This window comes from Enoplosus armatus, chromosome 17 (assembly GCF_043641665.1).
Source record: "Enoplosus armatus isolate fEnoArm2 chromosome 17, fEnoArm2.hap1, whole genome shotgun sequence".
NCBI lineage: Eukaryota > Metazoa > Chordata > Actinopteri > Centrarchiformes > Enoplosidae > Enoplosus > Enoplosus armatus.
In genome coordinates this window covers 19,457,601-19,598,614 of record NC_092196.1, presented here as the reverse complement: position 1 = coordinate 19,598,614, position 141,014 = coordinate 19,457,601, and the positions used below count along the sequence as shown (strand labels likewise).

The 141,014-nt window shown below is 41.2% G+C and overlaps 10 protein-coding genes across 14 annotated transcripts in view; 5 read left to right on the top strand and 5 right to left on the bottom strand.

Annotated features, from left to right (window-relative positions):
• LOC139300043 (myosin heavy chain, fast skeletal muscle-like) overlaps positions 1 to 9,983 on the top strand; it is a 12,729-nt gene extending 2,746 nt beyond the window's left edge. The window contains exons 10-39 of the mRNA XM_070923016.1: positions 1 to 6; positions 89 to 207; positions 660 to 809; positions 928 to 1,098; positions 1,180 to 1,489; positions 1,641 to 1,723; positions 1,991 to 2,078; positions 2,193 to 2,310; positions 2,399 to 2,522; positions 2,639 to 2,775; positions 2,857 to 3,112; positions 3,206 to 3,448; positions 3,615 to 3,791; positions 3,873 to 4,018; positions 4,106 to 4,196; positions 4,292 to 4,681; positions 4,780 to 4,906; positions 4,991 to 5,109; positions 5,195 to 5,391; positions 5,842 to 6,025; positions 6,117 to 6,282; positions 6,366 to 6,490; positions 6,565 to 6,873; positions 8,137 to 8,340; positions 8,430 to 8,555; positions 8,638 to 8,808; positions 9,225 to 9,329; positions 9,438 to 9,533; positions 9,620 to 9,754; positions 9,960 to 9,983. The exon at positions 1 to 6 is cut by the window's left edge and continues 133 nt beyond it. Of these exons, the coding sequence (XP_070779117.1) occupies positions 1 to 6; positions 89 to 207; positions 660 to 809; positions 928 to 1,098; positions 1,180 to 1,489; positions 1,641 to 1,723; positions 1,991 to 2,078; positions 2,193 to 2,310; positions 2,399 to 2,522; positions 2,639 to 2,775; positions 2,857 to 3,112; positions 3,206 to 3,448; positions 3,615 to 3,791; positions 3,873 to 4,018; positions 4,106 to 4,196; positions 4,292 to 4,681; positions 4,780 to 4,906; positions 4,991 to 5,109; positions 5,195 to 5,391; positions 5,842 to 6,025; positions 6,117 to 6,282; positions 6,366 to 6,490; positions 6,565 to 6,873; positions 8,137 to 8,340; positions 8,430 to 8,555; positions 8,638 to 8,808; positions 9,225 to 9,329; positions 9,438 to 9,533; positions 9,620 to 9,754; positions 9,960 to 9,983 (4,697 nt within the window). The remainder of the gene's footprint in view (positions 7 to 88; positions 208 to 659; positions 810 to 927; positions 1,099 to 1,179; positions 1,490 to 1,640; positions 1,724 to 1,990; positions 2,079 to 2,192; positions 2,311 to 2,398; positions 2,523 to 2,638; positions 2,776 to 2,856; positions 3,113 to 3,205; positions 3,449 to 3,614; positions 3,792 to 3,872; positions 4,019 to 4,105; positions 4,197 to 4,291; positions 4,682 to 4,779; positions 4,907 to 4,990; positions 5,110 to 5,194; positions 5,392 to 5,841; positions 6,026 to 6,116; positions 6,283 to 6,365; positions 6,491 to 6,564; positions 6,874 to 8,136; positions 8,341 to 8,429; positions 8,556 to 8,637; positions 8,809 to 9,224; positions 9,330 to 9,437; positions 9,534 to 9,619; positions 9,755 to 9,959) is intronic.
• A 1,427-nt stretch (positions 9,984 to 11,410) lies between these two features.
• On the bottom strand, positions 11,411 to 23,077 carry LOC139300042 (myosin-4-like). Its single transcript, XM_070923015.1, has 39 exons — positions 22,874 to 23,077; positions 22,375 to 22,518; positions 21,883 to 22,039; positions 21,767 to 21,794; positions 21,565 to 21,673; positions 21,391 to 21,483; positions 21,241 to 21,304; positions 21,053 to 21,151; positions 20,872 to 20,975; positions 20,660 to 20,798; positions 20,441 to 20,559; positions 20,175 to 20,324; positions 19,919 to 20,089; positions 19,527 to 19,833; positions 19,270 to 19,346; positions 18,520 to 18,607; positions 18,319 to 18,436; positions 18,123 to 18,246; positions 17,897 to 18,033; positions 17,142 to 17,397; positions 16,794 to 17,036; positions 16,528 to 16,704; positions 16,289 to 16,434; positions 15,893 to 15,983; positions 15,396 to 15,785; positions 15,190 to 15,316; positions 14,996 to 15,114; positions 14,709 to 14,905; positions 14,453 to 14,636; positions 14,028 to 14,193; positions 13,809 to 13,933; positions 13,428 to 13,736; positions 13,129 to 13,332; positions 12,372 to 12,497; positions 12,114 to 12,284; positions 11,939 to 12,043; positions 11,740 to 11,835; positions 11,520 to 11,651; positions 11,411 to 11,431 (listed from the first exon to the last, which is right to left on the bottom strand). The coding sequence occupies exons 1-39, from the start codon at positions 23,075 to 23,077 to the stop codon at positions 11,411 to 11,413; spliced, it is 5,817 nt and encodes a 1,938-aa protein (XP_070779116.1).
• Positions 23,078 to 39,574: 16,497 nt separating this feature from the next.
• Positions 39,575 to 55,620, top strand: gas7a (growth arrest-specific 7a). Its single transcript, XM_070923733.1, has 10 exons — positions 39,575 to 39,703; positions 44,418 to 44,507; positions 46,075 to 46,190; positions 48,215 to 48,289; positions 49,521 to 49,599; positions 50,737 to 50,868; positions 52,474 to 52,597; positions 54,584 to 54,663; positions 55,179 to 55,277; positions 55,507 to 55,620. The coding sequence occupies exons 1-10, from the start codon at positions 39,575 to 39,577 to the stop codon at positions 55,618 to 55,620; spliced, it is 1,038 nt and encodes a 345-aa protein (XP_070779834.1).
• Positions 55,621 to 60,254: 4,634 nt separating this feature from the next.
• Positions 60,255 to 61,551, bottom strand: rcvrna (recoverin a). The gene is made up of 3 exons (XM_070923135.1): positions 61,171 to 61,551; positions 60,480 to 60,591; positions 60,255 to 60,373 (listed from the first exon to the last, which is right to left on the bottom strand). The coding sequence occupies exons 1-3, from the start codon at positions 61,549 to 61,551 to the stop codon at positions 60,255 to 60,257; spliced, it is 612 nt and encodes a 203-aa protein (XP_070779236.1).
• A 4,394-nt stretch (positions 61,552 to 65,945) lies between these two features.
• Positions 65,946 to 73,177, top strand: LOC139300509 (germ cell-specific gene 1-like protein). The gene is made up of 5 exons (XM_070923632.1): positions 65,946 to 66,249; positions 68,108 to 68,155; positions 68,606 to 68,758; positions 71,599 to 71,710; positions 72,874 to 73,177. Exons 1-5 carry the CDS (start codon positions 65,946 to 65,948, stop codon positions 73,175 to 73,177), a joined length of 921 nt encoding a protein of 306 aa, XP_070779733.1.
• A 3,802-nt stretch (positions 73,178 to 76,979) lies between these two features.
• On the bottom strand, positions 76,980 to 78,667 carry LOC139300744 (protein NATD1-like). The gene is made up of 3 exons (XM_070923926.1): positions 78,503 to 78,667; positions 77,354 to 77,472; positions 76,980 to 77,256 (listed from the first exon to the last, which is right to left on the bottom strand). Exons 1-3 carry the CDS (start codon positions 78,654 to 78,656, stop codon positions 77,140 to 77,142), a joined length of 390 nt encoding a protein of 129 aa, XP_070780027.1. The 5' UTR covers positions 78,657 to 78,667; the 3' UTR covers positions 76,980 to 77,139.
• A 549-nt stretch (positions 78,668 to 79,216) lies between these two features.
• On the bottom strand, positions 79,217 to 83,505 carry LOC139300361 (dehydrogenase/reductase SDR family member 7C-B-like). Of its 4 annotated transcripts, none has more exons than XM_070923419.1 (7): positions 83,452 to 83,505; positions 82,524 to 82,701; positions 82,300 to 82,412; positions 81,661 to 81,871; positions 81,466 to 81,558; positions 80,888 to 81,043; positions 79,217 to 79,899 (listed from the first exon to the last, which is right to left on the bottom strand). In XM_070923419.1, the coding sequence occupies exons 1-7, from the start codon at positions 83,503 to 83,505 to the stop codon at positions 79,694 to 79,696; spliced, it is 1,011 nt and encodes a 336-aa protein (XP_070779520.1). In that variant the 3' UTR covers positions 79,217 to 79,693. The 4 variants fall into 4 exon arrangements, with proteins under 4 accessions (XP_070779520.1, XP_070779521.1, XP_070779523.1 ...); XM_070923420.1 differs by having other exon boundaries at positions 82,524 to 82,689; XM_070923422.1 differs by lacking the exon at positions 83,452 to 83,505 and adding an exon at positions 80,409 to 80,426 and having other exon boundaries at positions 79,217 to 79,886; positions 80,896 to 81,043; positions 82,524 to 82,695.
• Positions 83,506 to 86,128: 2,623 nt separating this feature from the next.
• LOC139300327 (splicing factor U2AF 65 kDa subunit-like) lies at positions 86,129 to 94,619 on the top strand. 2 transcript variants are annotated; one of them, XM_070923374.1, is made up of 11 exons: positions 86,129 to 86,177; positions 88,047 to 88,221; positions 88,376 to 88,479; positions 88,598 to 88,749; positions 88,840 to 88,956; positions 89,961 to 90,099; positions 90,186 to 90,265; positions 92,916 to 93,038; positions 93,123 to 93,204; positions 94,002 to 94,264; positions 94,488 to 94,619. In XM_070923374.1, exons 1-11 carry the CDS (start codon positions 86,129 to 86,131, stop codon positions 94,617 to 94,619), a joined length of 1,416 nt encoding a protein of 471 aa, XP_070779475.1. The 2 variants fall into 2 exon arrangements, with proteins under 2 accessions (XP_070779475.1, XP_070779476.1); XM_070923375.1 differs by having other exon boundaries at positions 93,123 to 93,209; positions 94,022 to 94,264.
• Positions 94,620 to 98,098: 3,479 nt separating this feature from the next.
• Positions 98,099 to 117,538, top strand: LOC139300041 (myosin phosphatase Rho-interacting protein-like). Its single transcript, XM_070923014.1, has 22 exons — positions 98,099 to 98,224; positions 100,613 to 100,690; positions 100,795 to 100,860; positions 101,234 to 101,385; positions 101,484 to 101,568; positions 102,088 to 102,262; positions 103,823 to 103,982; positions 105,916 to 106,003; positions 109,711 to 109,809; positions 110,441 to 110,497; positions 110,580 to 110,648; positions 110,738 to 110,827; positions 110,914 to 111,023; positions 111,445 to 111,961; positions 112,210 to 112,302; positions 112,456 to 114,711; positions 115,098 to 115,245; positions 115,351 to 115,468; positions 115,580 to 115,739; positions 116,306 to 116,407; positions 117,142 to 117,228; positions 117,311 to 117,538. Exons 1-22 carry the CDS (start codon positions 98,099 to 98,101, stop codon positions 117,449 to 117,451), a joined length of 4,977 nt encoding a protein of 1,658 aa, XP_070779115.1. The 3' UTR covers positions 117,452 to 117,538.
• A 17,134-nt stretch (positions 117,539 to 134,672) lies between these two features.
• The window catches only part of unm_sa1261 (un-named sa1261), a 6,534-nt gene continuing 192 nt past the window's right edge, over positions 134,673 to 141,014 (bottom strand). The window contains exons 2-4 of the mRNA XM_070923650.1: positions 140,056 to 140,279; positions 136,012 to 136,214; positions 134,673 to 135,488 (exon numbers count right to left, since the gene is read on the bottom strand). Of these exons, the coding sequence (XP_070779751.1) occupies positions 134,673 to 135,488; positions 136,012 to 136,214; positions 140,056 to 140,227 (1,191 nt within the window). The 5' untranslated portion in view covers positions 140,228 to 140,279. The remainder of the gene's footprint in view (positions 135,489 to 136,011; positions 136,215 to 140,055; positions 140,280 to 141,014) is intronic.

Here is a 141,014-nt window from a genome sequence, read left to right as displayed (position 1 = left end):
CTGAGGGTGAGACTTCTCATTTTAGTCTTTGTGTTATCAGTGAAGACATGCACAAGATGTTAACAAATATTTCATGTTAATCTCTCAGTGGCAGACAAAGTCGCTTTCCTCATGGGTCTGAACTCTGCTGACTTGTTGAAAGGCCTTTGTTACCCCAGAGTGAAAGTGGGGAATGAATATGTCACCAAGGGCCAGACTGTCCCCCAGGTACAGTGACAGCTTCAAGATTTAACAAGTGATGATGCATGATTAGGTGTACTAACATATGAAAGTAATGCACCTTGTTGTGCTTTATTGCATTTACAGCATATCATGTTATCAGTTACCAAAGGATATTTTGGATCTGGCCTGTGTTTTTTCCAACCAGAGCTTTGGCGGGACTAAGAATATCGACGTCATCTTCCTGCGTAGCTTGCTAGCTACCGAGCTAAATCCGTGAAAATGGCTAAAATAGGATGACAAGCGTGGATGAGATTGACGATTGATGAGTCTTAACCTCTAAAATGTTTTCCATTAACTGCTCTCAGCAATCTCTTACACAGTCAAGGTCGACTGAATATGAGGTCGGTGGGATGGATACGTCACTCGCTGCTGATTGGTTAGGGCAACAAATAACCCCAAATGTAGTGGTTCATGTATTTTCAAAATCTCCTGATCAGGTTACCAATGCAGTTGGTGCTCTGGCCAAGTCTGTGTATGAGAAGATGTTCTTATGGATGGTTATACGAATCAATGAGATGTTGGACACAAAGCAACCAAGGCAGTTCTTCATTGGAGTGTTGGACATCGCTGGGTTTGAAATATTTGATGTGAGTTTGGACTCCCAAGTTCATTTTGATCAGTCAGTGGTGATGATTTCCAGCAGTCATGCTTGTCTCTCAGTTTTATGTTAATATGTCTTAAGTTATTGGTTCATTCTTGTCACAGTTCAACAGCATGGAGCAACTCTGTATTAATTTCACCAACGAGAAGCTGCAGCAGTTCTTCAACCACCACATGTTTGTACTGGAGCAAGAAGAATACAAGAAAGAGGGAATTGACTGGGAGTTCATTGACTTTGGTATGGACTTGGCAGCCTGCATTGAGCTAATTGAAAAGGTAGGATCAATCTACTGCACATCAGTATTTTACCTCATTTTAGGCACCATGTATAATGTAAGTCCGTGATACATTCAACAGCCAATGGGCATCTTCTCCATCCTTGAAGAGGAGTGTATGTTCCCCAAGGCCTCAGACACTTCTTTTAAGAACAAACTCTACGACCAGCATCTTGGAAAGAATAATGCTTTTCAAAAGCCAAAGGTTGTCAAAGGCAAGCCTGAGGCTCACTTCTCCTTGGTGCATTATGCCGGTACTGTGGACTACAACATCAGCGGCTGGCTGGAGAAGAACAAAGACCCTCTGAATGAGTCGGTGGTGCAGCTTTACCAGAAGTCACCAATGAAATTGCTGTCTTTCTTGTATGCTTCATTTTCTGGTGCTGAAGCAGGTACAACTTCTGCAAAGTTTTATAATAATTAACTTACTGAGGCCCTTAATACAGAGATGAATGTTTTATCTAAAGACCCCCTAAACACCTACCAGGCTTCATACCTTGGCAAATGTCAAGTAATAATTCTGTTTCTTCTTTGTAGAATCAGGTGGGGATGCTGGAGGCAAAGGTGGAAAAAAAGGAGGAAAGAAGAAGGGTGGCTCATTTCAGACGGTGTCTGCTGTTTTCAGGGTACAGAAGTGATAATCCATTAGATATGACTTTCTTGCCCTGCATTGATCCCCAAAGATGGTGCCTCCACACAATTCAGCTCTGCTTCCAATAAGTTCCATCCATCATCAACTAGTAACTGTTGGTTGGATTGTTGAATTTAAGGAGGCAGGACTTGTGGCAGTGCTGCCTCGGAGGCTCAAATCAGAAGCCAAGACGAGAAGCAAAGCCTTTTCTTCTCAGTGTTTGACGTTCCAAAAAGTAATAATGGCAATTGATCTCCTGCAGGAAAATCTCGGAAAACTAATGACCAACTTGAGGAGCACCCACCCTCACTTTGTGCGTTGCCTGATTCCAAATGAGATTAAAACACCAGGTACCATTTTACAAGAAAAACAGCACTTGTTGGTGCAATTGAATACAAAAAACATGATGTTAGAATATACTCCTAGTGTCTGCTGCCAGTCACTTCATGTTGACTTCACTGTAGGTATCATGGACAATCACTTGGTCATTCACCAGCTGCGCTGTAACGGTGTGCTGGAGGGTATCAGGATCTGTAGGAAGGGATTCCCCAGCAGGATCCTTTATGCTGACTTCAAGCAGAGGTCAGTATTTATTCCTACCTGAAAGAACTACACAAAGGTAACTAATGCTTGTTCCAGTTTGTGATCATCTTCATTCTAATTTGAACAGATACAGAATCCTAAATGCCAGTGCCATCCCTGAGGGACAGTTCATCGATGGAAAGAAAGCTTCTGAGAAGCTTCTTGGTTCGATTGACCTTGACCACACACAGTACAGATTCGGGTCTACAAAGGTATGTGTCCCAATGCCTCATTGGGTGACAGCTTTAGGAACCTCTATAGACTTTAAGCAACGAATTGATTAATTTTAATGGACTGGATGCAGCATTACTAAACCATATTGTTGCAGGTCTTCTTCAAAGCTGGCTTACTTGGCACTCTGGAGGAGCTGCGAGATGAAAAACTAGCTTCTCTCGTGACCCAGACTCAAGCACTTTGTCGTGGTTATCTCATGAGAAAAGAATTCTCCAATTTAATTGCACAAAAGTAAGATCAGCACCAAAAGTTCCTCTTCAATGATATAAATTAAACCAATACCACACAAAACTGTTGCTGTATATCTTACAGAGATTGTGTCTGGATTCTGCAATATAACTTGCGCTCGTTCATGAACGTGAAACACTGGCCGTGGATGAAGCTGTTCTTTAAAATAAAGCCACTTCTAAAGAGTGCAGAGACCGAAAAGGAGATGGCGACCATGAAAGAGGACTTCGTCAAATGTAAGGAGGATCTAGCAAAGTCAGAGTCCAAGAGAAAGGAGCTTGAAGAGAAAATGGTTTCTCTTTTACAAGAGCAAAATAATCTCCTCCTGCAAGTACAAGCTGTGAGTATCGTAGCAAATATGAGCCACTGATCTCAGTCCAATCACTGTCCAAACGATCATACGTTGGTGTTGTTCTCTATGTGCATTTCTTAGGACTCCGAAAATCTTTGCGATGCTGAGGAAAAATGTGAAGGCTTGATCAAGAGCAAAATCCAGCTTGAGGCCAAACTCAAAGAGGTGACCGAGAGACTGGAGGACGAGGAGGAAATGTCCGCTGAGTTGACCGCCAAGAAGCGGAAGCTCGAAGACGAATGCTCTGAGCTTAAAAAAGATATTGATGACCTGGAGATAACCCTGGCTAAAGTGGAGAAGGAGAAACATGCCACAGAAAACAAGGTTTGTAATGTTGCCCGGACTGTTTGGTTGGTACTTCCGTGCATCTCCTACTTAATGTTTTTGGTCCATGTTTGGTTGACCCTGAAGAAACATTTTTCTTTTTCCAATAATTGGTTGCCAAATTTTTTTTGCTGATATTGGTGTGTATTCGTACTACCTATTGCAGGTTAAAAACCTAATGGAGGAGCTGGCTGGTCAGGATGAAAACATTGGTAAGCTGACCAAAGAAAAGAGAGCCCTTCAAGAGGCTCACCAACAAGCACTGGATGATCTTCAAGCTGAGGAAGACAAAGTCAACTCACTGACCAAAGCCAAGTCTAAGCTTGAACAGCAAGTGGATGATGTGAGTTGCTGTAGACAAAATTACATTCAAACACTGGTGTTACTTGACATCTTAATTAACGTTGTGCAATTTTCTTTCAAGCTTGAGGGTTCACTGGAGCAAGAAAAGAAGATCCGCATGGACCTGGAAAGAGCCAAAAGGAAGCTCGAGGGGGATCTGAAACTTACGCAAGAATCCCTGATGGACCTCGAAAATGACAAGCAGCAATCTGAGGAAAAGATTAAGAAGTAAGCTCATGCAGTGATCATGTACAGTATGTGTGAAGAAAATGAATCCTGGCTTTTAACTGACATCTGATATCTTCTTCCTCGCAGAAAAGAATTTGAAAACAACGAGCTGCTCAGCAACATTGTAGACGAGCAAACAATTAATAACCAGCTTCAAAAGAAGATGAAGGAGCTCCATGTAATGAGACTGAGATTAAAGTCATACATCAATCAGACTGATAACGACCGATTGTCCCCTCATAATGGTATGTATACTGTATTTTTTGTTTCAAGGCTCGTATTGAAGAACTAGAGGAAGAAGTCGAGGCTGAACGAGCTGTCCGGGCAAAGGTGGAAAAGCAGAGGTCGGACCTCTCCAGGGAGATCGAGGAGATCAGCGAGAGGCTGGAAGAGGCCGGAGGAGCCACTGCCGCTCAGATCGAGATGAACAAGAAGCGCGAAGCTGAGTTCCTCAAACTGCGGCGTGACCTGGAGGAGTCCACGCTGCACCACGAGGCCACGACCGCCGCGCTGCGGAAGAAGCAGGCGGACAGCATGGCTGAGCTGGGAGAACAGATCGACAACCTCCAGAGAATCAAACAGAAAATGGAAAAGGAAAAGAGTGAAATGAACATGGAGATTGATGATTTGGCCATTAATATGGAAACAGTTGCTAAAGCCAAGGTAAGATTTTTAAATCTGGAATATGCTATTAGGACAAGGGAATGCAGGACTCACTTAACTGGATGAACTTGTGTGTCCCCTTTATGTATTTTAATCAGGTGAACCTGGAGAAGACGTGTCGCTCACTTGAAGATCAGCTCATGGAGCTAAAGACCAAGAATGATGAAAACATGCGGCAGATGTCTGATCTAACCAATCAGAGGGCCCGTTTTCAAACTGAGAATGGTAATTATGTTCCTACTTTTATTGAAAATTCATAAAGAGCTTTTTTTAATTGAAGTATATTCTCTCTTGTTTGGCTCATGGTAGCTGAATTTTCCCGACAAATGGAAGAGAGAGAGAGTCTCATTTCCCAGCTGACGAGAGGAAAACAGGGATTCACAACAAAAATTGACGAGTTAAGAAGAATGATGGAGGAGGAAACAAAGGTAAACAAAGGTTTGCAAACACTCACACTTTATCCATTGTACTATTTTCTCATGAGGTTTTTTTATTGGTGTCCTTCCTCAATAGGCTAAGAACGCCTTGGCTCACAGTTTACAGTCGGCCCGTCATGACTGTGATCTCATTCGTGAGCAGTATGAGGAGGAGCAGGAGGCCAAAGCCGAGCTGCAGCGCAGTTTGTCAAAAGCAAACACTGAGGTGGCTCTGTGGAGGAACAAATATGAGACTGATGCCATCCAACGGACAGAGGAGCTGGAGGAAGCAAAGTAATTATACACGAAGATTAGATCAATAGATCAGGCTAAATATTAGACGTCAAACAGTCATGTGGACAGCTTCTAATATGACACAGAGTGAAAGAGTGCACGTTATATGTCTTCATTTATTTTGATGAATATTACATTGGAAAAAAAATTCAGTATATCCTACAGAGTCTTGTAGTCAACACACAGCCACATACAGACATAGACAAGCATTCAGTTCAACATGTACTGTATGAAGGATAAAGTGCCCAATAATAATTGAACTAAAATATATAGATAGAATAAACAATAGAACTTTATCTATATTACATTGTTATTTCCAGCAAACCTCCAAGGGAATTATTTGGAAATTACAGACCTTCCAAAAACATTTCTAGCTGTCATATCAGTTGTATTTTAATACGGACTTTATTTGCAGTCCCTTATAAAATGGCATATTTCACACTTACACAGGAAAAAGCTCGCTCAGCGTCTCCAAGAGGCTGAAGAACAAATCGAAGCAGTGAATTCGAAGTGTGCCTCACTGGAGAAAACTAAACAGCGACTTCAAAATGAGATTGAAGATCTCATGGTTGATGTGGAAAGGTCCAACAGCTTAGCTGCCACCCTCGACAAGAAGCAGAGGAACTTTGACAAGGTATTTTCTTTGGCAATGAATGCTTAATACCACACAAATGTCCTTATATCACATCCTTAATTATCACTAGCTAACGTTTCAATGAATTCAGATTCTAGTTGAGTGGAAGCAGAAGTACGAGGAGTCTCAGGCAGAGCTTGAAAGCTCTCAGAAAGAATCTCGATCTCTGAGCACTGAGCTTTTCAAACTGAAAAACTCCCACGAAGAAGCCCTGGATCATCTGGAGACGATGAAAAGGGAAAATAAAAACCTGCAACGTAAGTGATATGTTATTAAAAAAAAAAAACAGTTTGTGAGAAACATTTTGAATAAATTATTTCAAAACCTCTCTGTCAAACAGAGGAGATCTCAGACCTGACAGAACAACTTGGGGAGAGCAGGAAGACGAATAATGAACTGGAGAAATTCAAGAAGCAGGTGGAGACACAAAAATACGACATGCAAACCGCGCTGGAAGAATCTGAGGTATAACTGATAACAAACATATCCAGTAAAAGCAACATGCAGCAGTGGTTTGAGTAACCACTGATATTTTTAAGGCCACCCTGGAACAAGAGGAGTCGAAGATCCTGCGTGCACAGATGGAGCTGAACCAGATGAAGGCCGAAGTTGACAGAAAAGTGGCGGAGAGAGATGAAGAGATCGACCAGCTGAAGAGGAACAACCAGAGAGTGATGGAGTCGATGCAGGCCACTCTGGACGCTGAGGTCCGGAGCAGGAACGACGCCCTGAGAGTGAAGAAAAAGATGGAGGGGGACCTCAACGAGATGGAGATCCAGCTGAGCCATGCTAACAGGCAGGCGGCCGAGTCCCAGAAACAACTGAGGAACATTCAGGGGCAACTCAAGGTACAACAAGATAGAGATGCATTAAAGCGAGACTGTTGAAAGAGGAAATGACACATTCTTCCTTTTGCAAAGTTAAATTCATAAGCCAAAAATGGCACCATTGCTCATTTCAATACACTCAGGAGTTTTGCTGCTGCAGCCTTGTTTGGTTGGCTATGACCAGCAGCTTATGGTGGCTGATTTTAGCTCATGTTAGAAAATTGACTGACTTTACAACTCCTCTGTACTTGTGCTGGTGTTACCTTATGTTTTAGTATATGCCATTATCTCATAATTGCCAGTTCTGGCCCCTGTAGCTGGGAGACTCTTAATGGACACCTACAACCTGCAAGGCGAGGTGTACATGACCGATGGGGGTAGCCAGGCTAGTACCACTGCTGGTGAGCTAATCTGTTAGCATGCTGGCTCACCACTGTTGGCTGTACAAGAGTCTACAGCCATGCCAGCAGCTCTGTGAGGCTGAAATAAGGCACAGCAGTGCTTTGAGCTAAATGCTAATGTCAGCATGCTAAAATGCTTGTAAAATCGATGCTAACATGCTGGTGCCAACTGACCGACCAACAGACATTGCCATCCCTAGAGCCACCTTGCTAGCATGGCTAAAATTCACCAACAGTACAGCAAAAATAAAACCTTAAGACCCGACTAGCGGCCTCTACAGGCTGAAAAGTTAACTTAACACGTACATTTTAAAGTGTTGGACCGAACAAACAATATATTAATGATGTTGCTATTCTTAAAGCCTTACAAGTGGTGGGGTAAAATCAAATGGGTTCATCCTCTGGGTAATATGAATGTGTGCACCAAACTTCATGGTAGTCTGTCCAGTAGATTTTGATATTTCTTGTGTAAAAGTTGAATTTTTGGCCTCATGATGACGCTAAAGGAAAGATCAGGGGATGACCAAAATCACTGGGAATCATCTTCTGGGGATCATGAATATCCACAACAAATTCCATAGATATCCTGGTGGTAATTTTTGCTTATCATGGACTAAAAGTGTGGTCCAAGGGAGTCTTTGGTCTAATGGTACCACGAGAGAAGTCAGCGGGTCACCAGAGTATCTACAAATCAGGGAGACTACGAATATCTGTGCTATATTTCATTCCAATCTGGCCTGTAGTTATCTTGTGCTTGACCAAAGTGTTGGACGGACAGACTGACGGTCCAAAAGGCTTACACCGCTAACCTAAGGCCACATCATTAGCGGGGCTGAAAACGTCAAAACCATATCAGCTTATCAATCAATAAATGCATTTTTAGGACGCCCAAATTCACCTGGATGACTCTACGAGAGGGCAGGATGATATGAAGGAGCAGGTAGCCATGTTGGAGCGTAGAGCCGCCTTGATGCAGGCTGAGGTTGAAGAGCTTCGAGCTGTAGCGGAGCAGACCGAGCGGAGCCGCAAAATGGCCGAGCAGGAACTGGTTGATGTCAGCGAGCGCGCAGGACTTCTACATTCTCAGGTTGGTTGTTTACCAGTATCGACTTATCGAAACAAACCCTTTTCATTTGCAGGATTCACTAAGAGCCACATCTGTCTTATCTTTGGCAGAACACCAGTCTTCTAAACACCAGAAAGAAGCTTGAGGCGGATATAACTCAACTTCACACTGAGATAGAGGAAGCCGTTCAGGAGGCCAGGAATGCCGAGGAGAAGGCCAAGAAAGCCATTACTGATGTAAGGGGCTCTTACTCTTACTTTGGTTAACACAGACTTAATGGAATTTGAAAAACCAATACTCCTGTTACGGCACCTCTAGGCTGCCATGATGGCTGAAGAGCTGAGGAAGGAGCAGGACACCAGCGCTCACCTGGAGAGGATGAAGAAGAACCTGGAGGTCACAGTGAAAGACCTGCAGCACCGATTAGATGAGGCTGAAAACTTAGCCTTGAAGGGCGGAAAGAAACAGCTTCAGAAACTGGAGGCTAGGGTATGTACAGTATACTGTACCACATTACAGGGATTAACGGCGAGTCCAAAAGGCCCCGTCTACAAGAATTTGGTAACCAATCATTGGAAAATGGCATTGCATATAAAAAAACAATTGAGCAGCTTATTTTCTCACTTATCCGTATGTGTTATGTAACAAATATGGCTACATGGTGGTAGTAGGATCCAAAAACGATTCAATTTAACAACTAAAGTAGATGTTAATATACATGTGGCACAAACTGCTGCAGTACCACATCTGGAACCTATTGCAGAATACTGTATAATCTTAGCTGTCCATAAAGGTGACAATAAGCAGTTCAACAAAAGTCCTAAAAATCCTAGAGACTCGTAAACTTGTAACATTAACATGCTTAAAATGATAGAAACGATCCTGAATTGTGCTCTGGTGCGCAGGTCCGTGAGCTGGAAAGTGAGCTTGAAGCTGAGCAGAAACGCTCCACGGACGCCATCAAAGGAGTCCGTAAATACGAGAGGAAAGTCAAAGAGCTAACCTATCAGGTGCAGCTGCGACAGCTTCATTCATTAAACCTACAAGCATAATGTTGTAAAACTGATAAAACAATGAAAGACAGAATCCAGCAGTTTATCCATCTTTACTTCTTTCAGTCTGAGGAAGACAAGAAAAACAACATCCGCCTGCAGGATCTGGTGGACAAACTCCAGAACAAAATGAAGGCCTACAAACGACACGCCGAAGAAGCTGTGAGTGAATCACAATCAGCAGAAATCTATTCAGTGATCCAGTCACGTGTCACATCACCGATACGTTCGACATGGTTCATTTCCAGGAGGAGCAGTCTAACGTGCAGATGGCCCGATTCAGGAAGGCTCAGCATGAGCTGGAGGAGGCCGAAGAGAGAGCTGATGTGGCCGAATCTCTGGCCAACAAGATGAGAGCCAAGAGCCGCGAAGTAGGGACGAAGGTACCGAGTCTTTTATTTGTTCAGTAAACACTAAACCTGACTAAACCTTAGCTGTTGCTTTGAATGAGATTGTTGAAAAATTCCAACACTTGTAAATAATCCATAAATATACAAATATCCTCAACTGTGTGAAAAGTATTTGTCTTTTGGGTCAAAACTGATGTTAGAAATGAAAAATAATATATTATTTACACTGTTTCTGCAGGCACAAGAAGGACAGGGCGAGTAGCTGAGTGTTGGACCTGAACATCTGTGGATACGAATGTGCATGACAGAAGTGTTTGACAGCAAATTATACGAACTATAGTAGTTCATAGTTTACCATATGATACGCTATTAATATCATGGCCCGTTACCTCATGTCAGTAAATGTATTATATATTTTAAACAAATAAGCAATCATCCGTCAGATAAGCAAACATTCATATATATCTAATGAAATAATAAATCCAGTAGTGATGAAGAGGATGTTTTTGACAACATAAACTGTAGCTACAATATTTATGTCTCCAAATAATGAAACTACATTAAATCTAAACGGTAAAATAATAATGTGATTTTAATTGGAGCATAAATAAAAATAACAACCGTCCAATTATTCTGCAAGACTACTTCTACCTCCACTTCTAGTTGTTGTATACAGCATTTATTATGTGTAGGTGTTAGCAAGACTGGTTTAGAAAGTGTGCAACTGCCTGAGGGCCCCAGAGCCTCAGGGGCCACAAAAGGGCCCAGGATCACTGTGTTTGGCTGAAGTAACCTGATTAATTGGATTAACTGAATATTTAATATTATCCTAGTTCAACATTTATTTAGCTGCTTCGGGGTTTAATTTCTTGTCTCTTTGCTGTTGATTTTAGTTTTGCAACAGTAATAAATGTTTGTAAAGTTAAAGTTCATTTTGTCCTGTTTGCTTGATCTTATTTCACTCACTGAACAGCTTCCCTTCTATATACAGCAATAAACAGATAGACAATAGACAGAAATAAAAATAATAATAATGTCAATAAATCAAGGAGTGGGATTTTTTGTAATTTTATTTAAATCAAGGCAACATACATCCACTACCTCAAACAATCCCTGGTGCTAATCATCATTGCGCACCACTTCAGATTTAAAGCCACTCTGTGTAGAATCTCTCCAGTGGGAGTATTAAAAAAGACACTAACCCATTTTCAATTTGTGCATAAAAAAGGTATTTTACACTTGGCTGAGGTTGAAGAGTTGGTGGATTGATAAAAACAAAAGGCGACAAAGTGAATAAATCATGACGTACATGAAGCATGTGATGTGAAGAGACTGGAAGCGTCCTCACATTAATACATGAAACAAACATGAATCTCATATTTCCATCATTTGAGGTTTGACCCGAGCTCTTTTGATAACGTCGTCTGGCTGTGTTTAGTGGAGATTTGCATTTTCTTTTGCTGATCTTCTGTAAATGTGGTCAAACTCTTGCGCTGCATTTGGATGGAAACTGACGCACTCAAAGTCAGTTTTATTTTTCCATCCAAATCATTTAAAAGACGTCGTGATCAGATACAATTATACACACAATGGCTTTAAATGAAGAAATAACTCATATTCTGTTCAGAGTATGTTGTGTGCTGGCTTCAGAGACACAGCAGGCTGCATCGTCCTCATGGCAGCCGAACACTACTCTCCGCTGTCTTTTGCCTGGTAAATGAGGAAAAAATGAGAGCGACATTATTGGTTATGAGTAGAAATAAAACAACATTATGCTGCCAGAAGCCGGCTGACTCACCTTGCCCATGTCACGACTCTTGACTTTCATCTTATTGATCTGGGACTCAGCGATGTCGGCGCGCTCCTCGGCCTCCTCCAGCTCGTGCTGCACCTTCCTCAGCTTAGTCAGATGAGTGTTAGCTTGCTCCTCCTGTCGGAAACCAAACACCAGATTAATAAAAAAAATCCCCAAATGTGACGATGTTTCGATCTCAGGGTCGAGAGAAGAGGTCACTCACGGCCTCTTCAGCCTGCCTCTTGTACATTTTGACCTTCAGCTGGAATTTGTCCACCAGCTCCTGCAGCCTCAGCATGTTTTTCTTGTCCTCGTCAGACTGATGTTAAATAACAGGAAACGAATACTTTACAACTTCTGATGACCACTAAAACGTCACACAGCGTCTGTATGGAAAGGAACAAGGTGTGGAATGAGTTTACCTGATAGGTGAGCTCCTTAATCCTGCGCTCAAGTTTACGAACCCCTTTCACAGCATCCGCCCCGTGTCTTTGCTCTGTTTCAACCTCATTCTCCAGCTCTCGCACCTGCAAAGGAGCAGCTATACTCTTTAAAGATGTAGCAGGATTTATTGGTGATTAAAGTACAATACGTTACCCTTGCTTCCAGTTTTTGGAGTTGCTTCTTCCCGCCCTTCATGGCCAGATCCTCTGCCTCGTCGAGACGCTGCTGCAGGTCTTTCACCGTCACCTCCAGGTTCTTCTTCATCCTCTCCAGGTGAGCGCTGGTGTCCTGCTCTTTCTTCAGCTCCTCAGCCATCATGGCAGCCTGAAAAAAAAAAAGTAGTAAAATAGTGACTAGATTGCTGTTTGGGCGGGCGAGAATTAAACAAACACTTAGAAAGCACACACTTACATCAGTGATGGCCTTCTTGGCTTTGTCCTCAGCGTTCCTGGCTGCTTGAACACTGTCATCCATCTCACACTGAATATGAGAAAGATCGGCCTCCAACTTTTTCCGACTGTTGAGCAGGCTGGTGTTCTGTAAGAAATGTTATTATATGATAACGTCATGCTAAAATATGACTTTAACTGTTTCATATAACAAACACATTGTGTTACCTTCTTATAATTACTGTAAGAAAGGTCATTAATTAGGTTCGGCTGAACAACAGATGATTTACAGCTGACTTACACATATATCTATGTGAATGCACCTAGATATGTTGTAACTGAAAAACTGTCATCTATATCTGCCAAAATCAGGTTGTGAATAAATCTTAAGCAAAAAATAGATTATATACTTGTGGAATCTATTTATTTTGCAGTACACACTATATGTGATCATGATTACTAGATTCTTTGGTGGCTTAAAACTACAACAACTGATATTATGTCCGGCAGAAACTAGCTGTGAACACAACACAACTAATATTATCTTGTAAATTAGCCTATTTATGTTCACCAGCTAGTTGCTAACTGTGTTTGCAGTTTGGGGCTGAGCAGGTCGTGTGCTGCGAGAGGGACGAGAGTGAACCAGAACAGTAAAGTTGTGGGTCAGAAAACTAAAACAATGAGCTGTAGAGCTGGGACCTGCAGAGTCAGGTGATAAGTCTGTGTACAATAAGTCATATAGCCGTATATTTAACTATGCAAATTGCTGATAAAAACACCTGCGAGTGAAGCAGCTGCACTCTCTCGCTGGCGTCCAGCAGTTCCTGCTCTGCTAGCTTGCGGCTCCTCTCCGTCTGCTCCAGAGCCGCTCGGATCTCCTCCATTTCAGCCTGCATGAGGTTACTTCTGCGCTCAGTCATGGCAACCTGCTCTTTCACGTCATCGCTGCTCCTCAGAGCGTCGTCGAGGTGAATCTGAACTTCCTGTACGGTAGAATGAGGACACCGTCTTTCTACTGTATTCTTTAAGAAAGCAGCCATCGCTCGGCCTTTACATGTTCCTCTTTCATGTGTCTCACCTTCAGCTGAACTTGTATGTTCCTCAGTTGTTTCTGGGACTCGGCCGCCTGCCTGTTGGCGTGGCTCAGCTGGATCTCCATCTCGTTGAGGTCCCCCTCCATCTTCTTCTTCACTCTCAGGGCGTCGTTCCTGCTCCGGACTTCAGCGTCCAGATTACTTTGCAACGTGTCGACGACTCGTTGGCTGTTTCTCTTCACCTGTTCGACCTCTTCATCCCTCTCGGCTATCTTCTTGTCCACCTCGGACTTCACCTGGTTCAGCTCCAGCTGGACTCGTAGGATCTTGGATTCTTCGTGCTCCAGGGAGGCCTGAGTACAGATACGAAGTGCAGTCATATTGACCAGCGATGTTTAAATATATATGATTTAGGTGAATCTCACCTCCGCCTCCTCCAGAGCAGTCTGGGCCTCCAGCTTCTCCCCTTCAGCCTGTTTCTTTGATTTCTCAAGCTCATGGATGGTTTTTCCCGTCTCTCCCAACTGCTCAGTCAGATCCATTACTTCCTCTGGAGACGGAAACCAGTTCTGAAATCAGTTCTCAATAATGCAATAAAAACTGGCAATGCACAGCGTTACATGCAAAGGAGGGCGCTGACATACGCTGCAGGTTTTTATTTTCCCGTTTGAGCGTCTCTACTTGTTCCAGGCTTTCTTCGAAGGCGTTCTTCATCTTGAAGTTCTCTGTGCCCAAACAACGCACCTCCTTTATAGCTGACTCCAACTCTGCCTGACCCTCCTCATATTTCTGCTTCCACTCAGCCAGAACCTACAGGAAGGGATATTAAATATTCAAAACAAACTGCTATTACTACTTTGAAAGTTTGACAGCTGGAAGAAGTCTGGTTGAACATATACTTGTGAATTCATTGTCCAACAGAAAAGACGTCTGTGTGATCCATAGTGTTGAACGACATGACACTTCCTGTGTGGTCTTATTATATTCTACCAACTGAACATCTCAATTAAGTTACCAATCACACTAACATGCATTTACATGACATTTTAGGAAGTCTCCAGATCAAAACCTTATCAAAATTTCTCTGCTTCTTGTCCAAGGCAGCAGCAGCAGCATTTGACCTCTCAACGTCCATCATTAAGTCCTCCACTTCTCCTTGCAGCCGCTGTTTCGTCTTCTCAAGAGAGGAACACTTGGAGTTGACGGCCTCCACGGCTTCTTCTGCATCCTGCAGGCGCAGCGCCAGCTTCTTCCTGCGGGAGAACAGATGTCATAAGATCTCATGAGAGTGCATCCTGTTTTGAGCTGATGGAGAGTTTTCTTACTTTGCCTCCTCGAGCTCTTCGGTGCGTTGGATGGCATCGGTCTCGTATTTGGTTCTCCACTGAGCAACCTCGCTGTTCGTCTTGGACAGGCAGCGGTGCAGCTCAGCTTTGGCCTCCTGCTCTTCCTCGTACTGTTCTCTCAACAGCTCGCAGTCATGTCGAGCTGATTGCAAACCGTGAGCCAGGGCGTTTTTAGCCTTCAAAGAAATGACAGAATCAGCATGAACACTTCAAGCTGCATCCTCGAGCTTTAAAACATTGTGATTGTCTCTTCCGTCAGACTGTACCTTAACCTCCTCCTCGTGAAGTCTTTTCAGCTCCTCAATCTGCTGAATAAAGGCTTGCTTTCCCCGAGTTAGCTGTGACATTAAGGATTCTTTTTCTTCAAGCTGGCGAGACGCTTCAGCTGATGATGAGTGAAAAAACAAATTAGAACTCGCCTCGTCTGTGAGTGTATGTAACTGCTGGCTTGATTCCTCACCGTTTTCTGTCTGCAGCCGAGCTTTCTGACTTGAAAGGTCATTTATTAGCCTCTGATGCTCCTCCTCTTTGGTTTTTACCTCATTCAGTTGATCTTCGAGCGAACGGCACATTTTCTCCAAATTAATCTTGAAATTTGAAAGAGAAAAGATGTACCTGTTATGTCTGAAACCGAAGATAAAAACCATGACGAGTTTGATAACCAACCTTTGCTTTGGCCATGGTTTCCATATTGCTCGCAAAGTCGTCCACCTCCAGCCTTAACTCGCTCTTCTCCTTCTCCAGTTTTTGCCTGACCCTCTGGATGTTGTCCAGCTGTTCTCCCAGTTCAGCCACACTGTCTGCATGTTTCTTGCGCAGAGCAGCAGACGTGGCTTCGTGCTGCAGCGAACACTCCTCCAGCTCTCTGCGCAGTTTGAGGAACTCAGCTTCTCGCTTCTTGTTCAGCTCAGCCTGAGCGGCGGTGGCTCCTCCGGCCTCCTCCAGCCTCTCGCTGATCTCCTCCAGCTCCCTGGACAGATCGGACCTCTGCTTCTCCACTTTGCCTCGAGCCGAGCGCTCGGCCTCGATTTCCTCCTCCAGCTCCTCAATTCGGGCCTGCAGATGAGAGATTGCCGTGATGTAATCCTGGAAGAACACACCCACTGAAGTAATTTAGCTTCATGATATCACCTCAGACCCAAGCCGGTGATTGAATTCTTCACCTGGAGCTCTTTTATTTTCTTCTGAAGCTGAGCACCAAGAGCTTGTTCATCTTCTACCTTCGTCTGCAGCTGTGACAACTCAAAGTCTTTCCTGTAAAGTGAAGTGAAGCAAAGTGTGATGAAACACTGCTGTATACAGATTAACTTTATTGGCATTGTCAAACAGGACAGGCGAGACTTGATAAACCAACACATCATCAATAAACTTGGACATAAAATGCCATTTCTTAAAGTTTATACTACTCTACCATACAGGTGGATATATCACACCTACATTATATAATGTTTAGGCCACTTGGGGGCAGTGCAGTGAGCGGTAAACATTGACATATTATCACGTTATAAAGTTGTTATTTTAATAGATGACAGGTACCATCTTTTTCAGAGAGAACTTACTTCTTCAGTTTTTCGTCCAGCTGCTGTTTCTCGTTCTCCAGATCCATGATGGACTCGTGAGCAAGTTTCAGATCCCCCTCCAGCTTTCTCTTGGCCCTCTCCAGATCCATACGGACCTTCTTCTCTTGTTCCAGTGAACCTTCCAGCTAAAATCACACAGACACACTGTAATCACATGCATCTTAACAATAGCAATATACTTAACCTTTCCAGCCTCTCCTGTATGAACAGTGACTCACCTCATCCACCTGCTGCTCTAGTTTGGTTTTGGCTTTGGTCAGAGAGTTTATTTTGTCCTCCTCTGACTGCAGGTCGTCCAGTGTTTGCTGATGAGCCTCCTGCAGGGCTTTCTTCTCCTTCGACAGTTTGGTGATATTTTCATCTTGACTCATGATTTCTTCCGTCAGATTTTTCACCTAAAGTCATTATTAAGAACTAATGTGACAAGTATTCCTTAAACATGATGATATAACAACAGTAAGCAGCGTGATGTACATAATGTTACCTTGTTTTCTACTGCATGTTTCTCCTTCTCCACTTTGGCTAAGGTGAGCTCTAAGTCGTCGATGTCCCTCTTCAGTTCAGAGCACTCGTCCTCAAGCTTTCTCTTCTTGGCGGTCAGCTCAGCGTTGACCTCCTCCTCATCCTCCAGTCTCTCTGTCACCTCCTTCAGCTTGGCTTCCAGCTGGATCTTGCTTTTGATGAGTCCTTCACATCTCTCCTCTGCATCCTGGAGGTTGTCTGCCTCCTGATATCAAGTTTGTGGACCAATGTTAGAACTAAACCAATAATAATAACAATAATCTCGCCGACTACGTGACCTTCTACTAACTCTGTCTGTGGTACAACTTACCGTCTGGACTTGAAGGAGGAGATCATTCTTGTCTTGTACGATGGAGACCATTTTCTCTTCGAGTTCCCTCCGCCGGTTTTCTGATTTGGCCAGATCTTCTTTGAGCTTTGTGAAATCCACCTTCATTTGGGCCATTTCCTTCTCAGCTTCAGCGCTCTTCAGGAGAGGTTTAAGCTTAAAATACAGCTTCATCCATGGCCAGTGTTTTACGTTCATGAAAGAACGGAAGTTATACTGGATAGTGTAGATCGCCTCCCTGTCAAAGTAAAGCTGGGATAAGTTTACTCTGCAAGTTTCAGCCTCTATGGTACTACTTTTCTTCTTTTACACAAAACACACCCATGATGCTGTTCTTCAAAGAGCATCCGAGAGCTCCTAACTGAAACGAGTTTGCCTTCTCATCCAAAATAAATTCTACGGGAAAATCTAAATTAGCAAATATTAGCATGCGCTACAATAAGATGGTGAACATGGTAAGCATTATCCCTACTAAACACCAACATGTTAGCATTGTCATTGTGAGCATGTTAACATTTAGCAGCCTCATAGGGAGACATGGCTGAAGACTCTTAGACTTGTTTTAAAATACTCAAAAGATTTCACAGAGTTTGGTTGATGGCTTCACAAAAATTCTGTTCTGTTGTGGGAATGCGGACCTCAGTATTTCCAAAGATCCGGTCCAGAAGCATTTGACTTAGTATTTCTAGTATTTCAACATGTAAAGTCTGCAGCTTTAAAGCAGTAAATATCTTTACTTTCTGGCCATCATCTTCTGGTACTCCAGACGAACGAGGAAGGCTCGACACAGAGCCTGAGTGGACGTCACAACCTGGGATAACCGCTCATCTCTCATCTCCTCCAAAGCGCCCAGCAGGCCGGCTTTAAAAAACACCTGAAATTAAAGGTAATTATTTCTATTTACAGCTCATTTATCTCTTAATATCTCGACCATTTAACCAGTGTGCTGTAACAAATAAAAACCTTAGTGTGTCCAAACTTGTACTGTGTGTGATCCACATCGATTGAGCCCAGCAGTTTCTCCGCAGCTTTTTTGTTATCCATAAATTGTCCCTCTGGAACAGCACTGGCATTAAGAATCCTGTATCTGTATGAGGAATAACAGGTCTGAGTATGGGAGCTAACATTATGAAATATTTAAAAGCAAAGCTTTGTTTACCTCTGCTTGAAGTCCCCGTAGAGGATTCTGCTTGGAAATCCTTTCCGACAGATCCGGATGCCCTCCAGCACGCCGTTGCAGCGTAGTTGGTGGATAACGAGGTGGTTTTCCATAGCACCTATGATGAAGGCAATAAATAGTTTTATGTGTGTCGTTTTGTAGAATATATATATGTCATAATGAGAGGATCATCAAAAGTACCTGGTGTTTTAGTCTCATTTGGTATCAGGCAGCGCACAAAGTGAGGATGAGTGGTTCTCAGATTGGTCATGAGCTTCCCGAGATTCTCCTGTAAGAAGATTTACATGTGAACTGTGGAGTTTGTTTGTCTTTTTGTGGCTAGTTTTGTTTACATCTCTAATATTCAGACATGATTCTTTTTTACCTGACAAAAAAGCAAAATAAGAAAAGATTATTCAGTGCATCCATGTATATATGAAACTTTGTGAGCTCTCTCTTGAACTGGGACTGGAAATGTTTCTCCTTTCAGTTTCAGAGGAGGAGATTATGATTTTAGTTAGTTTTGTCAGTCGCTCTACCACTTTGGTCCTGAAGCATCTTAAAAACTATTGGATGGATTGCAATGAAATTTGGTAAAGACATTCATGGTCCCAAGAGGATGAAGCCTACTGGTGATTGGTGAGTCCCTGACTTTTCTTATAGTGCCAGTAAGAGGCTGACATTGTGGTTTTTAGTGAAATATCTCAACAACTGTTGGATGGATTGCCCTGAATTATGGTGCAGACATTCATCTTTCCATCGAGCTCAGCTGTAATGACTTTGGAGATCCCTTTTCATCTAGCGCCACCATCAGGTCCAATTTTAAATTTGTCCAAAACGTAAAACTAATGACATTTCCATCATCCTCAGCTGTACTTTGTGTTTAGTGCTAATTAGCAACTGTCAACAAAGTACGATGGTAAACATAATGAATATTATTTAGCATCTTACCCTGAACAGCGCTGACACAGTTTGGAAAGATGCTCCCTTCTTCTTGGACCCTTTTTTGGTTCCTCCAGCAGCTGCCTCTGCATTGATGACACATTTATAACAAACATACTGTAGCTGTAGTATCTCACCTTCTCTGGAGCCACAGTGATGGCTGCTAAGGCAGCCAGCGAGTTTCACGGTGGAGAATCATCCACAACCAAAGGTGTTTAGAAATATTCAGGAAATGACCCACAACGGTGAGACTGAACTGAACTTACCATCTGATCCAGAAAAGCTTGCGTACAGCATCGACAGTATTTTGACTGAGGACTTCTGGTAAAGCTGCACCACCGACTCGCTCAGCGGGTCTTTGTTCTTCTCCAGCCAGCCGCTGATGTTGTAGTCCACGGTGCCGGCGTAGTGCATCAGAGTGAAGTGAGCCTCGGGCTTCCCTTTGACTATTTTGGGCTTCAAGAAGCAGTTGTTTTTTCCAAGATGCTGGTCGTACAGTTTGTTCTTGAAGGAGGTGTCGGTTGATTTGGGGAACATGCACTCTTCCTCGAGGATGGAGAAGATCCCCATCGGCTGGGGAACAAACCGTTCTTATTGATAACATTACCACAGCTGCAACACTTAACTCCATTTAAATCTTTTAAATTACACAGTATACCTTTTCAATGAGCTCAATGCAGGCTGCTAAGTCCATACCAAAGTCTATGAACTCCCAGTCAATCCCCTCTTTCTTGTATTCCTCTTGCTCCAGTACAAACATGTGGTGGTTGAAGAACTGCTGCAGCTTCTCGTTGGTGAAATTAATGCAGAGTTGCTCCATGCTGTTGTACTAAAGACAAATAGATCATATTTGAATAAACACACATTCTTCAGTTGAACTTCAGGGGACAAAAACACAATATTTGAACACCAACGTCAAAGATTTCGAAGCCAGCGATGTCGAGAACGCCGATGAAATGTTGTCTGGATTGTTTCGTGTCCAGCTGCTGGTTGATTCGTACGACCATCCACAAAAACATCTTCTCATAGACGGATTTTGCGAGAGCACCAATAGAGTTGTACACCTGGAAAGAGGGAAAGTTAAAGACAGACCTGCTTCCTCATATTTGTACTGAAAGATAACCAGACCAGACAGCTCGTCGTGGAGGATCTACATATATCCGTTTGATAGTCGTCTTACCTGCTGCACATTTTGTCCTTTGGTAACATACTCATTTCCAACCTTTACTCTGGGATAACAGAGGCTTTTCAGCAGATCAGCAGAGTTCAGGCCCATCAGATATGCAGCTTTATCAGCTTCTGCAAAAAAACAAACTTAACTAACAACCAAAACAGGATATCTTTTGGATTATATTTTCCCTTTCGTGTCTGCTTCCTTTATTTGCGCGACGTTCCTCACCCTCAGAGCCATCGGGCTCCGCCTGCTCCTCCCGCTGCTTCTGCTTGAACTTCATGTTCCCATAATGCATCACAGCTCCTGTCAGCTTGTAGATGGACACTTTCTCTTCAGCAGTGAAACCCAGAATATCAAAAGCCTCCTGTGTCAGAAAATGGGCAAAGTCAGAAGTAAAGTCATTATAAAGAGTGAGAAAGTGCTTTGAGTCAACTCACATCTGTAGCCATTAACTCCTCAGTGTCATCTATGCTTTTGACGCTGATTTCTCCTTGACTGATGAAGGCAAAGTCGTACGGGTTGGTGGTGATGAGAAGCAGATCTGAGGGGGAAGAAATCAAGCTAAAATCTCTTTGTGTGAATGTCTGAGTAAAAACAAGAAAATCACCAATAGATTACCAATCAGTTCAGGCTTCTTGTTGCAAGTAAGCTGATAAAAAATGTGATAACTCCTCTCAGCCGTCAGCTGAAATGTCACTCTTGATTTCTCTAGCAGATCTTTAAGGAAGAAAAGAAGAAAAATGAACTTTATTTTATGTTTTGAACATAATTTGTCAATATTCCATACAAAACGTGTATAAACTCACATGTTTCAATATCTGCAGATGCCAGTTTACCAGTTGTGCCAAAGTGTATTCGAATGAATTTGCCCTATTTAACAAAACAACATCTTAGTCCCTGCGTTCAGCAAATTCTTGGTAAATCAAATCAAAATGAAGTCCTTTACGCTGACTCACAAAGCGAGAGGAGTTGTCATTCCTCATAGTCTTGGCATTCCCAAAAGCTTCCAGCAGAGGGTTGGCCTGGATGATTTGATCCTCCAGAGTCCCCTGTCGAAAAGCAAACATGTAAATGTGAACACCCACTCAACAACTGACTCCAGCAGCTGTCGAAAGTCGCCCTGAGCTCACCTTCATCTTACTATTCGCCTCCTTCTTCTTGTCTGCAGACACTGCGATTGTCGCAAAATACTGGATGACACGTTTAGTGTTGACAGTCTTGCCTGCACCGGATTCTCCGCTGAGCAAAAACAAAAACACATTTTTAATTAATATCTTTGACTCATTCAGTAGTCCGTCAACAAAAATCAAACCAAATCTCAGGTAAACTTACGTGATAAGTATCGACTGATTTTCACGATCTGAGGACACAAAAGAAGACGCATGTTTAAAAAGGTGAAAAACTAAATCTAATTATTCATTTGTATTGATTTTAGGCCGCTAACATACCGGTGAGCATGAACTGGTAGGCGTTATCAGACAAGGCGAAGATGTGAGGGGGAACCTCCATCCTCTTCTTCCCTCTATAGGCCCGGACCACCTCTGGGTTGTAGACCGGCAGCCATTTGTAAGGATTCACAGTCACACAGAACAGCCCAGAGTAGGTCTGCATGGAAAAGAAAAGATATGCATGTTGAGCCATGCTAGCTGTGGACTTCTAAAGTTACATAATGAGCTCCTGTTGTGATCAACTGATTCAAATTCAATGTAAGGTGAAGAAACTTCTAATATTTAACATTTTTTCCTAATTGTTAAATTTATACCAATATAAATATACATTTTGAAGTGAAGTAATCTGTCTTATTTAACCCATTTCATAAAGGAACTGCACCGGAAACAAGTGGAATAATCTCACATCACCGGCAGTTTTTTCTCATATTTTCAAGAGTACCAAATTTTAAGTTTTGGCCTCCATATCAAGGCCTCTCCCTGAAGACTCACGTAGATCATCCACGCTGCGTATCGCTCCTTGAGGTTGAACAACACCGCAGGCTCGTGGAGGTGCGTCATCATCACCATGTCCTCAATCTTATCAAACTTGGGGGGGTTCATGGGAAACACTTGGTCCTCCTTTACGGTTAAAGTCTGGAAAAACACATAAACATACATGTCTGTATGAAGAGCACCAAAAACTGATTGTTCACTGTCTTCATAAACTTTAACTCAGATTTTCTTATGACTCTCATGGAAAGTGAAGCAGCATTTGGAGCTCCAGGGGAGACTAAATGTCTCTGTTCAAAGCCAGACTAATATAATTGTGCAGATTCTTTATTGCAGGTTTTACAGACGGACACCCTGAAGCTGTGTAAAGTCCCTCCACATCACCCAGGAGTAAAGTCCTGCACAGACATAACATATAACAGAAGAATCACATTCACTGTCTGTGTTCAGTGTCTAATAAAAAGGTCAATTTATCAGCAGAACCCTTCAGTCCACCCACTCTGTCGTCCACGGTCTTGACAGTGGCTGTGCCGTCCGTCCTGTCCTGGACTTCAGCCTTGACGTACAGCTCTTTGTCATCGCTGACGAAGCACGCCGTCTTGCTGTCAAAGGGGCGAGACTGAGCCTCCGTCCTCTCCCTCTCAGACTTGCGGAGGTACTGAGCAGCCGGCCCGAAGACTGACATTTCCCCATCTGTGCTCATTTTCTCCTCCTGAATTAAAGACAAACCCCCCCCCCCCCCCCCCACCATCAGCATCTCTTACATTCTTTTATCCAGTGCATGAAGCTTGAAATGTAATCCAGAACAGCAGAATACTCACTTTCTGCACAGGTATGTTCACCTGGAGGTTCAAAGACAGAATAAACCTGCGCAGTCGCTGCTACACACTGAAGGATTGTGGGGTTTCCTTCTAGCGATAACAAATAGAACCAGTTGTCCCTCTTTATACCTCAGCATTGTCCTTGATGTGCGGCCTCCTTCCTTTACATGGGCATGCGGTGGTAGAGTTACTCGAACCTGTTGCTCATCGTGGATGAGGATGGATCATGGATTAAGCTCAAGATGCACTGAGGTTATATATAGAGCGCAGCCACACCACAGAGTGCTGAATGCATATAAACACAATTTATGAATTCATTTGTAAAAGTCACAAAGGAGAGGAGAATGTGTGAGACGTTAATGAAAAACAACAACAAATAATAATAATAATAATAATATAACACTTATACGCAGAATCAAAACCAGAGATTACAAAGTGCGAAAAAAGAAAATCATGTATTTCATAGACACATAAACCTGGATACACACATAAATACACACAAGGAAGGCAAAGCTTTCAACAACAAGGCAACGTGTTTTATATGAGACATAAAAGACTTAAAAAGGTTATAAAAGACAATATAAAAAGACGTAAATGGGATTTAAAGAGTAAAATAAAATAGGAAATTAAAATAAGGTAAACTAGAATAAAACAGATTAACCGGGAAAATCTAAATTACAGCGCAGCTACAGTTCAAGATATGAATAAATAAATAAATAGTCCCAACTTCTTCCTCTTTCTTTCTTAAAGCAAGAAAACATTTTGATGAAGATGATTCCAATTGTTCTCTAAAGTTTCTATTCTGCATTTTCAAGTAATAAATGTCAACAAGAGAAACAATAAGACGAGAAAATGAAACTTAATTCCACACAAAACATCTTGAAAAAAGCTCATATGTTTTGGAAATAAGTGAAATTACTTAATGTGTTTTTGTCATATTAATTAACGTCATGACATATTAGGTTTGTTTTTTGCAAAATGCAGAAATTCTCTATGCTCGGCGAGTTAACCAACTTCAGTGCTTAGTTTGAACCCAAATCCTGCAAATTAAAAGAGCTCAAGCTGCCTGTTAACGGAGCTACAGGTTATTCACACCGTCCGTAAGATCTCCTCCACTTTCACACAGAAGTAAGCTGAATATTCCCAACATGTTGTGAGGGTCTTACGGCTGCTATTTTGGTGGATAAAGCAGACTGAGGTGATTAGTGGCCGGACACCAACAGGCAGACAACCTTTAAAAGTGGATTTGAAGAGGATTGATTATATTCCTTTTAGAGGATTATTGCAGGCAGCTGGTGCGGAAATAAAGGCCATCAAAGCCTGAGTGGGATACAGCTGTTTAACAATGAGACTGTGGCGGCGCTCCAAAGTCAACAGGCCAGTGTGAGAAGTGCATTGTTGTTCATGTGCTCACGCTCGCTGATCTTCAGCGGCGACCAATCACGGCTCACGGTGGACACGTCTGTCGGTTGTTTTCTGACCAACGTTTCCAGTGAAGCTTTTGTTGGAGGAGATCCAGTCATGTGAGTGTAAAGTCACAGCAAGGTGAGGCGAGGGACAGGACGGGACTTTGCCAGCAGGTTTAGGTTTCACTGTGACACCGACTGCACAGCAAACACTCTTTGAGCTCAGCTGTATCGCCTCGTTTTTCCTTCCCAAATGCTCATAAAATCGTGAAACACCAAGAAACATAAACCTTTTAAACCGTTATAGGTTTCTTCAGCAGCACATAAAAACATGATCACGTTTGGATGCTAAAAAAAGGGTTTTTTATTCAGCGAGAGCCTGAAGGTTACAGGAAAGAGAGTCAGTGAGTGATGCATTGTTCTGAAGTGGTGAATAAAAAGTCGTTTTGACCCCTAAACTTTTTTAAATTATCATGAGGAGACTGAGAGTCTACCGGCGTGCCAGCACTGCTAGCATGGTGACGCTAAGCAGGCTTACCATCTTAGTTTGGCGTGTTAGCATGCTAACATTTGCTAGCGCTGAACGCAATGTACATCTGAGGCTGATGGGGATGTCTTTAGTTTTGCAGATATTATAAACTACAGTGGTGGACCTGTGGACGACGCTAGAAGAAAAATTAAAGGGTCACCAAAATTATTATTATCATAAGAAAATGAATGCTAATATGGTTAAATCTGAATGTACAGCAAAGTTATTGGATCTGGCGTGATTATTGTCGTATGGTTGGTAATTAACTGCAACACAAATTGTTCTGCACTGCTTTTTCTTGTGTCAGTCGTTATTGTTTTCACATTTTGTCCTGATACACCAGAGAGGAATGACCTTTGACCCTCATCAATCACTATAAGTGCTGAATGCTGTACGTTCTCCAGTTGACAGTGCATAGAAAGAAAATAGTCTAGATGCTGCTTGAGGGTGATATATTGCTAATTATAAAGCTGCTGTTTTGACATCCTTCAGTAGGAAAATAGAGCAGAGTTGAAGCACGTGAGATGAACGTTAAAATCCTGGCAGCCATAATGAAGTCATATCAAGTTTTCTTTTACATCTAAGAAACAAGAGACGTCACTCAGAGGTCTTTTTCATCAGCACGAGATAAACTCAGTCTTGTATGTGGTCGTTTCCCTCGTCGTCGTCTTAAAACGCCTCATTTGTGTCTCGAAGATGTTAATTAATTTTAGATCTCTTCCAGGTTTTTGCTTCCCGGTGAGACATCCAGCTGCTTTTGATCCAACATATAAAAGAAATGGACACTATGACAAAAATAACCTAGTTTTTTTTTCCCCTTTTTGTGTTTCTTTTTTTGGCACTTTTTTATTTTTAACAGATCTACTTTGTGACAGAATGAGGAGAAGACACACATGAGAGAAACATGCAGGTGATTCATTTATTAGCCTGATTTCTCTGTGAAACAAATGTGACAAAACTGAATAAACAAGTCCTCACATACTTACATCCGTCCTCCACTCTTGGACTAATTATTAACAGATTATTCATTTAATGATGACTTCATTATTTCTTGACATTTGGTGATTTGTGGCCCAGAAGAAACTAAAAATCGAAAATCGCAGACTTCGGCGTGAAGACCAGCGTGTTGTTTAAAGTACACATGTGACAATTAAATGCAAATCCAGGAAGTCCAGTTTGAGGAACAGATTCATGTGTTTAAAATGTTGAGCTTTTTTTGCTGGACGACCTCCATTAAAGCTGCGTATTTATGTCGGTCTGAACACGTCATATATATATAATCTAAACTGTGAGTTATCTTTGGGTTCCTCTCTGATTAGTTCTAATTAAAGTACTTAAAGGTTTTAGGTGCTTTAAGTTCATTTGGATTTTCCTTTTAGGAGCGTAATACTATATTTTAGCTTCTGGGGCGCTATAATAAATCTATGATAAATAGTCAAATTTAGGATTGCAAGCTGCCTCTTCAAACCCTCCCCTCAGGAAGGAGAGTCCAGAGTCTAACGTGCTGGACATCTCGCCTCAGGAACAAAACACATCCGGAGGCAGTTCCAGACTAAAAATACAAAGCTTCAAGCACCTAAAACGAATGTAGCAGCACAAAGCACTTAAGGACTCGCACGTATGTCTGAATGTATAAATGTGATAACTATTTATTATACCTTCTTTACTTATGAGGGTATTCTTGTCTGTTTTTAAGAGCTGTAACATAACAAGAACATAACAACATAACAAAAATACTTTAACAAAATTTGGATTTGCAGATGAAATAATCCCACATTTTGAGATTTTGAGAGTTAAATAACGAGCTGCTTAAACAAACTAAAACAAATTTAATACAAAAATGTACTTATTTATTTAGTACATTTTCTGATTAATACGCAGCATGCTGATCAGTAGAATAAATAAAAGTTTTTTTTTAAACCAGTTATTTTTGTTTTTGAGTGATTTAATTGCCATAAATTGTATTTTAACACATTTGCAATTAAAACAAAAACATTTTTGAAGCATTATATCAAAACATATCACAGTTGCGAGCCCTGAAACACGTAAACAGTGTTTACGTTGCTATATTTTTAGATACTTTCTATTTGTACTTTTGCACTCTTCTTTTGTATTTACCTTCATCTTTGATATAAACATAAATTGTAGCTGTAACTGTTGTTGTGCATGTCTGCACGTTGGAAAATAAACTATAACTCTCGAATCTTTCTTACGGCCCCTAACAGCACGACACTGCAGCGAAATCACAAGTGTCTGCGTTCTCCTGAAAGAGACAGGCCTCATCTGTTTGAACTGAGCACGACCAGACGGACACTTCACTATATGCAGAGTCAATTCGATTTAACAGAAGAGAACAAGCAGGAACAGAAAAGTCCTTGTTGTGTCTCAGCACATCACAGCTCCGTCTGACAGTGTCCTCTTTTGTGTTGTCTGACTCAGAGTGAGGACCGCTGGACGTTTCTGCTCAACAAAGACTCATAGAAAACGTCTCGCACTGATCAAAACCAAAGCATGTGTCTCTGCCAGGCCCTTTTCTTTTTTAACGAATGGAGGAAAAAATGGCGCTCAGCTTGAAAGACATTCAGTGTCTCTGCGTTCTGAGCGGTGACCCTGCAGGCTTTGGATCATTTGGGACAATAATGAGATCCAATAATCCCGTCTGTCTCTTCGTTCATGTTTCCAGTGGCGGGTTGACTGATATAGTTCTGCAGCACAACAGCGTAGCAGCATGGTAAGAACTTCTTTTAATTGCCTTATGTGTTACTCAAAGAAGAGAGGGGCTTGTGAGACTTTTCTTCATTAGAATAAAGCAGCCATGCAGACATATCGAAGGAGGTTTTCTGCTGTATGCGGTAACTCGTTCACCGTGCAGAACAACACATTTTGCTTCCAGCTTCTTCAGGTTCATTCAAGATTAAAGTTTGTGATGAGTGAACATGAAGACGCTGGAGGTGAAACTCAGAAGCATCCTGTGGAAGAATATTTTAAGGAGTAAATAAACGTTTAAACCAGTCAGATATTTCATATTTTATTTGTTTTTAAATCTTTTTGCGCCGTGCTAGCAGCCAGACTGAAGCATCTCAACGACTGTTGGAAGGAGTTTGTACAAACATTCATGTTCCCCTCAGGATTGACTGAGTTGATCCCTTAATGTTTCCTCTAGCGCCACCATCAGGTCAAAATTGTAATTTGTCCAACAATAATATAATTAAATACCTGCAAAACTAATGACATTACCCTCAGCTGCAGCTGTACTTTGTCTTTAGTGCTAATCAGGAAATGTTCGCATGCTAACACGCTGAACTAGGTGAACATGGTAAACATCAGCTCGTTAGCATTGTCATTATTAGCATGCTGGCATTAGCATTTAGCTCAGAGCCCCTCGCAGAGCTGCTAGCACGTCTGCAGACTCTCAGTGTTGTTAAGTTTCCATTGGACTGATGTTTTCATGCTCGCTGCGACTGTCAACGTGTTTGAAGATGCTATATCCTCATTGAGCCTCTGAGAGAATCAAGGCCTCATCGCTTTGTCTATGCCCTCGACTTTATTATTTTCTACCGGCGTCCCGTGTGGAGTGAGAATACATCCCTCTATCAGGCTCCTTCTTGTTTTTCATAATTGCTGCTGAGCCGCCGCCTCGGGCAAACAGGAACAAACCATGTGAAGATTGTGCTTTTAGCTTTAGTCGTTGCTGACTAAAAGTGCTTACACGCAAGCTTTTCCTTTTTGATAATTTAAGATTAAACATCGCACTCGGATTCCAAAATAGATTTATGAAAAACTTTTTGTCCTATTTCTCCTCATATCTTCTGGGTGGCGCTTTCCACAGTTTCGCTTTTGCTTTTCCACCTTTTTTTCTTTTAATGATAAAAATAAAATGGACCCCTGTGAACTGTTGGACGTTATATAACCCTGTGAATAAGCTGCGGAAAATGGCGGACAAAAGCATAAAAATGTAAATATCAGCTCTTCTCCTTCACCACCATAAGAAGGTGGAGGATGGTTAATCTGGTTTTCCAGGTAGAGAAGGACCTCAATGCTTTCTTTCTTTCCCTGTCAGCCGTCACGAAGAAGCGCAGTAAAGCAGCGAGAGGCATCCTCCCTTCTGCAGGAGTCTGACACGGCCTGTCTTCTTAGTTTCCTCCTATTCAGAGAAAACCGAGCTAACACGAGTGGAGTGGAGATCCTGGTTTCGGGGGTTACATTGAGAGCAGCGCCCCAGAGGATTGTGGGATTTGGCAGGGATATCGCACACATCTTCTTTTTTTCCAAGAGATTCCATAAAAGCTCGGATGTGTTCGGCTGCACTTCTCCTCGCAGGCCAGAGGACGTGTGAAATCAAACAACAAGCAGATCAGCGCGCGGAGATAAAAATCTCCCGATAAGAGTTTATCTTTAAACATCATTCAGGAACAACTGATTCTGCTTGCTAGTGAAAGAAATGCAGTGTGGATGCTTTTCAGTGCCTTTAATTTGACTCCTACAAATTACATTCACATGAAACTCTTCTGCTTTAGTTATTTAGTTTATGTCCAGTCGTGTTCTACCAATGCAGGAAGTAGTTTGACAGGAAAACAAGGGTGAGGAGGTTTGCATTGATTTATTATCTTTGACCTTAACTGCAGTCTTTCCCCGACCTTGTCCAACTAGTTTTAGTTTCCTAAACCAACTGATTATCTTAAAATACGGAGCTGCAGGGACGACATATTTTTGTGAGGGAACTGTAAGTGTAAAAATGCTAATTCATTTCCGGGTTTTAGCACTAATTCTTGCAGCATCTGCAAAACTAATCACATTCCCATCAGCTGTACTGTGTGATTAGTGCTAATTAGGAAATGTTAGCATGCTAACACTTTATACAGAGATGGTGAACATGGTAAACAGTTTACATTCGGTCATATTAGGTGTTTTGAAAGGCAATGACAAATGAACATATTTACATCTTTCTAACGCGATGCAAGCTGTAAATGACGTTTGTTTCCCAGTCCTGCATCACAAACTGAGATGGCCTGAGGGGACCTGACAGAGCCCGGGTCACTGCTAACTGTCAGGGTGTCACTTATCTTTTCTGAGCAGCAAACCTTCCCTTCAGTGTGAAATACAACTGAAGTTATCAGCTGCTCTCACAGAAAACTTAAATCAGGCGCAGAGATAGAAAAAGATCCAATGAGTCCCTTTAATGTCGCACATCAATCGGCTTTACCCGCCCACTCTGCCCCGCCGCCCATGCGAGCAGAAGAACATGATACGACTCCTTTATCATTCCGCTAATAATCTCCCCATTTATATATCTGTCCGATCGCATCCGCCCACCTCCCCTCAGATGTCTGATGGGAGAGCACCGTCCTGAAGTTCAGCGGACAGATCTGAGCGGGCCATGCGCCGCTGCCTCTGGAAATGAACCGCCCGCCAGCCGGCGATCCCTGCAGATTAAAAACGGCTTGTTCCTTGTAAAGAACACTGCAGTCATTTCGGGCCCAGTATACAATGTGTGCAGCCTCTATAAAATGGCTCCTGGGGGCTGCTGATAAGGTTGGAGCGATTTGTCATCATTTATCCATTTAGAGGATCATATTTCACCATTTGTATAACACCATTATTTAGCAACTGAGAGCTGCTGAAAAGCAAAATGGGAATTTGATGATAATAACTTCACTTATTGCAGAGGCCGTCACGGCTCCTACATTTACATTTGCTGCATATGCAAGCTTGTGGAAATGTTTATTAAGCAGCATCACATTATAAACTTTTTTTTACTCAATGTTCCCTTACTCAGGATGAATTAAACCCTAACCCAACCCATTTTCACAGGATCCTCGATGGTTCATATTCACATTATTCAGCAAACCTCTATGGATTCAGCTGCATATGTCCTGGATTTATCAACTAAATGAAGCTTTTACTAATTACAGCAGATTGTTTTCATGCAACACAACTTCCTGTAGCTCCCAGGAAATCAGTAGCACCTGTTAAATTTAGGGGACAATCCTGTTAATTACTAATATTGTGTAATTAAGTAGCTGGAGTCATACACAGTGGATTTCCTCCTGATTGTGTAATGTTCTGTTCTTGTTGATTTAGATCATTTAAGGAAACGTACTCAGTTTATATGTTTGTGTTTATGAAATGAGCGTTTGTTTATGACAGAAGCCGGCGGCCGTGAGCTCTGCTGCACCACCCAGGGAGGAGACTGACAGCCGCCCTCTTCCCCCGGGATGGAGGAGCTACACGTCACCTGAGGGCCTGAGGTATTACGTCAACAGCTCCAGTAAAGGTAAGAGCCGCGCCTCAAAACACGAAGCAGCGTCTGTGGGTTGGAGATGACCATGTCGTCGTGTCAGAGTCGGACCAAAGTATTCTTTTCTATGAATCAACCCAATATATTGCTGTTGCTGCTGCTTTATTTCATTGAAAAACAACAAATTTAACGTCGACAAACATCCTAAATACCCAGTTTTCTGCTGCAAGAGGTCACTGATCACACCAGTTCACAGCAAATGAGAAACACACATTTTTATAATCAGTGTTTGTCTGTCTGTGGGTCCAATCCTCGGCTGTACTTTGTCTTTAGTGCTAGTTAGGAAACGTTAGCATGCTAACGCCAACAACAGAGAACATTATTCCTGCTAAACATCAGCATGTCAACGTTGTTACTGAGACACTGTACAGCCTCGCAGAGCAGCTGGACTTTCTTTACTTTCATATCCAATTTCTACTAATTCTGTCATTTGAACTCAACACTGATAAAATCCCCCACATCTTTTTAATATTTGTTTTTAAAAAAGAGTCACTCAAGAGTTTTATTTCGGCACAAATGTACACTGACGGCCAAGAGCTTGTATTGTTGTATCAGACTGTTTCAGATAAAGTTTTTAGTTTGCTTATCATGACATTGAGCTCTCACTGCCTTAACACCGTGAACTACCAGGACTCATTATCATTCCTCGCCATCGTCGCGTCTCAGCAGTCCCTTCATGTGGACGCAGGCCTTGCAGATTCGATCCGCTTTAATCTGATTATCTTAAATGTGTGGCGCTGGAGGCCCGAGCATCTCAGCTGTGAGATCTGGAGGGATACGTTCTGCTGTTTGTCTTCTGCTCTAATACGCTGCTACCTAACAAGAGACTGAAGAGTTATATTAACTCAGAGGCTGGAAGGCAGGCGACCTTTCACAAACATCTGCTTTGGTGTGTGTGTGTGTGTGTGTGTGTGTGTGTTTTACACTTCATTTGGGAAGGAATCCAGGGGGATAGGACAGACTCCCACGGGACAGAGCTGCAAGGCTGCATCAACAACAACTCTGGCAGTGATTGCAGTTTGGCTCATAGTGCGCACACACTCACACACACACACACACACTCACACACACACACACACACACACACACACACACACTCACTCACACACACACACACACAGAGCAGAGGAAGATATTTTTACATTCAGAAGCCATATGGTGCAGCCGTCGCTTTTTATTTTGTTACACTTTGTTGTTTGAAGCTTCAAAACAATGCTGCTGAGACTGTGTGTGTGTGTGTGTGTGTGTGTCACAGAGATGCCAGTGTGTATTACAGTGTTTATTAGAAAGCCGCTTGTTGTTTTTAGTCTGTGTCATTAAATGGAGGAGGTGCACAAGTGAGGATCAGTTGAAATCCTTCCTCTTAATCCCTCTGGAGTTGTAAATGCGACAGTGGGATTTGGACTGATGAGAGAGAAATGCTGGGAGGAACTGAGGCGTACAAAATGTGATTGTGTTTGATGACATTTGTTATCTTTTGTGAGCACTAAGTAGGAACTGATATGATAGAAACGAGAAACTATTTACAATCAGCCTGACAGTGAGCTGACAGACCGACCTGCCGACTGTACGAGAGGGTTTCTGAGGCTGAACGGAGAAGAGCGACAGCTTCAGCAGCTCGGCTTTACTTTCACGTGGCAAAACCTTCTGGGGGAACAAAATGGAGGGAAAGAGGTGGCGTTATTATAGAGCGACAAAGTCTGTATTATTGTCTGGATATTATTGTCGCTGTGGCAACGTAGCTCCCCACAACGTTAGCAAAGTTGCCATTTTAACCCAAACTATGATCTTTCCCTAAACCGGACCGAATCTGTAAGCAGAGCTAAAAAACAGATGTTTTCATCAACAGTGATCTGTGACAGTTTATGTTGTCAGATTAAAAACTGGCTATCACAGAACTTTCCTCAGTTAAACTCAGAAACTATTATCAACGGTTCAGACGCTCCCAGTGAACACATATCCCCCTCACTCAGGTTCTCCGTCCTGCATTAGACCACATCGTAGAAATCTAGATCGTCACGTGACGTCTGTTGTCCGATCTGGCTCTCGGTGGCTGCTCAACGTTTCATAAATTCAAAGAAGATGAAAGCTGTCGTCCATTCTCTTATTGCTTCCTGGTTGAGTCCTTGGTCTGAGTCAAAACAACCTGTCCAGGCTTCAACTGGTCCTGGACTCCTCACAAGATCCAACAAAAGAATGAATCTTAGCCTCCCAGCATTAGTTACCTTTAAGGCATGCGTGGTGTGCAGCAGCACTCATTTATGGTTGTGCATTAACGGGTTACAGCGTAGCTGCACATCCTACACACTCAGGCCACAGCTGATGTGACAAAACTGAAATAACTGTTTTTCAACACAAAGAAGGACGATTAAAAATCCGCGCTCAGCTTCAGACCTCAAACCAAGTCGGACATCTTGTTACAAAAGCAGCCGACTGTCACCTTCAGAATACATCAACAGCTAAAGGACTTATGTCTCAGCAGGAATTAGAAAAACTTGTCCAGGTGTTTATCTTCATTAATAGAAAATACAGACTACTGTAATGGTCCATCTGCCTGTCTGCCTGCCTGTCTGTCTGTCTGTCTGTCTAACATCTGTGCTTTGAGTTGTTGCCATCATCGTAGCAGCGCTGCCAAGATATTTGTGCTGATACTCGCTCCAGTGTTTGTTTTAGAAGAAGCAGCTCGTCACAGAGGACCAGCGATTCACTCACAGCTGTTACAGCGTGAAGGACTTCCTGCTCGACTAAGTGGAATGATCTGTGATGACTTCGTGAGAGACAGATAAAATACAGGAAGCTCATTATCCAGGAGGGTATTTCTTTCCCCAAAAAGGTTCATAGATGGACGAGAATCTTTAGGAAGTGAAGTTTACCTCGCCCTTACCTGAAGTACTTTTACTGAATGATATTTAAAAGGGTTTGAGGATGTGCTGTGCTTAAATAATGAATAAATAAATGTTCTTTCAGACAGTTTGGGTGGGAACATTTCTGTCCTCATCAAAGGTTGAAGAGAGAAGGATGTTTTTTTGTGAAATTGTGCCACATTTTTCTTTTTTTCAACTGTCATCCTTCCTGTCGGTCGTATCGTTCCAGAAACAACATGGCGACGTCCCTCCTCGTCGGCTGAGTCCCCACAGAGAGCGCTGGCACGACACAACTCCTCACCATATGGTAAAACTGAGCCTTGATCTTCTCAGCCGTCCATTTCCGGACACCATTTCTCAACATGTATTAAACAAAACAACAGCAAACAAGCAGAAACACTGAAACGTGTGTGTATATGTGGCGTTGAAGGAGAAAAAAATTGTTTTATAGAGGTTTTAGAGGTTAGAAATGACAAGGTGATAATAACTATAATCTCTGTTTTCATTGGGTAAATTCTTCTTTCCATGACGATTGTTTCCATTTGGAGCTACAGGTCAATTTTTCAACATTTTTCCTGTCAGACAGATTGAGCCTTTTGGCAATCAGTCATCCGCAGCAGTAATCTGCTTATTATCCTAAAACCAGATTCCTTCAGCTGAGTGGTTTAACTGACACAATAAGTAATCACACAGAGTTTCCAAGAGACTTACTAACATTTCCCCTAAAGGCTTTTACAAAACCTTTGACTAATCCCTTGTAATACATTTCTCTGCTGTGTCCTACATTATCATGAACCTCACTTAGCGCTACTGGAGGAAACCCTACATTTTCTTAATGACTCATCGCTGCCAGCATCCTCACTAACGACATCTTAGCAGATAGCAGATGGTTTTCTTCTTTCTGCTGGCGTGCGGCCTAAACACACTTAGAGGAAAGAAAACGAGCGGGGAGGCGGTTAGCTGCAGGGGAGTTTGTCAGCGTTCAACAAGACAAGTGTTATCCTCCTCAGAGAGAAGGACGTTTAATGGAGGCCAGGTTTAGACCGCGACGTCTCCTCCAACCTCTGGACAGGAAACCGGGGATTTGACCGGCTGATCCAGAGAAAGAGAGAAACAACGACGCAGCATTCAAATACTCAAACAATACCAATCTGCTGGTTTCACACTTTCATTCATGTCCTGTTGAAGAAAAACATCCCCTTTCATTTCCATTTTAAAGACGCAGTGGAACACATTTTCATTTTTCAGTACATTTAAATAAAAATCCCTCTTTTCTCATCATGTTAAGTGTTTTAACATGTTTAAAGATTCTTCTTGAACTTGTGGGTGTTTACATAAATTCATCCAATCATATATGATTTGGAGCGACTACCTAACCCCTAAAAATAAAACTGGACTGTTAGCTCGCTGGTCACATTAGCTAGTCGAGCTGTATCATGGTAGGACGAGCGTGTTTTAATTTACATTAATTAAATTAATTATTTAATTTACATTAATTAAAATTAATTAATTTACATTTAATTTACATAGCTGAAGACATGCTAGATTTTACATACTGTGACTTCAAATTTCATTTCATTCAAATTACAAAAATATATATAATTTTTTTACTTTCCTCTTCTGGTTTCTAGTCATGGGATCGTTTTTGTCGCCACTTCAATACAAGGAGGATTAACAGATTTGTTTGTGTTGCTGAAAATGTCATAACTTTAAAAATGAATGCGTTTTAATGCATATTATGAATAGAAATTCTTGCTTTCTTCCTGAAAGTTAGCTGAAAAGATCAATGCCATGTCTGTACATTAAGTACAGAGCTGGAGCCAGAAGGGGATTAACCTAGCTTAGCATAAAGACTGGAAGCAGGTGGAAAAAGCTAGCCTGGCTCTCTCCAAAACAATATAGTTCAAAAAGTTCAAAAACACACCTACCAACACATTGCAAGTTCACTAATTAATTAATTAATATATCTGGTTTGTTTAATTTGTACACAAACATATTTAAGATGTTCATGGTAGCTTTTCATCTGGCTAGCTGATGCTAAGCTAGTTTAGCCACGTCCTGTTTCCAGCTCAGACACGAGAGTCGTGTTTAGGATTTGGGTCAGAAGCAAGTCAGACATTCCTGAAGGTTGAATATGTTTCATCATAGAGCTAACGACCAAGCACCATGAATATTATGTAGCCCTCGTAGCTGTTTCAGCGCATGTGTCAGGGACCTGTGGATGATGAATTTCACTGGGGGTCAACGAGGGTCGCAGATTTCTTAATGCCCCTTTAAGCAAAGTGACCCGTCATTGTTATTTTTGGAGTCGCCTCTTCTTTCCTGCGGGCGGCGGTCCTGGTCCCGCTCAGACCAGGGGTCACACTGCGCCGGGCTCACGTGTTTACCTTCAGATTTGATATGCAACGAGCCGACAGCTCATGAATCACAGGCGATGAAGAGCCATTAAGTGCCTATAGGATGAAACCAGGGACGTTACTACTGAGCTGTGAACCCCCCAGGCTGAGGCCCATTAATGACATTCCTTCAATATGTGTTTCTATATGGATCTGGAGGAGGACGTACACTGTGCAAACCTGAGAGGAGAATAATTAAATGACAAGAAGAGTCCTTAAATTACCTGTAAATTTAACAGAAGCTGCATCATAGAGTCATTGTTTTTTGGTGTGAGGGAGAACAGATCAGCGTCTGTCGCTCAGACAAACCAGTATCAGGATGTCTCACATCAAAATATCAGTAAAATGTGACCTTTTTCGCTGCAATTGAGTCGCCTCCCAAATTGTCGATTGCTCGCTTCCCACCTGCTCGTTTGTGTGAAGTGAACAAAAGTGAGACTCCAGTTGTCACTTTCATCAACAACGTGTGGTTTATAATGTGTTTGTCTTCAGCCAATGGATGCCACGGCAGCACAAAGACCAGTCAGCCCACAGAGACCACTGGCGTCGCTCTGAGGAAACCCAGCATGAACAAACAGGTATGTCCCGAACCAAAAGAATGAATCAGCTCGCAGAGGTTCGCTCTCACATATTGACGAAGCGGCTGTTTCCCTGCTGAAACAACAAAGTCCATTAATCGACTTCTTGAACGAACAATAGAAACATTTGTCAGGGCCTCCGAAAACCGCTCAAATCACTGTTGATCAATGGATCTGTTTCATGATGTGACATCGCTGTGGTTAAGGTTTGGTTAGAGGGATCTTCGTTGTCATGGTTACAGTAACATCTGCATGGTTATGGTTCGAGAACGATCCATGTTGACTGTGCGTTTGGCGACCTCCTTCCTCTGCGGACGTTTTAACGCCGACCGACTATCTCCTTCGCCCCCGTCATGATTACTACGGCCACTAGAGGGCGCCGTCGCTTGAACGTAAACAGATGCTGTCGTTCTCCGCGCTTGTGTTGTTGCTGGTCACGTAGGAGGCCTCTCAAACAGCATGTGGTGCTGAAACAACAATCTGATTGATCGATTTGTAGAAAACAACTCTGATAATCTATTAATCGTATAAGTCGGGTGTCAGACTAAACATTCTCGGTTTCCAGCTTCCCAAATTTGCGGCTTTTCTCTGTTTTAAAATGTTGTAAATTTATTGTCTTTGGGACATAAAACAAAACAAATACAATATTCTATAATATTAGAATATTATATTCTATAAACTTAAGCAGTTCGCCCTCCTCTGTCACAGTCTCGGTCTTCTCGTCCTCACTTGGTGTTTTCTCCTTTTCAGTTCACAATATAAGATCAGTGTTTCCAACATATAAAGCTGCCGCGCTCCGTGTCCTGAGGCAGGGCCGCTCCCGCCGCTCTGATGAACCCGGGCCAACATGGAGAACATGCCAACCCACGTGACTAATTACGAGTCAGATGAGGGCATACCGTGTCATGATCACACAGGAGAGTATAGATGGACAGACAGTTGGACCATATGGGCGGCTGAGATTTGGACTCCACTGGTCAGAGTTTATCAGGTTTGTAAAGGAGGCAAGCCAAGACAGACAAAGCTCACGCTGGGAGCGCCCGGGGGCCACGGATCACGAAACCTGAACTAGGATTGTGGTGGTCAGAGCTGCCCCGCCGCCATGTTTTGTGCAGCGAAGGTGAGGACGTGGTTGTTGTGCTCCTTCGTGGGGTTTGTTCTGGCTGTGATGGGGTTGTTGGACCAGGTGGATGTTGTGAGGAGGTGTGAGGCGCTGCAGAGATCACGTGTGCCGTCGCGGCTGCCCCGCTCGGCACGCAGCTCGTGTTTGATGCCTCGGGTGAAGCGATGTCGGTGTGAGAGAGATGACGAGGTTGTAGCTGCCGCCGTCGTGCACGCACACACACTTAGTGTAAACACGAGCGGCGCGTTGAACTCACATAAACACACTAGTGAATATTTCAGCGTTTGTGCAAAATGTTGACATGCAGCCCCTCCTCAGGACACCTTTATCACCCCTGCGATGTGCGTGCAGCACACACACACACACACACACACACACACACTTGTCCCAACACATAAACACACAATCAGAGAGGCTGCATCTCATTGGCTGCCTGTTTTCCCTCCTGATCTCTCTCTCCTCCCCCCTCCTCCAGTTTCCCTCCCAATCGTAATTAGTCTTTTAAAGATCATCATTCAACCATTTCCACCCCCACCATCACCACCTCCACCTCCACTGCTCCCTCCTCCCTCACTATCTGTCTCCCTGAGGAGGGAGGTGTGGCGAGGATCATGTAAATAAATCCCCCTCCTCCTCCTCCTCCTCCTCCTCCTCTTCCTCCTCATCCACCTCTTCTTACTCTCTCTCTCTTTTTCCATTTCTTTCTTTATGTTTTTTTCCCTTCACATCTTCGCCTGTTTACGCTGCAGCATCTCCATCCATGAACTGGCTCAGTGGTCTCTCTCTCTCTCTCTCTCTCTCTCTGCATGGACATTGTTGGGTGAGGGGTGTAGGTGAGGTGGAGTGGGGGGAGGAGGGGGATGCAGAGCCCCTCGCAGGCAGCATTTATCTCTTCGCAGCCTTCAACCTTAAAACTCGTGTGACAGCAGCTTAACCGGAGGCTAGACTTCGTCACGCTCCCACAGCCGCCACCGATTCCCCTACAACCCCCCTCCTCACCCCTAACGCTACCTTCCCAACGCTAGACCTCCCCCTTCCCTCCCTCCCCCCCCCCGCATCGCGACTCTCCACTCACTCCGTAGCTTGTGAGACTGAAGGCAGCCTCGGTGCGTGGAGGGAAAGGCAGAGAGAGAGAGGAGAGAGTGAGGCTTTCCCAGAATAGAGAAGCAGGAGGAGGTGAGAGGGATGATGATGGAAGCCAGCTTTGACACTGAGGAGAGTTTTGACGATCCCTCCTGTCTCGCCCCGCAGCCCCCCGGCTCTGTTTCGCCGGCCAAGAGGCAGATCAGGGAGGTCAAGGAGACCAAGATCACTGTGAGTACCCAGGATCTCCAACTTAATCCTCCTCTCTTCTTCTTCTTCTCCTTCTCCTTCTTCTTCTGTCCGTCTCCGTCTCCGTCTCCATCCTCTGAGTGTCTTTGAGGCAGAAATAAGTTCACGTCTCATCTTTTTTTACTACCATCTGTTGACATCGTCTTCAAGCTCGCAGCTCAAATCATAATGCATTGTGGGTTCTGGTGGAGTAACATGGGGTTCCCTGCATATTGGATACCACATTAGTCTGAATGAAGACGCTGTCCCGGAGTCTTGTACTTATTCCTGTCTCACTGACTGGCTTCGGTCCATAATATTGATTTAATGCCCGTCAGTGATAAATGAATGCTGAAATGTGTTTCGTCGTCTTGCAGTCGTCCTATTGAAATGTTATTGAAGTTGGTCCAGTCGCCTGCAGACCGCTGTTGGTATTTATAGAACCGTGCAGTCTTCTGTCTGACAGATAAAGAAGAGATCTTGATCTCTGAGTGTTTTTGTCATCGAGTTGTTGCTCAGTGTGATATTGTATCCCCCCCTTTTCTGCCTCAAGGGGCTCCACGTCTAATCTGCAGGGCAGTGCAGGTCACACTGCGCTGCTGTTTGTCATCCAGCAGCATTTGGGAAGTGAACACTTTGTGCGCTAGACTGAGAGGAAGTCCCGTTTGCTCATATTTGGGCTGCAAGTCCTCAGTTTGTCCTCAGTCCTCATTACAGAACAGAGGGGGAATTAAATATCTGTAAAGTCTTCAGTATCTTTGTCTTAACATGCTCAGACTGAAGCTGTGGTTATGTAATCCCTTATAATGATGAGTATGGGGGGGGTGGGGGTGGCGATGAGGGTGAGGCGAACGTGCGGTGGTGGTGGTGATGGTGATGGTGAGGGGAAGACAGACAGAGGAGGTTTTGTGTCTCGTAAAGGGGGCTGGTTTTTGCGCTCGGTGGGCTCGCTGACCTGCTGCAGCCACGGGAGCCGTCAGTCTGGCTATTGTGAAAAACCCCAGCAGACCTGCGAGAGATGCAGCAAGTCCAGTTTCCATGGTGACAAAAGCAATAGCACTGATTAATGGGTGTTGAAATGGAAAACACTGGGACAGAAGAAGGCGGGGAAGCCATTCAGATATTCACTGAAGACATACTGTTTGAAAAAAAAAGGTTATTTTCTTCCTCTTCTCTCTTTTCAGGGCCTTTTCAAAGCTTTCGCCGCTCACAGATCTATTGTTGACACACTGTGATTTGGCTTCCTGAGTATCCGCTGAGTTCTCATGTAGCGCTGAAGCATGAGAGCAGTTTTTATTTCTATTTTGACACTATTTTATATCTTAATTAGTTCCCAATAAACAGGATTGCAGAGAAGTGTTCATTTCTGAAAATACAGCCGCTGATTGGAGGAAGACACTGTGTGCGTCCAGAAGCCGCAGAGTAAACAAGAATCTTAAATGTGAGATTTTCCTGCTGCAGCTGATGAAGATGGAAAAACACACAGGTGATACTGATTGAAGCTGTAGCAGTGGCTGGATGACGTCAGCCCACAAAGGTGTCTTTTTGTTCGCCATGGTGCACCTCGCGTTACACAACCCTCCACAGTTGTCATGGAGACGCACACATCCATGACTGTTGGCAAAATGGACCCTCGCAGGACGCCGAGGCTTCACACACATCAGATAGCAAGAAGCACTGTAACCTTGTTTTCACCTTCAGCGAGTGAGGCCACATCACACCACAACGCATTTCTTTCAGCTTATTAAACACTGGTTCACGTGCGGTTTTGACTTGTTGCTATGCCGCGGGTGCTCAGCGGCTCGTTAGGAGTGTCATCTGGCCTCGTTGGCGGGACTCGGACGGGGCATTCTGATTGGTCACAGAGGAAGAGAGGGCAGGAATGGAGGGAAGAAAAGGCAACAGTGGGAATAGAGAGGAAGGGTGAGATTGTTTTGTTATAGGAAGATGTGTGAGTGTGGATGAGGGGGGGGTCTTTTACAGCAAAAGTAATTTGTTGCCTAGCAACAGCAGCAGCCCATCCTACAGCCTCATTTGCTGAGATATTCTGCTCAGAAATGGCTGTGAGAGGAGAGGAAGTGACTGTGTTTCAGTTGTTTGTTCGACTGCCAAACCATTATTTTTTATGTCTCTCACGAGCCGTCTCCTCTTCGACTGTGTCGTGGATTTTTTCCCCCTGTATTCAGCAAAGAAAAATAAATAAATAAATGCATAAAAACATAAAAAAAATGTGTAATGAAACAGCCATTGCCTGTAGCCTGGATAGAAAACCCTCATGAGAGTGAATGTTTATGAATGCTGACTGAGTGAGGACAAAATGTCCCAATTCACTCAACAAATCGGCGCTCTTGTATGTTGCTTGCAGCTTTGTTTTATGCTAAACTGCAACATTTAAGGATGAAATCTGGCAAAACAGCCTGCTGCAGCATCCGAAGTCTAACAGCTGGACTTCAAATGTCCCCAGACTGGCTTTGGATCCCCCAGAGGGATTTAGTACATGCTGTCATGAAGGTAATCTACGTAATATATCTGTATTAATATTTAATTCCCAACCCTGGAGTACCTCACTAAGTAGCCATAAAGGAGAAGTAAGTTAGCCAGACAGCCTTCCTTTAGATAAATGGTCTCATTTTCTGCTGGATGTGAGAGGCAGATAAACAACAGCCATGATAGATGTGGAGCCGGTGTAATGGAAAATCTGGTGCCCATGACAATCAGTATGATCTCTGAGGCAGAAAATGAACAAAGTGACTGCTCAGCACACGGAGTAAATCACTCTGCCGGTGCTTTAGATTACAAAGTGACTTAATGTGTCTCTTGTTTGTGCATGTTGGTTCAGTATCTGTATGTTTGGCAAGTGGCCATATTAGTATTTCCTCTGGATGTTAGTGATTATGTAAGAGAGAAAGAGTATTACTCATCTGTTTTTGAAGTTGTTTATTGGAAGCTGTTCAGATCAAGTGCAGCGCAGAGAATGAAGAGGTCAATGTCGAGAGAAGTTCAGCGTTTTCACGCTCAATATTTGTTTAAAGCTGCACAAGAGTTTTATGCAAAAGGACACCCGTGCTATCATGAATTACACGGCGAGGCTGCTGCAGAGGAGACAATCTCATTCCCTCGCCACAGATGTTGTACATTAAAGTAATATTTTTAAAGATAACGTGAAAGGAGCATCGCAGAGCGCACAGAGAATTATCACCAACTCTGTAGCACCGCACAGCTTTTTGCCTCTCTCAGCTTTTCGTTCGTCAGATATGAATCACATCAACATATAAAATCGTTGGCAGCCATTTCCATCAAAAGTACCAAAGCATCAAAAATAATTAAAAGGCAGTAAATATTAGATTTTGGATCAGTCAGAAGGACAGAGAGATGAATGATAATGTTGCCCTGTGTCTGTTTAAACTGATAGCTGTTTGCTAATTATTAATGTAGCTTTAAGTACTTGTATTTGGTGTGTTCTCATAATTATGCAGATACAAGAATCCAACTTTAGGCTTCACAAATCAACATTTTTATATCAACAATGAAGAAAATGACTAACTAAGAGCTTTGTTACGTCTTTCAGCTCTTTGCTTTGGTTTTGTGTCTCACCCACTGTGGACTGACGGACACAGTTAGAGACTAGCTGGTGATCGTAGTGGAGCGTTTGGCAGACAGATGTTTCCCTCAGGAGTAGGTGGAGACCAAAAACAGAGCGAACAGAGAGAGAATACTGGACTGTAAGTCATCAGGTGACACAAACACGACTCCAACTGAACGATAATGTTGTTGCTCTGTGACTGTTTGCCAACAAGTTCAACACATCGACTTAAAAACCTTATGGCCGCTACACCGAACTCTCTCCTCTGTAGCCTCTTGCTTCCCGTCAGTATTCTCCGTTAAGCATCACACACGACCCGAGCTGGTGAACATGAACGCCCCGTGTGTACTTCACTGACTTCATGTTGTTCAAACGTTTTGAATGATTGATTTTGAAACGTTAAAGGAATGAAGCAGTTGGGTCGAGCCAGCCGGTGAACGCTCCACGTTTTCCTTCAGTGTGTGTGTCTGTGTGTGTGTGTGTGTGTGTGTCTGTGTGTGTGTGTGTGTGTGAGCAGCACAGTGGTGAGCTCATGCGCTACACACTGTGACTCAGTGTGTTTTTGTATGTTTGTGGATGAAGCATCCTGTCTGGATGCCCATGTAGTTTGTAGTTTGCAGCAGCGGCTGACATGGCACAGAGGGTCTCTTGCAGTGCCAGGGAGGAGGGCTCGCAGATGGTGAACATTACATAATTGCAGCCCCAAGAGTAATTGAAGACGCTGTGGACCATGGAGTCTGTATTCAGGCTGAGTGCTGGGTGTGTTTATCTGCAGCAGCGCATATTCTCAAGAGTATAAAGTCGGTTTGTTCAATTTGAGGGAGACACTGTCGTACAAAAGGTTTCTCTGTGTTTTTGAGTGGACAGGGTCTCTCTCTCTCTATGTCTCTCTCTCTCTCTATGTCTCTCTCTCCCCCCCCCCCTGAAGGCCCATGGGTCACCTTCTGGATGGTCAACATCGCCTCATTCGTATGTTTACTCATGCCTGACCTTTTTCCTCTCATGTGCATGGTCCGAATGAAACCCAGGCCTGTTACCTCGCTCTCTGACAGACATCATTTCACTCCTCATGTCATGTTTGGCTCACAGATCTTTGTTTTTAAGTTCTCTATATTTCGTCTCTTCCTGCTTCAGATCAACTGTGTGACTTTCCCTCTGCCTGGAGAAGGTCCGGAGCAGCAGCTCCTGAAGCCCAACGAATGGAGCTACTGCGATTACTTCTGGGTGAGTTCTGCTGAAACACACAGACTGCTGTACAACTATCCCTTGTGATGTTTTGGTGATGATGAGTGCCAACTTAATATAGTGACCTGACCAGCATATATCGTCGCTGTCCTCTGAAAACCACGTAGTTATCTGTTCATCAGCGTAAAAAAAACAGCTGTATCTTACACTTTTATTTGCCTAAGAAGAATTATTTTAGCCGTGCTAGCAGCGTGTCAGTCAGTCCACCACTTTGGTCCAGTCTGAAATATCTCAACAACTATTGGACGGATTGTCATGAAACTCTCCACCAGCATTCATGGTCCCCAGAGGATGAAACCAGCAGACTTTGGTGATCCCTTCCCTCATCTAGCGTCAACATCGTGTCAAGTTTAAATTGTTCAAATGTTCGATACGTCGGTTTATGACCAAATAATTCTTGTTCAAAACATGAAGGAGCATTTCATCTTTTTACTTATCTAAAAACATGAACAAATATTAAAAATGTATTTCCCACTCAATATTTAAAAAAAACTCCATGGATAACATGGTGTGTATGTCTACAAACAATGCATCCGTCTATATAAAGCACATTTGATCGTTGGAGGTAGTTTAGAAACAGTGAGCCCTTTGTTGTTTCACCAGACTTCATAACTGCTTCACCGAACTTTAGCCCAAACCAAAGTCACCGTTCAACTCAACCAAAAGGTGACGTTTCCAAACAAGGAACCAAAGACTTCGCAGCTGCTGTGATAGCACTGCTATCATACATTATGTATGTATGTTTGGTTCCTGTCAACACGTTTTGTCGACCTTTAGAACAAATCTTTGCCGGTAAACGTAAAAGTGCAGTTAAAAGCTAAACGCTTACATTAAATTATGCGACTGAAACGTGGCTCGATGTGCTTTCTGATAGGTGCAAATGGATCCGCTCTCGTTTAACAAAAGATGCGATTGTCTTTCATGTTGGAGTAGGCGGATCACAGGTGGAAGGCCGATCGACCGGCTTCTCTGCAAACACAATGATCATCCTGCTTCAGATGTCTCCCTTGTGGCTTCTGTAATTTTCAGTTTCCATACATTTCCATCCTAAATTAGATTTGTATTGAAAAACCCTTCGGCCTGCATAATTGACTGAAATCCGACGCCTGTTTCCTCTTGTTGCTGTTTGGCTCCTTGTTTGCGGCCTGTCGTCTCATCCTGCTTGTGATGTTTTGTGCGTCCACTGACCTGCTGCTCAAACCCGCAGTGTGAAATAAATCTGGCACCTCTGTTCCTCATCAGTCCTGTCGCAAACAAGACAAAGTGCTGCACTCCCCCTGCACACACATACTACACAACCACCCATCAGTGATTGACGCACACACACACACACACACACCAACGCATGTCCTCCTTGACATGCGAGCGTGAGTCACACATTCAGAGCTCATCCTCACAAACCCCTACACGCTCTCAAGCATAAACAACAGAGAGTGTCGCTGGACGCTCTGCCCGTGAACTCAGAGCTGTGGGTGTTTATTGGTCCACTGCTGTTTTTGAATGATGCTCTCCTCCTCCTCCTCCTCCTCCTCCTCCTCCTCCTCAGACTGACAAGAAAGACCCCCAGGGGACCACCTCTGTGGCGGGCTTCGAGGTGCTTCTGCAGAAGCAGCTGAAGGGCAAACAGATGCAGAAAGAGATGGCCGAGTTCATCCACGAGAGGTAACACTGTCATTTCAGATAAGACTGTTAAAACAACAACACGGAGACAGCAGTTTGTTTACTGCAGCTTTAATCGATTCATTAACACGAGTGTCAGACACAGAGTTTCTCAGGAGGCAGAAATATTCCCACTGGAGGAGCCAGATAACCTTTTATTAGAGGAGAAGGTGGTTAAATGAAACCAGCAGGTAAAATAAACAACCTGCAGCCTTCAGTGTTAGCACAGGAAGTCACTGAGACACGACTAAACGAGGAGCACGATGGCATAATCAATATAATGTTATTAGACACTACCGGGAGAGTTAATATTTCCCACTGACACTGAATTGAAATTATTATTGACTACTTGTAATACAATAATATAATAGCATATATATATCTATATATATATATATACAGCTGCTTTGACAGAGAAGGTCTTTGGTTTACACACAAGTACAAAAAACTACATCAGCTACATGAGTGTGCTGTGATTCAACACGTCTACATTGTTCATCCTGATCAGAAAAATCAATGAATGCACCTTTCAGTGTTCAACAGAGCAGTTTTTTATCACCATATAAGTCTGTTCTTTTGTCCTTGTAGAAGCACTGTGGAGATAATTCTGGCTTTAGTTATCTTTGGGGGGAAATTGAACATTGCATTCATCCAGTAATACTGCTGGTAATTATAGTAGTGACACAGTTTTGGAGTATTTGTACAGTATTTTCATTTTATGTTACTTTATATCTTTCCATTTATTTGACAGTAATAGTTGCCAGTTACTTCCTGATTCAGATTTTGCAAACATGAGCATTTTTCTAGATTTGACTACCCAACAGTAATAAAGTAAGTCAATTTTGAATGCAGGACTTTTACTTGAAACAAAGTATTTTTACACTTTTACTTCAGTAAAAGATCTGAGTACTTTCTCCTGCACTTCATATTACATTTTATACACTACCGCCCATGAAACATAAATGTTCAGATTGGACATTTTTACTCTTTATGACCAAAACAACAAAAGGCACTGTTCAACATGTTTTCTGCGTCTGTCATGGCCGTGCATGTTTCAACAAGCATGTAAGTATTTAGATGCAAATCATGATGGAGCCCGGCACACTGAGACAGGACAACACCACAGAATCGTGTATATGGTGATACAAGATCTCTCCAGAGAAAGCTCAACCTATAAAAGGATCTGTAGGGTGTAGATGCTCCAGGCTTTTGTCTCACAGCTGCAGTTTATGCGCCCAGTAATTAAAGGTCGTCTGTAGATCTCAGCGAAGCAACTGAGCATACGGGAAGCGCAAAGATCGCGTAGCTCCTCCTGAATCTGAAACAGGATGTCAGACAACAACATGAGTTCAAACTTTTACATCCGATCTCACGCCCCTCTATATAATTAGCTCCACAAAAGCTCTATTCACATCCTGGTCCGAGTCGTGGGAAGTTAATGAGGATTCTTCTCTGAGCAGGTTTGATTCAGGAGGCCACCGTCTCCCAAATCCGTCAAGTAGATTTCTATTCAGTCCTGACCTTTCTGTGTTGTTTCGCTGGTTTGCTCGGTGCTGCGAGTATCCGAACATAAAGAATGGGCCTGTGACCTTCTTTAGGTGACAGATTTACTCAGGTGTGGATGGTAAATGTGAGACCGGCGCAGGAAGTGAATGTCACAAAGAGCACAAACATGGCTACCGCGGTTGAATGGCCCTCAGGGCAAATATGAGCGCATCTCATTTCCATCTCTCACATGGAGATGGAAATGAGAACAGCCGCTCTGAAAATATGCTGTTCTGTACAATACTGCTGGAGACTCTTTCACAAGTACAATGGGATTATTGATGTACGGGGGTCGGGGCTGTGGGCGCCATTTGGGTTTCAGCAGTTGCAGCAAATTGTAGTTGAAGTTTCTGTCACTCTGCTGCAGTGCACCCCTGAAATGATCTGTGTTAAAGCATTTTATTCCACCTCACTAAAGCAGCTTCTGTCCTCCCTTGAGCCAGGCAGCTCAGGGTTTCTCATCTTGGTTCTTTGTGTTTCAGGATAAAGATTGAAGAAGAATATGCTAAGAACCTCTCCAAGCTGTCTCTGAGCCCCCTGGCAGCACAGGAGGAAGGGTGAGTGCAGAAAACAGAAGCTGCAAGAGGAAACAGTGTGTGCAGCTCCAGCGCGCCAACTGCAAAACAGCACATATGTAGAGCGATTAGAGGGACTGGGTGTTTAAAATAGACGTATTCCCACATTACTTCTTGTGTCTGATGCATCCATCAAAGAGTGGATGTTGTTTTCATGTTTGTCTGTCAGCAAAATAACACAGAAATCTGTGAGCAGATCTCAAAATCAGTCGACAGGGAAGATAAGGCTTGGCTCGAGAAACAGTGGATTTTGGTTGCTTTCCAGCTCCGGAGATTCCACGATTACGGAACAGTTTTGTTTCAGCCATAAAAATGAAACTAATGGAGATACAGACCCAAGTCCAGATAGCAAGTTTGCAAGGGAATTCATTTAAAGGAAACCTTCCACTCCACTACAACAAGCGGCAGACAATCACAAAAAGGTTGTAAACAAGCCAACGGGTTAATCAGATTTATTAGGCAGAGAAAACGAAGGCGAGCGGCAGATTACAACCAGAACTGTCCATTACAATTTACAGCATGACTTTTCAAAATAAAGTGACGCTAATCTGGCAAAACAGTCGCCTTGTTTACAACTCTATTGTCCGACCACTCGTGTTTGTTTGAGAACTCAGTAATTCATTTGGTGAGTACAATGGTGATACAACCAGCGGTGGAAGTAGTGAGACCTCCATTACAAATAAAAGTCCTAAATTTAAGTACTAAAGTATTAGCAGCGCAAATTATACTTAAATAATCAAAAATAATTGGATTTTTGTTATTGATACATTAACATGTAAACAGTTTTTTAATCCTGTCAAGGTGTTTAAACATACAATATGAAGTAAAAGTATAAAGTATCATGAAACGGAACTACTCAAATAAAGTACAAGTGCATGTTTAGGTACTTGAGTAAATGTATTAGTTCATTTCCACCAGTGATTATAACCGATAGCATCTGCTCTAACATGAGCTGCCATCGTTAGCATGTCCAGCTAACTAGCTTACATCCACAGAATTAGCTTATCAGTAGGTGACCTAACTATATTATTTTGAGAGGTTGCGGATTACAATAAAAAAGCCCAGTTCATGGTTTCAGTTCTCCACTCTTTTAGTTAAAATTTAAATGATACCAAAGATGCCTTTGGGTGTAATAAGGGTGCAGAGTTGTTCAGCGTTTATGCTCTCCAGTCCACAACGGAGGTGGTTAAGGGTTCTGTTCTACTTTCCTCAGGACTCTGGGAGAAGCCTGGACTCAGCTGAAGAAGAGCCTTCATGATGAGGCTGAAGTTCACCTAAAGTTCTCCAACAAGGTAATATGCTGAGGACTTTGTTGGAAAGGATTCAGCTGGTTGTATATATTATAGTAAGTTTCCAACTGATGGTCAGGTAAAGCAAGAAAAATTAAGAATCCACCGTCAGCCCTGGTCAATTATAATTGTCTTTTCTTGACAGAACGATCAGTCAATTGTTTTCTGAATTACAGCCATTTGAAAGTCTACTTTCATCCTCAGTGTGGGCACCTTTGGTTTGCAGTTTTCTGCACCTTCAGGTCAGGTGTTTCATGTTTTCAATCAGCTGAAGTAATGGATACTTGATGTGACCGCATCCTGAGGTGGCGGGGCTTGTTTACCTCAACCTTGTCAGTGCTGACTGAAGAAAATGACCCGTCCGCGATCCCACTACCAGCAAGGCAGAGACTCACTGGCCTCAGATGCTGCCTTAAATAACGCAGAGGCTGCCTCGGAGCTTTTCATACCCCTCTGTTGTCTAATTAATTAGTTACGTGTTCTGACGAGCCCCCACCCGGGGCCATGCAGGCTCTCCCCTTCTCCACCAGCGCTCTGATACTCCATGCTTCATTATGAGACGGGTGAGGAGACGGTAATGCGTGGTCAGGCAGGGGGAATGAGAAGTCTTATCAAGCCTGCAGAAGCTTTGGCTCATTTCTTTTCTCCGAGTTTCTAATAAGCTACATTTCATATCTTAGCTCTGGCATTTGCATTAGATTAGCATTCTGTATGGAGGGCCAACACTGCTGACAAGCACTTTGTAGTTTACTGAAGTGTCATAAATACATTATTGGACAAGTGTTTGGTGAGAGGAGTAGAAACAGAGACTAAAAGTGTAATTGTCTCCCTTTATGGTGATAGATGTGACTTTGTAGAACAGGACTTTATTAAGCAATAAACCCTGAGAAGCTGTACTTTACTTTTAATAAACCTCCGAGTAAAAGGCACAGTGTCAAGAGATTTTACTTTCCTTAATTTAGTGCACATGTGATACATAACCTAGGATATAGAATACAGTGCATATAGGAGGAGGGACAGCAATGGAGTTTAATCACCACTGAGGCGGGAGTGTTAGTATGTAAGTTTTTTATTTTCCTTCTTCACATGACATAACAAGAACTGTTAAATGACCAACAGCTGAGCGACTTGTCTTCACAGCTCCACACTGAGGTAGAAAAACCCTTGCTGACGTTCAGGGGCGACAACTTCAAGAAGGACCTGAAAAAGTACGACCATCACATCGCCGACCTCAGGAAGCAGCTGGCGAGTCGCTACGCAGGTGTGGAGAAGGTACTGAGTCTGACCTGCCAGTAGATTAATAACCCCCCCCTTCACTTCTTACTGGCCAACGTTTGCCTCCAAATAGTAAACACACATCCAAAGAGTTGGCACAAGAAAATACACACCAGTGTTTGTCTACATCAGAAATATTACATAATGAAAAGAGCTTCAGTAACTCCTACACATAGAACATTTTGGTGCAGTACTTTGTTGCTGCTTCCCACCTGCTGAAATCATTTCATGAATGAATTAGTTTCCTCTGTGTACCTAAACACACACACACGTTTTATGCTTTGACTTTGGCATTTTGACAAATGTTTGTATTTAGGTTTTCCTTTGCACATATTCAAAAAAGTAAAACACTGTAAAACTTATACTTTTATGCAAGATAATTGCATAAAAGCGTTGCAGATATGCAAACCAGGCAAAACAGGCGTCTCATTTCCTGCCAATGACTGTTGATTTTGTCGGCTGAAATTACAACGGTTGCAGATATCTAGCTAATTAAGCTAACGTTAGCTCCATGGTTTAAAATGTTATCAATGGCTGATTTTCTAATGTTTCCACCTTCCCCGATCAGAACGATCTTAAATATTGATGCTACATACATGATGCTAACAGACTGAGGCTAAAGCTACATGTTCCAGGCAAATTCAAAATAAAAGACATAGAAATACAGAATAAGCGTAGTTCTTGTATTACAGTAGTTAGTTAGCTCTAGTATTATAAGTATGATAAAGAAAAATGTGAGATCAGACTGTGATTTCATGCTAAGATAACTCTGTTTGGCTTCTTGACATTAGTTTAATGATATGCTAACTCTTGCCCTTGGAGATAACGTAGGGGAAAAAAAGTATTCTAGTTAGCTGGACATGCTAACGATTACAGCTCAGGTTAAAGTAGACAAACACTGTTTAATACATTCCTTACACTTTTATTTTTGTGTTTTAAGTTTTGGAAAGGCTAAAGGCTTAGGCTCTGGCTAAAGGCTAAGGCTCTTGAGATAGCTACTGGCTAGGTTAGCTAGGTTTAGCAAACGGTCGATTGTGTTGCATGTTGTAAAACGGTGTCTATAATTGAGTGCTTGTTGCCCTTCCTGTTATCCCTTTGTGCTTTTCTTCTAAATCTAAACATTTATAAACTGAATATTGTTGTATATTTTGTACATTCAGTGTTGACTATTTATCACTAAAATTATCCCAGTTATGAACGTAATTTCCGGCCATCTCTGCTCCACTGCATTAAGTGACCTCACCAGTGGGTTTAGGATGACTCCTTCCCACATGTTGAGTTTTTGTTGGTTGAGATTTTCTTGGTTTACGCATCACTGTTACTGTATGTTTACCTTTCAAACACTATTATGCCATGACCTTAGAGAGGTGCGAGAATAAGGAAAGACTCAATAATGTGGATTAAGAAAAGATTAAAGGATGAGAGCGGGATTGTAGCGCAGATGTCAGTAGCCGACATGAAAAGGCTGTAATGAGTCTTGTAATAGATGTAGGTACAGTAAATCTGAGGATTATGCTGAATGACTCATTGTTTCTACATTCACACATCCTGCTTGATGTGTGTGTGTGTGTGTGTGTGTGTGTGTGTGTTTTTGCGTGGCAGGCTCGTAAAGCTCTGGCAGACAGGCAGAAGGATCTGGAGGTGAAGACCCAGCAACTGGAGATCAAACTCAGCAACAAGACGGAGGAGGACATCAAGAAAGCCCGCCGGAAATCCACACAAGCAGGTCAGAGGTCACGGAGTCAGAGCTTAAATAAGAGCCAGTCATAGCAGCCATGTTTGAAACTTTCACTTCACCCAAAGGGCAATTGTTTGGACGTCACAAAGCATGGAAAAAGTGGAGAGTTAGGAGAGAGAGCATACAGTAATCTGAACCAACTGTAGGGAAAGAAATCTAAACTCAAATCAAAGGTTTTAGAAACATAAGGACACAGATATTAACACCTCTGAACAGGGTTGTAAAGGTAAAGAAAAACAGCCAGAAACAGTCACATGTTCAGCTTGAGTTTTGTCTGTTATTAGTTTAGTTTTTCATAATTTTAAAAATAAAGAATAGTTTGACATCTTTCTTTCCATGAGTTACATGGGAAGACTGATATCACTCTCATGTCCATATGGTAAATATGTAGTTGGAGCCAGCAGCCAGTTAGCTTAGCATAAAGACTGGAAACAGGGGGAAACTGCTGGCTTGGCTCGGTCCAAATGCAACAAAATCCACATACCAGCACCTCTAAAGCTCGGCTGTTTTGCGGTTATGTGCTGGACTATTTCTCGGCCTGGGACCTGTAACTTCCTGCAGTCTCTGCTGGTTTCCTGGCCCCGTCAGTTTAGGCTAATCAAACTATGCCAAACTAAATAAACTAAGATACAAGCATGTTATTGAGCATGTTAGCATACTGATGTTAGCATTTAGCACCACTGTGCCTAAGTATGGTCTCACTGAGCTGCTAGCATGACTGTAGTCATTTTTTTATTTGCACCATATAATGTGAAGTTAATTTGGTTTTGTATTGTTTAATTCATCTGAATTGTAAAAACTGGAAGGACAAGCACAGCAGGGGACAGAGATCCTACCTGAGACACTCTGTGTTTGACATTTTAATAAGAAGGAAGACGCGTTCATGTTGTAATTGTTCTCTCCTACAGTTTTGTTCTGCACAGGCGTCAGCAGACAGAAAGCACTGCAGGAACGTATCTCATCCTTTCTCTCTTCCGCTCAGTAGATTAGTCACAGTCCACAGCACTAATCAATAGCGCTCATAAGGCACATTTAAACGATGTCGATCAACTCTGCTACCTCAAGGTTGGACCACATGTCATCACGGCTCGCTGCACTCGCTGCCGAAGACGAGGATGTGTTTTTACCTTCGCTGAATGAATTTTAATGAGCTTCAGTGATGCTTCTGGTTCACTGGTTCACATCTGACACGTCTTTATTACAGAGAGCTGAAATATTCTGCTGTGTTCGACCAATAGTCAAACATTGAAAGGAGAACGCACGTCCAGTGGTGGAAGAAGTACAATACCACAGTGTAAAAAGAGCCAAAGTATTAGCATCAAATATACTTAAAATATCAAAAGTGAAAGTACACATTATGCAGAACTGCCCATTTCAGAATATTATATATGAATATACAGAATATGTACATATATATATATATATATATATATATATGTACATATTCAGCTGGTAAAGGTGGAGCTAATTTTAATTACTTTATATACTGCCAGGTAGCTTAATCTATATTAATATATCACAATTTATTAGTTGATCTGTATTTTGTATTAATAATCTAAATGTGTAGGTAAAGCTGTCAAATAAATGTAGGGGAGTAAAAACTACAGTGTTTGCCTTCAAAATTGCATAACATGGAAATACTAGCTCGAATTTGTAAAGTAGCCCGAAGTACAGTCGGTACAGTACTTGAGTATTTCGTTAGGTTCCACCACTGAAGTAGTGGTATTTTCTTCCTAAACTGAAGCCAGAACAGTTTCACATTAAACGAGGAGTGAAGTCTGAGCGCCCTCTGCTGGTCCTGAAGGGTTTTGCTCCATGTGCACCACAGATTACTCTTCTGCTGATAACACACGCAGAGCTGAAAAAGATGATTTAAAAAGTTTGGAAAAAGAAAATAACCTCGTAAACTTGGACTGATAGCGGACCTTTGTTGACCTCTGACCTCTCCTTCATGTTCTGGTCTCCATTCTCCAGGAGATGATCTGATGCGCTGCGTCGATCTGTACAACCAAACCCAGTGCAAGTGGTTTGAAGAGATGGTCACCACCAGCATGGTACAAGCAGATTCACACTAACGTTCTGTCTGGGCTCCTCTTTAACAGCTCAAAAACACACTCGTTTTTCCAGCTTTACACTTAATAACTTTTCCTAGTTTTATGAGAATGTCTGTGAATGATGCTGAAAGGACTTTTTAAGCGGCAGCACCTCCCAAATCCCAAATGAGAGTATTTTCTAACAGTTTGTCCATGAGGGACCTAACTAACTGAAAAATAAGAAACATTACTATGTAGGATAACATACTGTTTGTTTCTTTGTCTGTAAATGACTCATCGGCAAAAAAAGAAACGTATATATCCCATATAACATAAAACATGTTAAAGAAATATATACTTGTTCATGAATATCCCACATAACACAAAATATTCTGTATATTTAATATACATTTTCCAAATAAGGAAATATATAATGTTTACTTGTAATATATGTACATATATATAAAGTATAAATATATGTTATTTATGACAATTTCACTGTTAGTGACTGAACTCTTGCCTTCCTTCCACTTCAGGAGCTGGAGAAGCTGGAGGTTGAACGGATCGAGTGGATTCAGCAGCATCTACGGCAGTACACGACTCTGCGACACGAAACGGACATGTTCAATCAGAGCGTGAGTTCGAGCTCCTTCCTCCTGCGTTAGTCTGCGTCGACGCTGAAGATAGGGGCGCTAATATTGTTCACTGTGCGTCTGAGATTGAGATTTTACATCCCAGAAAGTGAAGTCAAACTAATGAGATTATATGGCTCGTTGAGGGGAAAAATACTAATACTAATTGTCATTTATCCATAAAGTAACCACGTGTTAACAATAACTGATTTACGGGATCATGTGTCTGTAGATGGTGGAGCCGGTCGACCAGCTGCTGCAGACCGTGGATCCAGGCAAAGACAGAGAGCTGTGGGTGAAGGAGAATAAAACCGGCGATGTTCGGCCTGTGGATATGGACATATAGATCATCCTGACCTGGGATCAGCCGTTCTGTCTTCAGTATTACAAAACATCCACAGAGTCCCAGAGCACTTCTGATAACACTGATCCAGGGACAGTGCATGTTCAGACTACTGAGGTCTGCGCATCCTCTCTCTGACTGGAGTAACAGGAGGAAAAGTTCATAACTTAACGCAGTCCAGCAAACAGTAATGGATCAAAGTACAAGCATGTTCCTTCGAAATTTTAACCCTATCATAATCAACATTAGCTTATTGAATGCCATTTCACATATTCTGCTGTTTAACTGTTGTAAAGTTGACACTATTAAAAAAATTATATGTATTTTGAATTGTTCAGTTTAGCGTCAGTCTACACTTTTCCAGTTTGAGTAAACCAAACAACAACAAAAAAAACTCTGATTATTGATATTACCTTTATTTTAGATACGGATATTGAAGCATATCAAGACCTTAGAATGAATATGATATATTTTCATATTTTGCTGGTTCATTTTGGTGGAAATGCATGTTTTGAATATCTTGCTTTTACTGTATATGGAGAGCTGCACAGTTTGTGGAACCACGATGGTTGTTTTGGTATAGTTCATTGAAGTTATTCTGCATCTTGAAAGTGACGGGATCAATTTAGGAGCTTTCTCGCAAACAAATTACTAATACTAATATATGAACGTGTACAGCGTTAACATCCAGTAACCTCAATTGTTTAAAAGAAGAAAAAAACAACAACACACGCGTACAGTGTTTTGGAATGTGAATTTGGTTTTTGGGCGCCACGAGTCTCAACACGTGGTCGATCGGATTTAGGCCAGGGTCTATTTTGGATCAGTCCGGAGGAAAAAGGTGGTCCAAATTACACTGAAACACCTTTTAGTGCCTAACGGTTATATACCTGGAATGTCCTTGACATCTTCTACTCTGCATCAGTGTACATTTGTACATACAGGCTAGATGTATTTTGCTGTCAAATGTTTAACAGGCCTCAGATGTTTGGGCCGATGAGGTGTTTGTACTGTACAATGTTGTTTGTTTTATTTTTGGTAAATGTACAGAGAATATCTTTAAGATGGCGGTTGGTAAAAGAGGGCAACACGCAGCTGGAAGCTTATTCCTAAAGAGATGATAAGGTCGTGAGTTTGTGTCATGGATCGATCAGGTCAGGACGTTATCGATCGAACTCGTTCCAGTTGCACAAACGAGACATTTTATCAGCGACTGCATGTACAGTTATGTGTCTGTGTTTACATGTATGTGTGAGTGCGTCTGTCTTTGTCTTTACATTTTGTTGTGGTCTGTCTCTGGATTTATTTCAAATGTCTTAAAAGCACGAAGCCAATCAAACAGTGACTCAAGTGGTGATCTTAATCCAGCTGCCGGCCACAAGAAAATAATTGCTATGAAAAAATATATATAAATGCTTACCTGCCTTATCGCCAACACTGATAATGCAATTATTTTTATCTGTATTTGAACTGTGAATGGATTCAGCACACTCAGACTTTGATTTAAACCCAGAAGGCTTCATGTGCAGGTTTAAATAGCATATCTGTTGTAGAGGTTTTATCCGTGCGTGTCAATGTTGTGCACTAAATGTAACAAGTTATTATGTTCCAACTAAATGTTCTTGACAAGAATCGACAGTTTCATGATGACGTAACGGTTGAGTTTACTGCCCTTCTGTGATTAACATTTTCATAACGTGCATTAAATCCGATGTTCCCGATGTTTTGAGAATGTTTGATCATAGGTGACCTCTGTCCAGACGGTGTAACTGTGGAATGCAGTGTCCAAAATAAATCTCCTCTTTGAAAATTAAATGTCAGTGGTGTGTTATTATGTAACTGCACTGGGAGGTTAGGATTTCAGAAATGGGAAGTATTATTTTCCTGGTTTTGAACAATTGTGTTGAGCAGGGCAACACACACACACACACACACACACACACACACACACACCATCTGACCCCTCGTTTTAATCACCTGAAACTTTATCTCAGTTTACAGGCTCACCAAACTGGATCCAGTCCAGTACAGACTGGCAGGTGGATGGACACTGCCGCAGTGTGTATTCTGTGCAGGTATTAACCAATGCCAAAACAGGCTTTAGGACAAGATGATGCAAGAAGCTTACTGTATGGGCTCCGATTCTATACAAGAGTATTATATGTATTGCATAATTTCACATCAAAAACAAAACAAACAAAAAAGATTTGTCCAGTAATCTGCAGCAACTAATTTGATGTCCAAATGTTAAAGGAACAGTTCAGCATTTTTGGGAACCACACGTATTTTCTCTCTGTTGGACAGTTAGATGAGAAGAGTGACATCACTCACATGTCTGTCTGTTAATATGAAGCTAACAGCTGGTTAGCTTAGCTTAGCACAAAGACTGGAAGCAGAGGGCAACAGCTAGCCTGGCTCTGTCCAACGGGAACAAAAATCAACCTACCAGCACCTTTGATGCTCACCAATTAATTTAAGTAGAGGTGAAATTAAACTTATATAGACTTATAGACTTATATAAAAGGTAAGAAATGAACTTGTTCACAGAGTAAAACTTAAGAGGGTTTTACAAAAGAGAATAGCATTATGTTTAATCTTTTCCAAGCAATTGTCAAAACATTACAAAATATTGCCGAGCTGTGTCGCAGTGTTTTCATCTTTATTGGCTCTGTGATTTAGAGTGAAGACAAAACCTGTTTCTAGTAACTAGATTTAAACATAGCAAAGTAAAATATGAAAACATCTAGTAAAACATACTTGAAGGTACCCTGTGGAGTTCGCAGCAACTTTGTTTGTATCTCATGCACACGCACAAGGACTAACAGGCACATGCACGAGTGATGCAATACACTTTATCCTACCCAGACACTTGAGTAAGGAGGTTGTTTGTCTCAACTGACCTTCAGCTCCTAATAGGATTGTCTGATGCACGAGGATTGTTAACCCGAGCCTAATTCCTTTCATAAGTAGCTCTCGTCCCGACTTTCTTGCTATCAACCTAATGAATGAATCCAAGTGTGAAAAAACATGCCGGGACGCTGCCAGACGTGAGAGAGTAAATTGGCTCTCTGGAAACGGCTGGCATGCAAACACGGTGGGTGGCAGGCGGGAGGGGTCCCAATTAAGAGCTGTCAAATCAGCATGCAGAGGCCTATGCTGCCTTACAAAGCCAGAGAGCATTAAGCACAGTGAAAGGGTTCCCATTCACCTGTTTTTATGTGCATTTTCAATTTGGACATAAAAAACTTGGAAACGCTGAAAATTCAAAAATCGTTAAAAGCTCAATGGAAACAGATTTAGCGAATAAATGATGCCGTGCATGAAACGTGACTTTAACGAACGACATCAGATCTGTGTTGAGCGATGAGGAGAAATTAATACATGAAACAAGCATAAACGCCAAATCTCCATCACATTTTCACCGTTTGAAGTTTGACTGGTGCTTATTTAATGTCGTCATCTTGTTGCACCCTCTTCTTCTGCAATGGTTAAATATCACCCGACTGGAAAATGACCACCACCAGCTGTTTACCTCAACAAACCAACACCTAATATCACAGAACGGTCGTGGATAGAAAAACACACATTAATTTGCATTTTCTTTTGCCGTAATTTGGGTGAAATTTGCACTAAATTTGGTTGGAAACCTGGCTAGCGAAGTGACAAAGAGAGAAAAAACGGTTTGTAGTTTGAATGGTGTAACAGATAAATAAGTTGTAAAAACTTAATGTTGTGCCTTTTATGCAGATTATTAAACATTGTCATTGACGTTACATAAGCCTAAGAAACATGTAGATACTGCACTCTGTGTTTGGACAATCTAAAGGGTGCAGCAAAAACATACAAACAAAATATATTCTTGTTTCTTGTCCATTTGAACCAATGAGCTAACAAATTCATATTTAATTCAAGACAAAAATATGTGATATAAAGGTATCTTAAAACATGAAAATCACGTGATTCTACTAGATTCAGAGATTAAGATTAAGAGAGATTAAGATTTAGCTGTTGTATAATTTATGTGGTATAACAAACTCCATTACCAAGATGGATTCAGAGCACCCAAATTGATTTTTCAATCTCAGGAATAAGTGAGTGAATTAGCTTTGGCTAAGGCTATCTTACTAGCTAGCCTTAACTAGCTGGAGTGCAGTCGCTTCAGTTGATTTTCAGCTCTGTTTTCTAGTTGTTATGACCTTTTCATGCTGTTTTCCCAACAAAATATACATTCATGGAATAGTATTGTAATTTCTATGGTAAGTTAAGATGTCAAAAACGTGCATCCTCCGACAGTTTTGAACAAACATACTGTGTTTTGGCTTTGTAGAGCAGTATAATGATGTTGTTTACTTCATGTTTAATACAGATCTACAGTGTAACTGCACAAAGTTTCTAACTTAAAGAGTTCTTCAGCTTCTGTTTTCTAGTATCAAATGCAATTATCTAAATGTTTCCTGGGTACAGAGACAAAAATGCAAAAAATGAGTCCATAAATTAATACATTTTTTAAAAAAAGAGAGAGAGAAACGTGGGTCAAGCGGACAATCAGCCAGATCATGTTAGAATGTAAACAGAAAAATGAAACAGTCTTTAACCACATGAGGAGGGCTTTGTCTGCCCCCTTTTACGCCCATTTACTATTGCTTCTTCTCCTTCAGCTTGTCTTTAATTTTCTGAGGCTCATCATATTGTATCAACCGCAGGATGTCCTTGTTGTCCATCACACCCTGAATGAATTCTCCCTCTGAGATTTTATCTGGAGAAAGACGAAAAACAGCACAAGCAGAACATCGTCAACACATGTGAAGGTATAGAAAAGCTTCCAAGCGGCTGTTAAAGGGAGTTAATGAGTTGTGAGTTACCGTTCTCCTTCTTCCCGAAGAATTCCCAGATTTTTTCAGCCCTCTTCTCCGGCGTGTTTTCATCCTCGGGGAGGTTCTTCTGGTCGTCAGCAGGAATCATGTTGAATATTGACTACAGGAGAGTAATTTTAAAACACTCTTATAACAGTACATGCTTAATTTCACCATTAAACACAAATTATACACATCCTTAAGAACATAAAGGATCAATGTAGCTTAAATTGAATATTTGACACAATTTTTACAGACAATAATTCAAGAAGATAACAACAAGGACTTTGGCTATTACTTATTCCTCTCACAGTATAAGGATTTAAAACCATGTAACCAAGTCTACAACATTAGGCACTCATTAATTACTTACAATCCCATTCAGCTACATAACAAAGCACTTTTCTTGTGTTTGCATTACAGAAATCTTTGAGGGAATAAAGGCGTAAATATCAATACGAGGTGATAGATTATCTGCCGAGCAGAAAGTTAATTAATTAAACCAAATTTTGGAACAATATACCACCTTGTTGTCAACGTTTATACATGTTAACATGGTGAAAGGCTTTTGGAAAGAGTCTGAAGTAATTAATTACTGCAGGGATAAAGGAAATATATATATATATATAATATCTCAAATACTTTATGTTGTGAGTAACAACGATATACTGTTCATTATGAAAGAAGAAGGAATAAGTACCCTAACAATCTCTAGGATTTCATTATTGCTGATGGTTCCATTCCCGTCCACGTCGTACAGGGCAAAGGCCCACTCCAGCTTCTGCAGAGTCTTTCCCCCGGACGTGAGGTGCAGAGCGACTATGTACTCCTTAAAGTCCAAAGTGCCATCTGCGTTGGTGTCAAAGCTCCTGAATACGTGCCGTGCGTACTCCGTGGGGTCTGCGTTTGGGAAGAAGCTGGCGTAGATGCCTTCGAACTGCTCCTTGCTGATCTTCCCGCTGGGGCACTCCTTCAGGAAGGACTGGTACCAGGTGCAGAGCTCAGCCTCGGAGTATTTCGTGTTGGATTTCAGATCTTCCAGGAGCTCCTTCGATAAAGCGCTGCTCTTAGTATTCCCCATCCTGCAAACTGACTCTCACAAAGGTGAAACTTCTTCTCCTTCTTGCCTCTCCGTCCTCTTCCTTTCCTGTGTTCGGGATTAAAACCTCTGCAGCGCTCGTTCGAGTTACCCTGCTTTGTGTTCACCCCTCAAGGTGCCAAAAGGGATTATGGTCCTCACTACCTAAATCCAGACAGCTGTCTTGAAGATTAAGGGGATAAACCACGTCACACCACTATGACACCTTTTTGAAGACACAGTTAAATGCTGGAGGTATAAGCAGAGGATTAAACACAACAGGTGGCTAACACTGTAAAGGTCAACATCTGGGAGACCTTTTATGCCTTTTGCAGCTTTATTGCTCAAACTGCAATCCCATCTGTCGTCCCTGGGCTTAATAACTCACTGTGATATTTAGTTACATCAAACTACACATAAAACATGACTGGGAATAGACGTAGCATGCTGTCATGCGTTTGTATTCATTTTTTGTTTACTTGTTTAAATGCAGTCCATTGTTTTACTTTATTTTAATATTTGGCAGTGTGGTCTCATTGCACCTGAATATTTATGTAAGCTTTAAATTAATCTGTGGTGCTTGTGAAAAAAACGTATTTCTTGTGGCAACAAAATCTATGAGCCAATATTCAAAAATAATAAGTAATATAAAGCAACTGTGATGAATGATAGTGTGATAACTTATGAAGGTTTGTCTAATACAGTAAACAATCTTTATCTGGTTTTGACCTAAAATGAAATAAAATCAATTAAAAAGCGTCACATAACCTCATCAATTTCTGTGTAGAAAAGGATAAACATACTTTAACTTTGAGTGTACAGGAGGTCATATGCTGAATAATGTTACTCACCTTTAAGGGTACATTTTGGATCCACATCATGAGTGTTAAATTAACTGAATTAAAAAGATTTGTGAGATACTTGTGTATCCAAAGGAGTTCCCCAAGGATCGGTTCTGGGTCCTCCTCTGTTTACATTAATGACACTGTATCACACTTTTATCACAGGTATTGGTGGCACCCATCTCGATGCCAATGACAGTCTTATATTGTAATGTTCAAACTACAAGCATAGCTATTAAACAGTAATAGTTTGCTTTTAACAATCTGTCCTTTTAAATTGTTTTAAATGCAGATAAAACTAAATGAATGTTCATGATAAACTGTTTTACTCATATTACGATTACTTATGTTCATGAGTCTTTTATTCCTGGTTATCTTAGCATCTTGGTTATTACTTTTTTGCTTGTCTGTTTGTTGGATCTTCATCTAGATCCAGCAGACTGACAATGAAGGTCTTTAGAAAACAGGAACAAGACATTACCAGCACTAAAAGAGCAGTGGGGGATTCAGAAGCAGCAGGCTGGACGGACGGACGGACGGACGGACGCTGGGGGTCGTTGCGATGCTCTGCGTGGTTTGGGCTGCTCCTCCACAATGGGATGAGATTATCTGCGTCTCCAGTGTAATAGTCTCAGATCCAGATTACAAGACCATCTGCTGCAGTGGTGCCAAAACCACAACGAGTGAAGGCAATTAAAGAGCCGGGAGGAGAATATGTGCTGTGTAAAGGCAAAGTGTTGGGATTGTGGGAGAGCCGTTAGTACTGCTAATGACAGAGGTGGAAGAATGTCTGATTAATGTGAATTGTATTGAGGTTCAATGACACCTAAAGCCACACTAAAGTATTCAGGACAAAGGTGAGAGAACAACAGTATTCCCTGTGTACTGTTAGATGTGTGTGTGCAGAGGATCAATAGGGTCCAACTGTTTTTTCTCAAATACTAATACTTATAATAAAACTTAAAAATAGACTTAACCTGGTTGTTCTCGTTCTTGTGTAGTCTTTAAATGTACCTGCAGCTCACCTGTCTGTGTGCTGGTTAAACTGCTGCTGCTACCAGGATTTATATGATAAAATGATGAATGACATTCACCAACAAACTAATCAGCCGTACGAGCTGCGACTACTTTGGTTCTTCTTAAAAATACACCTGTGAGAGGAGAGATAATTCCCAGCGTACTGTGAAGATGTATGTGAGACAGATATTGTGACTGGCATCAACAGTAATCTGCAGTAATCTATCAGTGCCTCTCATGCCTCAGGGACCAAGAGGCCACTGCTTAAATCTGACACGATGGTGACGTGACGCATGGCTCATTATAATCCTGCAGCATGGACTGTAGTGCCAAACACAAATGATGACTTTAAAGGACAATTAACAAACATTTATTTGGATTTTTCTAATTACAATACTTCACTTTATTTTCCTCTACAACCACTGAAAATAATCTTGGAGTATCTGAAACTCTGCATATCTACCGATGTAACATCAGATTATGAAACCCCTGTAGTCTTTAAAATATCGTTATGTACTTTTACATAATTGCATAACATTTAGGTTTGTCATAAAATGCACAAAATGTGGTGCGTCTGTGTCAGGGGAAAAGGGGAAAGTTCAAATCTCACATCTGTCAGTCGTGCACTCTGATATTACAATGCCTTTCTCTCAAAATGGCAGGTATTTATTATGTAAAAAGGGATGAGTCTAGGAACTATTCACTGTACAACAGGCTTACTACTTCATCAAGTGTAATGCTGGACTTGTTCATCCTGTGTTTACATTTTTATTACATGGAAGCTAATGTTCAAAATAATCTCTTTGTATTCAGGGGAATTACTCAGAGAGATGCTGACTGCCCTCAAGTTTAAAGATGAATTTACAAGACAGTGAATCAACATTTACAGACGCAAATATTTTTCTGATCAAGAAAGCCAAGACTCCAAAGGCTTTGGGCTAAATGGTTTGTGGTGGTCTTGGTGGGACATCATTTAACATGGCTTTAAGCTTTAAAACTCAGGACCGTAGTGGACCAGGGTTGGGGTTGTCATGTATAAAACTTAAATTTTACTTCCATGAGTTTAACATGGTTAAAGGAGGACTGTATCTCTTTATGCTTTCATGTTTTAGTTAGCTGAAGACATGACGAGGTTTCTATGATTAATTAAGATTAATCTAGTTTTATTTCCAGGTTATACACGATAAGAGTCTGCAGTTCTGTGAGGCAGTGGAGGCGCAGCTATGCTTCGAGCTAACTGCTAATATCAGCATGCTAATATGCTCACAATGACAATGCTAGCTTACAATGCTAGTCTCAGCTGTACTTTGTGTTTTCTGCTAATTAGCAAATGTTAGCATTAAAACAAGCTAAACTAAGGTGGTGAACTTGGTAAACATTATACCTGCTAAACATCAGCATGCTAGCATTGAGGCATGTTAGCGTGCTGATGTTAGCATTTAGCTGTGTCTTAGTACAGCCTCACAGAGCTGCAGACTCTTAGTCTTGTGTCTTTATTTCCTGTCTTGTCAACCTGTCAGATTTATCCTGGGATCCCAGTACTTATTTATCACTCATTTATTTGCTCGTCCATTTGCTCCATATAACATCTCAGACAACACCATCTGATACTGGCAGGACTTGAGGAAAGGATGCATCTCACTTCTGCACTTCAGCTATTAAAATGACAACAATTTGGCTGCAGTAAATTACAGCTCAAACCAAAGGCGACACATTTGTTACTGAAAGTCTGAGCTGCATGAATTTTAAGACAAGTTTAATGGAGTGATGGAAAATCATAGAGAGGAAAAGACAAATGTTTCAGAGTAAAGGCGGCAGATGTTTTCTCCTAACATCTGTCATCCCCTTCACATACTTCTCAAAGTAATTTGTCTTCCTTTGCGCGGTGTATCCCGCATCAACAGGCTATCGGACATGAGGAGATTTTCCCTGCATGCACACACACATTATGGATGGATTTTCATATGAGACTGTACACATTATGTCACGGGTCACCGACTGTAAAACAGGCACTTGATCTTACGTTTGCGGCTGCGATTACTTTGAAATACGCTTTGACATGAAATGCAGAAAAATCAGTGAAAAGTAAACTTGTCCTGGATTATAATCTAAACTCATAGTAATCTTTTTTTTTTTTTATTAATATGCTCAAAGGAAGTCTGGAATATAATTTGCCATTTGTAATGGATAATAATGCAGGCAAAGATTTGTAGAAGGGGAGGAGCGATGGGGTTGGACGAGCAGCAGAGAGTGAAGAGTGAAAGAGTTCAAATGAAGCAGAGAAAAGCAAGGAGTCATTGGACTGCCATGGGTTTCTATTGTTTCTGTGGAAGCGGAGAGAATGAATCCTTTAATCAAGGTGGTAGCACATCATTAGAGACGGCGGAGGGATGTACAGAAGTCTCACCCAAGGAGCCCCAAACGCAACAAGATTATGAAGATTTGATACATCTGCTGGGAGGCGAAACACGGTGGCTACATATCGAAAGCCAGGATTAGTTGCCTTTTCATTTCATCTCCTCTGGCCTGGCCTCGACCATGAGGCTAGAGCGCGGGCGGCGGGCTTCTCTGGCACTCACCCTCAACTTTGTGGCGTTTGCTTTTGCCTTATCAGCGGTGACCACCAGCTACTGGTGCGAGGGGACCAGGAAGGTGCCCAAGCCGTTCTGCACAGGACCGCCGATGAAGGCGAAGCAGTGGTTCTGCATCCGCTTCAACAGCTCCAACATCAACGACAGCCGGTTGGTCCAGTATATCTTTGAGACCGGAGAGGAGAAGTTTCTTATGAGGAAGTTCCACACGGGCATCTTTTTCTCCTGTGAGCAGGCCGCCGACATGAACGGTAAGCCTGACAGCGAGGCGTTCAAAAACAGGAAGTGGTGATGGAGGAAGTCAAAATCTGACTCTTTGTCCGTCCACAGGTTACAAATCAACTCAGTTATTGCAAAAGCATAATTTTTCGTCTATTCATTGGTGAATACACTGAACGGGTTTTATTTATAGTAACATAACTTCATTTATATTTATTTATATCATGTTGAGACAAGGTGAGAAAACCAGTTGAAGTGCTGACGTGGGGCCTTCAGTCTCTCATTGATGTCTGTAGACCAAATAAATAGGTTTTGAATTAGAGCTTAAACTGAATTATTCATATTGTAAGTGACATTGTTATTATAGGCATACAATGAAAAAGGCACAAAAACAACTTGGAATGAAATCACGTGACATGTAAATAGACTGTATTATAGTATATAGTATTTTTTACATTTCTCTCTGTTATTTGTGTGTATAAATGGTACAAAATTGAACTGCTCTTTGATCAAATATTGAGTGATTATGACTAAAAATGTGTAATTGTTTTTGTATTTCGGGTTTCTGGCAGCTTTATACTTATTAACAAAATGAGAAATCAGACTTACAGCTGAGTTTGTGCTGAATTAACAGTTTAAAAGAATATAAAAGTGTAGAAGTACTCTGTTTCAAGTAAAGGTCCTACATTCAAAATGTTTAGTAAAAGTACAAAAGTATTAACTAGTAACTGAAGCTGTCAAATAAATGTAGTGGATTATAAGTATTAAGTAGCATAAAATGAAAATACTCAAGTAAAGAACCTCAAAATCTCACTTAAGTACAGTATCTGAGTAAATGTACTTAGTTACTTTCCACCTCTGTCTTTAGGTTTATGTTCGGGTTACTGAATGAATAACTGCAGATAATAAAATGGTCACATGACAACTGTTCTCCCATGCTGCCATATTAGACACTTCATACATGAAAGTGTTGCTTCAGAAGACGACAGGCCGCCGTCCTGTCAAAATAAAATAAAAACTAGAAGGCAGAAATCTTCTAGTTAGGAGCATAAAAAACACCGTCAGTCTCCTAATTGCCAAAATCCTGATCGCATCAAAATACGTGACATCGCCTCCAACTGTAAACCAATGAGAGGAGAACTGAGAAAAACACAAATACAGAATCTCATGTGAAAAAAAAAACAAAATGTGTTTTCGGAGTCTTTAAGTTTCTCCTGAGCTGGTGATGAAGCAAATCACTCAACACTACGGGAAACTGCAAGAGCTAAAAACCTCCAAAAAGTCTGTGTAGTTTGGAGTAACACAGGAGAACATGTGCACAGTATGTCTCTGTGAGTATCTGGGGAAGTGTAATTATTGTCCAAATGCAAAGAAGGAAAATACATACTTCATACTCATCACACTGTGTGTTTGTAAGATTTTGTTTTAGCGTTGCTAGCAGAGCGACTGCGAGTCAGAACCGGATTACAACCATTTCTCTTAGCGTCGCATGCAAGCCATCCCATTTGGCTTCATAAGCTCTGGTAATAAGACTGAGTAAAATTAATTTGTATAAGGATTTGTACGCAATTTAGAGACAAATTGTTTAATCTACTGACTTCCGCCAATATGACCAGTAAATGAAAGCCAGTTTCTCAGGAACTCAAAAACACAAAAAAGGGCCAAAACGTATAATTTGATGGTATCAACAATTCACATCTCCAGCTGCGGCAGATGGCTGTGCATATTTGCATAAATTCAGTTTTAAGATGGATATGCCCTGACAACTAAACTCATAATTAATACCAAAATATATAGTTTCCTCAAGGGGCCGTCCTATTAAATCATTCAGAAATGATCAACCTGTGAAATAATAACTTCATTTTACTGTATTCTTTCTTCTGATCACAGGGTTTGACTGTCGGGACTTCTCAGAGATTGCACCAGAACATGAAAGAGGTTTGTAAATTGATGAAAGTTTGACATTTTAAACTATGAGCGAATGTTTTATTTGAAGAAGGACTTGTTGCAACACTTACATGACTTCCTATATTTCAACTGTTACCTCGATTCCCACTGCAGCTGCAGTGTCACAAAGCTTTATCAACACTAGAATACATGCGTCCTTGGTCACATAAGCCTGTAGGATTGTTACATAATCCGGCAGAGCTCTGTGTTTCTCTGTGAGGATATCGTTCAAAGAAAGCATCGAAAAAATCAAGTGTGTGAAAAACAACCTATTAAATGTGATATGAGTGATGCTGCGTACATTTCACTAAATAAAAACAACCTAAACTTGTACTGTGAGATCTCTGCATGTCATGAACAACTAGCATCAGTAGCATGAAGACAACACAACTCAATTCAGTCTCCATGCCCCCCCCCCCCCCCGCTCCCTCTGTTTTCTAGGGGTCCTGTGGTTGTGTATAGTGGCTGAGAGTCTGTACCTCACCCTGCTCTTCACAGGCGGGGCTCTGATGACCCTGGAGCAGTGTCCCTGCTTCAGCATCATGAACAAACTGAAGCTCAGTGCCTTCGCCGCCTTGTGCACTGCCCTGTCAGGTAACGCTGCAAAAGACGCTCACCATCACTATCACTGTGACATCACTGTCGGCGTGGGGGTGTGTACACAGAGACCTGCAGTTCAACTGAATCACAGTGCAAAAGACAGGAGTCATCAGTTAGCTTGTTGGCCCTCTGAACGTCCGAATGTAAACAAGTATAACATACTATTCTTTAGGTATCTGAAAGTCCTGTTCAGGTCCCTGAAGGTGCCATCGACAAGCTGCTCTTTAATAGAGGTGGTTTGGTTAACCAGACAGACAAAAAGTACTGTTATGCATCACCTTTGTGATGCTTATTGCAGTTCGTTTTTGAGTGTGACATGGGCTCACTGTTGCCCCTTGTGGCTGTTGGGAGAAAAAACACCAACAGTCAAGTGTCAATGGGGGTTTTTCCATCCTCCGGCCTTGGGGGGGGGGGCAGTAATGAACCCATTACAGTTTGGATGTAATGTAAAGTGGTTGTTTTGGCAAATGTACATTTGGTTAACTTTCCCACTTCTGTTAAAAGAGCATTGTCTTTATAATATTAATTTAGATTTTGACCAGAGGTCCTTTTTTTTTTTTTTTTACAAAGGAGGGAGGAACAGGCCAGCAGAATATGTTTTCAGTGGTTAATTATTATTGTTTACTTAATTAAATTAGATGTTGTTGTGTATTAATTGTTGTGTCCCTTTATTTTTTATTCATAAAAATTCTAATAAGAGCTATCTTTAAAGTCAATTTTCATGAAATCAAACTATTTATGGTCAGCATTTTTTCAGTAATAACCATTTAATGTATTTATGTTTAGTAATTACTTCTCTATATGTCTATATAGTAGCTTTCATTGTTAGTGGTGGAGTCCGCCATTCCTGCGCTGGATTCAAATTGCCTTCACACGCATGACTGTTTGTGATTTTCTCTCACTGACTCAGCCTCACTGCTGGCTGTTCAGAGCTTTAAGTTACTGCTTACTACTTTTATTATAAAAGAGTCACAGGAAATGCAATGCATTTGTCACTCACTTTTAGATGGAATATGATTTTTATTTTTTGGATAACAAAAGGACAATTCAAAAGGTCATTGAAATAATAACTAATTTATCCATTTAGAATAGTTTATTAATGATTTAAAGCCAAATTAACATTGTTAATATCATTCATGTAATTATGTGTTTTTAAATGCATCAGTTAACAGATAATTATTTACTGAAAGAATCAAATTATTCTGGTGGCACACTCAAGCCTCCATACATTACTCTTCAGATCATTATCTGATTTACACAAACTGTGATATCATTGAGCTTCACCCACCAAGGATCAGCTCAGTCACTGAAATTATTTTTGCAGTTCAGCCTCTGAAAGGTCTTTTCTGAGTTTTACTCTGAACGATGACCACTGGGATCACTCGACTAAATCCAGCTGGGCTGAACCAATCAAACGGGTGAAACCACAGCGGGACAGCCTGTCACATAATGTCAGTATAAACTGTGATTCCTGCCATAAATCTGGATTAATTCCTTGGGTTTCCTGTTTTTGGAACAATGTCTGTATTCCAAAAAGCTGCAGTCATCCTTATTGAACTGTGCTTAGTGGCAAATAAATGCTGTACATTTCTGCAACTGTGAAACGTTGTGCATCAAACAAACATAGCTTTGATATTTAACAACCCTAAATACTATATTAAAATAGACAAAATGCTGTATTTTATTAAAATAAATCTGTTGCATAAAGATATTTTGCATTTGTAACGCTTATGTAAACATTGAATAGATGGTTTATATCACACTATAATGTAGTTGTATGCAGATAAAAGGACATCTTAAGTTTTTAAGAATGTACAGTAACTTCTTCTATGAAGACATATTTTATATTGTTGAAAAAGTATCTGAGCACCTGAATATGTGACTGGTGCATTACAGGAAGAGAAGGAAAGCACAATTTGAATAAAAATGGGAAACCTCCTGCACACTTAATATTTGTTAATTTACAATGTTTCAGTCTGTCAACATTCATCAGATACTAAAGGTTAGAAAAAATATTATTACAGCCATTTTACTAATTTGTCCTTCATTGTCTGTCTATATACCAGCATCCACTGATGGGTGACTTACAGGAGGAGTTATATTTGTTGATAAATACATTAATAAACACATTATAGTTGTTTATTAAACGTTTATACTAGTTATAAATGCTAAATATGGGGTGTTAAAGTAAAGTGTTGACAAGGTGCTTTTAAATAACAAACATGGAGATGTATTTTAGGTGAAGACAGCTTTGTGAAGGAGCAGGGCAGCAGGTCAGGTGGAGTCCGTCAGCTCCAGCGAACACACAGAGCAGCTAACTGCACCGCGTCCACTCACTTCCTCGGAGGATTTGCTGGTTTGTGGACTAATCGGATTGGAGCCGATGCAGCGGTTTTGGGCCGTGCCAAGACCTGCCCAGAGGAGCTCCCTCCCGCCCCCCTCTACTCCCCCATCCCCTGACTCCCATCCCCCCCTGTTGTTACGAGTTAATCCCAAGAAAAGCAGCTGTGGGGAGGCAGACTGCTGGATGAGAGAGGGCCAGGATCCGGGAGGGAGATAACAGAGAGGCCGGTTCGCCTCATCCAGAGTCTGTCTGAATATCACACAAACCAGTTTTTGTTCAGGGACTGTAGACAAAAGACACTGCCTCAATCAGTCAGTAAATATTTGGTCATTAAAGATCTCTTTCCGTTTTTTTCAAAGAAAACTACAACCAGTGCACTTCATTTCACATTTGCAACATATTATTAAAACAATCAGTAATTTGTGGATTAAATTGGGTTTTCAGGTGTACATATTACTGATTACACACACTGATTTGCTCTTGTTCTCAGGCCTTTGTGGGATGGTGGCCCACATGATGTTTACCACCATATTCCAGCTGGCTGTTGCTATGGGGCCAGAAGACTGGAGGCCCAAGACCTGGGACTACAGCTGGTCTTATGTGTAAGCACTTTCTACATCTACTGATTATTATTTATGCTGATTTCTTAGGAAAAATAATAATCAGCATATACATCCTTGGTACATTTACATTTGATGTATTTTTCTGCCCCTTACATTAGTGTTCACTGGGGGGTATGAATGTTTGGCTCCAACTGATGATGTTAGCACTGCATTTGACGTTGTTAGGCGTTTCTTTTTGCAGTTAGTCTCGTGTGAAATTTGAGCATCCCGTACGTTTCACGTCTGCTTATGTGCCGTCACCACAACTTGACCCATGAAAGAGAGACAGCGAGCGCTAGCTAACGTCAGACCCACTCCTTTAATGCTGAGTGACTGAGAGCTGCCGATCAGCGCTAACATTAGCAAGCTAGGCTAACTAGGTCCACTTTCAAAAAAGAAAACACAAACTTAACAGTGCGATTGGCCCTCCCATATGTTTAGCGTTGCAAAGGGACAGATGTTATAAATCGTGAAAGATACATAACTACACAATATCATGATATCTGAATGTGGGCGTTGAAAACGTGTGCTAATACACAGCTAATCACAGCGGAGACACGGTTACACGGCACAGTCCAGCTTTTGTATGACATGAGCTTATTATTGTGTCTAATTTCTGCAGTGACATAAGCTAATTATTCCACATTATATTATAAAAAAAACATGTATTACATAGTAGGCTGAAAAGCTGTATTTGAATTCATGTCTATAAATCAGCTTCAAAGCAAAAACTAGCAAGTTTAGTGGTCATCTGTGGCAACTGCAGATAATGTCAAAAGTTATTAACAACAACCTGCATCATCGTACTGAAAAGTTAAGCATCAAGCTAATGTACTTCTGCGACACAAAGTAAGCTAGCTGTAAGCTAGCTGTAAGCTAGTTGTAAGCTAGTTAACGCCGTAGGTAGCTTAGTGCTTTGATCGTCTCTTTTAATCTGATATCTGCGGGGGACGTAGTGGTGTCAGGTCATATGACCTCCTCATAAATGTGTGTTCCCAGCTTTCAAATATATATTGTAGGCTGTGTGAACCAATCAAGACCAAGACTTCTGACCTTAAATTAAAAAGGGTCCCTCGTTCAGTCACTATTTCTATATTTCTAGATAATAAACTGTTTTATCGGCTTTGACTTTGGTCTAATGCTGTTTTCAAACCTCTTCTCAGCTTAGCGTGGGGCTCCTTCGGCACCTGCATGGGCTCCGCAGTGACGGCGCTCAACAGGTACACAAAGACCATCATAGAGTTTAAATACAAGCGGCGGAACATCGAGAAGAGCCTGATGATCAAGCAGAAGATGATAGAGCTGGACCTCCCCGAACAGATGTGGGACATGTACCTGACCGCTGTGCCCGCTGATGCCGAGGCACAGCTAGAACTGCCCGTCAACGGCCACAAACCATCCACAGGAACAACGTATGTGGTCGAAATGGACAACGTACCAGAACAACAAGGAGAGGCGTATTGTTAAAAATGGAGTCACTGTCCCCGTCCCCCACTGGAAGAGTTTTCGGGGCTGATTTCGTGGACCTAGGTTGGCTCTTGTTCCTGGATTTAAATTTCTAATACAGGAGAACATGTTGTTTGTTTTGTTCCTCGCCACACATCAAATGTGTGTCTGGGAAGCCAGAGGCCAGATTCTTTCTCCGGAAATAATGTAACATGGTCGGCTTTGACACAACATGTACTTCATTAAATCTTCCCATGCAACGCTATTTGTGGGAGGAAGGTAAGAGGGATGCAATTTCAACGTCTTCACACTAATCTGTGGCAAGCTGCAGGATGTTCAGGCTGCTGCTGCAGATCCTTTATGTGTGTTTCAATTTAGGAGATTTTTTTTGTGCTGACTCAGCCTTTTTTGCATCCAAATTTTACTCACCTGTGGCTCTCTGCGATGAGGTTTGGTCACCTGCTCAGTAAGATGGACGGTCAGGATCGGTGCAGACAATTATCTTGGTGAGAACGTTACTGCAACCATCATGGACGGTTTACTGAATGGGTCTACTGGGCGCAGGGCCCCAGGGGTCGAGGGACTGTTAACATTTTTTGTTGGAAAGTCAATCAAACGACTACAAACAGACACAAAACAAGTACAGAGAGACACACAAAATGACCACATGTAGACATAAAACGACCACCATAACACGCAAGACGACCACAAAAACACACAAAACAACCATATACGAACATAAAAACAACCACAAAAAGATGCAAAACAACCATAAAGAGACGTAAAACGACCACAATAAGACGCAAAACAGCCACTAAGACACACAAAATGACCTCATAGACACACAAGATGACTACACATGACGTATCAGCTGTTTTAAAGTGTGTCTTGCTCTTATATGTCGGAGGGGTCAGAGGCCTTTTGCATGTTTGTGCCACGGGGCCCATTGTCTCATAATCCGCCCATGTATAGCATAACACATCGGAGAGATTACGCTCGTCAACAAAAAGAACATCTTATGTGCGTCTGGAGGCAACACTGCGAGTATTATAATCATGACTGTTATTGAGGAACAGATGGGATGAGCTGATTTCTCCAAGCTGTGTCTGTGCTCGGCTCATCATATGGAGCTGAGAGGATCAGCCGGTGCTCGTTGCTATATTGACGATCGCTACTTGGCAGGCAAATTTACAGTATGCGCATATGGGAGGACGTCTGCAAATATGCTTGAGAAATGGCGTTAAAAAGCCCCCCCCCCCTCCCTCCCAACACACTTTTGATGGTGCACACTAACAGCAGCATTTCCCACGTTAGGGCTCCTCTCATGTGCCACTTGGATTCATTTCACCATTTTTATCCACGTTTTAATTCTGCCACTGAAGAAAGAAATCGACTTTGTATTCAGTTTTAAATCAGGAATTTGCTTTTTAGTCTGCTCACTTCTGTTTTCTCTGGGGCTGATGCTTTCTGATGGGTTAAGACTGACATCTATTGGAACAAAGGTATATATGATTCACAGACTGTGATCAGCTGGATATATTTGTATTTCACAACACAGAAACACATTTCTGCATCATTTGATTGGAGTATGACATTAAAGATGTAATGAAATGCAAAATAAAATACGATTCCTCCTCGAAACAACAGTTCTCATGTGAGGAAAACAACTCAATTAAAATCCTGTTATTGTTCAGCTCCATCTCGTCACTTCTCCTGCTGCAGCTGCTGATCTCATTTGTTCTTCCTGACGCCAGCGTTCGACTCTTTCCCCTTCAGACAACCTGACGCTGTGTTTTCTGTTTGAACACTGGAGTTATTTCTGCTGCTGTGGTGGCAGAAGTAATCTCATTGGGTGGCGAGGATCCAAGATATACTGCGCTCGCCTGACATGCGCTGATTTCATCTTAGATTCCAGGCTCTCAGGGAGGTTGCAGCGAAAGGAAAATTACAGTTTCTTATGAAATGGGTGTTATTTTTGCAGTTTTTTGCCCTCAGTTATGATATTGTGATACGGTGACGCAGCAGCTACACCAGCAGTCTTTCACTGTTTAATCATGTTGTTATATTTCTATTAATATAAGTCGTAATGTAAGTGATCATTTAAGTTAGCACCCAAACTGTTCAAAATCAAAACCATTAGATCTTGCAGAGCTACTTCCTGTTTCCAACTTGATCTATCATACAGGTATTTTTAGCAGCATGTCTCTACAGATCAGTCTGTTGGTGTGTCGATCCACCACTTTGGTCCAGATTGAAATATCACAACAACTTTTACATATTTGGTACAAATATTCATGGTACTCAAAGGTTAAACCCAAGTAACTCTGGTGATGCTTGAGTGAAATGTCTCAACAACTATTGGATGGATTTACATAAAATGCAGAACACGTTGGTGCTAATTAGCAAATGCTAGCATGCTAAAATGCTAAACTAACCTGGTAGACGTTATAAGTGCTCAAACACTACTAGCTCTACTAGCATTTAGCATAGTAGAGGCGCTAGAATTGCTGTACAGTTTTGATTTTACAGGATTAGTGAAAACTTTGACCAGTTGGTGGCGCTAGAGGAAAAGTCACCAAAGTCAGTAAGAGTCATCCTGTGAAGACCACAAATGTCATTCAGTCATTGTTAAAAATGCAAGTAAATGTCCTGCATTTTATAATCTTATCTCGATGTGTTTAAAACACACAAAGAATGCATTTCTGTGACGCTCGGCCAGGATTTTACTGAAGGTTACATATTCAGATGAACCTGTTTTTCGTACTTTGACATTTGAAGAAGCACTTCTTAAAGACGCCGTTACACAACATGGTGTTTGAAGACATTTAACACGTTTTAAAAGAAATAACAGTTGGTCTTGATGGCATCAGCACCAGCTATCAATTGTTCTCCACGAGGGTTGGATGTCTAACTTAACCCCGAGTCTGTGGAGGACGTAGAAAAACACTCTGTAATGGCCTACAGGTGTGACTATCGGCACTTTTTCTTCAGATATAATCAAGCCCTTTGAGAGGCCGCTCGTCACGCAGCACTTAAGGACTCACCAGACACCTCCAATTTACATACCAGGCCCACGCAGACATTTACAAAGCCATCATTTACCTGCTCTGCCAGCTGGAGAGGCCGGGACACATGAGGAGAACCATGTGCTCTGAGGCCATCAGACCTTTCAGCACTAATGAGACGCTCCTGCTGGGCTTCGAGAAGCTTGCAGGTGGATGATGAAGCGCTATCAGTGATTACAAAGTGACAGTTTGTTTACCTCTAGAGCAGCATGATTTACTTCCTGCAGACACAAATGGCAGGTACGTGTTAACCACAGGGGAGCTGTACTGTCATTTTTCTAGTTCTTCACATCCAAATCCAGAGAATCCCAGAGGATTCTCCTCCGTTACCGGGGGGGGGGGGGGGGTACGTGGAAAGATTGTGGAGCAGCTCAACTAATTAGACTCATATATCTATATATGTATATAGTAAACTATCCACGAGCTTAAGTGAAGAAAATATCATGTTTTAATTGTCAACAAATTTTACCTTGGCTCAATATTACAATGTATTTATTATTTTTTTAAGTGTGCAGACATTATCAATATCCAAACATGATGCCTGGATAAATATTTATATATCTATATATATTTGAATGTGTTGTTCCAACATTGAATTAATAAATATTACTACTTTGTGATTTAAAACACAAGACTCATTACAGACACAAGATTAAAACAAAGTGAAATCTGATATAGAAAAAGAAAATCTACATAAAATCAATAGCAATCATCTTCAAACTCACAGATTTTGAGTAACTTTACTCATATTTACCAGGCATTAAATATCAAGTATACTGTGCCTAACTTTCATGGGTTTGATCAGGCATTAATATCCAGAGTAAAACAAGTAGCTTTACGTCCTACAACAGTCGGTACACGAGGTTGTAGTTTGATTTGAGGTAGCATCCCAGGCTGCACTGAACAAACAGGCTGCAGTCAAGTGAGGACGAGTTCTTTATAATGCTGTAGTGGGTGGTCCTCTACGTATTTCTTTATATACCAACAGGAGACATGAGCCTTGAGGTTTTCTTCAACCAGAAAGTCCATGGCAGCCTGTGAAAGGAACATTAAATGCATAAAAACATCTAATACATGACTTGAAACCGCAGCGTTTTAAAACAGACTGATGCCTGAAAGGTTTAACTCCTACCTGTGACAGCAGTGCAGCAACACCTTGACCCCTAAATGTCTCTGGTACATAGGTTGACATTAGATCCACTTCCTTCTCCCCGGTGAACCTGTAGTGCAGCACCGCACAGTCATGGGCCCCTGAGGACAGGGGGACACGGAGGACTTCACACCATATTTAAAATCACTGGGACCCCAAAGAGGAGTATGACAACCCCAACAAATGAAACATGTAAAACCAAATGTTGACTTTGAATTACTTAAGTATTTATTAAAGTAAGTTAAAGCAACATTGTGCAAGAATTGGTATCTTTCACTCTTCTTAGCTTCTAAGGTCTCTCTGCCTCTTCCATGACGTCAGACACCGAGAGTACCGAGCTAGACTCTTGTGACGTAGTGCCAGAAGTGCCTTCTTGCGGGAGATCGTACCAGTTCAACCAAGTCACATAGTGCAGGAACAGGCGTTTGGGGCACAGAGTGGGAATGAAAGAGGCACCATTCTCCCTCTTCAAGTCATTGTACCTTCAAAATGATTTCCAAGCTTTTATTTTAAGATGAAATAGTTACATAATGTTGCTTTAACTTGTGTTGTCTCATGAGAAATGACCACCTGTTGATGAATTTTAATGGGGTGAGTAACATGGGTATAATTCATTCCTGTATGAGGCCCCCCAAAAAGCCTTTGGCCTGCCCTACATTAACCATTTGAAGAGTATGATCTATACCAGACTCCCTCCAAAAACACGTATATTTAGGTGGCCTCAAATTCCCTGATGCAACTGTGCTACTGTGGCCAACTAGCCTAAAATGTAGTTAAATCTGTTATTTTCCACATAATATGAATGCCGAATTGTTAGGTGGCTATCAACAAATCGTATTAAGTACAAGTCATTCATATCGTCTATGCAACTTTGCCCTTGAGCAAAGGCAAATTAAATTCCCAGATTTTTTAGTAGAGTCTCGCAAAGCGTCCTCTCCTTATTAAAGAGAACGACATTGTCAATATTTGAGCAGAATCCAAATAAACATCTGCAACGAAACAACTGTGTATTCTAACGGTAAATTAATCCATCACACAGAAACGTGTTTCAGCAGGCCGAGAGTGGACGCCGGGCTCCCTTACAGGATGTCCCCGGGCACCGGAGCGCCAGCCCCGGTTGTCTCTGCTTACCAGCCCCGCTGCCCGGTGTGACGGTGAAACGCTGCTTCTGTCGGTCATGTTTCACCATTAAACTGCGGCTGGAGCTCAACGCGCTGAAGGCGGCCGGTCGAGACTTCACTGGGATAGTTGACGCAGTGAGTCTGGACAACAGTTTAAAGGCCATTTATACATGAAAAGACACGTAACACTGAGACGTATGCAGTAGTGTTTGTAAAGACTGTCCACAAGGGGGCGCCACATGCACATAAGGTAATAATTAACCTTTATGGACAAAACAAACATTTAAAATGCGTTTTTTCCTCAACATACTCATCAATCACAGCCAAGGTTTAATGATGAGAAAATAGATTCAACACTTAGATGTTCAAATTGTTTTATTTGTTTTCACTATTTATGCACCCATTTGTCATTCGTAAATCGCTTTACTTCACGGTTCTGTCATTTTCAAACAATTTCCTAGGAAATGTTCTAGAAAGATCCGCATGATTTGGTATTAATTATAGAGAAAATATCAGTATTCAATCGTCGTCCTTCCAAAACATTAATTCCAATTAACTGCAAACATAACCAAGAGAGTCTTTTAATGTGAAATAACAAATATGGAGGAAAATGTTCTAATAATGCATGAATAATATATCCATATTTACTTTGGTTTAAACTTAGTTTTTCTTTAAAAAAAACAACAACAATGAATAAATAAGATAGATTACAATAAAAACAATGAACTTTTACTCATAAATACTTTTATTTGTATTCTAAATGTCCACAAACACAAGAACAGATACAACATTTTCTTAATAATTTACTATTTTTATGTAAATTCTGCACTCTGATGATCATTTTATGCATGTTGACCTATAAAATATACAGAAAACGACTCTTTCTGATGGAGAAACTATGGAAAATCAACATATAACTATACATATGAAGTGTCCTTTGGATGTCATCACATCTCAGGAAAGCATGTTCTTTGCAGGCCAAATGCACAGTTTTAAAAATCATCCTTTTACTAAGTCTTTTTACGAAGTTTAAGACCATATTCCTGTTGAAGACCAAAACTCAAATGGTTTAAAAGCGCTCACAGGACAAAATGACAGATTGTCAGTATTACTTTTAGATTGCCTGCCACATCTCCTCTGATTTGTTTCCCCTTCATCGTGTCACAAATGTCCTCAGTCATTACGGTGAACGACAGCAGCACTACATCTTCTCAGCGGCGGCAGCGTTGTTCACTCCGGCAGCCATCACAGCGAAGAACACATTAGGGAAGAAGGATCTGGTGTAGATGGCCACCTTGGGGAGCGAGGGAGCAATTACCACCTCCTTCCTCTTGTTGTTTAAAGTCTTCACGATCTCAGCAGCTGCCTCATCGGGAGAGACGCCGAGAGGTTTCCTAGTGTATAACACTGCAAAGAGCCGAGAGAGACGGAGGAGAGGACAGAAGACAACATAAGGTTTAAATAATACACGTTTTAGTCATCTATGTCACACATCTATACTAAGTACATTTACTGAAGTACTTAAGTGCAAGTGCACGTTTGAGGTACTTCTTTATACATTATACTTCTACTCCACTACATTTCAGAGGGAAATACTTTTATTTAACAGCTGTAGTTATTTTGAAGATCAAGATTTTTTTTTACATGAAACAGATGATCAGTTTATAAAATATGCAGTTATATAAATTAGAGTTGTAAAAATTCACTCTTGAAATATAACATAAACATGTCAAATATAATAAATAAAACACTATGTCTTAAATAGGCTTTGCTGGTAATAATTGTGTACTTTTACTTTTTTTTTAAGAACGCAGGACATAATTCATTGTGGTATTACTACTTTTACTTAATTTCCCTGTTTTCTGTCTGTATTTCTATGAATTCATCTTAAAAATATTTTTCTTTTTAAAATCAACGTTTTGTGTGTTTTTTTCCTGGTGATAAACACAATTTTGCTTTAATCTGATACCAAGTAATACCAGGGCAAAATCTGTTATTGCAGTTATTGTAAGCATATAATATAATATCAACTGGAATATTAGAGGTAGTAAAACGAGATTTTATGCTCAGGGCTCCTTGCAGTAGTTGCAGGAGTTTATATGAATCAGTATATTAAATGACTAGACAGTAATTGGCACACAGTAAACCGATGGCCCTTGTCGTGTCTCTCTGGGGGCCACAAAAATGGGAATCAAATCAGTCCATTAATTTGTCCCAGACCTGAAGACACTGGTCTACCAGAGGGGAAATCAATCATCCTGTCGGGACCATGAGTACACAGTCCACATCATCATGGCAGTCTGGCCTGTAGTTGTACTATATGTGGCTCTGCAGTCATAAAAAACAACATAATGTTTGGTTGAACTTTTTCCTGTTTTCCTCTGATTGTACTTACGTGACCACAGTGATCTGGAGGAGGCTGCCTCTGTCTTGTCGGACGCAGAGCGACTGATGAAGGTGTGGTTGATGGTGCTGACGGAGATGCCGTACTCTTCCACTTCAGCTCTCAGGCAGTCAAAGAAGGCCTGAACTGCATGTTTAGAGGCTGCATCTGGAAAAACATGCAAAGTGACACACCTGCATGTCTGAGGCTGATGGGAAAGTCATTAGGTGTTTGGTCATAAACCAGATTTTTAACCTGATGATGGCGCTAGAGGTAAAGTCAGATGATCACCAAAGTCAGTGGGATTCATCTTCTGGGAACCATGAATATTTGTACAACATATCATGGCAATTCATCAAATAGTTGTTGAGATATTTCAGTCTGGAGCAAAGTGGTGGACGGACTGACGGGCCGACATTGCCATCCCTGGAGAACATGCTGCTAGCGTGGCTAAAAATGTAGGCTTAATTTTAAAGAACACAATGGCAGCAACAGCCAGCAGGCCATTCGTCCCATTCATTTCAAGGATTTAGTGTGCGGTAATGATACCAAAGACTTCACTGGAGAATGGTACTGCTTTATGAACTCACATGCAGTGCGAAAAGGCACCGCGAGTTTCCCTTGGATGCTGTTGACCAGGAGCAGGTGACCAGTTCTCCTGGAGATCATGGAGGGCAGCAAACCTGAAACACAAATGTCCAACACACTGCAAAGCAAGAACAAGCAAGCAACGGAAGAAATGTGACAACACCGGCGTTACTTTTAATTAAGTTTGCATCGTTTACCTTTGGCCAGCGTGGCCGGTCCAAAGTAGTTGTTGTCCATTAGCAGCTTGTCCATCTCCAGAGACAGACTCTGTGCAGGCGCTTTCACCTTCATGCTGCTGTTGAGGATGAGAATATCCAGGCAGCCGTAACAGTCCAGGATCTCCACGATCGCCTCCGGCATGCTGTCCATGTCCCCAAAGTCCAGCAGCACCAGTTTAGAGGGAAACGTCTGAGGAGCAGAAACAGCGATGAGAAGGAGGTCTGCACTGGTGTAACGTAACAAAGTACATGTACTCAAGTTTTGTACTTCTGTACTATACTCCACTACATTTATCTGTCAGTTACTTTTCAGATTAGGATTTAAAAAAACCGTATGGATGGAAGTTTAAAGCCCCATCAGACTGGAATAATTTGACTTCTTTTCATTACTTCAAGACTTTTTTGCTTGTTTACCTCAAATGTACTCGTTCTTGGTTTTGATTGTATTTACCTTCATTTTGAGTTGATAAGAGTTTCTCATTCATTTTGTGGAGATGTCACTTGACAGAAAGGTAGTTTTTGAGATTGTGGAGGAGCCCTTGTCTGTACGTTCTTGTTGATTATATATATATATATATATGTATATATATATATATATAGTATGAATTATATACTTACTACAGTTGGGTCTGAGGCGTTTGCCAAATCATCTGCAAGTTCTTCAAGTTTCTCCCAGCTTTTCCCGCAGAGGATCAGCCTCGCCCCTCCTTTGTGAAACACACCTGCACATTCTTTGTTGATAAAATCCCCCCCCAAAAAAGAAGAAAACAAGACAAAGAAAATACCTGTAAAATCACGAATGTAAGTGCTTGTTTTTTAACAACAAAGCATGCGTGTGTTACCTTTTCCAAGCGCAGATAAAGCGTCAGTTATAACCACCACCTTATTGCGTACTGATGTTTTGGACAAGAGGCCGATCACTGCACCATAGAGGTAGAAAAATCCAGCAGTCAGCACGACTACCAGCGGCACCAGGAGAACAGTGGTGGTCCATACTGGGTCCATCTCCTGGAGGATATCCTGAAAAAAAATTATATTAAATTTTATATTGAATATGCAGAATTGAAATAGAAATATATCTTTGTATATATATATATATATAAAATATTAAAGGAGTAGTTAGAGATTCTGGGAAATATACTTATTCACTTTATTTTGGAGGGTTAGATGAGAAGATTGACACCCCTCTCAAATCTGTCTAATAGATACAAGGCTACAGCCAGCAGCCAGTTAGCTTAGCTTAGCATAAAGACTGGAAATGGGGGGAAACAGCTAGCCTGGCCAAAGGTAACAAAATCCAGCACTAGCATCCCTCAAGCTCATTCACGTCATATCTCGTTTGGAAAAACCTTAGTGTAAAATTAGCAAACGAGGCAGGCTAGCTGTTCCCCCCTGTTTCCAGTCTTTGTGCTAAGCTAGGCTAACTGACCGTTGACTGTGGCTTCATATTTACCATACAGATGTGAGAGTGGTGTCGATCTTCTCATCTAAATCTCGGGAAGAAAAATAATAAGCTTATTTCCCAAAATGAGAAACTATTCATTTAAAACAAATGACAGATGAACCACCAGGGTTGCTGTCGTCATCATGGACATCATGGTTAGCTAACACGTTTTTGTTGTTAAAGTATGTTCAAAGATTTAAACATACTTTCATACTTTTTAGATGGAAAATGATTTCTCTGACGATGCAGATGAGATGGGATGAGATGTCAAAAGACCATTTAGGATCTAATGAACATGATTTACATGAAAAAGGAGCGTTTCATACCCAAAAGCTCTCCGGCTCCGTAACATTGGAATCCATCTCACCTTCTACAATCATTTTAAATCTAACTACTCTTACAGCTCTGAAATAAAAACAGAGAAGACATTTTTAACCACGTTCTTACATCAGTCATCAAAACGAAATGATAAATACCACATCATTAATGTTTCTGCATGAAATTTGTACCTTCTGGATATACTTGGATATTTATATACATATAGAATATACAGACAGTCGGTGCTTCATGAGGTGAAATCACATTCCCAAATCATAAAACTGTTCTGAAACTGTGTTTAACTTTTGCAAACAATATGGGTGTGAAGCAGCGTTCAAATCTTAACGTTGAACTTTCAAAACTTACTTTCAACCTTTCAGATCTTAGTTTCAGTTGAGTTGAGTGATGAATGATGAATGTGGTTCTTTCTCATAAAGGGGTACTGAACGGGCCTACACAGGCCCAGGGGCCCAAGAGGTCAGGAGCCCCCCCAGGCCTCTGTTTGAAGTGCCTGCTAACATTTCTTGTTGGAAAATTAATCGACCACAAAGAGATTTAAAATGACTAAAAAGTCACCCAGAACCACCACAAAGAGACAAAAAACGGTGTGTAGGAGGGTTGGGGGCCTTTTACGTGTCTGTGCCCAGGGGCCCGTTGTCTCAACAACCTCCCTGACCTCTTAGTGTTTGAGTCATAGAGTATCTTTCATAATCAGCTTGCAGAGACAATCTTTCCTTACATAAAGCGTAATCTGTACTCGACCAGGCCAGTTTTATGTCATCAGACTATAAAGATCGACACTCGCGTGTTCTAGTTTTGTCCGAGTGGGAGTTTGAAGATAACCTTTTGGTTTAGGTTTACCGAGCCAAGCACCGGCTGTTTGTCCAAGAAGGGGCTTCTAAATATAAACTGCCCTAGAAATAGACACCATATCTCTCACAAAGGCTCAGTGTTGCAGAGTACCAGCCACATTATTCAAGAGATGCATAAACACAGTCAAAAACTGAACAGGGATAAAGAAACAGGGAACTTTCTGTTCTGCAGCTGCTGCTGTCGAGAACAAAAATAAAGGTAAAAGTGTCACTCAAAGTCCTCCAGTTGGCTGACAAAGTGTTTTGGCACAAGACTGATAGGTTAAAGAGAGCTGGTCCTTTCTAACTGACCTCGATATTGTCAGAAATGAATTAGCAGCCGACACTTACTGCTTCTGAGGCCTCTGCAGGTGTTCTGGACTCTGGATTTATTCCTCTCCTGAGGAGCTGTAGATGCACACCTCAGCAGCTCGCTCACAGAGCTCCTCCGACATGTCAGCCGAGCGGCCTGCCAGAGCAATACTTTGGGATTTGAGCTCTTTTAATAGCAGCACAGCTGAGTCAGTTATTTTCCATGTATGTTGTCAACATGGTATGTTTAGAATGACAGGCGGGGCAAAAAGAGGGGGTTGACATGGGCCATATAATACTTGGCAAAGTAACAGGCTCTTACTATGACATGTGATGCATTCCATCTTATATGCACAGATATGTAGTGCATTTATTTTGTATTTTACATATTGTTCATATCTTAGTGTAAAAGTAAAGGTCAGTAAAGTTGAAGTAAAAGATCGCACTCCTTCTCAGAGTCATAACTCAGTCAGGTTTTACACACAGGCAAGAAGCACATGTTGATATCATTCAGTGTGACTTGCACTTCCTGGGGATATCATCATCTCTGATTTCCCATCATGAATTAATGTCCATTAATCCGCTTAGAATTCATAGAAAAAAGACGCTTCAGAACTTGCCTGAGAATCATCACGTTTTTAAGTTTTCTTCGGTATCAAAGTAATCCAGTGACAGTTGTCTGTAGATCCATGAGTGCACTGCCAACAGAAACTGCTAATAGTCGCTAAGAAGTCAACATTCACACAACACAATCCTGCTGATAAATGTGATGTTTTATGTGTCTGTGAAGAAATGAAAGGCTCGAAATTCAAGAAAATCAAGTTATAAAAATTACACAGCGTGACCGGATGTTGACATCATCACAATAAAAGACACACTACACAATACTTCACTGGCCGACTTTATGCATGCATGCATCTTGTGTACAACAAGTTTTACAATTTTTACAAAAACATAATTGCAGAAATATCCACAAGTTCTTCATAAAAGCATTCTTTATCTTTATTTATCTTTATTATGTATTAATTGTTTAATCCCATATCCTCTCAATTAGTAGCCAGGTGCCAGTATTGGCTTACACTTTTATGATTTTCATGTAGAACCGCTTTGGTTAGTCAATTAATAGATAAATCAATCGACAGGAAATTAATCTGCCACTATTTTGATAATCGATTCATTGTTTCAGTCATTTTTCAAGCAAAATTGCGAAGCAATTTCTGGTTTTAGCCTCTCAAATGTGATGATTTGCTGTTTTTCTTTGTCCTACATGACGGTAAACTGAATGTCTTATGGTTTTAGACTGTTAGACAAAACAAGCAAACAGGACATCACTTCACCCCGGTACGGCTGAGTTTTATTCTGAAGGTTGTAACCGGACGTTGTGCGGGTGAACTGTGTCCGTCCTGACGCTGGAGAGGTTTCAGTGGTTTTTACTGCACTGACACAGCGGGCTGGTTGGTTTATCGTTCCCCTCAGACGAGTCAGACCTGCTATATTTTTACACAGCAAGATAACCGGTGTAATGTCGGATTTCGAGGAATTCGAGAAGCAGCTGAGCGAGAATCGACAAGGTAAGTATTAACGGTATGTCTGCGTCCCAGTTTGGTCTTCAAGCTAGCGATGCAACGCTTGCATAGTGCGTAATAAATTAGCTCCCCACATTATTTTATGAATGAATAACCCGACCTGACAGCAACTTTAGCGTGCAGTTTCCCACGCTATGACTCAGCTTGTTTACCTTTTTCATGTTGGCTTTATTAACATTTAGCTTCATGATGCCGGTAATCTCATCCTCATCCTATAGCCTCTAGACAGCCGCTGCTAAACGTTGCATACAGTAGTGGACGCAGTCTGGGTACCGGTGTGAGTACACAGGGAACTTACCTGCCATTCTCCTGCACGAGACAGTAAGATGCGAAACTACGTTCAAATCTTTCGCCTTTCATAATGTCGTGCCCACCTGCAAAGATACATCCGGGTAGAAATGATTTAATATGACATTTTCTGAATAGTATTATTTTACTTCTCAATTCGGCATCCATTATTAATTGCTGCAACATAAAATTAATAAAACTAATGCAAAATCTCACAAATTATTTGTGTTATCCTCTGACAACAACAACAAACAACAATAATAACAATACTAAATGATATGTGACTATAATATATGATAACTAATTACATAATGAATGATAACAATAGTGCTCATCATCAACATCATCCCCATCATAACTTTGATTTATGTAGCACGACTCAAAACAAAAGAGTTTCACAATCATGCGAAAACACTGAGCAGGTGACAGATTAATACAACTCATGTAGAGCTGAAACCATTAGTCGCGCCTGTTAGTGGGATAAAACAAGACATCTGAAGACTTCACCTTGACCTTTAGGGAAGTGTGATGGGCAATTTTTCACCATTCTCTGACATTTTGATTTCTAAACAATGAATTTATTAATCAGGAAATTAATTGTCAGGCTAACTGACAATGGAAACTAACAAGTAAGTACAGTGAGGTAGAGCAGTGAAGTTTGAAGTAACATACAACACAAAGAAGGTTCCCAGACAAAGGAAAGTAAAAATAATAACCTTGCACCCACACATACCACATCTAAAACTTGACATTTAATCAACGTAGAGCTACCAAGTGGATCAGATCTGCACAGAAATGAGAAGTACCTCATATCGATTTGTCGAAAGGTCTTGAGTCATGCTCTACCTGACGTTCCCAAGAAGAAAGGCCACATTAAACTGTCAGATTCCTCAAAGAAATATGATGCAGTGGTCAGAGGAGACTGGAGGGTATCAGAGCATGTAATTAATATAGAAAGGAGACGTGTTGGGTGCCACTGTGTGTGATAATTGTTTTTAGAAAAATGTAATAGGAATAATTTCCATGGTGATTATAAACCAGACACATTAGTTAAGTATTTACTAGGTAATAATATGTATGATAATCTTAATTGCCTGTAAAGGCAGGAATATGAGTAATCCAGTAACACTACATACTAGGGCTTAATCGATGTTGTGGGACAAGATACAACTTTATAATTCAATCAGCCACAAAACTGAAAACAGCTGTGTGGGGATGCAGGGCCTTCAATCTATAATGTCACATTATATTTTATCATGTTTATCATGTGTTTTGTTTCTAAAATCAAAGTAACTATAAATGTAGTGGAGCAAAAAGCACAATGTTTCACTCTGACATGTAGTGGAGGATAAAGTAGCAGAAATTGGAAATACTCAAGTAAAATACAAGTACCTCTACAAGTACCTTACTTTCCACCTCTGCATAAAGCAAAGAAAAGCAACCAGAAGAGGATTAATCAGCTGATCGTTGCCGCTCTTCTGCCTGCAGTATTAATAATAAATATAGTATATATCGAGTATTTATTGACAGATGTATAGTAATTGTTGCTTGCTGCTTTCTGCACAGAGAGAGAAAGAGAAAGACACAAAAAGAGGAGTCGCAGTGGATCTCCCGCCCGAGGCGACAAGCACCGCAGCTGGAGCAAAGACCGAGGGAGCCGCAGCCGAGAGAAGAGAAGCCGCAGCCGAGACCGGAAGAGCCGGGACCGCCGGAGCTCCTCCAGGGACCACAAGAAGCACAGGTCAGTGGGTGGAAGCTGCCGCACCAGCTCTCTGCTGCAGAGCACAGAGGCCGGCCTCACAGCTCCACCGGACAGGCTTTTAATGGGAAAATGCACCCGTCTGAAGTTTTTCTCTACTGTTAGAGCTTTTATTTTGTCCTCTATCTGCATCCAGCCACTCGCCGAGGCGAACAAGGAAGAAAAGGACCTGCAAATACTGGGATGTGCCTCCTCCTGGCTTTGAACACATCACACCAATGCAATATAAAGCTATGCAAGGTACTTCATCATGTTCTCTCTGCTTGTTTAGCCTCTGAGCTCTTCAGAGTCACCTCAGCCTACAGCCTTCTGTAGGTTCCTAAGTTCCTCATATGTTCTCTCCTTCATGTTCCCTCAGCGGCCGGACAGATACCAACAATAGCTCTGCTGGCGACGTCGACCACCACTGGAGTGGCTGCAGCACCGACACAGGTGCCCATAGTTGGCAGTCAGATGACGAGACAAGCCAGACGCCTCTATGTTGGAAATATTCCCTTTGGAGTGACGGAGGTAAAGTCTCTCTCCTCTGACTTCCTGTTGACACTGATGTGTTCGTGCTGCAGAGTTTCCAGCCATGCTGTTTGTTGTCTCTCTCCTCAGGAGTCCATGGCTGAGTTCTTTAACGCTCAGATGCGGCTCGCAGGCCTTTCACAAGCCCCGAGCAACCCTGTCCTCGCCGTGCAGATTAATCAGGATAAAAACTTTGCTTTCCTAGAGGTTTGTGCTGTCATGTAAAATATATTCCTGCTGCTAACTTCACAAAGTCTTTATTCGGAGGAAAAGTTCGGCATTTTGGGATAAAAGCTTATTCTCTTTTTGCTGAGAAGAAGAAGATCGATATCACTCTCATATCTGTCAGCAGGCGGTTAGCTTAGCTTAGCATAAAGACTGAAAACTCACTAATCAACATGTTATATCTTGTTATTAATCCATAAAAACTAAAAAACTAAAGTGTAAGCAGACAATTAGTCATTTTTTGTTATGTGCCGGACTATTTCTTGGCCTTCGTGACCTCCTGGAGTCTGCACAGGTTGCCTGGCAACCTCACAGTGACGACACACACAGACCTGCTGGTCGGTGGATTTTGTTACCTTTGGACAGAGCCAGGCTAACTGTTTCCCCCTGTTGCCAGTCTCTGTGCTAAGCTAAGCTAACCGGCTGCTGGCTGTAGCTTCATAATTACCGTACAGACGTGAGAGTGGTGACGATCTTCTCATCTAACGCTCGTCAAGATGTCAAACTACTGCTTTAAGATCCCAAAGTGAAAGGAATAATATTAAATGTAAAATAAGGAGGCTTTTTTTTGAGAAGAGTGAAAATGTTTGCTCGCTGCTTTTGTATCATTTGATGCTCAATACTTTTGTTGAAAATATTTCATTCTCCCTGTTAATTTCTCTCAGCTGGGCTTCTGCAGTGATCCTCTGATTAACAAACACAGCAGATCAGGAGGAGCTTTATTAACAAGTTGGTCATAACAATAATAAAAACACAAAACAGCTTAAAGGCAAATTAGACTAGGTTTTTGCTTTTTATCACAAATGATTATTACACAAAACCAGAGAACACAAAGTGCTTTAAGTAGATTCATCTCTGATATGAGCAGTAACCCATCGTGCAGTAACTGTGAGACACCTGTTGATGCTGCTTGTTGTCTCTCTCACACATTATTATAAGTTTGCATTGTGTTGCGGCCAAAGTCTCAACGTGTCTTTCCCTTCTAGTTTCGGTCTGTCGATGAGACGACGCAGGCCATGGCCTTCGATGGAATCATTTTCCAGGGTCAGTCGCTGAAGATCAGAAGACCTCACGACTATCGGCCTTTACCTGGTATCTCAGAGCAGCCCGCCTTCCACGTCCCAGGTTTGTTTCTGAGTAATGAAGCAAAGACACGTTCTGTTACATGATGCAGAAAATGTTTTCTTTGCTTGTCGTCTTTGCCTCCGCAGGCGTCGTCTCCACAGTCGTTCCTGATTCCCCTCACAAACTGTTCATAGGAGGTCTGCCAAACTACCTTAACGACGACCAGGTATTTAACCAAACACAGACTGAACAGGTGCACTCATGTTTCCTCATTTTTCTCTCACGTGCTGAGGTTTTTGTCACACTTTAAACATGCACTAGATATGTTCTTTATGACATGAAAAATCAGAGAGAAAAGTCAAAAGATCTGAGCCAGAAACAGGACGTGACCCCAAAAAAGACAAAGAATAACAACAATAAAACAAAGTAGAGAAAACATAAACAAAAGCTTCATATTCAGTGACTTGTATTTGTGAATATGTTTCTGATATTTTAAAGTATTCACAATGGACAACTTCTACAGATAATTAGCTCTTTTTAAATAGCAAACATTAATCATCATGTCATTAATCATTTCTGAGTATTATTATAAGAACTTTTTGTGACTTGGCTATCTAAGTAAACTGCTTATACCTTTCTCATGTAAAGCATACTGATTAAAGAAAGGTAAGCAAAGTCCAGTATATTTACACAAGAGGCTGATGAGCTGTATTTATTTCTGTGTGGTATTTAATGTTGCTCCCGGTTCATCTGAGTCAGTATTGTCAAAGAAAAAGTCCACCTTAACAAACCCTCTGATAAAAACAAGAGAGGTGCTTCTTTTGTCTGGACTACTTTTGTTTGTTGGTTGTGATTTTTGGGCAGAAGATGTCAGCTGTGGATGGTGAGATGGTTTTAGTGTCGGCGGCTCAGACGAACACAGCAAACCAATATTTCATCAATTGTTTTAATTGATTTCAGATGTGATAATAAACTTAGTGTCTTTAGTCTTGAAGTTTTGGTTGGACAAAATGAAGAATCTGATACCGTTATCTTTGTACTGTAATTATTTTTATTTTTTTTTACCATTTTCTTATATTTTAAGGGACAAAATGATTAATTGATTGATTGAGAAAAAAAAGATGAATCGACTATGAAAGTAATCTTTAACTTCAGCCCCGATCGAAGAATTGTTTAAACCACTTATTAAGAAAAGTTGACATGAGACTATTGTTTTTTTATTTTATTTTATGTCATTGATTGTTGATTATCTTTGGTCGTACTGGTCGGAGTTTGAAGACATCTTGTGACGCCATTTTAGACAGATTAATCAATACAGAAAATAATGATTGCTTGCAGATGGATCTAGGCCAATCAATCAGCCGTTATTAGCTTACTGCAGATAAATCGTATCGGTGTGTATGTCATATATATGTATATGCTAAATTAGGTGTCACTATTACAGAACTTTTTAATTTTCATTTTTATAAAATGTCCCGCTCAGTATGTATCTTGGTCACAATTATTTAAAAAACAAATGTAAGAGATCCGTATTAAGATTGTTGTTTATGTTACGCATTTATGTGAAAAAATCTATATAATTATCAGGTTTTTTAAACTCCCAAATATTGGTATCGGCCTGAAGAGTCCTGAGCTATAGAGTCCAATAAGTTTAGGCCCATTCTCTGGTGGTTGCAGAAAGGCATTATGGGTAAAATCAGGCAAACACTGGAAATGAATCGTAAGTGAAAGTATAAGTGGACTTTTTCTTTGAGAATATCAGAAGTCGGAGTAAATATTTGCTCATAAAGAGTTCCATCACATCTGAACAGACTCACAGTTGAGCTCCATCTTTGCTCTCAGGTGAGCAGGTGGTGTAAATATTTTGTGTCACACGGTGAATTGAATTCCAGCTGTCCGTTCTGTCTCATCTACTCGTAACTAGCTCACATGTAGCCTGATGTATATTATTCACTGACTCATTTATTTTTTAATACTTGCAGTCGCTGCCACTGCGTTGATACTCACAGCTCTTTCATTTTTGTTCCCCCACTTTGTCCCCAGCTAGGGGCCTGTAAGATCGTTAAGTCTGCGCTCATAATTTGTTCAGTAGTACTCATCTACTGCTGCCATGCCAACATGTAACACAAGGCAAGTAAGACATTCTGGTCCTCACACGGATACACTCCTAGCCAGCAGGCTCCCTTACTGGCTGCTTTCTTTCTCCCATCATGCTTTTGGAGCGCGTTTAGGACCCCGGGGATTTTGGGTTAAGGCCTGATCATTAAGACTTGGGGTTGTTGTTGATGATGGTGGTTTTGGAGGTGGGGGGGGGGGGGGGGGGGTTGTATTGAGCTTTTAATGTAAAGGTAAGAAAGTGTAAACATATTGTCCAACTGCCTGCAGCCGGCAAAATACAATAAAAGTCAATCTTTTAAAGTTATCTAAATAAGATTAACTTGCACCTTTTACCGTTCAGCTTGTCGTAAAAACAATTCCAGCTTTGAATATGATGAATAATTTATTACTCTTTCAATATCATTTGCATATCTATATCTATGTCTCAACAATACTTTAGAAGACCTCTGTAGTTTTCTCTGATGTCTCAGTTTTATTTTGTTGTTCCCCGGACGTAACTCAGATCCACATCATCAGCATTACTCTGTCCTTCCTGAACAGACATGAACATTTTTATGCACTGCTGTCTCTTCTTTCCTCTTTTTGTGAATCAGCATAACAATGCAGAATCTGTAAACTGCAAAACGACCTAAACGAATTCTACTTAATTGCACACATTTTGTTTTCAATAATCATGTTATTAACTGACTGTGATGAATTCACTGTGTAGGTTACTGCATGTTCACTGGGATGTATCAGTCTCCATCTCTTTCTTGCAGGTAAAGGAGCTCTTGACATCGTTCGGGCCTCTCAAAGCGTTCAATCTAGTGAAGGACAGTGCCACGTCACTGTCCAAAGGTTACGCCTTTTGCGAATATGTAGACGTCAGCGCCACTGATCAGGTAACGACGATAACTCTCTGTGTTGAGATTATCGGCTGTGTTGTTTAATGTGTTGCTTTGACGTCCGTGTGTTTTCTTTGCCAGGCAGTTGCTGGGCTCAATGGGATGCAACTGGGCGACAAAAAGCTGATAGTCCAAAGGGCGAGTGTGGGAGCTAAAAACGCCAATCCTGTGAGTAGGACTCCTTTAACCCTTTACCTTACCTAAAAGATCACAGCTGGAAAAGCTCCGTTCTGTTCAAGCGTCCCAGTAAGACATGATAATGTGACGATGAGCCATCATGAAATTACATCCTGGTATTTCCCAGGACTCTTTGGCAAAATTCACTCCTGTTTCCCAGGAAAAATATTTTTAAAAAATGAATGTGTGCTAGAGACTGCCGTACTGTAAGTACTGAAGTTCACCATGTGGCAAAAGCTCGTTAGAATTCATGTCCATGATGGAGAATTTAAAATCTGCAAATTAAAGTAAATAAAATGAGCCGACAGTTAAACGATCAGACGCAGAAACAACTGGAGGAAATCTCTAATCTGAGCACCTTAAACACCTTAAAAGATAGAGTGTTGTCTTAAAAAGGGATGTTCATCTGTGTTTATCAAAATATATGTTGGTTAGAAATCCTGGTGTTTCCTGAGAAAAGGTGAAACATTCCTGGGAAGCAACTTCTTGCTGGGACACTGCTGTCTTTATTTTCCTACAACGTAAAGACTCCGTTCTTCCGGCACAAAAGGAACTGGTTCTGCCCTCGATGGCAGATGGAGGAAGTGACGGGTCAATGGAAAGATTACTTCCAACATGTTTATCCACTGCAGGAATGCCAAAGATACAGAAACAGGCAGAGGGAGGGGGGGGCAGGAAGCAGCAGGCTTTATGGGAAATGCATTTAGTATCAGACTGAGGCTCTGCGTCTGGACCGTGGTCTTATTTGTCTGCAGTGATTGTAAATCTTCAGCTGATGTGTACGACTTTTCCTCCCCCCGCAGACCTCCATCATAGAGACCCCGGTGACGCTGCAGGTCCCTGGGCTTCAGAGGCTGCAGAACTCAGGCATGCCCACAGAGGTGCTGTGCCTTCTCAACATGGTGATGCCCGAGGAACTGGTGGACGACGAGGACTACGAGGAGATCCTGGAAGACATCCGAGAGGAGTGCTGCAAGTACGGCAGCGTCCGCTCCATCGAGATCCCCCGCCCCGTCGACGGCGTGGAGGTCCCCGGCTGTGGAAAGGTGAGACTTCGTCATCCAGGACTGAGACCGATGAGACGGTCTCAAATAAAAGCCCAACTTTGTTTGTTTCATTTCATTTTCCAGGTTTTTGTGGCCACACCCACTTTTCAATGAACTTTACACACTTGTAAGGAAGCTCTGAATGAGCGCTCATAGATCTGAGGTCCTCCTCTCATCTTCATACCATTCAGGACCCGACTGACTGACTTGTTTTTCGTTCCAGATCTTTGTGGAGTATGTTTCCGCTGCAGACTGTCAGAAAGCCATGCAAGCTCTCACCGGCCGCAAGTTTGCCAACAGAGTGGTGGTCACCAAATACTACGATCCAGACATGTATCACAGACACGAGTTTTGAAAGCACAGACGAGTTTTTAGCTGGAGCGTCTCCTTCCTCCTTTCTGTTTGTAAGCTCGGGTTCAGTCGGTTTCTTTACTCCTCTGAATGTTGTAAACGTGTCCTTAGAGACTAGACCTGGAAAAGACTTGTTTTATTACATCTTCTATTTACAAACTGGACTGCAGTGTGTGTTTCCTCAGTACTGAATATCTAACTCCCAGCTTTAGCCTAATAATCACACAGTGAACTTATCTCATTTTGGATTTTAAAAAATACTGTAGTACTCATGACATTTGTAGTAGAATGAATGTGACATGTATCTTACCTAAACCCTAAACTAATACTGCCTGACAATACCAGAGTAGCTGTCTATCAAGTATGCACTATATGAGAAGAAACAACAGTCAAATGTTTAGATTTCCCTCCTGAGCACAAACATCTATTTCTCTGTTTTAGATTTAGATTTGAGAAGCCATCATAACGTTTATTGTGCGGCTACGAAAGAGAAAAGGTTTTATTTATTTATTTATTTATTTATTTATTTTTCCAAAGTAATATTTTCCTCTATACGTCACATATTAATGTTCCTTAAACATATACGATGCTATAACCTGTTCTGCTCACATAGACCAAATGTCGACTATGTTTTTGTCAAAAGTGAAAATATACATTTTGTCATTTTGTAAATATGAAACATTGACGTCTAAAGATAAGAAATATATTCAATTGGAAATGCACACTGAAAGCTACTTTAATTAGAAAATGGTTGAAACATTTTTAGCAAACATTTGGACTGTTGACCGTTTTTTAAACCCCTCCCATTAACCATCGATTGTCCAATCACAGCTTAGAAAACTGAACTAGGGCTGTAGTAAAGTGTAAAGAGCTGATTAAACTCTAATGCTCTAAACTCTAGATGTTAGCATACCTGGCTAACTGAGTGTTCCCTCCAAAGCCAAGGAGCATATCACTAATGCTAGCTAGTGAGATTACATTAGCTAGCTAGCTAGCTGTTCAGTGTTTCTCCACTTTGTGGAAGCGGTTCCTTGATGCTATCATGCTAACGTTAGCAGCTCTTTGAGGATTGTTTACACTTGAGAAACTGCAGCCAACATTACCTGAGTTACGTTTACCAAATACATCGGTTAGTCCTCAGTGAAAATATTAACAAGCATGTAAGCTAGAAACAGCCAAAGAGGGTACTATTAAAACAAAGTTTTTCTTTTACATTTACATGTTTGAGCCTGGGACCTGTTAGCTTTAGCTTCAGTCTGCTAGCACAATATAATGTATGTGGCCATAAAGTATCTTGAAAACAAGTCAGCTCGAGACAGAGTTTTTAACCAATTCACGGAGTAGGTAAGGATAAGCTAATGTTAGCTTAATATCTTAGCTAGATACAGATGATCAAATCTGCCAGCAACATTGTTGTTGCTGTTTCAGCCGGTAAAATCCACGGTAGAAATGAGAAATCAAGGACCTGTTGTTGAAAACAATATCATTATAATAATTGAATTATCATCGTACACAGGTTTAATGTAGCTGCATGAGAATGGAAAGCTTAACGGACATAGCAACAGTAACTATGGGGGCGGGGCTTAATGAGCGGTCACCATCTGTTATTTGTTGTCAAAATCAGAATAACAAAATCAAGTCTTCATGGTCTCCTTAAAAAAATAAAGCAGATATGCACACGTGAAGAAATGCACCTTTAAGTTTTGTAGATTACATATTGAATGATTTTTTTTTAAGCTTTATTGTTTGTGTGACGTTTTGCATCTGTCGAATAAAATGTATTAAATGAAAGCATTAATTTGTTGTTGAAATAACTTTTATCTGCTTGAAAAGTGCAGGCACAAATACGAACAGTATCCAAAGTAATTTGACCGACATTGGGATGTGAGAAAATATGCATTTGGACCTCACCTTGTTTGCACATACGGCTAACAATCTGCTCTGGTTCAAAGTAAACAAATTGTATTTTAGTGTAATAAGTTCAACATATCAAATGATAATAAACAACCACTGTATTTTCTACGTTTTTGGATGGCCAAAACTTTAAAAACATTTTTAGTTTGTACAATCCCTGCCACTGCCATTGCCTTGAATAAATGCTTGCATCCACTGTCAGTCTACCTGTGTGAGATTCCTTTCTGCATTATCTGTGACATAAAGACATTTATGATTAATTAAATCTTTTTTTTTAATAGATGTCAATAAGTCCTTCCATTGTCATTTTAGTCATAACATCAGTTGTATCTGTAATATAAGAATGTATTTAAACAAGATGAACCTCATCACCATGTAATACATTCAAGCCATGCAATAGATACACTTGTAATGTTTCGTCCATTTTCAAACTTGGCTGTGGATAAAATATTACACCATTGTCACCTTCAGCTCTTTTATTGTGAAGGTACCAGAAGTGATAATCTGTATGGTGGATAAAATAGTAGAATCACAGCTATTTATTACTATTTTGAAAGGTTTTACCGGAAGTGTTAGTGAGTTTCTCTGATAACAGAGGGGCAGTGACCTGAGAAACATGAGTGTTCACTGCCCTCCAGTGGCCACAGTGAGAAACTGCAAGACTACGTTAAACCTGTGGCAAATAAACAGCGTTAATATCAGTATAATAATTATTAATATCAATATGTAACATCAGTATTGGTAATAATCATGCATTGGCAATTCTTATTTTTTTCTGGCGTGCAGATCAAGTGTCAAGATTTACATAATACTATACTTTCACTTCCTGTTAATACTTTCAAAATAAACAATGACTACAAACAAATCTAGAGATGACCGTTTCAACCTTCTCCAAAGAAGCTATCAAACTAAATCTCATTTGCAAAAACTAAGAAATTACATTAATATGAATTGTTTTTCTGTGGAGCTTTACACGTGAGCTGTCTGTATACTGTTATTTACCAGATATATTTGTTGTGACATTTCAGTTCATTTCTCATAAAGATATAAAGATGTGCTGTTTTTATGATGTCTGTAATCCACAACAGAAATTGTATTATAATATACATTTTTATTGTCCCATACACAACGGTAAATGTTATAACAGAAATTTTTTATATACTTTTACATATTTTTTATATACTTGTAATTGTTTCCTTTTTTTTTAAACTTTTATCAATTTATCTGTACTTATTTATGTCCTTTTATCTTATTTTCTTTTATCATCGTGGTCCCCCTGGCGTATCTACATACACAAGCTATATTGTTTGTTACTTGCTGTATATCGTCATACACGTTTTTTGAAGGAAAAAAAAAAACATTTGATAGTTTTATTTTGTAGATTGTGACCGGATGCTGTATGGTGATGCCGCGTCAGATGACATGTCCATGACGACAGCAGTCAACAGATCTGTGTTTGACAGATGTTCGTTCAGGATCAACCGCTTCATTCAATGCCGAGAACCGGAGCAGGAGAGCGGTCTGTGTGCGGATGATTCACCGGCGGAGGAGCGCTACGCTGACTGAAACATGTCCGGGGAAAAGGCGACGAGTCCGTGTAACAAATTTCAAGCCAACATTTTTAATAAAAGTAAATGTCAAAACTGCTTCAAGTCCCGGGAGCTGCATCTGTTGAACGACCATGACATGGAGCAGGTAAGTCAACGTTAAACTGCGCTCGGATTCCGTTGATGTGACCGTTAGTTAATTCATTTAAAGGGTTTATAGTTTTACTCTGAAATTACGTCTTGAAAAATAAAGTTGTGACACTTTCAGAAAACACCTTGAAACTCATATTTGACGTAACTAGTTGTTTGTTTGTTATTAGCATCCTGAAATGACCGGCTGTTAGCTAACTAGCTTTAAATAATTGATTTGTAAATGACTGCAGACTTCAGCCTTCTTTTTAAATCCAAAACCATACAAATGAAACGTGAAAATGTTTAATTTAGCTACCCGCTGCTGTGATTTTCTTACGATCTTTTAACCGATTAGCTAGCTAATATTCATTCATCTTTACCGCTGAAAAGTATAAAATATTTTGGGACAAAGTTAGGGACTGTACACAAATTATTATCAAGGGACAGGGGGATGGTATTTTTTTCTTTTTGCTGAGGGGAGGGTTGTTTGACATTTTCGGGAGGGCAGAGAAGTGTTTATTAACAACCTAAATTTATATTTTAATTTTAAAAAAAGGAATCAAATGATAGTTTGCATTCCCTTGTTCAGTTATTAATGGTGGGGAGAGTCGTACCAACCCAGCACTATAATTTGAGATATTATGATAGGGTATTGTCTGAATTAAATATTAATAATCCTAGGGAGTGTCTTGCAATTTTGAAAACTGAAATAGATTAAACCCTCTTCACCCTTGTAATTTTCATACAGTCCCTTAACTTGTTTCTGCCCTCAAGTGGCCCAAAAAAACTAGTTAGTTATTGCAGGTAAAGAAGTTATCAAAGTAAGTATTTGTTCTGCATAAGTAGCATTTTACTGTTGAAGCTAGTCGTAGTGGAGCTAGTTTTAAGTATTTGATATACAATAAAGTAGTTAAACTAAAATCATTGCTTTGTATTTTAATCAAATTATACTCTTGTAAATGTTGTGGAGTAAAATGTAAAATATTTCCCTCTAGAGTCCCTAAAACTTACATTACTTACGTGAATGTAGTTTTTTCTTTCCACCACGCCCAGAGACGTAGTGTCATCTGATTTTGACTTTCAAGAGAAGCGTGGAGATTAATCATTTTTCCATTACCGGTGAATCAGTTATATGCTGTACTTGCTTGAGTGATCATGTTATCCACTGGTTTAATTTAAAGGCACCTGATAGAGACAATCTGCAAAAAAAGTACATGAGACGGTGGAATCAGGTTTACTTTTTACAGGATATATGATAATTAATCAGTTCACCAAATGATCTCTCAATCCACTTACTGGTAACCAGCTAAACATTTCAGCCGAATAGACAAGTCATTTATTTGTTTCTATTCACTTGCACAGCAGTGTTTGCTCACCGCCTCTGAAAACATTGTTCCTGCAGGTTTGTCATGTGGACGTGATGCAAGGAGTCGATCATGACGGCTTCCTACATGCCTCACATTGTTGAAATATGTTATTACTCCCTGTCCTTCTGCCTGGTTTCGCTGTGCCCTGTAATTTCAACGCTGTTGCTCAACCTGCACACTCTAAACATGGTATTTCTCCGACAGTCAACTGTGCTCACAGAGGCTGTTTTTTAACATGTTAAACTACATACTAGGTGCATATTACTTTGATAGAAGAGCATTCAGTCAGTAGTGTTTCTCTTGTCGGTGTATCTGTGCAATCTTCATAAGAGATGCAAAGAGAATCTCCTCCCTTTTTCTTCAGTGTTCAACATCTCCGTCCATTTAGGGAACAACAGGCAGCACAAAGCCACATTTATTTTCTTTCTCCAACCCACCTTTTGGCCATAATCACCAAAAAATAGATGAATAAATCAGTGCAAATAGACAGCACTTCTAAAGAGAAAGATTTTATGTAGAGTTTAACCGATTAGTTGATTAATCAATTAGTCAATCGCAACAAAATGAACAATGCCAACACATTCTCCTCTTCCAGCATCTTAAATGTGAGAATTTGTGGCTTTCTTTATGTTATGTAAAATTAATATCCTTGGGTTTGGGGTTTTGGGTCTTGGGTTGTTTTGAAGATGTCATCTTTCTGACATATGATATGCCAAACAAGTAGAAATAGCAAGAAGTTTGTTACTTTCCGAGCATCGATACGATATATTTGCTATAAGCTAATATCAGCAGATGTATCGGCGTTTTATCAGTTGAGCTCTAATTTTCCCGTCCACCGGACGAAAACCCAAAGATGCTTAATTCAGGAAATAGGGAATGTTTGACATTTTTACCAGAAAAAAATGACTGTCAGTTCAATTGACAAATCAATTAATTGACAAATTGTTTCTGCTCTTTACATTAGTTAGCTGATCGTAGCCTGTGGTTCAACACCTCAGATGCTGAATGCTAACTATTCAGTTCCTACTTTCCTTCAGGCAAAACCCATCTATGGAGGCTGGCTGTGTTTGGCTCCTGAGGGGACAGATTTTGACAACCCGATGCAGAGATCCAGGGTAGGACATCGTGAAACTGAGCTGAAATAGACACACGCGTTCCAGTTCTTTTCCTCAAGAGAAACTGCGCTGTAGTGATTTTGTTTGTTGTGTCTCAATGTCAGAAATGGCAGCGGCGCTTCTTCATCCTGTATGAACACGGCAGCCTGAGCTTCGCCCTGGATGAACTGGTAAGAAACTGCTCAGATAGTGAAAACTATAACCAAAAATATACATAATGTAGCAGCGTACAGTAAATCCTGCTCATGCATCTGCATTTACAGTATGTTGGGATCAAGCCGGCATCTTTAGGCCAGATGTCGTGTGCAGAACCACAGCAGATGATTTGGGCTTAGCCTGTCCTCTAATGCACACATCCCCCTCTCTCTGTGATCCCCTCAAATCTCATTCCCTCATCTCTTAACACCACAAACTACTTTCTGTTAAACTGTCATTCGCCTGCGCTCTGGTGATCAGTCAACACAGTATGAGTGAGCCAGACTTTGTAACTAGCTCTGATCCAACCTCTACCAGAATAATTTGGATGCTCTGATTCTCCTCCAGCCGAGCACTTTGCCGCAGGGGACGGTGAACATGAATCTGTGCACAGACATCACTGATGCAGAGCCGAGGACGGGCCAGAGAAATGCACTCTGCATCGTCACGCCGGAGCTGGAAATATTCATCCGTGGAGACAACAAAGAGATCATTAATGGGTCAGTATACAACTAGAACGAGTACAGGAGCAGCAAGTTAAACGTTTCCTGTATCCCACCTGACTAACGTCTCTGCTGTTTCTATCTTTGTTCACCAGGTGGAGTGAACAGCTCGCGGCCTATCTACGGACAAACAAGCAGAATCAGAAGAAAAAACGCAAAGTTGAACCTGTTGCCACCCAGGTAGCAAAGCAAATATCCATCATGTCCTAAAGAACCAGTCTGATCGATGAAATTCAGTTCAGATATTCACGGTCCTCAGAGGATGAGTCCTGATGTTTTTTTCATCTTTTATCAAGACCAAAATGTTAGCTAAAACACAAACAAGACTCTTAAGAGTGTACAGTCAAGCTAGTAGCTCTGAGGCTGCAAACAGTGCTGCTTTGAGATAAATGCTAACGAATGAGTCATTTCAGCTCTGTGACATTTGGATGAGCTTTTTTCACAAATTTCCAAAACAAACTAAACATTGGATCAGTTAATGTAAGCATATTTTATATTATTAAAACTGTGTTATATTATATCCGATTATTGTTGGATAGGAATACATCAATAAACACTGCTTACAACTGCATTATAGTGTGCTATAAGCTGTTTATTGAGTGTTTACATACTGCTTATAAATGCTAAATAGGGAAGTTAAATGAAGAAAAATGAATGCTAAATAAAACAAATCATCTTTTCTTTCTAACAAAACATTAGGAACCCAGTCCAGCAAAGATGGCTGCAACCGATCCAAGTTTTCCGTCCTCGGGGAACGGTGTAGAGTCCGGCTGCAGTCGGTGGCAGGAAGACCAGCAGGGCAGGGGACCGGGTGTAACCCCCATGTGGACTGTCACGGACACAGATCCCCCGGGCCCCGAGCAGACCCCTGCAGGTGCAGCAGAAGCAAAACACACACATACCCAGGCTTTCATGTCCGTCAGCCAATCATAGCCACTTCCTGTCCTCTCTCACTGTCCTAACGTCCTGCAGATGTTCACACGCTTACAGCTTTTTATTTATACATTTCATTTAACCCTTGTTTAACCAGGCATGTTGACCGAGTACTGATTTGTAATCATGGGAACAAGCTGGAGGAGTTTCAGCAGGAAGCAGAGTTACATAAACACAGACTGACCGACAGAAACACACTGTGACAACTTGTGTCTCTAACCCTTCAGGCATCATAAACACCAAACATGATCCATAAAAGACCTCTTAAACAGGTCCTAATAGGCTTGATGATTAGCACAGGACAGGTATTCGTCCTTACTGGAGCTTTGTGCTGCGACAAAGTGGACAGCAGCACCCATCTGGCGTCAGACTTATTGCAGGTCTGGAAAGGTCCTGTAATAAAGGCCTGGATTAACTCCTGCTGACTGTCTACTGCCCATAGGCTGGTTCGTTAGAGCCACGGAGGGAGGGTCTACACAAGGGACCCTCTGAGAGCCAGACAGGGAGGCTGTCGAATGAATGACGCTCTGTCAGGGTTCCCTCTTGTCATTGAGTTCCTGGACCGTCGTTGAATTATTTAAGGTGTTTTCCAGACAGGGACGGTAATATTGATCAGTTCTCTGAGTAAGTCAATATCTGAAAAAGTTGTGGTTCATGTATTTTTCCAGTTTATTTCAGACATCCACTGCATTTGATGTTTTTTTCAGCAGTATTGCAGTAAAAATCTTCTAGACAAACAACATCAACAGACACACACAGTCACATATTGAGGTGAACTAGCTGCTCAGCACCAGACAGCAGACACAGCTGCGAATTGGTGAATATAGTGGAGCATTTAGCCGCCAGATATTTATGGAGTGAATGTTGGATTTACATTCGCCAGTTGGCCAGAAATACAACTTCAAATGAATGCTTTCCATATCAGTTTTATACGGTAATAATATGACAACATCATGGTTGCAACCTGTTCCACTGCCCCCTAGTGGCCAACGTGAGAGCTAGGAAGAAGTGAGCTTACCAGACCTCTGTAGCTCTTCATCCCCGCTAGCGGCTACATTAGCTGCTACTAGCATGACACACCTGAATATCTAACTCAAACTGTTGGTGGTCGAGTTGCATTGTGGGTAATACAGCCGTCAAAAACAAAATTATTCTACTTAGTTTTTTATATTCTTGTCTAGACAAACTGATTGAGTTGCTGTAACTTTAAGATAATTTCCTAAAGTTGAGAGAAATACTGTATATGATTCAGTAAAATGTTAAGAGGGACAAGTGTGGAGGTTTTGTGCTGCTGGCTGCTGTGTGAACCCTGACGTAGTGCTTGTTGGCTGCTGGCTGTTTAAAGACAGTCAGGTTGACGTGGTAAAGAGACACTGGATCTCACATGCCTTCAAAAAACAGCTACTTCAAGACACGTCTTAGTGGAATTACACCAAACTGCGTTCCTGCTCTCAGTATATCTAACAGTCTGAAACCCTTTTGTGTTGCTTTTTATATCCAGGAAACACACCTACCTACCTGTGCCCGGCCGGCAGTTTCGTCAGCCCAGTCGGCTCTTTGGACTTGGTGGCCAGTGGAAACACCGACAGTAACAACCAGCTGGACGAGTCAAACAACATCCAAACATCAGCAAACAACAAGAACCAGAGCCAGGACAGAAGGTTAGAAATGAATCGGGGAAGATTAGCAGTTTCCTGCCAATTTTGATGATGATATGTATAAATAACTCTTTTATACATTGTGTTTGGCAGCAATCTGTTGTTTATTTTCTAATGTACGTTTGCATGTATTCTGTGAGTAACAGCCTTTTAAAGTGCCTTGGCAGAGGAAAAGGGGTAAATGTGCAAGCAATTAGCACAAAGGACATCCAATGCCTCTCTGCTTCCCCCCAGTATAAAGCCGAACAGCCATCACACACCGCTAAACACCAGATCAAAGGCTCACGCTCTACCCCTCCATTAGAGATCTGACTGCCGCATTTTTAAATTTAGCTTAAAGAAACCCTCCCAGTTTGTGCCCCAGCAGCATGTAAACTGGTCACGTGAGGAGAATAGATCTCATTTCTTCACTCATTTCCTTTTTGGGAAACAAAAAACACAAAATACTTATGCCCCCCAAATAAGGCCAGAAATTCCTAAACGCTGTTGTAATAGATATCTGCGGCATTGTTTCTCAGGACCTTAATGCTGACTGTCTGCCCGCCTGTCAGAGCTCGAAGCTCAGTTTCAGGGCACAGGGCTGTCTGCACCCACCAGAGGCCGAGCGGGCAGTAACCCATCACGCTCAAGTACAGAAGTTAATATATTTATAATGATAGTAAAACAGTAAGTGTTGGCAGTGACAGGACAGAGTTCAACATGAGACGTTTCACGTTTTTACAGACTATAATAAATATTCTGAAAAAAGGATTTTAAAGGTTATGTCCAGTTTTCATTGTGATAAAGAAAACTAAAAGCATCGTTGTTATTTGATAATGTGGCTACATTAATGACGCTAACAATTATGCTAGCAAGAAGAAGGGGAACTCAATTTAGCAAGCTAACAAAGTAACCCACTCTGTAATGAATAACTTTGAATTAGTTACTTTAACTTAACTGACTGAATACATTTTACTTGATGGTACAACTTGTGTAAATTAAAAATGGTACAATTAATGTCACTTCCATATTGCTTGCAAAAGTTCTTAATTTAGACACGTGATTAGCATGTTAACATGCTAAACTATCAGTTCGTTTTTCAATTAAAGGATCAATCATTTACTTTACTTTAAATTTATTTTTACTTTAAAATGTCAAAAATCATGACAGATACCAAGTTTCCAGTACCCAAACTGATGTCTTAGAGTAATTTCTTATGTGAGACCAGCAGTAAAAAAAGAACAAAGATGGTAATTTTACAACATTATCAAAGAGCGAAAAAGCTGCAAATCTTCACTTTTATATTCATAAATTATAACCAGCAAACAATTAAGATGATCAGATTTGGTCATTGGATTAATTAACTTATTATTTCCGCACTATGTTGTGATGTAGTTCATAACTGTCTCCCTCTTGTTAAACTTAACAAAATACTGCTATCACTACTACTGCTATACTGCTATCTGCTATAAACAAACTCAACCAATCAACATGTTTACAAAACTCACTAAATTAGAATAATGTAAATGCAATGTGTCGCTGTCATTCTTGTCGACTTCCTGTCAGCATATTGATTGATCCTGAACTCAGTGTTTTACTGACAGCATTGCTTTTCATCGCCTGACAGTTGCATATACATTATATCAGGTTACTTTGGGGTGTGTAATTCCTGCTCTACCACCACACTAAACACCTCTGACAGCAGTGGGAAGGATGTCAGCTCTTATTCAGCAGTGGTGACACTCAGACAAAGATCTGGGCTGCACTGAGTGTCCTCTGGGCTCTTTCTGCTGCACAGGTGCTGTTTGGAGTCTATTATCAAGCTGTCGTCCTCAGTGTTATGCTGGAGGAAATTATGTCAGAACCCACCAGTGTGTTCGGGTTAGGGAAGCCACACATACACAGTGTGTTTGTCCCAGGTGATGTTTTTCACTAATTACTTGTTCGTGTCTTCCAGCCATGGCAGTCCAACAGAGAAAGAGCAGGAAGGGGGGGCAGCTGTTTCCAGGAAGGGCAGGAGTGAGGCTCGCACTAACAGTCGAGAGGTAAGTACACCAAGTACACGTCTAATCCCACAGTACACCTTATTACTACACAGGTCCAACTATCCATCCATTTCACTGTATCCTGGTCCAAGTCTCTGGGAGTCCCCCAGTTCTTCCGGGAAGATCCTGAGGCATTCCCAGGCCACAAAGGATATCATGTCTTTGGACGTAATACCTATACGTAATCCCTCCATCATGTCCTGGGTCTGTCAGTAGTACTTTATGTACAAATCACCAAACATGTTGTATCATTTCATAATCTCACATTTTCAGACCGTTCATCCTGTGTGTTTGTTAAAGGAACAGTTCGACATTTTATATTTAGTTTGTTTAATCCGTACAAAAACAAAAGTGTAAAAACTGGCTCTTTGTGGTTTTACGTGGGGGGGGGGTTTATGTGCCGGACTATTTCTTGGCCTTGTGCAGTAACTTCCTGGAGTCACTGTGAGGTTACCAGGCAACCAGGGGACTCCAGGAAAACATGGTGGTATCAATCCTCTCATCTAATTCTCTAAGCACATTATTATTAAAAGGTCACTAAACTTTTTGTTTAATGATGTATTGGTCCAATATTGACCTGTTATTGTAACTCAGGTATTAGTAATCAGTTTAATCCTCTTCTGATATACAGTAAGCACTATGACTCACACATTATTTATTATGGAACTGATTTATACTGCAGTGGCTGTCAAGGGGAAGTCCTTCCCTTGAATTGATTTATCTCTGAAGTTTTCCATCTCTCATATTGCATCAAGGGTGTGTGAATATGTATTAGTTGAAAAGGTGTTCAGGTACCGTGACTTAAAAGCTCTCTCTGTAGCTTTTTTCCATCTTGAGGAGATTAATAATAATAATTTTTATATAGTTTGACAAGAAGATTCTCATCACAAGGTCCAACTTATTCATTGTTTTTAATCATATCTTGTGTCCTTCCTCTGGAAACACTGCATATTTTAAACAGACAAAACCATAGATATCCCTTGTGAAATGACTTGTATTGTTGTAACTTTTGTAGTAAATAATGTATTCATGTAGGACATCATAACATAAAGTCGGAACATGAATAAGAAAATACTTTTTCAGGGCCTTTAACATCAAACGATTAAAAACCCATTTCCTGGCTGTGGTCGTTTGCTACCATATGATGGTAATAACTATAAATATAACGCTGATTAATCTCAACACGGGTTCGTCATGATTAAGACCAGTCACCGTATCCAGCTGTACTCAGCCTGTACTGGTCTGGGCTGTGAGCTGTACTGGTTTGAACATGACTCACACAACCAGGTGTTACACAGAGAAAGACGTCACTTTAGCGATCTGCTCAAACTCTGTGGACGAAGTAAATCTCTTTAATTCCACATTGTTAATCAACCAGCGGGTCCTGATTCATTCAGGTCTTTCGCGGCGTAGTGGCCCACATTCAGTCCCCGTTGAGAGCTGAGGCGGAGGTGATGAGAGTTTGGCATGAAACGCGTGGACGAGGCGATCCTGCTGTGTCAAGGCATGTGTTTCCTCCAGCATGTGTGTGAGAGGGTGCATGTGTCAGCAGGTGGGAGAGAGGCGGTGATTCATTCAGAGCTGCTGTTTGTTTGTGAACAGAACTGGTTTTGATGCCCTGAAGGCGTTCAGGCCGCCTCCTGTTGTGTGTTGTAATCTTGGAGAAGACATTCCTCTTACAGATTTTTTCCAGGGATTCCTCACAACTAAAAACAAGATACAGTGTAATGTCGGAAACTGTGAGTCTCAAGGCCTCTTTACGAGAATCTCAAAACCCGGCTTTGTTTACTGAACTCTGATAAACTCAGAAAGTAGTGCCTCCATTTCCACATCTGCACATCTGTTTGTGAATGACAGTCACTGTGTGTTGTTGGGCTAGACTCTAGTGATTAAGGAGGTGAGTAGACCTTAACAAGTATCTGTCAACAAACCCCGAACATGAAGCATAAACAGTTACCAGTTTGCTTCAGTAAGTCAGGCTTATTTTCAGGGAATACTGTATCGTGTGTTAGAGTGATTTAATCAGAAATGTTTGGGCTCATCATGAAGCCGGCTCACTTCTAGCTGGGCTCCAGAGCAGAGTTCACTAAAGAGGAACCTTCAGGGAGAAAACACTACGTTTCAGATTGAATGTAACACTGAAGTGAAGCTAAGCGTGAAAACGAACTAAACTGACTGAGACCAGGCTAGTCTGGGGGTTTTACATTTCCACGTTAACTCAGATTTATTTAAACCTCCTTTATGAAGAAGCCTGGTTTAACTGGTGGTCTTGCTTCATGAAACGCCCCTCAGCTTTGTGATACCAGTTATTAAACAGAGCTAAGTTGAACTTTGTTTGTACTGGTCCCAGGACTAACTGACATCACTGCCAACTTAAACCACGATGCCAAACGTTCTCGTTTTTGCTTTAATATTTTATTCTCCATATTATGTGTTTAATATTTGCTGCTCGGTGGCCGTGAACATGTCAGTTTTGTCTTGTCTGTTTTCTTCACTGTGAATCGATGCGGTCACTGTTTGATGTTACTGTGACTGTGACTGTTTGAGTTATGAAACAGTTTAATCCTGATTTAGTTTGTTAGGCTCATTCAAGACAGACTTTTCACAATAAACGCTCCTTTATGAAACACCCCGCTGATGCAGAAAACAAGTGTAAAAGTATGATCACAGTACTTTCATTTGGACAGTGCGACACAGATGGTCACCACTGTGGCAGCTGTTAATCTTTGATTAAACCGACAGGCTCATTCCAGAGGATTTGCCTCTTAAAAACACCAGCAGCACATTTTATCCCACGTGATGATTTATGTGTCTTTGGGTGCGTTTGTTTTGGTAGCCAGGAGAAGGTCAAAAGAGCCCGTCCGGAGTTCATTCAGGCCTCTGAGCTGAGATTCCCAAGACAGCCTCCTCTTCTCCCCCAAGCCCCCCCCCCCCAGCTTTGGGAGGCTTCTTCACAAAACAGAGGACAGGCTCTGTCTGCAGCCGTCAGCGATTGTTTGGGAAGAAAAAAAGGGAAAAAAGAGCCAGAGCACTGCGTTCCTCCATGTGTCCTTGGATCGTTTTCAATGTAAATGCCAGAAAAAGAAAAACACAAAGAATGTTCTGTAACGATTAAAGTGGTCATTTTTTCCTGCTAAAGTGGTTATATAAGAGGGAAGAATGAATCTTTTGAATAGCAGAGGCTGGAGTAAACAAAAAAATGTGCCCTTGTTTCATTAAATGCTGTGTAATCGAGACTTGAAAGAGTCTGATACGTGCTGTGGAAGCCAGCGTGAAACCTGATCAGAAGAAGCAGGAATCTCGCTCAGTTGTTTTGGGCTTGTAGCATCATTTTGAAATGTAAGACAGAAAGCCAGCAAGTACCAGGGATTATGTAGCGTCTAAAACCTTTTCATGCATTCCAGAGCCAAAATGCAGTCATCCATGTGCGGTTCACTGGTGATGTGAGTAAGAGTTTAACAGGCAGTGTAGAAAAGCCTGTTGGGCTCCCCGCGGTGCTCTACAGCAGGCCTAATCCTTACAGCTGACGTCTCTGCCAAGGATCCAGACTATCGGTTACTCTGGTTGATGGAATTCAGGCCGCTCATACAAACTGCCACCGTGCCGATTGAGGAAACACGTCACGTCTTCAGCCTGCTTCTGATAAAGAACTAATGCTGGTGATGAGAGGAGTTGTTATGATTTCACACTCATTTGATTTTCCACAGAAGCTCCAGTCGTGTGGAGACATAGTCCAGCTGACCGCACCCCCGCCTCAGAGAAGGGCCCGGTCTCTGGACCGCCGGACGTCAGACACCGTCATGACGGTGAGTCTGATTGGTCGTGAACTAATAAAAAGCGAATGATTAGTTATCTGTGTCTGTAGATTAAAGCTGCATCAAGCAGTGAGAGGTGACGCTTTAAACTGCAGTGCAGATAAAAAGCATGAGAGCCACGAGGGCGACCCCTAGAGGCCACACAGCTTCTTACACTCCAAGTGGATCTCAGTATTTCCGTAGTACTGACCGAACTGTGACCTGAGCCAGTGGTGCAGGAAGTATTCAGAGCCTTTACTTAAGTAAAAGTACTAATACCACACTGTGAAAATACTGTGTTACAAGTAAAAGTCCTGCATTGAAAATGTTACTAAAATAAAGGTATGTAGGTATACTAATAGTAGTTAATAATAGTAATGCACTTAAAGTATTAAAAGCAGTAAAATGTCCCCTGTGACTGTTATACTATTATATATTATATCATTAGAGTATTATTCCTCTTTAACTTTTGATTATCAAAATAGTTGCCAATTAAGTTTCTGTCATCTACTAAACTGTTGAGTACTTTTATATTTTATAAACTCTTCATATGTTTTATGTGCAAAAATGTACACAACATCTGATTACTATTATTATGATTATTATTAAAGACGAACATTTGTACATTGTGTCTTCTTTACAGCCAGATTTATTAAACTTTAAAAAAGGCTGGATGGTCAAACTGGATGAAAATGATCAGGTAAACATTGATTTAAATTATTTCTATCTGTTAGATCTTTAGATTTAGTTTGTTAATAATCTCTTTCCTTGCTTCCACCTAGTGGAAGAAATATTGGTTCGTGCTGTCGACTGACAGTCTGAGATACTACAAGGACTCAATAGCTGAGGAGGTATTTTGATTTTTTTTTTTACAGAATAACGAAAAGGAAGTGTTTGTGTTTCCTTGAAAATGCTCAAATGTTTCTCTCTCTCTCCTCAGGCTTCAGATCTTAAAGGAGAAATCGACCTCACAAAGTGTTTTAATGTGTCTGAGTATCAAGTGCAGAGAAACTACGGCTTTCAGATCCATGTAAGTGAAAAGTTCCTGCACTAAACAGACAAAAACCGCATCTTCTGCATCAACAAGAGGCTAAGTTTAATGTTTTCACGTCACAGACCCCAAAGGGCGTCTACACGTTGTCGGCCATGACGTCGGGGATTCGCAGGAACTGGATCCAGGCTCTGATGAAAAACGTACATCCAGCTAGCGCCCCTGATGTAGCCAGGTAGAGTCAACAATCTTCAACCAGTCATAAAGTGGGTGATATCCAGTCTGAGATATAAGTTTGAGTTAAGGGCAGAATAAAAAAGTTTTCAGGATCAGTGAATGCTGTACTCAGATATTATACTTAACAACATTGTAAAAATACTTTATTACAGTACCAAGTACAGTACTTGAGTAAATGTACTTTCCATCACTGTACGATTAAGTTTCATGATCTACTGTCTAATTATTTATCAGATTTTCAGAATAAAAATAAAATAAAATGTATTATTGCTTGGACCCAGAACATTAGTGGCTATAACTCAGATTTTGGTGTTAAACTATATTCGTTAGGCTTCTCCTTTCCATTTAGAAACATGATTAAAAATTTAAAAATGACTTTCATTATCCTCCATCTAAACATACCTACATGTTGTGTACAGTTTGCCTGGCCACCACGGTCCCTGCAGCCCACCTGAGGCCCTCCCCAAACCAGATGTGACTCAGGACTCTCCCACCGCCGACGTCTGCACAGAGAGAGACTCTCACCCCAAACACAGGAGTGTGATGGAGAGACGACGGGAGGGACGCTACAAGACCTTCGACTGGGCTGAGTTCAGGCCTCAGAGCAAGCCCACTCGGGACGCAGATCCTCAGAGGACCAAAGATCTGTGCTCGCTGGAGTTGGGCGACCTGGAGAGGAGGAAGAGGCGGGAGGAGAGGAGGAGGAGGTATGAGAGCATGCTGGGCCTCTCTCTGGGTTGGGAGGTGATTGGAGATAAAACAGCAGACGTCAGAGCGCTGAGTCCAAAATCACAGAAAAAAGTGGAGGAAGAGATCGAAGAGTGCTGGAAGCAGGTGGAGAAGACTGTCTTCGGCCTGGAGAGGACCGTCCCCCTGTTTACTGCAGTTAAAGACGCTGTGGAGACGGAGAGGCTGCTGGACAGCTACAGGAAGGGGGTGAGACTTTAAATAAAATAAATATATATAAAATAAATATATTTATATTTTAAAGTTATTGTTCTTATATAACATGTGGTCTCTACTGTACTGTGAGGGTTCTTGATGATCACGTTGACTAACTGGACAGAGGAGCATGATTATACAGGATTTGATGTCTTTTTTTAATCCCTTTATCAGATTCATTATCGTAGCAACAGATTTGGGATGTGAGAAGCCTTTATATGTGAACTGGTTGTGTTTTGCAGGTGGAGGATCTGAAGGTCCAGCTGGCAGAGTCGGAGCGCGGCAGACTGGAGCTGGAGGCTCAGCTCAGTACAGCAGGATATTATCAGCAGCAGGTCTGCCTCTTTTTGGGCCTCAGCTACTCGCTTTTGTCAGTTTTTGATATATTTTTATGAAACAATCATGCTTTGATCAGTTTTAATTTTTTCAGTCGGTCTCTGCCTCTGAACACACAGTAGCTGATCCTTTCTCTGTTGTCTTTCCTAAAGCTGGACCCTCCGCCGAGTTCTGAGGCTGATTTTTTCCCATCGGACACAAATGAAAAGCCAGTAAACAGCCACACACAGACCCTGGAAGATGTGTACAAAGAAACCAGAGAGCTCTTACAGCAGCAGAACATCATCAGACAGGTCATGCAGGAGCAGCTCAGCCTTGAACCGCCTCCATTAACACCTCAGACCCCGAGCATCTGGCTGCACGATACAGAGGGCAATTTCCAAGAACTGGAGGATTTGCTTCCTGAGACGGTATCCACATCTTTATTATCCCCTGAATCAGACAGCCAGGACTTATCCTCTCAGAGCGATGCAGAAACTATAGAACTGCACTTGGACGTTGCAACAACCAACCACCAGAATCAGCTGGACAGAGAAGACCGTCAGCAGGTTCCCAGCTCAGAAACACAAATAAATAACAGCAAACATGGTTCTGTAATTCTGGAGAAGCCTGATGAGGGACACGACAACTCGCTGAACGGCTGTGTAGAGCATCATATACCTCCAGACCAGGTGATGGTGAGGAGGCTTTCCCAAGAGGTGGAGCTGCTCACCAGCCAGAACCAGGCTCTCAACCAGCGCAACCAGGAGATGCTGAACCAACTGACAGAAGCAGACCGCGAGATAGAGAGACTGAAAGCAGAGCTCAGCAGCAGGTACACTGAACCCCATCACCTCCCTGAGGTGGAACAGCTGGGACGAGCAAGGGTAGAAGACCTACAGGGGGAGCTGAGCTTGAGAAGCCAGCAGCTCCTGGAGGCCCAGACCTTGATCGCCTCCCTGGAGGAGAATCTGAGGGAGGCAGAGGCGCTGCTGCAGCTGAACGTCCCGACAGAAACTGAAGAAACAGGACAGGAGAAGAGCGAGAGTGCTGAGAAAGCGGAGGGATACCTGCTTATGTGTTTGGGGGCTGCAGAGGCCAAGCTGACGGAGCTGGAGAGGCAGCTTGACCAATCAGAAGTGAGCTGCAGGGAGCTCCGGACGCAGAACGCAGAGCTGAAGGAAGCGGAGAAACTTAACCGACAGACAGCTGTGGAGGCGGAGGCCGACATCAGGAGGCTGAATGAGGAGTTGGAGAAGAAAGAGAGGCTGAAGGATGGAGACACAAACGGATGTGTTTCTGGTGAAGAAAGGATGAAGCAAGTGATAGAGGGAATGGTCATGAGGTTGAACGCTTTGGGGAAATTACTGGAGGTGATTGATACGTTGGATGTTGGTCTGAGAAGAGATGAGAATAAGCCTTCAGTGGTGAGGCAGTTGGAGTGGGAGGAAGAGTTTTGGAGTTTGCTGCTCGACAAACTGAATCTCTCCCAGTTTAATGAGGAGAAACTTCTTCTCAGTGAGGTGACAGAACGAATGATAGTGGAGAAACAAATGCTGCTTTTAGGGCATGGTCTATTTCCTGAGACAGAGTCATGCACAGATGAAGGGAGGAAAGGTTTGAAAGATCTGGATATTATTTGGAATACTGCAAGTGAGACAGCGACAGAAAGCAAAAAGACAGACGAAAGCAGGATATTTGAGTTGAATGACCAGCTGTGTGAGATGGAACAGTTTAGAGTCGTCACACAGATGAAGATTTCTTCCCTAAAACACCTCACCTCCTCTGTCGGCACCTCTGCACATGACAAACTCCAGTTGATGGCTGACAGGCTCTCCGACAAGCATCCCATGTCTGGTTTCATCCACTCTGCAGCAACTGAAGCGTTATACTGCTGTCATTTAAGCCGGCTTCAGTCAAAATACGAGGGGGAGCTGGAAGAAACCAAACAGAAACTGCTCACTTCTTCTCTCATCTGCAGCAACTGTGTTGACCTGATGGAAGAAAACAGGGAGCTCAGAGAGAGACTGTCAAACCTAGAAGAACAGCCGTCGTCGTCATCGGGCGGTAAGATGAACACGAGTTGCCAGACAGAAGAGATTTACCCACAGGACACAGATCTTGAGGTACAGGTAGCAGATGAAACACCAGAGGAGGAGATGGTCGAGTCTCTTGAACTCGACCGTATGGAAGTTCCACTGTCAAGTGTCGAAGGTCAGTTGGGAATCCAGGAGATAACAGATGAAAACACAGAGAAAGGTGATGCGTCCCACAAGGAAACAGATCCGAGCTGGGAGACGGAACAGGTTTCAGAGCTGAGAAGAAGAGTGACGGAGCTGACGGAGCTGCTGACTGTCAGGGAAGAAGAGTCTGATGGGAAAATGAGTTCTGTTCAGATGCAACATGAGAAGGAGATGGAAAGGCTGAAAGTAGGTAGCGCCGGGGGGGGGGGGTTCATAGTTGAAACTTATTTAAAGATACTTAAGTTACAAACAATGCTGACTCCTCAAATCAGCCTGCACTCACAGCAGAGAAAAAAATCGTATAAAAATCAAATATTGCCATAAAGCAGTCCTGATTATTGATTTACAACATTTCCCACATTAGTCTAATACATTATGAGATATTAAAAGCCACCACGTGGTAATCATAAATTCATCATCACCCACCGCTACTTTGACATGTTGTGAGCGGTGATGTAATGTTGACGACTGATACCTGATTGAAATTGAAAGAAACCAAAACAACATTCGTCCAACGTCATATAATATAATATAAATTTAATGACCCATGTCAACGTCTGTTGTTCCTCCAGGTCACATGTGAGCGCGGCTTCGCCTCCATGGAGGAGTCTCATCTGAAGGTCGTGGAGGAGCTGCAGCGTCGACACCAACAGGAAGTGGAGCGCCTCCTGGTGGAGAGAGACAGACTGCTGGAGGAGGAGAGCGCCGCTACTGCGACCGGTGAGGAGAGACTCTCGTCGCTCCTGTCTGCAACACGTTTTATGATCTGCTTCTGATTCAGTTTATAATCCTCTTGTGTCTCCTCATTCGTCTTCTTCTCCTCAGCAATCAAAGCCATCAAGAACGCTCACCGGCTGGAGCTGGAGAGGGAGGTGCAGAAGAGGCGTCAGTCAGAGAACAGCACAGGAAACACACACCTGGAGGACGTATACGGACAACACCGGTGCGTCTTCCAAACAAACTTCATATTGAGGCATCTTCATTGCACATCTTTGTTTTGTTTTGCTGGTCAGACGTTTTGTCTTTTGAAAGTCTGTGTGTGTGTTTTGTGAAGTGAGGAGCTGACCTCCTACCAGCGGGAGCTCCAGGTTTTGTCCCAGCAGTTCTCTCTGAAGTGTCTGGAGAACGGACATCTTGTCCAGGCTGTGGATGCAGAGAGGAAGGCCTTGTGTCAGTGCCAGCAAGAAAACCAAGACCTGAGGACCAGAAACCAGGTGAGAGCTCTGATACACGTCTTTAATAGTTTTATATTGTTGGTTTCTTCTTTCAAACTATTCCGAAGGTTTTTGTTTGTATAAAAATTAGACAATCCTGGAGGAGATGTGTGTATTCTGAGTTGTTTTCTGCTTTCTACAACGTTTTTTATTTAACCTCCAGACATCAACAAACATTTTCAAATTCTACAGATAGGTGCTTTAATGTTCTGCAGAGCTCTAGTTAGCATTGCAACTACAGTTCCCACAATGCTCTGTGGGAAAGTAGCTATAATGTTGCCATGGAGTCACTGAGTTAAGCTGTGGGCTTCAACTGGAGCCCAGTTTTTCACCTCACACAGTATCTTTCCTTCACGTCTCTCCCTCCACACTCAGCTCTCGCCTCACAGTTTGAAAACGTCTCCGAATGTTTGAAATATTTTATATATCGGTTTCTGTTGGATGCATCTAAAGATAAGGCGGTGTTATTGAGAGCTATATACTTTGATGAGGTTGGAAAGATAAAACAAAAACATGGTGTCATTAAGTGAGAAGCCTCATTGTTGTGTTGTCTTCGACTCGTCCAGGAGTTGAGCGGTCACCTCGCAGCCGAGATCACCAGACTTTGTTCTCTGGCGAAGCAGGACGCCCTGCCGCTCAGTCAGGGGATGGATGTGTACGAAATGGAGGTACGTCTTCTCTTCACGTCTCTCCACTCCTGTGTGCAGCTGGAGGGACAGAAAGGCGAGAAATGAGAGGGAACTGTTTAAAAACGACAGACTCATGTCTCTGACGTTTTGTACAAAAGGAAACCAGAAATATTTTACTTTTAGTTCGACATATCAACCAAAGATGATGACACAGTCTCCACTGCCCCCAAAGTGACCAAAAAATCAGCTATTGCAGCTTTAAGTAACATTTTAAATACAGGACTTTAACTTGTAACAGTATACTTACAGTGTGGTATTTGTACTTTTATTTAAGTAAAGCATCTGAATACTTCTTCCACCACAGTTGCTGAAATAAGGTTGAAATCTTAAAAACAATTAAATAGAGTTTAACTAAGTTTGTAGAGTTTGAGTTCTCTGTCACGCGTTTACTGAACCAGTGTGTGGCTCCCTCATGTGTTCATTGTCAGTCATTACAATTACATCTGCAATAAATATTGAATACAGTGAATCCACATCTGAATGGGGGGTGGGCTGCTCTCCTTTCTTACAGTTTCACTTTATTTTATGTGCTTCAGGATTGTTTTTCTTTATCAAGTGTGTCTCTTGTTTAGGCCTCCAGATGTCACCAGTACTATGCAGTATCTAACCTCTCAAAATACTCATATGTGTCGTTTCAGTGTGAAAATGTTTGTTTTTTTTACTTCAACCTTTTCTAAAGATATGAAGCTGATTGTTTGAAGTTTTAATTTCAGATTACCCTGCGAGTGAAGGAGTCGGAGGTGCAGTGTCTGAAGCAGGAGATCACGTCTCTGAAGGACGAACTGCAGTCGGCACAAAAGGTGGGAGTCACAGACACAGCAGCTGTCTGAGGTCAAAGAGAGGAAGTGAATGAACCAACCTGATGTCTGTGTCACATTACAGGACAAGAGGAACGCCACCAAGAAGTACAAGGACATGTACACCGAGCTGAGCATCCTGAGGGCCAAAACAGAGCGAGAGGTGGACGAACTGAGGGACAACCTGAGGCTGGCTCACCGCGCTCTGGACCAGACTTCACTGTGAATTATCAGTTTTTAAAATAGCAACATTACATTTGTTTTCACTGTAACATCTCTCTTTAGTTTTATCCACAAAAAATATATTTAAAACAAAACATAATTTCCTTCCATCATCTCTTTTGTCTTATTTAATAAATCCACAAACTCACTTCACACTGCTTTTTATTTTTGCTTTTGATCGGTCACTTTTTAAACAAAGATGTTTATATTGTCAGTCTATTGTGTTTTGTATCTGGACTAATTATTAACCTTTTTGACACAGAGTTTGTGATTTATGTTGATTTCTCCTGCAGTGATCCTGTGAAAGTGCAAGTTTTTTGTTTTTCAGTATTTTCAATTTACCAAATATTAGTTACTCTATGTTTAAATATATATAAATACTATCTGTACAGCCATTTTATTATAGTAATACTTTAATCTGACGCATGTGTGATCACATGTATGTTTTCGTCCTCTCCTCTGCTGTATGTGTCGTTAAACTGTTTTTTTTATCAATTAGATCTTTTAAATTAAACTCATTTTCTGGCAAGTTACTCTGTCATACACAAACTGTAATTTATATGTGCACACTGCAGTATTATTAATATTAATGTTTTTTTATTATATAAAATTGGCAGATTAAACCTCTACTGTCTCTGTTATTTTGTGTTGTTGCCGCTTCAGTTTGTAAAAAAGATGAAAACTCACAGATAAAACAGTCATACAGTATTAATACAGTTATTCTGCTGTGTTGTGAATATGCAGCAAAAAAATATTCATATGATATTCATGTCTTAGTATTCAGCACTATTTCTGGAGGAAGAAGAAGACCGTGAAGTTTCCTAAAGAATAAAGTTATGTTCCGAGGGAACCTTTCAAAATAAAAGCTCTATTTGACACGATGTATCAGGGTTGTCAAGGTTCAAGGTTGTTGTTTTTTAAATAAGCAATAAATATAAACATCTTAACATCTACCATGTGCAATACTTCTGTATAAAGTGCTAGTTAATATTACTGTTGGTCAACTTAAAGATAAAAGGCACGAGGTAGATTAAAAACAGAGTTATTATAGTGTGTAGAGCTTTCACACAACAAATATCTACCGACAGTTCATTGACTGTACTTTTACAATTTTGAGGTACTTGCATTTCCATTTTCTGCTACTGTGTACTTCTCTACTACATTTATTTGGTGACTTAAGTTACCAGTTTCTTTGCAGATTCAGTTTAATGATAAAAACTATAATCAACAAATAAACGAGGATCTATTTCTATAGGTTAGGTGGGGGGAAATTCACAAGCTACACTACAGTATATAAAGCAATTAATCTCCACCTTTACCATCTGCAACATGAAAAGTGATGAACACATTAATGCATCAATAATTAAGATCTAATAGTAAAATAAATATTATTCTGAAATGGCCCATTCTGTAGCGCTTTTTGGCACTTTAAGGATATTTTGATGCTAATAGCCTATTTATGTACTGTTGTATAAGTAGATATGTGTTGCTACTTGTACTAGTAAAAGTAAAAGTAAAAGATAGCAAAATATCTGAGTACTTCTTCCACCACCACTGTTAAAATACCACTGTCTTGCACAGCTGTTTGGTTTTCATTCTGTTTTGATTACAATAATATGATACAATGATTGATATACAACGTTAGATAGCTAAAACATTACCTTTTTATTCATATTAGCAGCATGGTGAGCATTTTGTTTTCTTACAACGTTAGCTCATGTGAAATGTGTCGCGTAATTAAAAAACACCCGAGCTCTCTTCTCCAACTAGAATTTGGAAATTGCAACTACCTTTTACTTTGAAAGGCACGTTGTTCTCTTCCGGTGTCACCATGTTTGTTTGGATGTGACTTGACGCTGAAGGAAGGAGGTGTCCATGATGACAACTTTAAATACCAACAGTGGCGACGGGGCTGTAATCCCCAGCTAACATTTCTTTAGCAAAAATGTTCATCACTCGTCGCCGCGTCGCGTGTCGTCTACGTTTGGAGATAGCTTCGCGTGCTAACGTTAGCTAGTCAGCTAGCTAGCATGAACTCGGGCTGTCGCTGCTTTTGTTTACATCCAGTCCTGATGAGGGGCCTGGAGAGGTGTGTTAGCTAACCCAGCTACCCGACTTGTTTGAGGGAAAGTGTCATCCTAAAAGCCCGCACTGTGAGGACCGCGGTCCTCCATCCAGACTACTGCCACCTCAGGGGTAAGACCACCTGCAGTTTAACTTTAAAAGACATATTTAACACTTGTTGTAAGTTAGAGCTGCAGTACATCATGTGATTATTTACAGGCAGGTTACATTACCTTTTACATTACTCATGGATGGGCAACTGAACGGGCCTACCTGTTAACATTTCTTATTAGAAAGATCACTCAGTGAGATCCAGATCGTGTTATTCTTAACAGAATATTAATGATAAATAAATAAATAATATTAATATTAATAATATAATATTGAGTATCTGCCAACCAAATCCAATCCAATATTAGTTTTTGTTGATTTTCCCTTCATGTCACAGCTGCACAGCACACTGAGACTACTGTAGTATTTCATTAAAATACACTAAATTAGTAAAAGCAATTAAAATAAACAAAATAGAAACCTGCATCTGGGGGGGGGGGGGGGTTGTTTCATATAATATTTTGTATAGTGTAGTATAAATACTACAGTACACTATGCAAAATAAACATACCTGTTAAGTTCAGTTGTGTGTTCAGTAGTGGCCTCCGCCCAGAGACTACAGGTGAAAATTAGCTTCCAGGTACAATATATGTATTGTGCATTGTCCCTACTAAATAAACAGAAATAGATTAAATTAAAGTGGCATGGCAGCTTCTAACAATGACTTTCATTATCGATCAATCTGCCTGTTATTTTTAAGATTAATCAATTCCTTGTATAGTCTATGAAATGTCCAAAAAATACCCATCACAACTTCCCAGAGCTCTTCAAAAGTCCAAAACCTAAAGATAGTTTACAGTGAATTATGACAATGAAAAGTTGACACCAGAAAACATTTCCTACAATTCATAGAATATATGATTAATCAGAAACATAATGTGCAGGTTAACAGAAAATATAAATAATCATTATATATATATATATATCACCAGACCCCGAGCACCTGAAAACAGACTTAGAACAGAACTGGTAAGAAACAGTATCAAATTATACCTCTCAATAATGTTGTTGTCAAAATTTGTCTTTTTGCAGTGATGGAAGTGTCCTCTCAGGATCCATCTCTCATGGCTATGGACCTGTCGAAGGGCTTCTCAGTCAACCCCCTGACCCGCAGCCACACTGAAGCCATGGACCTGGCAAAGAAGCCCGAGTGGTACCACAGACGCCCACCGAGCTGCAGCACGGAGATCAGCTCCTCGTACAGATCCAGAGCCTCGTCCTCCTACAGCTCTCTGTCCGCACAGCTGCATCCTGAGCCGGGTGCACCTGTCCACTGCAGAGACATGGAGCAGGACCCGGAGTCTTTAAGTAACTACATGAATTCGACACTAGCTCCGGGGCTGGATCTGTACCGCGACAGAGCTCACGGCAACCTGTGGCATCCAGGTTTCTATGGCGGACCAGACCCACCCGGAGGTCCAGTTCCTGAAAGCAGCGGCGGAGAGGAGAGCGACAGCGGCTCCGATGTTATTTTCCTCGTCTCCTCAGCTAAGGAGCCGCTCTTATGCAGTCCGTTCATCCAGGACAGTGTGAGGCACATTGTGGAGCCCCTGTCCCCAGCTGTGTCCTCGCTGGACGAAGGGAGAGGTTGCTATCATCTACCTCAGCCTCTGAGCTCACCCAGTCCTGACAGCTCGTACTCAGAAGACTCTTCAGACAGCTCGGTGGATATTCCTGTGCATCACACCCGGCCCATAGTCCTCCTGTCAGACCTCAGTGCTGTTTATGGCAACCCCGCTGAATCTCCAGTAGATATTTCAAGCGACGACAGCGACGTTATCGAAGTTGCAGTCACTGATGAAAAGAAGAAAAGCAACACCTTTCCCTGTAAGAAAAGTGTTCCTTGTAAGAAGAGTCTGGTGAGAGAAACTCCTCCTCAGAGTGAGGAGGAAAAACCTCCACCCAGAAGAGTACGACGTAGCACAAGAATCAGGAAATCTGTCTCTGAAATTCCTCAATTTACCAGCAGTGTGTCTCGGCACAGTTTGAGGAGACAAGCCAAAAACGATGTGGTGGGTATATATAACGAAAGCTGTGATTCTGATGACATGATGGAGTACGCGGGGAGGCTGTCCAGCTCAGAAGCAGACGAGCCGGTCTCGCAGCCAAACGTGTCACAAAGAGTGAGCAGTAACTCAGAGGAGTCTGGTGAGGACAGGAAGTCGCCGCAGAGCGAGACGCATGAGCCACAGCCCTGCCGCAAAGTGTCGCACACGAAAAGCATCAATCATAAACGAAAAAAGCCCCTCACCATTCGTAAAACAAAAAAGTTAAGAAGAACTGAACAGAAACAAAACAGCAGAATCCCACCAGAGCAGCATCAAAGGAAAGAGTCGGCAAACACAAAAACTGTCACAAGACGGAAGAAAAAAAAGCGAACGCCGACCGGACCTTCTGCTCAGTTTCCTCCCAGAGAGCCAGAAATCAAGCTTAAATATGCAAACACAAAAGAGGAAAAGAAGGACAAGAAATCGGGCAGTTTTTGCCCCTTTGTTCACATGGACAAGAGGATATGCACCGTGGTCAACTATCAGGAGGAGGAAGCGACGGTCAGGAGCAGCAGAGGACAGCAGCAGCCGGCCTCCAGGTCTCTGTCTGGGTTTGTTCCTCATACGTCCTGTTTCCAGCTGGGTCGGTTCAGCTCCGAGAGCAAGTGTCAGGCCACGCTGCTGTGCTGCCTGTGCGGTCAGACGGCCAACGCCATGGGCCTCGGGGATCTTCACGGCCCGTACTATCCCACCAGCCCACCTTTGGACTACCAGAACCAGAACCAGCTGCAGAACTGCAGGACTGAGCAGAAAGAGGAAGAACATTTACGGGGACTTGTAAAAAGACATTCAGTAAATTCCTCAGATGGCGGTTGTGGTGGTTACGACCGTCCTGCTGTCAAATGTTTCCTCAAGAGCGACAGCCTCTCTCTCCCAAAGGTGCCTCTTCATCTGGACGAGTGCTGGATCCACGAGGACTGCGGTATCTGGTCCGCCGGCGTCTTCCTGGTCAGAGGGAAGCTGTACGGGCTGGAGGAGGCGGCCCGGCTCGCACAAGAAACAGTGAGTGACACAGAACAAGGTCTCTTTAAACAATATTAGGACTGAGAGATCAACTGTGTGTGGACTTATTTAATGGGAACATTACTGTATACCATCATTTAAAAATAAAAATAAAGTTATTTAAGGTCTTGTTTTACAAATGCAAAGAATTGTGTCTGATGTGAGAGAGATACTCTTATTAATTATTATTGACATGTGGAATCCTTGTAAGGTAATAGTCTAATCAAGTCTATTATGGCTGCAACTACTATTATACTACATTTTCTTCCTTTTTATTATCAAAATAGTTGATTATTTCGATCCAAAGTGGATATTGTTCAAAGTTCTTTTTCCCTCAATTTCAAGTTAAAAAAAGACAGATATTAAAAAAATACTATCATGATATCACTGCTTTTTTTCCTCACTGTGGGCTTCTCTTTTCAGATATGTTCAGCGTGCCAACAAACAGGTGCAATAATGGGATGTTTCCAGAAGGGCTGCCCCAGAAATTATCACTACAGATGTGCCATTCAGTCAGGTACAGTATGAGAAATGTGTCAGGGAAGTAGATCTGCTATAAAGGGGTAAATTAGAAACTGTTATTATCCAGTTGAGTTAGTTAAAGTTATTCTTTTTTCTTCTTTTTTGTGTTTAACTGCTGTTAACTCTGGCTGTGAAAATGATGTTTAAAGTGACGGATCTGTCGAGCGCTTGAGTCACCTGTGCTTTTCTTATTTTGTGTGGGAAGGCTGTCGTTCTCACTCAGCCTGAGTCGATGACTTTTAAAGTCTTATTTTGTGCGTCTGTGTGTTTTTCAGGCTGTGTCTTAATTGAAGACAACTTCTCAATTCGATGTCCAGAGCACAAGGTAAACAGAAGTGAAGTATGATGAGCTGCTTGGCCTCTGGGGGTCACTAGTGTAGCCTTTAAGCTGTGGTACTGTCTCCAAATACTTCATCCTGCACACTAACTGTGGAAGAAGTACTCAAGTAAAAGTAGTAATACCACACTTTGAAAATAATCTGTCCTGCATTCAAACTTTTACTTAAAGTACCTGCAGCTGTGAAATGTGGAGCTAATTTCAGCTACTTTATGTAGTGCTGGGTAGCTTAATCTATAATAATGTATCATCATTTATTAGTTGATTTATATTTTGTATTAATAATCTGTACAAGTAGCCAGTATAAATGTAGTGGAGTACAAGTATAAAATAACAGAAAATTGAAATAGTTAAGTAAAGTACAAGTACCTCAAAAATGTGCAGCACTTGAATAAATGTACTTCGTTACTTTCCACCACTGATGACGGGCATAGTATATGAAATGTTTGTATGTATATGTAGTTCTCTGTGTGGAAGGTATATATAGAGTAACATATTTGGTCAAAGTTGGGAGTAAATAATCAAAATAAAGTGTATTTTTATAAACAAACTACTTAAGATGGATAGCTGAAAGAACACATTTACTGTCAGTGAAGATTATCCAAAGGCAGAGTGCAGTATTTTCATTTTTTAGGTATTATGTAGTTCTATAGTAGTTATTTATAGCAGTTATTATAATAAGCAGCCTAAAATGAGGGCATCACATTTTAATCCGTTACCCAGTTTTTCCAGCTGCCTTGAACATTTTAAACCCTTTTGTCTCAACTTCACTGGTTCTGTAGTTAATGAGCACACAGTGATGTTTTAGACAATGTTGTGCTTTCAGTGTTGGACTTCACTGATGCTCTTTGTGGCTGAATGGGAGCAAATCCCTGCAGACGGGTTCAAACATCTGGTGGAAAGACTGGAACCAGAAGAGAGGAGACTTTAAGAGCAGCAGATTACTGCCGGGACTTTAGAACAATGTTGAACAATCACATACTGGTGAAATGTTCCAGTGTCCACATACTTTTGGCCACATAGTGTACTTGGTCTTGTGATCTGTATCCCTTCCACTTTGTATGTGAAAGCCTGATTGTACCTAGTATCCTGTAGGAGTATGCAGTAGTATTGTGCTTTATTCAGTACACACTGTACTGTGAGCTTTAAGAATATTCCCACAGTTCACAAGTTCAGTTTTGAAGAAGATAATCAGATCTACTTCTTGCTGTGTTATCTGATAATCATCACATGTCCTGCTTTGGAAAAATGTATTGATTATTATTTATTTATTTCCAGCTGATGTGTGTTTTGTATCCAACAGAACAAACAGTTCACAAGTGTAACCAGACAACACAAGAGATGACGCTATCATCAGAGAAGACATTTGGGGGCACTGGAGGTATTTAATATTTATCATTTAAACAAGTGTAATTTTAGTAGCTTGTGGAGCTGCAACAATCGGGTGAAAATTAATGGGCAACTATTTTGATAATCGATTAATTGTTGAAATAATTTTTCAAGCAAACATGTCAAACATTTAATGGTTCCAGGTGTCACAGTTGTTTGGGGTACCTGGAAAGATTGTTGAGCAGCTCAACTAATTTGAAAAAATATAAATTACGATTTGAATAAAAAGATTTATCTACACATTGAGGCAGCTGTAACGCAGCGGCTAGCAAGTGAGCAGTAGAAACAGTTAGCTTAAAGTAATAGATAGTTGAAATAGTTCGATGAAAGACATGGATGAACAGATCATACTTCGCTAAAAGGGTTAGAAAGTTAGCTTAAAAACTGTTGAAAGTGTTTGCGGTTATGCTGGTGCAATAGCTAAAAGTAATGTATAAACAATTGAAACAGTTAGCTAAAAGTATAAATAGCTAAAAGTAATGGATATAAACAGTTGAAACAGTTAACTAAAAGTATAAATGGTTGAAACAGTTAGCTAAAAGTATAAATGGTTGAAACAGCTAAAAGTATAAATGGTTGAAACAGTTAGCTAAAAGTATAAATGGTTGAAACAGCTAAAAGTATAAATGGTTGAAACAGTTAGCTAAAAGTATAAATGGTTGAAACAGTTAGCTAAAAGTATAAATGGTTGAAACAGTTAGCTAAATGTATAAATGGTTGAAACAGCTAAAAGTATAAATGGTTGAAACAGTTAGCTAAATGTATAAATGGTTGAAACAGCTAAAAGTATAAATGGTTGAAACAGTTAGCTAAAAGTATAAATGGTTGAAACAGTTAGCTAAAAGTATAAATGGTTGAAACAGCTAAAAGTATAAATGGTTGAAACAGTTAGCTAAAAGTATAAATGGTTGAAACAGTTAGCTAAAAGTATAAATGGTTGAAACAGCTAAAAGTATAAATGGTTGAAATAGTTAGCTAAAAGTATAAATGGTTGAAACAGCTAAAAGTATAAATGGTTGAAACAGTTAGCTAAAAGTATAAATGGTTGAAACAGCTAAAAGTATAAATGGTTGAAACAGTTAGCTAAAAGTATAAATGGTTGAAACAGCTAAATGTATAAATGGTTGAAACAGCTAAAAGTATAAATGGTTGAAACAGCTAAATGGCTAAAAGTATAAATGGTTGAAACAGTTAGCTAAAAGTATAAATGGTTGAAACAGTTAGCTAAAAGTATAAATGGTGGCGTCCATTAAGGAACTCTTCAGTTCATGGTGGGGGTACGTCTGACAACAAAGGTTGGGGACCACTGCTCCAGGATATTGAAGTGGTCATTTTCGACAATAAAAATGACTGTTAGTAGCAGCTCTACTCCTAATTAAAAAAACTTCTAAATGCATAAGAATAGAATGAGCTCATGTCCAGAAATAAATGTCTTCCTCTTTAATGTCATTTAATGTCCTTTTCTTCCAGAGTGATCCACAGATCTCCTCAGGGTGCGACGTGATCTGCCTGGTTTCACCTCTGCAGTTTTGTAACACTAATTAATGTGAGTTTAATGTGTGTTTGCTCGAGCAGGAAGCAAACCTTCTGGGGAGATTTCACTCGTCATCACAGGCAGATCGACCGGGGGCCATTTTTATAAGATGTGTCTTTGTTTTGTTCTATTTCTATGGAGTGTGTGTGTGTGTGTGTGTGTGTGTGTGTGTGTGTGTGTGTGTGCGCATGGAAGTGTGTATGGCTATTTATTCCTCTTCTTGAAGATCCACACTTACATACAGTTTATTATTTGAACATAATAATTATATTAGAGTTTAAATGAGCTTTATGGACTTGTTGTATAGACTATTATATCTTTATATAAGAACACTTTTCTTTTCTTTCTACAGTTTTTGTACTACTTTTCTATTCCTGTTAGTGCTTCATTCATCACATAACCAACATAATTTATTTTCATCAAGTTGCATGCACAGCTGATGTTTGCTACAATGCACTTTATAGTATAATTTTATTCTGTCAGTTGTTATTTATGTCTATTTGTAGACTTTGTTCATCAATCTTTACTAAGATTATTTAAATTTAATATTAAGCTGCACTAAGCAAGATTTATATGTATAAAAATATGGAATTCCTGTCTAAATCACAAAGTAGGGCTGCGATAAAGAACATACCGTCCGCTTTAACAGAGACCACAAACTGTACATTCACCTTATTCAAGCAGATTTATTTCGGGTGTCAGGTTTGGACGCCTCTCCTCTCACAGGATGTGGAAACTTAATATTGACAAACCGAACAAAATGTCTCATAAACATCAGCAAGAGTTCAGTCCAGAAAAAGATGCAGACATCAGCCTTCAGTGTTGAGTGGGCGAGCTGGTAAATTCTTCTCATATGTTAACAGGATTTCAGAAAATGTAAAGTTTTAAAGGGTCAGTTCAACAAAATCACTGAACAAATCACTTAATCCAAGTGGTGTAATTGAGATTGATGAGGTTATTAGAGCTGAAACAATTAGTCAGTTGACAGGAGATTAATCAACAACTAGCAAAAATGCCAAACACATACTAAATCCAACCTCTCAAATGTGAGGATTTGCTGCTGTTTTCTGTATTATCTCATGCAGTACACTGTTGATCAGACAAAACAATCTGACTTTTTCACTCGTTGGCATGTTGGAACTACAGTTCCCATCATTTTGGGGCTTGTAAAGGGAATGTAAACTGGACATATCATTTTGCCATTGATCCGTTGAGTTAGCTGTGGGCTAGGACTTGAGCCGAACATAGGCTACGAAACCTAAATTTGTATACATTTTTGGAAAATTAGGACCCTTTAAAGTATGAGGAATGAGCTATAAGCAGTTGCTGTTTGCAGTGTATCCATGGATGTACAGACAGCTATCACTGTAGTACTTTGATACTGAAGAAAACCCAAAAACGTGATGATTCTGAGGCAAGTTCTGCAGTTATAAGGAACCTCAAGTAGATTTATGGATTTGCGATGGAATCCAGTATAAAAACCTCTGTTCTGGATAATCAACAGATCCATTGACCATCATGCTGCACCAAATGTAAAAAGGAAATAGATAAAAATCTCCACGCTGATGTCTGTGGATTATCCTCATCCAATAAAACTGAGTACATAACTAGATAAAGTACCGCTGGAGTAAGACGGAGAGTATGTTTTTGTGGTTTTGGTGAATTGACTCTTTAATGTATTTCAGTTACCTCTAGTTGCCATGTAGAGCTGAAGTCGCCTTGTGCAGCTTTAACTATCCATCTGTGTGTGAGCTCTTGTATTTCAGTTCACGAGTCGTGACAGGCAGTTGAAGCATTCATTGTTTTTAAATGGTCAGAATGTCATGCCTGCACTTTTTATTATTTGAGGATTAAAAAGATAATTAATGTTATTTAATAAAAGTCAATAAAACTGAACCCTTGTCTTTCTCTTGAAATGGACAAATTGATTTAGAAACACTGACTTCTGCAGTGAACGTTTCTCAGTGTTTGTTAGAAGAAATGTTTGTGCAGAAATTGGGATCCACAATCGTTGCTCCTACACAGAAACAAAATGTTCTTGCTGCAAGGAGCGAAGTGTGTCTGTGTTTGTGTGGTCTTTTGGCAAGTCGCCAAATATCTGAAGGGGGTTGCACTGGAAACAAATATTTGTTGTACTTGTTTCCAGTGCAGTTTAACTCATTTTAATGTCGTCTTGAAACTAGCAGAATTACTTTTCTCAAGGAAATCCCACAATTTGTGCCGTTTTTCTTGTAATTTCGTGGTTTGAAGATGCATTTGTGATTAAAACAACATGTTTGTTATTGGTGTTGGAGGATCATCAGGTTTGTGAACAAAAGGTCACATGTTAGGAAACACCAATATGTTGCAAGTCATAAAAAAACTGAACCCTTTCAGTCCCGGGCCAAACCCTCAGGTTTTGTATTACTTGCATGTATCTGCCTCAGTCTCATACTAGCTTCCTTCTTTTTCAGGATAACCGGGGCTATTTGAAAATGAAAAAAATATTTGATGTGAATTATTGCCTTCAGGATTTATGATGGATTACATACATGTGCAATTTAGGTTTGCACATAAGATATGATAAGTGTTTATTGATCCTCGGAGGGGAAATTCAGGAGTTGCAGCAGCACAAGGACAAATAAGTAGAGAGAAAAGTACACATACATACAGTACCCACAAACACTTGTACTTATTGTTACTATTACTAAAATCAAGCAAAGTGGTGTGATAAGTAGTTGCAAGTATTGTATATGTAGAGTAATATGACACATCTACTGTAACAACATACAGCGTATATAACATAATATTAACAAGTATTTATACTTATGTTTGTAATTAATATAGAGATATGGTATAGTACATGTATGTAATAAAACAGTATAACTAACATAATATAGTACAGTATAATATAGTAAAATATATACAAGGTGAAATGTAGTAATATAGTAGAGTATAATATATTGTATAGTACAGCAATATAGAAAATAATAAATTATAGTATGAATATAGCTTAATATCTAAAAATAATAATGCATAATGGATATCATATATAGTCTATATATAATCCGAAAACGCATTTTATTAGACTTCTGAAGGTGTCACGTATGATTTCTCATTACAGAACAGCAACTCCAACTAATCTGTGAGCTTCTTGGTGGTGAAACTGACACAAACTTGAACTTAAAATCAGTAAATAAAACAGATGAAAACTGAGACATTGCAACAATAAATCAATAAAAACATCATGTCTCTCACCTCTGAAGCTTCACTGGGGTAAAGGATGAACCTGGAATGTTAAATATTAGTGAATAACATAAGCAGCTATCTATTATTTATTCACAACCTCTTCATTTTGGGAGATATGCTTATTTGCTTTCTGAGAAGAAACATTCACTGTGTCTGTAGAAAGACACATGATTAATTAATTACAAACTAGAGGTTGCAGTTATGAAACCAAGAAATATAAAATGTAAAGATTTTTCTCACAGGAGGACACAAGACAAACTGATTTACAGAGCAGCAAAAAAAAAAAAGAAAGGACTTTAAGTTGTTCCTGTTTGTTTTCTTCAGCTGAACGTGGGCAGTTTGCTGCTGCTGGTCACTGATGCAGAGTCTTCTCACACTGAGCTCTGCTTTTGAGTCACAACCCCACTTTGATGGAAATAGTCCTCGTTCCAACACGTATGTCTCTCTGGAAACATTTTGCAGCTCAGCTCCGTCACATCATTATCAGGCCGCCGTGTTCGACCTGCAGAGGCATGCGGAGGGTGTTTCTCACCTCTCTCTGCGCCGCCTTGTTGAACAGAGAAGAGACTCAGCGCTCTCACCTGCTGAAATAGCAGCCTGGCAGCCGGTGACAGAGACTGTTGCCATGGTCACGGCAGCTGGTGTGTGTGTCCGTTAGGTTGTTAAGTAAAAGATAAAGATTGAAATAAAAGGAGGGAGAGCTTGCACGTATTCTTGAAGTTGGTATAAACTGGGATCAGATGGTCAGTTAATATTAGTGGTTCACCGAGTCACCAGCCATGCTAGCAGCTCTGTGAGGCTGTACTTAGACACAGCGGTGCTTTGCGCTAATGTTAGCATCATGCCTATAACAATGCTCACAATGACAATGCTAACATGCTGATGTTTAGCAGGTATTATGTTTACCATGTTTAACATTGGTATTAGCAAGTGTGTTAAACTAAGTAACATGTTAGCACGCTAACATATGCTAATTATCCATCGGCTGTAGATGGAAATTAGCTAGTAGCTAAAACTGGTTCAGTACATCACCTCTCTTTGTATGAGATTAATGTTTTTTTTTGGAAATGCTCCCTGACAAATACATAATAAACTAAACTAAATTAGGACTAAACACAAATCACAGCTGATGCCAGTGCTAACGCCAGCATGCTAATATGCTCACAATGACAATGCTAGCATGCTGACTTTAAGGAGGTATGCTGCCCATGTTCACACTCTTAGTTTAGCATGCCTGCTAATTAGCGCTAACCACAAAGCACAGCTGAGGCTGATGGAAATGTCATTAGTTTTGAAGGTATTGGACAAATTAAAGTTTTTACCTGATGTTATAGACGAAAGGTTAAAGGATCAATTAAGTTTTTAAAATTCATCCTGAGGGGAACAAGAATGTTTCTACCAAATATCCTGGTGATCCCTCCTTTAGTGGAGACATTTCTTAAAAAAACAAAAATATCAACCTGATGGTGGCGCTAGAGGAAAACTCTCGAAAGTTAGTAGGATTCATCATCTGGGGACCATGAATGTTTAAATTATACAGCAATTTTATAGCTAAATTGCTGTTTAGTTGTTGCAAAAGAAACCTTATCGCTCATTGTTTTTTTTTGCCTTTGTTTTTCCTCCTCTTCACCGTTTTCTTCATCTGTCTTACTTTCAGTCCTCACCGTCTGTCTCTTTACCTTCACCCCCCCCCCCCCTCGCTCAGGCTTATCTCTGCTTTTAGGACTGACAGGCTCTTTTCTGATCGCAATCCTCCTCACTATCTCTGCAGCGCAGCGCTGCTGCTTTAGCAGGTGGTTCAGCACAAAAAATGCTGAAACTGACATTAAATCAAACATGCAAATAACTTAGCAGTTTTTGCGAGCAGTGTTTTGTTGCATAATGTAAAGAAATACAGCAGAACGTACAGTACAGAAAGAACATGCAGGAACATTCTGTATCTATAAGCTCACATCATCATGGTTTAATGCCTCATGCTGTGAGCAGCGTAAACGTCTCAAGAGACTCAACGTGCTGCAAGTTACTGATGATTTAACACCCAAACGCACTCTTTTTCTGTGTTCCCTAAAGTAACTTTATGTGCTGATGCCTTAGAGAGCGTGTATGTTTTAGTTCTTGTCCATATTTACATTTTCCAATCAGCTACTTATATATGGAAGCAAAGAAAGGCCGTAATCATTTCTATTAGATTCTTTTAATTGTGGAATCTTTTTTATTTTATTTTGAATGCCATCAAGCATTTAAATATTTTACTTTGAAAACCATTCATTTTACATGATCCTGATAGGACAGATGTCATTACTTGTATTTATATCATAGACTGTATATAAAGATGGAGTTTGTATCATAGACTGTATATAAGTAGAGACGCGTCATCCATCTTAGTATACAGGCAATTTTTGCATTTTATTTCAACGTATCCAATTTTTTGAATCTCATTTTGAATCTTAATAGATTTTATTCTGGTTTTTATTGCTGTCATTCTAATGCTTTTCTTTGCCTGTGTAAAGCACGATAGCCTCTGTGTTTTAAATGTATATTTAATAATCTATATAAATACAGCCGCCTCGCCTGAAGTGCTTACACACACCTCACAGTCCTTCGATAGATCTTAACACCAAACTCTGTCCTTTCTGCCTCCTTGCTGGCGGTGAAAGTGTAAACATGGTGGTGGGAGAAACACTGAGATCAGTGAGTGCAGCGCTCAGCTGTAATTACTATGCTGAACATGCAGCGTTGCTTGATGATTTTGCTCTCCAGCTCAGCTGCATTCGGCTGTTTTTATTCCTTTGGTTCCTTCATATGCAGACTGAGTTTATTTTGTTGGACTGACATTGGAAAGACTCATTTCTCTTTCTTATCAGTCTATAAAACTGCAGTGTGATCTGCAGTCAGTTTGAATGCTTTGCCACATGAGAAACAAGGGTTTTCAGCCTCAGTTGGGCCGATCTACTGTTGATGTATGGATATATTTTTAACTGTAACATTAAATCAGATTCAGTCCTACCTGGGTGGTAGTGTTATGTAATTCAGCTTCCAGCCAGGTTTTGGAGGCAGACGCTGCTCATTACGGCCAAGCCAGAAACATGCCTCAGTGGTTTTACAGCTTCGTTGGGCGTTGTGAGTTTATTGGGGCATAATTATGTGACCGACATACAGTAAAGCTTGATCTGCTGCACAAAATGATCCAGGTTTTAGTCTGTTTTCATTATTGTATTTTGGCTTTAAATCTGCAGTTTGATCATCTTTTTGTGAGCTGAGAGAAATGTTTGTTTGAAGAGGACGACGTCACACAACGTTATTTCATCTACTGTCCGAAACTCTACAACAAAACAGACGTCACATTAAATAAAACACAAGGAAACATACGAGCATTATTTTGTGAGGAGAGTTTGTTGTTGGCACAAACGAAGATATAACAAAATATTGACACAAGTGGGCAGTTTGGAAAATATTCAAATTAGATGACAAGATCGATACCACTCTCATGTACACTAGGGATCCCAAATGTTGCTGTGGCTTCATATTAACCGTCCAGCCACGAAAGTGGAATCGAATCATATCATCCGACTCTGAGAACAAGCTGTTGAATTATTCTTTCAATTAAAAAAAAAGATCAGGGGTCACTTTTAATTCTCGGGGCGTTTATTTCAACAAATGTTCACCACAGTAATAATAATAATAATGATAATCACTTCATGCAATACTTCTGAAAAACACAAAAGAGAGACAGAGCGATTTCTGAAACATTTTAATCCTCAAAAAAATACCTTTTTTTTGTGTTTTCTACATTCGTCCATCCCATCTCACATTTTCAGGGTTTAAATTTCTAATGAATGACACAGCAAAAGATCTGGAATAAAAAGTTGAGCGGGCAGGTAGTGTCCCCAAATACTGAATTTTATTCTTCTCATGATGGAAGACAATTCAATCTGCGTATTTAATGTTAAGGATATTTCCTGGTCTAAAAAGTCCAAATATATCACTTGTTAGATAATTATGCTAACTGGTGCAATTTCCATTTTCTTCATAAAACATGCAAGTAGAAAGATGAGAATCATTCATGATACTTTTGTTTGCTTTTCTCCTAATTATTATTATTATTATGATTGATAAATGTTAACCTTAATTCAGTTATGGTCCCAGTATACTGCAGTTTAATGGGAGGACTGGCTACAAGAGTAAGAACCCAATTAAGACTTCCTGCTGAGCTCATATCGTTGGTTGCTACTGTACAGGTGGGTTTAGGCATCACAGGTAGACATGAAAAGGACATTTGGGGTGAGAAAAACAGTCTACGTACGTCTACTTTTATGGCAGATCACAACAACATGATGAATATCTTAAGAAAATTGTAGTTCTGTGAAACCCAAAAATCACTTCTTCTTCTACAGTAATTCAAAATTCTATTAATTTTTATTTCTCAGAGAGAAAATAAACAGGCTTCAAGTGCCAATTAATAAAACAAATAAATAAATGCATCTGACATAAATAAATAATTGAACTGAATTGAAAAAAAAACACTTCACAGGAACATTTCTACCGAACATGAAAATGGCACACGACAACAAACACGAGAGTACCGTCAGTCACAAATCATCTCACCCAAATCTTTTTCTTCACACATTATTTTTGCAGTGACTGGATTGTTCCAAACATATTGCTTGTGGATTATGAATGTTTTTGTTTGTTTTTTTCTCTCCCGTGAGTTCATGAACTATTTCAGTGACTGAAGTATAAACCACACACACACACACACACACACACACACAGGAGGCTTCGGCCTGTGATTGTCTCACTGCTCATTTCCTCAGAGTTCGTCTTCATCAGAAACGAGTAAATCCGCAGTGAAGCTACAGACTGTTGATAGTTTCCAGCACCAGTCGCCACACTGTCCTCCTCTTTCTCACACTCGGAGAGATCTTCGTCTTCAGCTCACACCGGCCTCACACACGTGTGAGCGGCAGCCGGTAACGCAGCGTCAGCGCCTTTACACGCAGATCTCGATGGGCGTGGCCACCAGGATGCGTCCTCTTTCGTTGTTTTCTCGGTTGACCCGCTCGTAGCTGCCGGTGGAGGACGGCGAGCTGTTCGTGGACATGGAGGAGTAGTGGGTGTCCATCATGATGCTCCCCTTCGCCACCACACAAGCAGGCGACAGGCTCTGCTGCTTCAGTCTGTCCACTAACACGTCCTCTTCAGACGAGGACGAGCTGATGTCCAGAGGAGGCGCGCTGCTCGCTAAGCCCCCGCTGCCGCTGTTCCCGTTCTCCGTGTCCAACATCCAGCACTGGTTGAAGTAGCTGAAGACTTCTTTGACGGAGCAGCGGCGCTCCTGCTCGACGGAGAGGAGCCTACGAAACATTCGCAGAGCTTCATCAGTGAAGCGGCGCCACTGTGACGGCACCGTGCCCGTCCGGCGGCGCTGCCAGCGGACAAACTCCTCGTAGAAGGTGTCGTTAGGCATGGCCTTCTCCCAGGGGAAGTTTCCAGTCAGCATGCAGAAGAGCAGCACGCCAAACGCCCACACGTCCGTGCTGTAGTCCACGCAGAAGCCCTCGTGCCGCGAGGTGTCGCACAGCTCGGGCGCCGTGTACGGGATCGTGCCGCTCACGCGCTTCACCGGAGAGCCGGCGCGCCGCGTCATGCCAAAGTCTGACAGCTTGACCTTCCGGCACTCTTTGTCGAAAATAAGGATGTTCTCTGGTTTGATGTCTCTGTGGACCAGCTTCTTGCAGTGCAGGTAGTCCAGGGCGATGGCCACCTGGTGGACGCAGCGCTTGGCCACCGTCTCAGGGAGTCCCACCTGAAAACAGAGAGGAACATGACATGAATCCCCCTCAGCAGTTTAAGACCCCAACAGAGAAACTGACTGTTGACCCTCTGACCACACCCAGCTGTGATGTAGTGTTGTACTGAAGTGCTGGTGATCTCCACAGCAATGCACCAGCAAAAAGCAGTGAAGAAGAAGAAGAAGAAGAAGAAGAAGGCTCACTCATAAACATGGAAGCAAAAAAGTAGGTTTTATGTGGAGGGAAACACACACACACACACAGACTTTATTAAAATGAACTGAATTCAGATTTCCTCGTCACAACACCTGATCAGGTCGAAGAGCCCAGGTATTTTAATAACACTTCACAATAAAAGTCCAGTGGATTTTTGTGTTTTGGCACCACCAGAGACGACTCTCCAACAACTAAATGTCACGCACAAAATAACGCAGCACTGGATGCCAACACAGTCTAAACATAGTTTCCAATATTTGGGGGATTAAGAGATAATCTTTTCGATTATGTTACGATGAACGAATGGAAAATGTGTCTCACCTGTGGGGGGATGATGTCGAACAGATCCCCGGCCAGAGCGTACTCCTGGGCGAAGATGTAGTACTCGTCTGTCTCGAAGGCGATGCCGTACATGTTGATGATGAAGGGGCAGGGCGACAGGTAGAGAGAGATGCTGTACTCTCTCAGGAAGCTCTTCAGCTTGGTGGTCTTCTTCCTCAGAAACTTCAGGGCCATCTTTGTGCCTGAAAAAGGAGGACAGAGGAAATGGTTACATAACTCCAATCTCATTCCTCGCTTTCTTGTTCTTTTCCATCATATTAAAGTGTTTGGGGATTTATTTCACGGCTGCCTAATTGCGTGCATGAAACTTAATTAAAATCATTTCAAAATTTGATGAATAATTAAAAATCTCCAATGTCACTGAATTAAATCCTGGTGGGGGTTTTTTTTTTCCAGGAGATTTATATTGTAAGTATTTCAAATCCTCTGCCAGACTAGTTATGTTCCCACAGAGTGACCAGGATGTTGCTTCAGCTTCAGAATGGGGCTGATCTGCTCTCATGTCTGGGATTTTTGCAGTAAAGCGATGCTCACAGCTGCAAACATGTCCTCACAGAAGGCTGGAAATAAGATTAGAAAGCCAAAAGAGAGGAGAAGAGCGTTGGCCTGTAATAAAGCGTTTCACTCGCTATAATAATGTAAAATGTAGACGTCTGGAGGGAACTCAGGGAGGCAATGTGTGAGGACATGGTTCAGAGGCAGCTACTTACTGCAACAAGAGGAGCAGCGAGGGGAAAGAAATTACCAGGGCTAATCTGAAATACCCCAGACAATAACCTGGAGAGCTGCCAGGCCGGCCTCTCCCTGCACCAACAGTCAGCGTGTCAGCGAAGACGAGAGGGGACACGTCTCCAATACCACCGGGTCAGCTCTGCAAAGAGCTCTTTTTACAGCGCGAGGTGCTTCAGGTCAAGATGGAGGTCTCCGTTTGTTCTTAACGCTGCGATACAAGAGGAGTTTCCTCATGTTGATGGGACGTTCAAAAAATAAATATATAATATCATATACACATATATATATATATATATACACACTGTATTTGGCTACATTATTGGATTATTAAAACAAAATATAAATCAACTAATAAATGATATTCCAGGTGAAGGTACCCAGCAGTATCCCAACCTTCAACAGCTGCAACATTAAAGTGACGGACACATTAGTGAAATATAATTACATTCTGCACAGTGAGTAACTTACTTTTGGTACTTTAAGTATATTTTGATGCTAATACTTTTGCACTTAGTAAAGTTTGAATGCAGGAGTATTTTTTACACTGCGACATAAGTAAAAGATCCAAATACTATTAATTAATAATATTTTCTCTTGGACAAAGTGTTGGAGTCGTGCAGTAAAACCAAACAACGTTTTCTATATTTGAGTCAAAACCTCTGCACTTACAGGTCAGCTGGCTCTGCGAGACCAGCTTGGTGAAGAACTTTTCAGGCTTTCTTAATTGTCCGACTCCATTAACGGGCGGCAACATTAATGTTTTAGTTCCCAAACAGCAGATCATCTCTAAATGGAGTGAAGTGCTACTTTCTGGCCGTGCAGCATCATCTGATTTGCACAGCAGCCAACACGTGGCAGCTTGTGTTATTTGTGCTGCAGTAACTTCATGTTTACACCGAAAATGAGTTGCTTTGTTAAATCAGCCTTCTGGCTAACACGCAAAGATAAACACCATCTGTTCAGAGGAACTCAGCTGACGCTCGTGAAGCTGCGGAAACTAAAGATAACTGCTGACCCACTGACCCACAATGTTACTGCAACAAAACATCAACATGGGTTTGAGCTTTCACTGGGTTGCTCTTTTGTTACATATTTAATAATGTTACTGCATTAAACCATAATGTATTTATGGTGTGTTTAGATGGAGAAATAACAGTTTAATTATGACACAATCACACATTTTGGAACACTAAATAAACTGAAAACTCAGCCGAGAGACTTCAAACAACAGAGACTCAGGCAGCTGTTCCAAACATCTGGCCTGCTGAGCCTGTGAGCAAGAAACTGAACCTCTATGAGCTCCCTGCTGTCTGGTGACTCACCCAGACCTCTGACCTCCGACCTCTGACGTCTCTGTGGAGACTTTCATCTAAAATAGCTTAATACCACTTCATACCAAATTAAAACTGTAATAATAGAAACTAAACGAACCTCTTGATCATTGTAATAAAGAGCCGAAGATGCTGAGAAAGATATGGAGATGTTGAAGCAGTAAATCTGCACATTTCTTAAGTACAAATTTAATGACTTAAGACCTTTTCAAAACCTCTAAAAGGAAACATGATAATACCATTACTGCGGCAAAAAGAAAATCGATTGACTGATTGACCAGAGAATGTTTGGCTTTTTATTGTTTATGACTGATCGACTAATCGTTTAATCAATTTCTCATTTTATAGGAGCAAGACCTCCAGACCCACGTGGCCGAGTGGTTTCTAAAATATGATGCTTGGTTTTAGATTAAATGAAAAAGAGCTGAAATGATTAACAAACAAACATTTTATGGCTCGAGATTCTGAAAGTACTTTTACAACCTTTTTATACAGACATACTTTTACTTAAGTAACGTTTTCAATGCAGGACAGTATTTTTACAGTGTGGGATTAGTACTTTGTCTGCTTTTAATGAAATGTCTGCTGTGCAGCTGTAATATGAAGGAAGATATCTATGACATCAAATATTGGATTTGGTTGGCAGATGGCAGAGGACATCCCTAATACTCCATCCATGAGTACTTCTTAACAGTTTCAGTACTTTTGATTTACATTCGAGTTCCCTTTGTCACTGAAATGCATTTGCACACAACTATGATTCAAAAGGTCAGACATTACGTCACCTCCAGCTCATTTATTTCCAGAGTTAACATTTTACACTGAACGACATCAGACTCCTCTGATGGTTCGGAGGAGAGGTCTGTGATACAGCAGCAGATAATGAAACCACAGGTACACGAGGTTTTTCATACATCCTGCTGATGCGCACTTCAGAGGCTGGAAAAGGTCAGAATTCATCTCAGTGACAGTCGCTCTAAACAGGCAGTGCAGCTGCAGCTTTGTGCTCCATAAAGGAGACATTAAGAAGCTCGGGGCAGATGGTCAACATTTGGGCTTTTAATGTGAAAAGGTTGGACAGATTTACTAATAGTTAAGTAGTGAATTAAGGCAGTCTGGATCCAGATCTGTGCTGAATTACTGGCCTATTTTCAAAAGCAAACACAATACGAGGGCTTTACCTGTCCATGTTTGAGCAACGGAAAGTGGAAACGGCTTTATTTGTTATTCTCTCAGTGTATGCTGCATTTTAAAGCTGCACTCTGCACTATTGTTATGTAAAATGACCCCATCTTATCACTCTGAATCACAAAGTGGAGCCACAGAAGAGAACAACATCCCATTTCCTCCAACTGCAGCCCTGTAGATTCGCTCTCCCTCTGGCCAAATACATTCCTGCAGTCGAGTCGGGGAGACCTTCTCCTCCCACAAGAGGTGATGAAGTGAAACTTGAAATGCAAACTGTCTCCTGCTCCGTGCAAAGACAGATGGACTCATTAGTGTTTGGTTGCCTTTTGGAATAAGCAGGCGGGTTGGTGAGCATGAACTGTGTGCCGTTTCCTGACACTTCGCATGATTTGTGGGCTTCTAATTGAGCGTTTGTTAAACCAGTCGAGCTTTACTCGCAGATATGCAGTTTACAATGATAAATGTGGCACATTTTCTTGAACAATGGGTCCTTGATTTCAGACAGAAGTAGCAGCTTCTCATTTCTGTCTGCGACTTTTGTTCGTTTCTCCAGCTGAAACGCTGTATTAGCCACCGTTAGCACATTTACTGTATTAACTGTCGCCAGCTAGCTTAAAACATCGTGTTCTGTACTGCTCTTAATAAAACTCCATGTACATCACTTCAACATGTGGAGGAACCCAAAGCTCCACAGACCGGCCGTGTCCAGCTTCAAAACACGGAAAACCTCAAACATCTGCAATTATTATCAGCTAAAACTCACAACAGTTACCTCTGATTTTATGAATGACCAGGTCCACTTTCCCATAGGTGCCCTTTCCCAGTTCACAGACGACCTCATAGTATTTGTTGATGTCCAGTTTTTCCAGGTTCTGTGCGGCAATCAGCTGGAGTTCCTCCAGGATGTCGATGGAGGCGCGGGAACCGTGGGGCGAGGAGTTCATTGTTGTGGAGGTACGGGCCGGGGGCCGAGGGCTGGACTGGAGATGGATGTTCCTGTTGAAACAGGAGGAGCAGGAAGGAAAGCAAGGTTCACTATGTGACCAGTATCCACCCATGTCACTGTAAACAGAGCACACCTACTGTATTGTATGCACACATATGAAGTGTTCTCAGCAGAATGAACTCTTATATAACCTTTGAATCGTGACTTTGTGTTCATGAGAAAATGATTTTTTAAAAGATCACACGGCTCTTGACTTGATGATGGCACCAGATGAAAAGTCAGAGCATCACAAACGTTATTACAGTTCATCCTGAGAGGAACATGAAGGGCGAAACACATTTCATGAGAATCTTAGAGACACAGACACAGAGCCGCACCGCTAGCAGGACTACGTTTTTGAAGAGGAAAGGTTTTAGATTTGGCATCTTTCAAAAAGCCCACTGAAGTAACTTCCTGCCCAAAATGGCTGCAACATCAAGTGAAGTTCTGGCTGTAAGTTGTAGTTTTTTATTAGCACTTTCGCCTCACAGCAACAACCTGGACTCTCTCTGTGGAGTTAACATGTCCTCCTCGCCCAGAGACATGCCAGTCACATGAAGCTGCCCTCAGCGTTGGTGTGGATATGTGTAAGTCTCCTATCCAGAGGGTTTCCTTGCATTTGAAGCAGTGCATGCTGGTATACACTGAGCTCTGACAAGGATGAAGCAGGTAAAGACGATTAATTGAACGAATAAATCAAGAAATAAATGAAACTGCTACAGTCAAATTGGATCCGAGAGGAGAGA

Coding starts and splice junctions, on each gene's coding strand:
- LOC139300042 (XM_070923015.1), bottom strand. CDS start 23,077: ATGAGCACAGATGGGGAAATGTCAGTCTTCGGGCCGGCTGCTCAGTAC. Junction 22,519..22,873: donor TCAAGACCGTGGACGACAGA/GTGGGTGGACTG, acceptor GTGTTTTTCCAG/ACTTTAACCGTAAAGGAGGA. Junction 11,432..11,519: donor AGAGTCGTGACATGGGCAAG/GTGAGTCAGCCG, acceptor CTCATTTACCAG/GCAAAAGACAGCGGAGAGTA.
- gas7a (XM_070923733.1), top strand. CDS start 39,575: ATGATGATGGAAGCCAGCTTTGACACTGAGGAGAGTTTTGACGATCCC. Junction 46,191..48,214: donor GCCGAGTTCATCCACGAGAG/GTAACACTGTCA, acceptor TTTGTGTTTCAG/GATAAAGATTGAAGAAGAAT. Junction 52,598..54,583: donor CCGGAAATCCACACAAGCAG/GTCAGAGGTCAC, acceptor TCCATTCTCCAG/GAGATGATCTGATGCGCTGC.
- rcvrna (XM_070923135.1), bottom strand. CDS start 61,551: ATGGGGAATACTAAGAGCAGCGCTTTATCGAAGGAGCTCCTGGAAGAT. Junction 60,592..61,170: donor AAATCCTAGAGATTGTTAGG/GTACTTATTCCT, acceptor ACTCTCCTGTAG/TCAATATTCAACATGATTCC. Junction 60,374..60,479: donor CTTCGGGAAGAAGGAGAACG/GTAACTCACAAC, acceptor GTCTTTCTCCAG/ATAAAATCTCAGAGGGAGAA.
- LOC139300509 (XM_070923632.1), top strand. CDS start 65,946: ATGAGGCTAGAGCGCGGGCGGCGGGCTTCTCTGGCACTCACCCTCAAC. Junction 68,156..68,605: donor TGCACCAGAACATGAAAGAG/GTTTGTAAATTG, acceptor TCTGTTTTCTAG/GGGTCCTGTGGTTGTGTATA. Junction 68,759..71,598: donor CTTGTGCACTGCCCTGTCAG/GTAACGCTGCAA, acceptor TCTTGTTCTCAG/GCCTTTGTGGGATGGTGGCC.
- LOC139300744 (XM_070923926.1), bottom strand. CDS start 78,656: ATGGCCTTTAAACTGTTGTCCAGACTCACTGCGTCAACTATCCCAGTG. Junction 77,473..78,502: donor CACACCGGGCAGCGGGGCTG/GTAAGCAGAGAC, acceptor CCCTGTCCTCAG/GGGCCCATGACTGTGCGGTG. Junction 77,257..77,353: donor TTGCTGCACTGCTGTCACAG/GTAGGAGTTAAA, acceptor TTCCTTTCACAG/GCTGCCATGGACTTTCTGGT.
- LOC139300361 (XM_070923419.1), bottom strand. CDS start 83,505: ATGATTGTAGAAGGTGAGATGGATTCCAATGTTACGGAGCCGGAGAGC. Junction 82,702..83,451: donor CGGAGCCGGAGAGCTTTTGG/GTATGAAACGCT, acceptor ATTTTTTTTCAG/GATATCCTCCAGGAGATGGA. Junction 79,900..80,887: donor CTCCAGATCACTGTGGTCAC/GTAAGTACAATC, acceptor GGCTCTTTGCAG/TGTTATACACTAGGAAACCT.
- LOC139300327 (XM_070923374.1), top strand. CDS start 86,129: ATGTCGGATTTCGAGGAATTCGAGAAGCAGCTGAGCGAGAATCGACAA. Junction 88,957..89,960: donor AAAACTTTGCTTTCCTAGAG/GTTTGTGCTGTC, acceptor TTTCCCTTCTAG/TTTCGGTCTGTCGATGAGAC. Junction 90,266..92,915: donor ACTACCTTAACGACGACCAG/GTATTTAACCAA, acceptor TCTTTCTTGCAG/GTAAAGGAGCTCTTGACATC.
- LOC139300041 (XM_070923014.1), top strand. CDS start 98,099: ATGTCCGGGGAAAAGGCGACGAGTCCGTGTAACAAATTTCAAGCCAAC. Junction 100,691..100,794: donor ACCCGATGCAGAGATCCAGG/GTAGGACATCGT, acceptor TCTCAATGTCAG/AAATGGCAGCGGCGCTTCTT. Junction 114,712..115,097: donor AGGAGATGGAAAGGCTGAAA/GTAGGTAGCGCC, acceptor TTGTTCCTCCAG/GTCACATGTGAGCGCGGCTT.